The sequence below is a fragment of the Ahaetulla prasina genome, chromosome 2 (assembly GCF_028640845.1).
Source record: "Ahaetulla prasina isolate Xishuangbanna chromosome 2, ASM2864084v1, whole genome shotgun sequence".
Lineage (NCBI taxonomy): Eukaryota > Metazoa > Chordata > Lepidosauria > Squamata > Colubridae > Ahaetulla > Ahaetulla prasina.
The window spans coordinates 115,127,266-115,271,444 of NC_080540.1; the positions used below are offsets into that span (position 1 = coordinate 115,127,266).

General features: G+C 37.9%; 1 protein-coding gene across 5 annotated transcripts; it reads right to left on the reverse strand.

Annotated features, from left to right (window-relative positions):
• Positions 1-11,744: 11,744 nt before the first annotated feature.
• On the reverse strand, positions 11,745-74,778 carry GABRG2 (gamma-aminobutyric acid type A receptor subunit gamma2). Of its 5 annotated transcripts, none has more exons than XM_058171518.1 (9): positions 74,691-74,778; positions 68,309-68,376; positions 67,180-67,400; positions 65,031-65,113; positions 62,095-62,232; positions 19,899-20,048; positions 16,161-16,366; positions 13,637-13,660; positions 11,745-12,281 (listed from the first exon to the last, which is right to left on the reverse strand). In XM_058171518.1, exons 2-9 carry the CDS (start codon positions 68,348-68,350, stop codon positions 12,006-12,008), a joined length of 1,140 nt encoding a protein of 379 aa, XP_058027501.1. In that variant the 5' UTR covers positions 68,351-68,376; positions 74,691-74,778; the 3' UTR covers positions 11,745-12,005. The 5 variants fall into 5 exon arrangements, with proteins under 5 accessions (XP_058027501.1, XP_058027498.1, XP_058027500.1 ...); XM_058171515.1 differs by having other exon boundaries at positions 19,899-20,051; XM_058171517.1 differs by lacking the exon at positions 13,637-13,660 and adding an exon at positions 15,987-15,995 and having other exon boundaries at positions 19,899-20,051.
• Positions 74,779-144,179: the final 69,401 nt, after the last annotated feature.

Below are 144,179 nucleotides of genomic sequence, written 5' to 3' on the forward strand. Positions count from 1 at the left end.
CCCTTCAAGGGAGCCCCATGTAGAGAGCATTGCAGTAGTCCAGACGAGACGTCACAAGGGCGTGAGTGACTGTGCACAAGGCATCCCGGTCTAGAAAGGGGCGCAACTGGCGCACCAGGCGAACCTGGTGGAAAGCTCTCCTGGAGACGGCCGTCAAATGATCTTCAAAAGACAGCCGTGCATCCAGGAGAACGCCCAGATTGCGCACCCTCTCCATCGGGGCCAATGACTCGCTCCCGACAGTCAGCCGCGGACTCAGCTGACTGTACCGGGATGCCGGCATCCACAGCCACTCCGTCTTGGAGGGATTGGGCTTGGGCCTGGTTCTCCCCATCCAGACCCGTACGGCTTCCAAACACCGGGACAGCACTTCCATTGCTTCATTGGGGGGGCCCGTGTGAAAAGTACAGCTGGGTGTCATCAGCGTACAGCTGGTACCTCACACCAAAGCCACTGATGATCTCACCCAGCGGCTTCATGTAGATGTTGAACAGAAGGGGCGAGAGAATCGACCCCTGCGGCACCCCACAAGTGAGGCGCCGTGGGGTCGACCTCTGCCCCCCCGTCAACACCGTCTGCGACCGGTCGGAGAGATAGGAGGAGAACCACCGATAAACGGTGCCTCCCACTCCCAATCCCTCCAACCGGCGCAGCAGGATACCATGGTCGATGGTATCAAAAGCCGCTGAGAGGTCTAATAGGACCAGGGCAGAGGAATAACCCCTATCCCTGGCCCTCCAGAGATCATCCACCAACGCGACCAAAGCCGTCTCAGTGCTGTAACCGGGTCGGAAGCCGGACTGGAACGGGTCCAGATAGACAGTTTCCTCCAGGTGCAGGGGAAACTGATATGCCACCATACTCTCTACAACCTTCGCCGCGAAGCGAAGGTTGGAGACCGGACGATAGTTACCTAAAACAGCCGGGTCCAGGGAAGGCTTCTTGAGGAGGGGCCTCACCACTGCCTTTAGTTTGCTCAAAGTGTTTTTCCATTGTTTAAGAACTGGAAGAGAACATGATATGAATTCTTATAAGGATTATGAGTTTCAAAAATGCCTGTTCTAGTTATGTAGTAATAGATACTTACAAATATAGTCGTGCATATTTATGAAGAAAAATTCTATTCTCCTTTCACTGATTCATTTGTCCATCGATATGAACAAAAAAATAAAAAACAAAAAAAATATGGAAGCTTATCCTAAAAAATCTGTTGCTATAGGAAAAAAGTGCTGTAGTAGCAGAGTGGGCTAAATCTGGATGGTCACTAGGAGGGCAATGCAAATATTTTAAGAGTCAAAAAGCTGTATTTATCTTATTTTAGTAAAATAATTCAAGGTTATTTTAGACTCGTGTTCAGGATGAGTACTATACCTCTGTTTCATTGTGTTTTCTAATATAATGGAACACATGGATATAGTTGGAACAATCTCCTGTGATTTCATTTATATGTTCCAGTGAATGGATTTTTGGCTATATGTATAGTTTGACGGTGTATAGGACGCGGTGGCTCAGGGTCTAAGACAGCTGAGCTGTCGATCGAAAGGTTGGCAGCTCGGCGGTTCGAATCCCTAGTGCTGCTGTGTAACGGGGTGAGCTCCCGTTACTTGTCCCAGTTTCTGCCAATCTAGCAGTTTCGAAAGCACGTAAAAATGCAAGTAGAAAAAATAGGGACCACCTTTGGTGGGAAGGTAACAGTGTTCCCTGCGCCTTTGGTGTTGAGTCATGCCGGCCACATGACCACGGAGACGTCTTCGGACAGCGCTGGCTCTTCGGCTTTAAAATGGAGATGAGCACCACCCCCTAGAGTCGGCAATGACTAGCACGTATGTGCAAGAGGAACCTTTACCTTTATCTTATAGTTTGGCAGCTGTACAAGACCATGAAACAATGAATCTCAGTAGCTTTTTCAATGGATGAGGAACTTCAAATCTCTAATCTGCTATGCAGGTTCTCCTTTTTCCATATGGTTGAAGGGTCCATCAATGCCATTGCATATGGAAAGTTAAGGATGGTATTTTTACCTTATCAAAGAAATAGTATGTTTGTTTGTACTTCCAATAACTCATATCCCTGAAAAATATATAGTATAGTCTTTATCATGTGCACAGTCCACTTAACCAAATCTGGGTTTTAAAAAACAAACAACTGCATTCACATTAAACACTGAGCTTAGTGGGTTATAGATTTTGCTAGTTATTTGTTTGGGGAGGGGAAGGGGTATGTGGTTCCAGCTTATTTGGTTATTTTGGACTAGTTGTGAATCCAGAAAATGTATAAATTCAGTAAACATGTTGTATCAACCAAAACAAATCTCTAGAACAGTGGTCCCCCAACCTTCTGGCTCCGCTGACTGGCAGCAGTAGTGGTGGCTGACAGTGGGGAGGAGGGGGTGGTTTCATTCACAAAACCTAATTCTGCTCATACACAAATGGGTCACATGTTTTCCCACCACTTATGGGACCTGGTTTCCAATGGGCTGCAGACTGGTACCAGTCCTTGGACCAGGAGTTGTAGACCTCATTTCTAGAAGACAAACCCTGTAGAAACAACAATTTAGGGAAATTTTGCTTATGGTTGGGTTGAAAAGGTATTCCAATTCAAATTTTTTTCATAGTTCACAAGGACCAGAACTACTCACATAAGATTTCTCCATGTACAGCTTTCCCATAATGGAAAGTCCAGAGCACTTTTGAGTTTAAAGTCTATGTTCTGCACAAAAGGCCAACCGTATGGTGAAATCTCAAAGGCCATCAAATTAGCTTCCATCATTTCTACCTCTAGCCCTATTCCTATCACTACCATTCATTTTTTCTATATTATTTTATCTACAGTGTTAAGAAACAGCCTACATGTAGTAAGATCTGGAGAAAGTCACTCAGATCTTTGTTTCAATCAAAATTGAACTGTACTGGAGTTCCAGTCTTCTCTCAAAGCAGAAAAGCTCAGTAGTTATATTGTGCAATATATTTTAAATCATCCTAGAAGTCAGCATACAATCAACTAACAAAATAATTGATAGGACTCAGGATAATTTTTGTAATTCATCAGGAAAGCAGGTATAAAATTACAGGTCTAAACCCTTGATTTTCACTGAAAGCCTGTCAAGGTAAAAGATGGGGGCCAAGTTCCCTAGTAGAGAATTGATAACTTGAGCTATCGGATTTTTCTTTGGGCTGTATTTATTCCATCTGAAATTCTTCAAGAAAGGGATAGTAAATTCAGTTTTCTCCTTTATTAGTATCCTGCCATGGTATCCCTTCTGAACCTAGTCATTTTTGACAAATGAAAGTCTCTTGCTCCCTACTCCTGCTTTAAAATTTGCTGAGGGATATAAACAACGTTAGGTATTGTGCTTTGTACAATAAAATAAAGAAGAGGCAACATCTTGTGACCATTCTATGACTGCTATTGTATTAGGCCCCTTTCAATAAATGTGTGTGAATTTATTATTTTTATTTTATTTTATTATTTATTAAATTTGTTTGCTGCCCATCTTGCTGCAAGATGATTCTGGGAAGCTTATAACATCAAAATGAAATCACAAATACATGTACAAATGTACACAATAAAGTCATAATAAAAAATAGCAATTATAATTAAAAGACGGGGAGGAAAGGAGCAGAATATATGGCGGTGGGGAATGGGAGCTGCTATTAAATTGATCGACCACCTCCAGTGTGATATTACTTCATTGTAGCCCCCAAGCCAACTGTCAGGTCCAGGTTTCAGGCTCTTGCAGAAAGTCAGGAAGGTGGAAGCCAATTTCACCTCATAGGGCAAGATGTTCCAAAGAGCTGGGGCCACATCAGAGAAGGCTCTTCTCCTGGACACTGCCAGCTGGAATACCTTGACTGACAAGATCCTCAGCATATCTCCTCTGCCACCATAAGTTGGACAGCTGCTGCATAGGGGTAGTACAGTTCTTCGAGTAACCTGGACCCATGCCATGCTGGGCTCTATAGGTAATAACCAATAAAACCAACATCTTGAAGCAACCGGCAGCCAGTGTAGCTGTTGTTGGCTAAATCATAGATCTATATGGCCATTTCAAAATGAAATTGTCTATTCCTTATCATAGCCATTACTCTAGGGACTAAGAATCAGTGAAAGGAGAATAGCATTTTTCTTCATAAATATGCAAGATTTTATCCAAAGGCCATCAATACATTAGATACGTACTTTGCTTTCTGTTTGTGGAGATATAATAACATTCAATCATGTTAAACACACGCAACTCTTTCTTTATGAAGTTAATTGGCAGCAGTATATTTGTGTAACCTAGTTCCTAGTATTATGGCTGTGGTCCAGAGGTTACTGTTTACATAAATAAGAGAGCTGTCTTTCTAGGGAGGTTGAATAGGATGGTGTAATAAGAGACAGCAAAATAAATAATGTTGTTTAGTGTACATATTAATAATCTCAAGAAGACTATTGCAAGTGTGAAATACAACAGGGAAGTCATTTCAATAGCTTAGAAGCATTCCAAAGGCAGGGTCGCAATGTAATTGTATTATGCCTTTTATCTTTCTGTTTCAAATGTAATTAAGCAAACATATATAATTGGAGGAGGTGTTTTGCTCAGGGCTTTCTCTCCTGCTGTTTGCTGGCAAGAAGCCCAATGATTACTGTAAGCTGTCCAATAAAGTATACTTTGTTGCATCTATCTCCAAGTATTTTGGGTTCAGAATACACTAAGCAGTTTTCTTACACAATGTAATATGTATATTTTATTTTATTTTTTAAAAAATGCTTAGTTAAACATGAATACCGAATGATATAACAATAAATTTCAAAAGTCATGTCATGCGTCCCCAGTAAGGTGTAGGAGATGACCAGGTTGAGCCCAAGGGAGACTGTTATCAGTCTCAAGTCCCTTTGCACCCACAAGAGATCTAACTTCAGTCTACTTGGGTTCAGATGGTCGTTGTCTACCACTAATTTGCTTTGACCATTAGTAGTTCAGATTCTTGTAATAAGTGTTAGCATGCAATAAATCTGTATTCATTTAAACTGCTCTGGCTCCTGATTTCTTATGATTGACATATGGCTGGGAATTATGAATCTTATTAGGCACATTCTAAATTTCCAACCCCAAGGATCTTTTACATCTTGATTTCCTAGTGGCCCATTTCCCTGCCATTGAACCCTTTTTTATCTAATGGAGCATTTTGGAGGAGAGCTTCTGAAATGGCCAAAATTGCTTGGTGCTGTTGCTTCTACCTTGCACAACTTAGCATATTCTGCGTGACTCCAAGACAAGATTTACTAGTGTCTTCAGGAAGGTTGACTATGACTTACTCAACTTTTAACTGAAGTAGGGAATGGCTAAAGTAAAGGACATGTAGTGATATGCAATGCTATGTTTATATCTATGATATTAAGTAGACTCCCTTTTCAGTATTTTGTCTTTAGTGATTACAGGACCCTGAACGTAAAGCCATTGCACAATTTTAAAAAATGGTATGGAAAACATTGTAAGCTCACATACTAGCCCTTTCACATTCATCCACATTATTTTCTATTAAATCTTATCTGTGTTTTTCTACCATTCATTTCTTTTACAGACATCATCAGCTACTTTAAGATTGACAGCGATTCAGTGGTTAGAATGCAGTACTGCAGGCTACTTCTGCTGACTGCCAGTTGCCTGCAATTTGGCAGTTCAAATCTCATCAGGCTCATGGTTGACTCCATTCTTTAGAAGTTGGTAAAATGAGGACCCAGATTGTTGGGGGCAATATGCTGGGAACTGTAAACTGCTTAGAGAGGGCTGTAAAGCACTATGAAGCAGTATATAAGTCTAAGTGCTATTGCTACTGCTACTTTAAGCACTGTTTTTTTTTATTATGAACTGAAGGATGAGAAGTTAAATGTTTTCAATGGGAAAAAAAACCAAGAAAGTTCAGTTGCCTTTTTGCAAAAGCACCTTTGGGACAATCATGACCTGGATGATTGAGAATCTCCATAGATATTCTGAACTTCACTTAGGTGATGATTATTGTAGGGCATAGGCTTACATATAAATAAGTCTGCAGATAATAGAAGAAAAAATGCACTGTGTTTTAAGAATCTAAGCCTCAAAAAAGTAAAGTCAAATAGTGTGTTCTTTGATCAACTGATATTTTGAAGCAGGGGACTAAAACAACCTTTAAAAAGGTTTATTGATGGGATGAACTGTAATGTATTACTGTAAGTTTTGGCGGGAGTTTTAGGCGGGAAGTATCTCGCTTCTGATTGGATGCAGCCTCTGGCTGAAGTGTATATAAGGAGAGGTTTTTCTCCAGAGTTTTGCTGGGTCACACTATATTAAAGAGCTGTTGTCACTAACCTGGTCTCCTGCCTCGTCAATACCCAAACTTAACATTGGCGACGAAGGTGGGATATTGAGGCAGAGCACCAAAACAGAGCTGAACTCACTACGAGAATCAAACCCAGCAAGGTGATGGCGAATGCAGCGATGACCGGCTACACGCCACCCACTCCGTTTGACCCTGCCCAGGAGACATGGGGAATATATATGACCCGTTTCGAAAGTTTCCTGGAGGCAAACGAGCTACAGGGAGTCTCCGACAACCGCAAACGGGCTTACTTCATAAGCCACTGTGGGTCCGCAGTCATCGCCGTCGCAGAAGCCCTAGCGGAGCCAACACCGCTACACTCCGTATCGTGGCAGACCCTTCAGACCCTCCTGAAGAATCACTACGCACCAGCCCCGTCCAAATACGTTCGACGGTACGAGTTTGGGGAGCGCAGGCAACAAGAAGGCGAGTCTATCAGCGACTACATGGCAGCCCTGAGACAAGCCTCCAAGCATTGCGAGTACCGCGATCTGGACGAAGAGCTGCTGGAACAACTTATACGGGGGGTCAGAGACATCCGTTTGAGGAGACGGTTGCTAGCCAAGAGCAACCTGACATTGGCAAACGCTCTGGACGAAGCCAGAGCCCATGAGATGTCCAACCATGCAGCAGACACCTTACAAAAGCGACTCACGCCGATGGCGGGCGCAAAGCGAGCACAGTCCACCACGAAGAAACCTATCGTGAGTCAACCAGCGAGGAGGAGGAAGAAGACCACTACACCGAAAATTCGACAAGGGAAGACCCGGAGGAATGCGGAAGTTGCGGGGGGCGACATCAGCGCCAAAGATGTAAGTTCAGGGACGCCATTTGCCGGCGGTGTGAAAGGAAGGGCACCTGGCTCAAGTCTGCCGAGCACCCCAACCTTCCGCCGAAAATTCAAATCGGCCAATCAGAGCGGCTCTGAGTCAGAGATGCAAACCCCACATTCCGAAATTTCAAACCAGCCAATCAGGCGCGAGATCGGCGAGGCGACCGCGATTGGCCAGGAAAGAAAGAGCGCAAGTCAAACCGAATGACTGTTACCATAGACCACGCAGCTACCCGCATCAAGAAAAGATCTTCACAAACCCGACAATTGAAGGCGTACCGTGCCGACTGGAAGTAGACACAGGATCAGCAATCACAATCATGTCCTGGGACACTTTTGTGAAAGCCTTGCCGCACATCGCAGCGCAAGCTACAGAAACAACGGCCCGGGTGCAGGATTACCAGGGCAACCGCATCCCTGTTCGAGGACAACGACCGTCGAGGTCAAGTACGGGACATACGAAAAGACCCTGCCCATCACGTTAGTCGAGGGAACCTTGCCAAGCTTGCTGGGGCTAGACTGGTTCCGGGCGTTGGGAATGGGGTGACTGGCATCCACCGAGCGGATGCAACCTGCAAACGCCCTAATGGAGGAATTCGCAGACGATTCGAGGACCGTTTAGGCAAGTACAAGGGACCCCTATCTCCTTCAATTTAGACCCCCAAATAGCTCCCATTAGGTTAAAGGCAAGGAGGGTTCCTTTTGCACTCAAACCTAAAATCGACAAAGAGTTAGATAAATTAGTCAGCCAGGGGATACTAGTGCCAGTTGACCATGCCAAATGGGAGACGCCAATCGTCACCCCTATAAAACCAGACGGGTCCATAAGAATTTGCGCTGATTACAAGGCTACCTTGAACAAAGCATTGCAAAAGAGCGCCTACCCAGTTCCAGTAGTGCAACACTTATTGCACTCACTAGGGCACGGACAAGTTTTCGCCAAATTAGACTTGGCACAAGCGTACCAACAGCTACCCGTAGATGCTAGCACAGCTGAAGCCCAGACCATTGTAACGCACCGGGTGCCTTTAAGTGCACCCGGTTACAGTTTGGGGTGAGTGTGGCCCGGGCTATTCAAAATTTGATGGAGCGGCTCCTACAAGGGTTACCGGAGTCGTGCCCTATTTCGATGATGTGTTGGTATCAGGGAAGATTTAAGAGAACTGGGGAAGCGGTTAAGGAAAGTTTTGGCCATTTTTAGGTCGGCAGGATTAAAAGTCAAAGCAAGCAAGTGTCAGATAGGGGTCGAATCTGTTGAATTTTTGGGCTATAGAATAGACAAAAAAGGGATTCACCCCACTGAGAGCAAAGTTAAGGCGATAAAGAGAGCCCCAGCACCCAAAAACAAGACAGAACTCCAGGCTTTCCTGGGTCTGGTAAACTTTTACGCCGTGTTTTTAAAAGACAAGGCAACCGTTGCCGAACCGCTGCATAAATTGCTTGGAAAAAACACTGCTTGGTCGTGGGGGAAGTCAGAGAATAGGGCATTTGAGGCAGTAAAAAGTTTGCTATCAAGCGATAGCCTGTTAATACAATACAACAACAGACTGCCGTTAGTATTGGTTTGTGATGCGTCCCCCTATGGAGTAGGAGCTGTACTTAGCCACAGACTCCCAAACGGCACTGAAGCCCCTATAGCGTTCTATTCACGAACGATGTCCCCGGCTGAGAGGAATTACAGCCAGCTAGATAGGGAGGCTCTCGCAATAGTGTCAGGGGTGAAAAAATTTCACGAATACGTTTTTGGGAGAGACTTTGAAATTATCACTGACCACAGACCGCTATTGGGATTACTGGCTGGCGACCGCCCCACGCCAGTGGCACTATCACCCCGGCTGACCAGATGGACTATCTTTTTGGCCGCCTACTCTTACAAACTCCAGAAAGTGAACTGCGCAGGTCCGGGAGAGTCAGGAGACGCCCCACGTACCTGCGGGACTACGTAGAGAAGTAATATGCAAATATTGGCAAAGTGCCTTCTGGGAGGGAAGGAGTGTAATGTATTACTGTAAGTTTTGGCGGGAGTTTTAGGCGGGAAGTATCTCGCTTCTGATTGGATGCAGCCTCTGGCTGAAGTGTATATAAGGAGAGGTTTTTCTCCAGAGTTTTGCTGGGTCACACTATATTAAAGAGCTGTTGTCACTAACCTGGTCTCCTGCCTCGTCAATACCCAAACTTAACATGAACTATTGTAGGCATAATCATAAATGTTCGTTGCATATACTGACTCATTTTATGGAACGTGATCATGGAGAGATTCAACCTAGAAATAAGGAGAAATTTTCTGACAGTGAGAACAATCAACCAATGGAACAGAAGTTGCCTTCAGAAGTTGTGGGAGCTTCATCACTGAAAGCTTTCAAGAAGACACTGGACTGCCACTTGTCAGAAATGGTGTAGGGTCTCCTGCTTGGGCGGGGGTTGGACTAGATGGCCTACAAGGCCCCTTCCAACTCTGTTAATCTGTTAATTTTATTTCTAAATTTCTGAACAAACATACTCTATGTGCTTGTTATTAGTGAAGTCACACTCAAAGACAACAGTGATATTGAATGCAGCAATTTTATTGAAAAAAAAACCATGGGTATGTGCATTTCCTTCTTTCAAGTACATTAAATAAGGAACAATTGATCAGGAAACAGTTATTCCTTTCTATGCATGTTTATTTTTAAAACTATACAGACACTGGGAAACTTAGAACTCCTTAGGACTGTATTGGCTATCATTGATTTTTCAGTGATAATATACATATAGATTATTCCTCATTCCTGTCTGCAAACCTATTTGATATTTACCATTTGTGACCATAAACATGTCAGAAATATTTACATGTGCTAAAGATTGCATAACTGAGCACTGCATGAATATTTCAAATTCAGTTGCTAGCTTGATGAGTTTCAAGAATTATCTAGGTGGTTTTGGTTGTTGCTGGAGCACCCCCATACTATGATGGATTATTTTCTCATTTTGGTCTGTTTCATTTATTTTGGTTGTCTTCAGCTTGCGTGCCAACTGTGGAGACATTTATCATAACCAAGGGTCCCAAAGCAAGACAAAAAAAAGGAAGCACAAACATCATCACACTAATGCATGGTGAACTGCAGGTCTACAGTTTCAGTTCAAATGAAAATATACTAACAGCTGCCTGTAAAGCTGTAAAATTTGCTGTATCTTTAAAAAGCAAATGTAGCCAGAGCTACATATGTTCGGCCTGGTTCATTTCAGATGGTTCGTGCATCTCAGCAAAAGCATCCTAGCAATCAACAGTATTCAAAGTAGGTGAGGAGATGCTTCCTGAGAGCAAGGCTTCAAAAGACCATAGCCAATCTTGATATATACTGTATATCAAGATATATATATATATATATATATATATATGTGTAAAATTGGAAGTGTCTTGGCGGCGTTTGACGAAGTCTCATTCGTCATCTTCAGGCTTCAGCCTGCTTCTGGGAGCACGGCTGAAGCCTGAAGATGACGAATGAGACTTCGTCAACGCCGCCAAGACACTTCCAATTACACGGAGAAACCCGAACAACCAAAGACCTATATACAAACACCGTGAAAACCTCAGAAAACATATATATATATATATATATATATATATATATATATATATATATATATATATATATATATATATATATATATATATATATATATATATCAAGATATCATGTATATCAAGATATCATGTATATCATGTATATGCCATCCCAATTGCTGTTGATAATGAGAAACTAACACTGAGAGCAAAATTACAGAATTTTAAAATTGGTCATTCTGATTTAGTCTGTCTATGGACCAGTGTGTGTTCTGTTCAATTGTTTAAGATTTGTCTAACATCAAAAAAGTGCTGCCTGGTCAAATCTTCCATGCATGAGAGAAAAGGGATTTCTGCCAGACAAATAAAAAGAAGGCAATGGTTACTCCACAGTTTTCAGCATAGCAGGGGATCTAAAATAAAAGATAGTTGTATATATGGAAATCGTTGCTTCATTCATTTTGCCCACCCCCCCACCCCAAAAAATCTTCATGCGCTAGACCCAAGTGCTACAAGCTAGTGAAATATTTACAACATTTGTACATGTGCTCTAAGGAAGGACACCCGCAGTTCCTTTTTTTTTTAATTTGGGTGAGAAGAAAAGCTGCCTTCTCCCCATTGACTAGTTTCATTGATCTGAAGTGAAAGATGACTCTTCCAAAAAGAAAAGCCTACAGAGGACAAAAGATATCACACATTTATAGTTAGTGTTAATGCACAAGACAGCATTCACCTCAGATTGTACCTGCTGTCGTATATAACTGAAATGGTGACACCCAAACCTCAAGAGTTGGTGTGGATCCTCTCCTCTTGGTTCCTCTCAGATTCACGTGGCCTTCAAATATAATCCTGGCTCTTTGTTGGATCATAGCACTTAAAAATGAAGAATGATATCATCCAGGTCACAATAGTGTTACAGTAGCCTTCAACAAATGATCTGATGGTTGGTATTTACTGAGTTATGGCACTAAAGGATTCAGATCACTGCAAAGCATGTTATAAAATTGAAAAGTTCATGAAACTTTGATGCTCAACAGACCAGGGCTGAGCCATTCCCTCCTTAGGTCAAGGAATGCTATGCATGGATAATGATATATGTGCAGCGCATTCCCTGGGGCAGAAGAGAATGGGATGGCTCCTGCCTGCAGGATAGTCCATGTGTTTATTTTAAGTCCCCTCATATGCACCGAAGCAACTAGATCATGGCACTGAAGTGAAATCATACAGGAAACCAATCTTCTAATAAAATCCCAACAATAAGGCTCATGTCATCAACTTCCTTTCTGCTTGTTTAAAGATAAAGGTAAGATACCCAGTAAACCAGGTTAAACAAACAGAAGGCCGTGGGGAAGAATATGCGGGCATAGGAGTCCATTTTGGCAATGCGAATATGTATCCTTCCATGCCGCCAAGCTCCTGTTCGGCAATCCTCAAAGCAGCAGAAAAAACTTGCACAGTCCTTGCCATCAAGACACTCATAGCCATACTCTTCATCCCGCTCTTGGAGGTGTGTTGCATTGTTCATTTGAATCGTCGCTGACCTTGGACGGATATCAATTGTTGGTGCCTAAGATACAAAAGGGGCAAGAAGGAAAAAGGGCAATGATGAACGGTTGCCACTTTGCTATAAAAAGTTCAGCTAATTGGTGCGAAGCAACTAAGTAGCGCTACAGAACAGGCACACAACCAGCTTGCTAAAGATCTGGTTTGCTACTACGGTGATGAACTCATCATTTTGAATTGATGGAAAGTCACAATCCAACACTTATACCTTAAATCCAAATGTTACTGAACAGCAGCCACACAGCAGGACTTAATTCCAGACAGAAACGAAGCCATAGGAACACCGTGATTTGTTTCCCTTGTTAGCTATAAAATGACTGTTCAATAGAGGAAAGTGATCATATTTGTTTCCCCATCAATTTGAAAGTTGATGCTTTGTATTTATTTCTACATAGTGAAATAAGCTAAAATTGGTTATGGGGAAGTGGAATACTACAGATGAATTATTTGTACATAGGTTAGGTGATGCCTTTAATGATCTTTGGAATTCAGCATTTCTATAACATGCAGTTTTCAATTGACAACTGTTCACTAGCTGAAAGCTTCATCATGACAAAATATGGCAGCTGTATATGTTCAATCACTTCAATCATGTTTTACTGATAAAGATTTTTGAGGGGGAAAAACTGCTTGAAACCAGCAGCTAGCATATGAAAGATTTTTTTTAAAAAAAAATGTTATTAAAATAAAGGCTGGAGACAAAAACTCTTTCAGATGTATTAGGATCATTTCATTTACTCTGTTACTTGGATATTTGAAAAGTCATCTATTTCAGAATTCTATTTCATATTCAACAATGACATACAGCTACCCTGTATTTTCCACTCTGGATTTTGAGAGCTAGTGACAGTAGTAAATATAAGCATGTTATAGCCTTCAAAACTCTGCTGGCATATGTAAGAATAATTATAAGATCATCCAATGGCATCCAATAGTTTACATCTTTGAAAGATTTCTGGCTAGCAAACCTTCAGAAGATATCACCAAGGCTTAGAAATGAATGCTAAAAGAATTTATGGTGTATTCCTGTGTGGTTATCACACTGAATTGGATCCCATGGATAACTTAAGAAGAGTGAAAGAGTAATATAGATGTTTTGGATATTCTACGAGGATCTCTTCATGCATGCGGATCCAAATATTCAAATCCATTGAACTTAGCATAAGTTCAAAACAGCAGTGAATTAGTGTCTGGGCTGCTGAATCATCTTGATGTTCATTTCTAAATATTATCCATTCTACTTCACCATCAGGCCATTTCAAGTAGAATGCACAAATTATTTTATAAACCTCTAGTGAAGCTCTAATTGTTCAGTTCAGCAGTCACATGCAGTGGATTTCTATTCCAAAAATATTATACCTTGAATGAAAACATCCGAAGAAGCTTTGGTTTTGTAGACAGAAAAAAAAATAAAAATCAGAATTTTTAAATTAAAGAAAAGGAGAAGAGGGGAAAAGGAGACAAAAAGTAGTTTAAATTAAAGATTCTATTTGAAACTATAGCAAGTTAAAAGAAAACAAACAGAAAAAGGATTTAAAATAAGACTACTAAGCAAGAATGTATGTAAAAAAAGAATCAAAATTACACATTTTGGAATTCTAATTTAAGCTATTTCTAAAACTAAGAAAGCTAAGATTTGTCTGCAAGCATTTAGTAGTAGAAAACACAACTGATCAGATTTCTAAGCACTGTTCTTGCTTCCCCTTCTTGTTTTTCTTCTTCAATCCAATGTCTTTCTGCATGCCAGTTCACAACATGGTTTGAAGAAAGCAGAAAATCTTATTTATATAAAAACATTATCTTGTACTTTCAGCAATGACTTTGAAGCTGTTCTACTTTTTTAAAAAATTAAACAGACCCAAACAAAACCATGGAAGAGCAAGTCTCTTTCTACTATGAAACAGCGGTCTTTATTACCCTTCCTGTTGTTAAAATAATACTAGTAAATAATAACAATTTTCCTTCCATTGTTTGCAATGGAGAGAAATACATTAGATTAGGTCTAGCCTGGTTGGTTGGTTGGTTTCTTGACCAGGGATATTCTTGAGAACTGGAGGGTTTGGAGACTCAACTAGTCTAAAATCTTCTATTGTTAGTCCATCCACATTTACATCTCCTCTGTCAGAACTCTGCTGTCAGAAAAGTGATAGCATTGAAGCTATCATGGGATAAGGAGAGAGAATCTCACTTCAGTTATTTTCCTCTCATGTTTAGAGCTCTTTCTGACCTCATACAGAGTTTGAGTTCTTCTGTGATGATTTAGATGCCATTGGCTATAGACATCTTCATTACAAAAGTTTGTAAAACTGTATGGAAATTAAACTTGTTCTGCCTGGCATCTGAGAAATAGGTCCATCAATACATTTAATCCAATAGTGGCACATTGGACTCAATATTTACTGGTGATCTTGCTTAATTGTTTTAACATGGAACGAACCCTTGAAGCAGATAAGCACATATAAACTCACTAACAAATGTGTAATTTTTAACAAGAAGACGAATACATTTTATTAATAAAACACACAAATGATAACTGAAAAAATAGGGAGATAATATAGAACATTAAAACAAAAGGAAGGGTGATAAACAGGAAAAAATAGACAAGAAAAGACATACTGTTTTTTAAAATTAAAATTCAGAACACATAAACTCTACAGTCTTTCCCCCAACCTTAGCAAGCTAATTCTACACTTTCAAGATCTATATTGGGGAAGAAATGTTGAAGCCTCCAGATGTCTAGATTGACAAACTTTACAAAAATACATTTCTATGCTTAGGAATGCAGGTCTTGAAGAACAATGTCTAAAATAGGGTTGTCAAACTCAATTTCATTGAGGGTTGCATCAGGGTTGTGCTTGACCTCAGAGGGCTAGTGTGTGTGTTTGCCCAGGGATGGGTGTGGGCATGGCTGGATTGGGCATGGCCATTGGTGGGTGTTTGACATAGGCTCAAATGCATTTTTCCCTTCTCTTCTTTCTTTCCACAGTTCTTTACTATAACCATTTTCCTGTCTTTTCTATCAGATATTAATGGCCGACAGAGTGCTGCTGGAGGCTAGGGAGGCCGAAAATGGGCTGTGCAGGGGCCTCATGGGGCCTCCACGAGGCCCATTTTGGCCAGCAGAGTGCTGCAGGAGGCCATGGAGGCAGAAAATGGGTTATGGGGGGGGGGCTTCACGTGGGCCACATGGGCCATTTTGGCCAGCAGAGACACCTTTAGCCAGAGGGTCCTTTGATATTTCCAGGCCCCAGATTTCAGTACCCCATGGGCCGGATGCAGCCCACGGGCCTTGAGTTTGACACCCCGACCTAAAGGCAACAGGTTTCCACTGACATACATTAAAAGAAAAGATATGTGATGTTATAACGGGCAGCCCATGCAAAGTACCTCCCTTGGTGTTTTGTTTTTTTTAATCTGTTAATATAAATTGAAGATTCTGAGACAACCATAAAGCGAATAAATAAGAACGTCTTTCAGAGTGGTCCTAAGAAAAGATGCAGAGTGCAATTCTGACATGACCTATCTGCTTGTTCCATACAACTTGAGCAGCACTGAAGTTGGGGTCAGTAGAAAATGATTGCACACTTAAGCTTTTGACCTGTCTCACCAATATGCTATATAAAGGATTCCCCCATTTCCATTTCTTCTGGATCTCCTTCTATGTTCTATGTATGTTCTATATCGAATACTAAGAAGATCTGCCATTTACATTCCTACTCTTGCCTGGTCATAAAGCAAATTTTCTACACACGCTTTCTGTTTAATTAAAAAAAAGAAAAGAAAAGAAAGAAAGAAAGAAAGAAAGAAAGAAAGGGTTCGTTTCTGGAAAACGTGGTTAAAATCAGGGTTTGTAACATTGTTTATATTGCAATAAAATACATACAGGATTTTTCTTCTTTTTGTCTTTATCCTTGCTTGGCTTTCTGTTACTAACAAAATAATGAAGAGTCCCATACTCCACCAGTGCAGAAAAAACAAAAATGAAGCAAACTGATACAAAGAGATCCATTGCTGTCACATAAGAGACTTTGGGAAGAGATTTGCGAGCAATGGTACTGAGAGTGGTCATTGTCAGGACAGTTGTAATACCTAGTGAGAAAACAGAAACAGACAGAAAAGTACAGAAAATGTATTGTTGCATAAGTAGACAATTCCCATGCTTGTCAAAGCAGGACATGCAGCAGAGATGGAAACAGAAATCAATTCCTTTGATTTTTGATGCAAGCACACCTTTTCTCTCTCTGTCTCTGTCTCTCCCTTTCTTTTTGAAGGTTCAAGGTGGCTGGCCCAAGATCACCTGATAAGCTTTAAGGATGGCTTGACTGATGATGGACTAGAAGTTGGCATCAATAGAAAAATCAAATTCTAAGACTTTATCTACTATACAAAACTGACTCTCAATGCACATGTATATTTTATCCAGATAATAAATGCGGATATGCCAAAATCTACATACATACACAATGTAGAGGAATCTGCACATAAAAGGGACATATCTGTATGAGTGTGTAGAAAAAGCTGTATGAATTTTCATATTTATTTATTTATTTATTTATTTTATTAGATTTATAAATCGCCCTTCTCCTGAAGGACTCAGGGCGGTGTACAGCCAAAATAAAAAGAAACAATGTACAGTTAAAATAAAATTAAAAAACTTATTATACAGTGTGGCCGAAATTAAAATAGTTAAGAATCTAAAAACCCCAATTAAAACCAGAGAGAAGTTTAAAATTTAAATATGATTTAAAAAAAAACAATTGCCAAAAATAGAATGGCTTCAGGTTTGGAAGTTCAGAAAAATAAGAAAACTGATTAATTGTACTTAACAGATTTGCTTCGCTTTGGAATTCTTTGGATCCAACCTGCAGCATGTTTCAATTAAATAAATAAACAGATCTGCAACTAAATAAATGTTTATTGATAGGATTCTTCCTTCAACTTTTTGAGTATTGATCTCCCAAAGGATAACAAGAAAACAGTACAGTTGCTTGCTTGCTTGCTTTGTTAGGCTTATTCAGATCTGCAACTTATAGTGCTCAGATCCCTTGTAATCAGTTTCCCTTGTGAGCCTTATCCATGGTGTTAATGCCTAAGGATGTTTGCTATAATATGCCTATACCATGAACTGTGACAGGGAGAATGGAGCAAATCTGGACAAACCATTATTTGTTTTTGGGTACTTGCAGATGTCTTCAGTGTCTCCTCCTCTATGATTCCTACTGAATGTAATTAGTTTGTGGCCAATTTCTATAACAAAGCCCTAGTTCTAGCCGGCCAAATGAAATAACACAAAGCTAGAAAAACAAGGATTAGTCGGGGAGAGGGGAAGCAAATTCTATTCAGGCCAATCTTGTGAGCAGCTAATCCTGCACTATCTGGAAGGTAGCTTTTAACTAAAAGAGTTAATTGCTACTTTATGCTGTTTATTACCCAGCTGGCAAGAAATGAATAGCTTGGCTTCATCCTTGTCTTTTGCCAAAATTAATGGTCCTGAAATATCTAGATAGCATAAAGTAACTATGGGCATTTTAAAATGATGGAATTTATCTTCTGAACCATAAAGCTGTTGTCTGGGTAAAGTGTGAACTATAGAACTCCCTCAATGTGAACCTTTATCTAAAACGAGCATTTATAGGTTGTAATAGCTACTACTTTAAAGCATCCCATATCACCTTTGTTTTCACACACACACCCCAACACACACACAGCCCCAATCTTCAGGGTGGGAAAACACCTTCATCAATCTTCTTGAATTGCTGAGAACACAAGAAACAATATATTGTTTTTTCCCAAATGACCAACAGGAAAATGTATCATCATCATCATCATCATCATCATCATCATTATGTCTTTCAACCACATTCTTAATTCCTGCTGTGTTCATTTGTTTGTGAATTTCTAAAAAAAATAATAACAAAAATCTGAGCAGTTGCTATGATAAAGTTGAAAAAACTGTCAGGGTATATTACTCTGGCTAAATTTTAAAAAACAGTAAAATGGTACATGATGCGTTACTGGTTGAACTCTATAAACCCCAGGACCTGGAATAATACAAAGTTTTCATCATAGAAAAAATGGAGTCCATCGTCAAGTTTATTAAAATTTCAGAATCTTCTGAAGTATGTCATGAGTTACTAATCCCTTTGAGAAGTTTTCCTTCAGTATTTCAAATAGTTCAAAGGAGGGTGAGAAGATAATCCTTCTTGTATTGTCTATCATATTGTTTCACTCATGATCTTTACCCATGATCTGAAATTATTATTTTTAAAAAAAAAAAAATCTGCCAGGAAAATGTTCATTCTGCATTCAAGTAACTATAGTTAGAATCCTTGTTATGGCTGAATAGACTACCAGGTCTGCTTGGCTGAATGAAGAATCTCTTTTTGTTCTAACACATGAAGTTTACAAAGGGAATATTAGCTTTGTAACTATATATTTTTTTTACTAAAAATAAGAGGTATTCAGATAAGCCTTCTTAAAACATAGATAAAGAATACATCAATTCATACCAAGCTGACTTCCATCTCCTTAATGACTTATCAACCAGCTACCATGTACAGCAACCACGGGTTTGGAAACTGGGAGATCATGAGTTCTAGTCCCACCTTAAGTACAAAACTATATGGGTGACATTGGGCCTCCCTCTCTCAGTCTTAGGAAGCAGACAAGGGAAAACTATTTCCAAAAAACCCTTGCCAAGAACACTGCAAGGACTTGTACAGTTAGTTGCCAGGAGTCAAAAACTGACTCAAAGGCACACACAGAGACATACAAATGATAACAGATAGAAAAAAAGTATTTACTATAATTAAGACATTGCAGGGGTGAAATCTACTTACCTTCCTTACTGGTTCGGAAGTGCACGTACCGCGCACACATGCATAAAAAATACCAGGATTAAAACCAGGAAGTAATGATACCCGGGCGGGTGGGTGGAGCTTTGCTACCTCATCACTACCAGATCACTGAACTACTGGCCACGATCGCTACCGGATCGCGCGATCCAGTCCAATCCGGGAGCATTTTACCCCTGAGATATTGCTATTCTGTAAGTGTAGCCCAATTAGCTTCATATTCCACACAAGCCATACAAGAAACGGGAATGTTACATCGGATCCAGGCTCTGTCCAGCCCACAATACTGACTCTTTTCAGAGTTGGAAAACCTAATTTGGAAATCTTGTTAAATCATAAAAAAGTAAAAATAAAATAAAATGGGAGGAGGAGGAGAGATAAGGATATTAAACATCCTACACCGTGCCTTTGACCTAGAAATTCTACTGGCCCAGTCAAATAATGTCCTCCCGTGTCTTATAAGTGAAAGCATATGTTTTTAAAAAGCAAGGCCAGGAATAGGACAGAGAGAAACAGATCTACAAACTTTCTCATTTCTATTCTGCTGATCTGAAAGTAATAAAGTTTTGCACTTCTTGGAGCCAATTTGGAGAATTCCAATGAGAGCATTAAATTATGCTTCTCTAGATTTTAATAGGGCAAAAGCTTTAAAGCAGCATTCTAAATGTATGTCACATTGGATCTATGCATCTATGCAATTTGTATAAGCTAACACATTGTTATAGAGGTTTTATGGCTACTAAAGAGATAAAGAAGCAATGACCTACCCAAAGATGTTCTGGCTGGTACAGCATCCTTATTAATCCAGAAAGAAACCCAGGAGAGCACTACAATGAGCGTGCAGGGGATATATGTTTGAATGGTGAAATAGCCCATCCTTCTGCTTAAATCAAAATAGACCGCCATCACTACATAATCTCCTGTAAAATGTATAAAGAGATACAGATACACAAAATACATTATACAGTCAAATTACTGTCTGCTGATGCATTGCCCAATGGACCCAAGGCATGTGAATTTCTCAGTGCCAAATCTGGTTTTCCCATCTCCCTTCACCGGACCTTTGTTCCTTCCAGCTGGACTAGAAAGTTAATTGAAAACTGTGCAAGAGTACCTCCATGACTGAGCCACATACATTTAAGAGAACTGCTTCATTAATTGCAATGAGTCTAGATAATCAGTGTGCAATTAACCTCCTATCTACCACAAGCTAGCAAATGATAGCAGGGTGGAGTATATTGTATCCAGCCAGCTTAACTTACATTTCTCCATGGACAGCATATCCTTCAATGTCAGGTTAGTGACTAACCAATCGATTTCAATATACGAGCTCTTGTTTCATTTATTTATTTTAATTTGCTTCCAAAAGATTGTCACATTAAACTCACACTGGTTCTTATCTCTTTTCTTTCTTTGATTTTCTTTTCTCTTTGATTCATTTTTTTGTCATGAATGCTTCAGTTTCAGTAAAGAGCTTCAGTAAAAAAAAAATGATGATGTGTCCATGAAGGGGAAGGATTCTAATACATCCTGGGATTGAGACTGGAACTGTTCCTCTCTTTTCAGGCTTTTTCCATAAATACAATCCCATGCTAGATGACAATGGGCAAATACTGTTTTTATGTAATTTTGAAGATTGAGGCAATTGGTCGGACAGAATAGAATAGAATAGAATAGAATAGAATAGAATAGAATAGAATAGAATAGAATAGAATAGAATAGAATAGAATAGATTAGATTTTTTTTATTGGCCGAGTGTGATTGGACACATAAAGAATTTATCTTGGTGCATACGCTCTCAGTGTACATAAAAGAAAAGATACCTTCATCAAGGTACAACATTTACAACTCTTAATGATAGTCATAGGATACAAATTTAACACTTAATGATAGTCATAGGCTACAAATAAGCAATCAGGAAACAATATCAGTATAAATCGTAAGGATACAAGCAACAAAGTTACAGTCATAAGTGGAAGGAGATGGGTGATGGGAACGAGGAGTAGATTAATAGTAGTGCAGATTTAGTAAATAGTTTGACAGTGTTCAGGGAATTATTTATTTAGCAGGATGATGGCGTTGGGGAAAAAACTGTTCTTGTGTCTAGTTGTTCTGGTACAGTGCTCTAGAGCGTCGTTTTGAGGGTAGGAGTTGAAACAGTTTATGTCCAGGATGCGAGGTGTCTGTAAATATTTTCACGGCCCTCTTCTTGATTCGTGCAGTATACAGGTCCTCAATGGAAGGCAGGTTGGTAGCAATTATTTTATCTGCAGTTCTAATTATCCTCTGAAGTCTGTGTCTATCTTGTTGGGTTGCAGAACCAAACCAGACAGTTCTACAGAGGAATTATTGAGTCTGTCACTTGCACCTCTATAACTGTCTGGTTCGGTTCTGCAACCCAACAAGAAAAACACAGACTTCAGAGGATAATTAGAACTGCAGAAAAAATAATTGCTACCAACTTGCCTTCCATTGAGGACCTGTATACTGCACGAATCAAGAAGAGAGCCGTGAAAATATTTGCAGATCCCTCGCATCCTGGACATAAACTGTTTCAACTCCTACCCTCAAAACGACGCTATAGAGCACTGCACACCAGAACAACTAGACACAAGAACAGTTTTTTCCCGAAGGCCATCACTCTGTTAAACAAATAATTCCCTCAACACTGTCAGACTATTTACTGAATCTGCACTACTATTAATCGTTTCATAGTTCCCATCACCAATCTCTTTCCACTTATGACTGTATGACTATAACTTGTTGCTGGCAATCCTTATGATTTATATTGATATATTGATCATCAATTGTGTTGTAAATGTTGTACCTTGATGAACGTATCTTTTCTTTTATGTACACTGAGAGCATATGCACCAAGACAAATTCCTTGTATGTCCAATCACACTTGGCCAATAAAATTCTATTCTATTCTATTCTATTCTATTATAGAGGTGCAGATGACAGACTCAATAAAAATAAAAAAATATATGCATATATAACTACTAACCAAGTAAAGACCTGTTTTTTTAAGTAATATTTTTAATCTGACTGGGATGGTTTCCCAGAACTATGTGTACATGTACGGGTTAGAGGCAGAGCATTCAATTAAAAGGCACATATCAATTCAGGCAGCTCTAAAACTACCAGGCCAATTCTGCAAAGTACATCTTATCACTAGATGGCAGCAAAATGTTAAGCATTGTCTGCACAACTTTCTTGCCATCTTCTGGTAGCCTGAGATGACCCTAAATGTTGACCAGTTGTAGATGGCTTGGGCAAAATCTGTGTCTTAACAATGCAAAGTAGATGCCCTCCATAGTGACAAAGTAAGCTGCAAGGCTTTGGGAACAATTCAAAAGTTTGGGGCCCTGCAGAAACTGATGCTGTAGACCCAGGTTTGAAAACAAAAGGGCCAAACATGATATAAAGAATGCATGGAATTCTTTATCAGTTTTATTGCCAAAAATTAGGCACTGTGCTTCAATTCTTGGGAAAGCACTCTTTAATCTCTCTTTAAATTGTACCATAAGGTATAAAAGGAGAAAAAGATCAAAGTCAACAACAAACTAATCCATTAATTTTCCACTCATAGCTGAGACAAGGTCTCAGCTACAAAAATCCAGGTAGCAATAAAACAGCAGCAGAGAATTAGTTTAGTGAAATTGAGGAACCATTGCAGTTCAAAATACAGGTAGTCCTTGACTTACAACAGTTCATTTAGTGACCATTCAAAGTTACAATGGAATTGAGAAATGTGACTTATGACTGTTTTTCACACAACCATTGCAGCATCCCCATGGTCACATGATCCTGCAACAGATTCATATTTTAGGACAGTTGCAGTGTCCCAGGATCGTGTGATCTGCTTTTGTGACCTTCTGACAAGCAAAACCAATGAGGATTCCAGATTCACTTAACAATCATGTTACTAACTTAATACATGCAATGATTCACTTAACAACTCTGGCAAGAAAAGTCATGAAATGGGGCAAACACAATTAACAAATGTTTCACTTAGCAACATAAATTTGGAGCTCAGTTGTGGTTGTAACTCAAGGACTACATGTATTTGTTTAAACAGATATCTTCAAAGAAAATATCATAAGGTTTGGTACATATCCAACAAAACTCCTCCACCTCTTTTTTCCAAGAAGCTTACTACAGAGTTATTTTCCCTTCCTAGATCAACAATCCTGCCTGCTGATTACTAGGTTTATAGTGCAAGAATCTTATGGATTTTGGCATAGGTAGTTTTGGAAAGAAGTTGGAAGCCAATGCCTCTTCCCACCCTATACTTCACTGACATTGACCATTGGTAAGGGGAAAATTAATTAATAATATTTTACTGCAAAGTCATTTACGTACAAAATCAAACAAACCTATAATTAAAATTCACAATTCCTCTATGTGAAATTTGGTAGCATTATCCTCACAGTTGCAATAATTCTGATAAAAATGTCATTTAATTTTGTCCCAAGTCAACAAATGTCAGACTTTGTTCATGCTTCAAGAGCCTAAAACTGAAAAGAGCCTAAGCTTTGGAACCTATTCTTGCAAATGCTCTTGCAAATTTAACCCACTTGCAATGCACACAAAGATCAAATTTACATATTGCAATACTTGCCCTGAGATGAAGCAAATAAATTCTGACCTGATTTAAATAAAAGCACCAAATCATAACTAAAACCAAATTTTGTCATCAGTGCAGGCATCCAGAATATACTGATTTGTTATTCATTTACAATATGTGTTTCCTTTTAAGTATCTTTTTGATTTCTCACCCTCTGCTTTAGGGTTTATTTATCTATCTGAGAACTGCCTTTATGGAATGATTGAGAAATCTGTCTCATCTGAATTTTTAAATGAGTATTTTATTCCTTCCAAATTTATAGAAGATTCCATATTTACTAAAAAAAACCTCACAAAACTGAGCAATTAAGCAAAACTGACTGACAGATTCGCCTTTCCCGTGAATGCCCTAACCAACAAGTTTTATTGTAGCCACATAAAACCTTTTTACACAAGAGGAAAAGATTTATTCCCAGATCTGTTTGAAAGTACAGCTCTTTTAGGGGTGATGAAAAGAACCACACTTTCAAAGCATTCTGGGAATAAATAGTAATTCATCAGAAAAAACATGCTATCCAATAACGGGATCTTTGATGAAGCAGAAGATATCGGTGCATCAAATCAGATGGTGAGGGTCTATCAGGTTCTCTAACATTCCATGTGAGTAAATTTTGTTTATGCAAATTCACTGCAAAGAACAATGTCTGTGGTTCAGAACAATCGACTCTCCAAATTATGAAAAGAAAAACAATATCCACAAACATCGATTGTATCGACAATACTTCACAGAAAAACAACTTGAAATATTACTTCCACACTAACAATATAAGTTCCATTTAGATGCACTTAATTTTCTTACAACATGCGGGCTTGCAAAACCAAACCAGATTTATCAAAATGTAATACTTTTTTTTTTTTTTGCAATATATAGCTGCAATCCTATACAGATTGTTGTAGGCCTAGGCTTTCAAATGAAGAGGAACTTCATTCTGAAGAGATATGCTAGTAGGAGTGTGTGAATTAACCACAAACCTTACTCAACCACGATGTTCGATTCAAAGACATATTGATTGAAATTCAGGTTGATTGAACTGTGCAATTCAAACCACCATATCAATTTGATTCAAATATTTGGACAAATTAAATGTCTGTTTGCCCCTTTGGCAAAATTCTTAACACATATTTACATCAGATTGGAATCAATTGATTTGATTTGGTGGTCAAATTGATTTGGCAATTCAAGCCAAACATTCAATTCAAAGGAATTGTTTGATTGAATTGCCTTCAAACTGAAGCTTCCAAATCAAAGCTTCTCATGGTCCTAATGCTTAGAAGTATACAGTATTATGGCTGTTTTAAAATGTTAATCCTGTTTGTATTGCATCTCAAATCCTTCTCTTCCTTCTAGCAGAATTCCATTTACTTTTTAGCTTGCTTGCCTTTCAGTCCAAAAAATTCAGGAGAAAGTAAGAAATAACAAAACATCACAATATTGACCCAAGCATGAAAAGAGCAAGAATGTTGCAGTTGCAACAATAAAACAACCAGACTGTTCATTCAATGTTGTGGTGATCTTAGCAGTTTTACAACAGAATCCAATGTTTGGCAACACATCTGTAACTCGGTAAAACAGACAGCAAGCTGTTTCATTGTGTAGTGGTCTTCAGAATGAAAACAAACAAACACCATAGAAGGCTTCCAGTGAATACAAACTAACATTCACCACTCAAATCCTTTCTCAAGGCAACAACTGGGCCAGTGTGCTTTTGAAATTAAAAATTGTGCTTTTGCCTGGGACAGCTGCTGTGGCATTTGGTTAAAACCATAATGGAGGGCTTGAGTTAACCCAGCACAATAAAGCTATAGGGAGACCTTGTATTAGAATGTACAGCATGTTAAAACATTTAGCACAGTCCCCCTAATTTTGGCTATGCAGTTATACTTGCCTTTTGTTCAACCATAGAAGCAACGTAGAGGATAATTATATATTTACCTTGGCAAATGCAGACCAAATGAATGACAAAATATTTGTACTTAGCTTCAATTGATACATGCCATGGATGCTAAAAGTATATTTTGTGCATTGGCTTTCTGCTAGTACATATGACATAAAGGGCACTTTATTAATGGGTAATTGAAAAGCAAAGGCTGAAGTTTCTCAGTTCTTCCTCAAGGGCATGAAGGAAGACAGAAAGAAAAAAAATATATGAGCATAAGTGGTTCCAAGAGCCTCCAGACTGAGCTGTGAAGCCCAATGATCCTTCAAGGCTGAACTATATAGGATGCTTAAACATGCCCTTCGCTTTTATTGTACAGTGTAAGTACACTGTGGTCTAATCTACATTGGAGCCATTACGGAGAGGGATGCTTCTTTTTTCCCCCTCCATCTTTATTATTAATGGAGAAGTAAGTTATTGATGCTTGAGAATCCTGTGAACAGTCAAGAAAACAAACACAATGAACAAATCAATCCAGAGTTCTCACTTGAGGTACAAATGACCAGGCTCAGATTACTCCATTTTGGACAATTATTTGAAGATCTAGCTCTCTGGAAAAGGCTCTAATGCTGGGAAAGGTGGAAGGAAAGAGAAGAATGGGTTTACTAGTAGTATAGTGAATGGATACAGTGATTATGAATGCACATTGGGAGAACTGAACCAGTTCAGGAAGAATTGAAGGATCAGGTTAAGGACAGATCATTATAGAGAAACTCTATGTGATTGCTAAGAGTGGACAACAAACGTAATCTGCATTGTCTCTGATTATGTTGATAGATAGATAGATAGATAGATAGATAGATAGATAGATAGATAGATAGATAGATAGATAGGCAGACAGATAGACAGACAGACAGACAGCACTTAGAATTTAGATCATAGTGCTTTAAAGAATTCTCTCAGTGATTTACAAAGTCAGCATATTGCCCCCAACAATCTGGATCCTCATTTTACTGACCTTGGAAGGATAGAAGGCTGAGTCAACCTCTAGCCGGTCAGGATCAAACTCCTGGCAGTGGGCAGAGTCAGCCTGCAACATTGCATCCTAACCACTGTGCCATCATATATATTTTAAAAAGGAGAGATCCTTTATTCCTGCAAATTAAAATTTTACTTTTAATTCCTGCATGATTGTGGGGGTTTTCTTTTATACATTTAGCAGTTCTAGTCTGAAGTGAAGAATTGGGTAAGGACTATTAGGACACCAACCAATACTATTTTCATTCCTATGGGCTGCATTGGCCAGATAATTATGAAAAATGGATGAGAGCATGGTCCAAATATAGATAGAATTGAAATCTTCCATTTTTTTCAGGGGAGGGAAAAATACATGGCTATTTTAATGATTTTCTGCAGTTTTGTCATCCCTTTTCAGACTTATGGTAAACCTACTCTTCTAGAGTCCCAAAATGAAATTGAAGGTCCTATGTGCCTAGAAAAAAATGTGCCTAGGCATCTTTTATATCTTGGTCTTTCTATGAACATTCATAGAAGTCACTACAATATATTTTGACATTGATTTCTTGGCCCTCCAACCAATTCACTGGCCTCAGCTATCCTTAAAATTAAATAATATTAAGCTATGTCTCCATTTCCAAAACCATGCAACATACATGAATGAGTCAATTGGTGAACTAGCTCTTGTAGCTATAGAGATAAATCAAGTTTAGCAGAGTTAAAACAGCACAGTTAATATGTCAACATGCCTGCATATAAAACAATATTTTGTTCTTTAATGTATGGAACATGAACTTGCAATGCGAGATCAAAATAGACTAACTGAAATTGAATTAACAAGATATGGAGCAAAGCATAATTTTAAAGGTATTTTTCATCTTTTATAATATCTGTCTTTACAACCAGCCAATTTTCCTTATTGAAGGGAGATGAGTACCTTAACTGCTCCTTTTATTTTATGTGCCTAAAGATGAGCAAGTCTGAAATTGGAATTAAATCATCAAGACATCAAAAATTGGCATCAATATTCTTCATGTGCTAGGAGTTCCCTGTATTTATTTTAATGATGAGCAATGCCAGAACAGCAGTTGGACGGTGGAAAAAAATGGTTCAGTTTGATTCAATAAATTGTTCTTAAAGACTGATCAAATGTCTTACTTAAGCTTAAGTAAGTATGAGTCACTACAGAGATGTGAACCAGCTTATACCCACATGGCATGTAGGCATGCACGTATACACCAGCTGTCCTAAAAAGAATTCTATTGCTTTCTGGTGAAAAAATAAAAAATGAGAAAAGCAAGGGATGGGCACAGATTTGTTTAAATTCTCAGTTCATTCAACTGGATAAACATACTTGAATAGTGTGGGGGGGGGGAATCAGCAATCTTTTTGCTTGCTTATTGTATCAGCTTCTGTTAACAATCTGAACAAATACAGTATATTTTCAGATAAAATGATTCATTCAGAGATAAGACCTGCCTGAAGCTGTATGCTACTAGGAAGTTTGGGATGGAATAAAAGTTTGATGAAACACGGTAGCAGTTTGGTAAGAGAAGTAATGAGTTTCTTCTGGTGGATGGACAGCATGATAGACAGAAGAGACAGAAATAGATAATACCTGGTTGCCAAAGATATGAGATTATAAAAAGTTAGTATAAGAGAAAAAGAACCCCTCCAAAAGAACAAATTGGTGGAGATTAAGGGAAAGATAAATTGTTTATATTAGACATGTTGGAATCCCTAAGGATTTTGGAATTGGCGACTTTCAGATAAGAAAAATGTTGTCCCAAGGAGCAGAAGAGCATTTTAAAAATCTCAGAAGTATTTAAAAAAAGTTATAAAAAGTTCTGATGCTGAGTGCAAGATAGATAGGAGAGACATAGAGATGAGGAGAGGAAAGATAAGAAAAATACTGTCCCAAGGAGCAGAAAAGCAATTTTAAAAAATTCAGAAGTATTTAAAAAGTTGTAAAAAGCTCTAATGCTGCATGCAAGATAGATAGGAGATACATAGATGAGAGGAAGTCAGTCCGGGGAGCCATTGGAAGAAAAGGGTGAGGGTGAGGGTGAGGGTGAGGGTGAGGAGGAGGAGGAGGAGGAGGAGGAGGAAGAAGAAGAAGATGAAGAAGGAGAAGAAGAAGAAGAAGAAGAAGAAGAAGAAGAAGAAGAAGAAGAAGAAGAAGAAGAAGAAGAAGAAGAAGAAGAAGAAGAAGAAGAAGAAGAACAACAACAACAACAACAACAACAACACAACAACAACATAGTGGTGAAGGTATCTGGGTAGAACTAATAAACCAGGAGTTCTAGTCTTATTTTAGGCACAAATGTGAACTTGGGCCAGTCACCTTTTTTAGCCTTAAGAAGGAGGCAATTGTCAAGCATTTTTGAGAAAACCTTGCCAAGAAAACTATAGGAATTTGTCCCAGGAATGTTCGAGAATTGGACAGAATGAAAGAGAAAGAGATGGGGCGGGGGAGAAGAAAAACTATTTGTAAGTACCCAAAAGGGAATAGAAGCTGGCTGAGACATTTTTTTCTTACAAATCAGTCCAGCTGAGTTCTACTCCCTAACAGGGAAGAGAAACATGAAGATCCAGGTGAACTATAAAAATCTTGGTCCTCAATGTTCAGCCAATCAGTAAGAAAAAGGCTATCAGCTATCAGTAATTCATCAATTAAATTGGTGAGTGGGGTAGGGGGAAATCAAAGCTTGAAGACACCAATGGAAAAGCAAACTGGGGTCAGCAGAGGGAAAGATCCAACCAGGAGCAACTGGAGAAGGTGCATAAACCGCTAGATTTTGACCTGTATATTTTGAAAAAGGGAAGGATACAATCGGTATTTCACCTTTAAGAAGGTAAACTAGTAGGTTCTTAGTAAACACTCTCTGAAAGAAAACCATCCCAACAAATTAAACAACTTAGTAAAGCTAAATAGCTTACTAACATAGTTAAGTAGCTTAGGGTTAACACTTATCGTCTATATAACTGGTTGCTATTTTTTATAGCAAGTAGTAAAGCTGTTCTATTTGTTCATGATTAGTTTGATTTTTTAAAAAAAATACAAAGGATAGGAGGAAGAAAAAAAGGGGGGGGGGTGGCTGAAGTGGAAATCACTGCCAGGCTTTCTTTAAAGTTACTTTCAAAGGAACTGGGGAGAACTGACTTGAGAGATCTCAGGAGAATCAGCTTCTAGTACCCAGAAGAATTGGATTCAGATACTGGGTACATGTTTAAAGCCTTGCTTCTAGCATTACATTGAGTATCTCTGAAACTGCAGCCGACAACTGGAACATAGTAAATCCATCCATTGTGTAGAAAGCTGCCCAGAATTAGCATAATGTGGGATCATGAGTTACCTCTACCGGTCCAGTCTTTTTCCAAGCATTCTCATCTAAGCCACAATTAGGGTTTCATTACATAATGAAGTGAAACCATGATACATTTTTGATAAGGGTTTCAACAGAATTCATTTCAGAGTCTTTATGTATACTAGATTTTCAAATTTTGCTCTGAAGATACATCCTAATTGTATTCTGTGACATTGTGACTAAGTAAAAATTGCTGATTTGAAAACATATTCCATTCACCCTCCAAGCTTATGTTAAATCACCTTCTATTGTGGAGTCCTTGGTTTATTTATTTTTTATTTATTTATTTACATTTATATCCCGCTCTTCTCCGAAGACTCAGGGTGGCTTACAGTGTGTAAGGCAATAGTCTCATTCTATTTGTATATTTACAAAGTCAACTTATTGCCCCCCCAACAATCTGGGTCTTCATTTTTTTTTTTAATTTGAATTTATATCCCGCCCTTCTCCGAAGACTCAGGGCGGCTTACAGTGTGTAAGGCAATAGTCTCATTCTATTTGTATATTTACAAAGTCAACTTATTGCCCCCCCAACAATCTGGGTCCTCATTTTACCTACCTTATAAAGGGTGGAAGGCTGAGTCAACCTTGGGCCTGGTGGGATTCGAGCCTGCAGTAATTGCAGGCTGCTGTGTTTTAATAACAGGCTATCTTACAGCCTGAGCCACCACGGCCCTGGTGCTAGTTATATTCCTTTTTATTCAGTTATATGATTATAGAGCTGCAATTGCGCAGTGGTTAGAATGCAGTACTGCAGACTACTTTTGCTGCCTGCTGGCTGTCTGCTATTTGGCAGTTCAAATCTCACCAGGCTCAAGGTTGATTCAACTTTCCCTCCTTCCAAGGTGGGTAAAATGAGGACCCAGATTGTTGGGGCAATATGCTGACTCTGTAAACTGCTTAGAGACGGCTATAAAGCACTGTGGGGTGGTATATAAGTGTAAGTGCTATTGCCATTGCTATTGCTATAGAGGCATGAAATTATGTCAAAACACTGAGGGAGATAACCTTATATAAGAGATTGTGTACTGTGTGTTGTTGTGGAATTTTCATGGTAACTTTTTTCATTTGTAAAAACATGTCCAGTTTTAAGTACGTGAACAATCTGACTACTTAAGTGGGCTTGTACAGTTAAATATTACTGTATATTATCATATTATATATTGTTTATTGTTGGGCAATTAGTAGTATCACTATAGTATTGTTGTATCTGTACATTAGAACAATGTATTCTTTACACCATTTATTCCAAAGGCAAATGCAATTTATTTCTATAATATGCTGCATTTTTCTATGTCTACTCTCACGTTCAGGGACTCATATTTTACCCCATTGAAGAACTGCTTCATTGGAGAAGAGGGGAAGATTGTGTGTACATATGGCACTGAGCTATATTTTACCCATTTAGTTGTCAAGAGGCTTATAAAACAGCATGGTGTATCCAGAACTGCTATATCTGATCCAAACAATTTCCAACACAGAATTTACATAAGATATATATAAAAAAAATGAACTGGCCATAAAAATAGTAAGAACAAAAGGTGCAAACCTTCCCTGGAGATTACTAAAGACTTAACAAAATTTTGTTTTTGGTACTGGGAAGATTAATATGCCTATAAAAAAAAGACTATCAATATTCAGCTTTAAGCTTGAACATTGATCGAGCTGGCTCTGAAGATACCATTATTCACCAATGTGTAAATAATCTGCAAATGAAGATGCATATGCCTTCTTTTATTTTTTCTCCAAACAGCAGCCACTAGAGAGAAGAATAATTCCTTTTTGTTGTTTGAGTTGTTCAGACTGGTTAAAAAATTTGCTTTTCCAATTAACCTGCACAGTGCACTACTACTCCAATAATGTTTAAGAAAATTGCTTTAAGGTTGTGAGACATATTATATTTTAAAGGTTCACATATTGCTACTATTCCAGTTCACATATTGCTAATAAGAAAAAAGAACATCCAGCCAACTTGAAGACATTTAATTCAAACATCAGCTTTTCAATACTTTCCAAAAAAACCTATTAACCATTCTTTTCTTCACTACACCTTTCTCTCAAATACTGTCAAAAAATTTAGAAGGTACAAGTGCCAAAATCTAAACCCATTTGCCATGCAAACAGAATATAAAACTATATTATTAGATTTAACTCAAGGGAGGATATTAATTTTAACTAATTATAATAGCAAATACACAGCATAAGCCTCATAACTATGTTATACAATAATAAATAATAGCTGCCACAAGGTTTCCTTTGAACTAATAAGTTATTAGTAGATTTATTTATTTACTGTAGGATCATAGAATAAGAATTGACATGAAATCAGAATAAGGTACTTGAAAGCAACAAGAGCAAAAAGTCATTGATATGAAGATGGCTTTTGATTTTATTCTTGATACACTATGGAAATAAACTTTCAACTACAATTGAAAATGATCCTTCCATTGAATATAAGTGAATTGCCTATATTATACTCTTTTTTTAATCTGCAAGTCAGTCTTGACTCCTAGGGTTTCCTCTTTGCAAGATTTCAGAAGTGGTTTGCCATTGACTTCTTCCAAAGGCTGAACAAAAGTAACAGGCCCAAGGTCATCCAGACTGTCTTTGTGCCTAAGACAGGATTAGAACTCACACTCTTCCAATTTCTAGTCTGATGCTAGAAACTGGTACACGAACTGACTCTCATGCACACTGAACCAAAAAAATTTCTTATTCATTTTAACTACAACAACAAAAAAAGATTAACTGAGGTTAGCAGAAAAAACATGCTAGGAGTTGTTTGGAGAAGCAGTTAAAATGTAAGAATAGGGAGTGATAATATTTCCTTTCACTAAGCTGAGGTAACTGAATTGCTTCCCTTTCATTAAAATTTAAAAGAGACAAGTTTTGCTGCCATTCAAATAGTAGATTGGCTGTTCTACCACCTCTGGGAAACAGACATAATAACAAAGCGTAATTCCCAGGGAGCTTGTTAAGAGGAAATATGGCTTTCCCCTTTATACCCAGGGTGACCTTACTTTTCCCTTATTCCATCCCCAAAATCACAGAGAAACAGCCCAGTCAGAATTTGAAGAGATAATTATATGCTTTTCATTTATATTTGTATCTACAGATCTATATACATATTAAAAAGGGGGAAAGTGTCAAATCATATTCTAAAGTACATTTGTCACACCAGTGCTTGTTTCAAACAAGAGGACACTCTACTATACTATGCTATTCGCTTAATAATAGCTTCCTTGTCCTGGTGGGACTTTTGAGTTTCTAAGAAAATCTGAACTAGCACTTTGAAAGAAATACAATAAAAGAAATCAATTTCTTCTCTATATAACTAGTGTTGGCTGCTTCCTGAACTGGATGCTTTTGATGGATGGGTTAATTCATTTGATAGAGAGAAACAGAAAACATATGACAAATAAAAGGAATAGTTTTGACAATATGTTTGAACATATGATAGATAAAGATGAGGATCTCATCTATCAACATTAATTAATTTCCATAGGATGCACATTTTGTGTTGTTCATTTCTTTCCAAATTTATCACTATGGTTGGTTGCACTGCCAGCCAGATGTTTAAGCTGACTTTGGCATTTTTGTCCACCTGTCAAGTCCTTTCTGGGATAGGCAATCATTATTATTAATTATTATTATTCATTATTATGTCCTAGCCATTTTGACAACTGAGTTCTCAAAGAAGGCAATGTAATGTAGTGTAGTAATGTAAAGGAATTGGACTAGGAATGCACAGATTTGTTTAAAGTTGATTGATTGATTATCAATCAATTTCTATTCCTGTCCTTCTCAATCCAATTGACTCTCAGGCACCAAAGGTTTCTGAGTGAGTTTGGACTCATTACTTAATCTACCATCCACCTAATCACACAGGGTGGCTGTTGTGGATAAAAACTGATGGAGGCTGTTTTATATATGCCAGAAAGAGCAAGAAAAAATCCAGCAAATAAATGCATTTACTTTTGAAGCAACATCTTTTTTCCCCTGAACTATTCCATCTATTTCCTTCAAATTGTTGAAACTGTATGATTTGTTAAAATTGTACTATTTGTTAAAATTCTATCCTTTAAATCCACATATTTTTATAAATGTTGATATTAAGTCAGAGCATTCAGCATTTGTAAATCATCCAGAGTCATTTAGGTGAGATGGTTGATATAGAAATTTGATAAATAAAATAAACACTGTCCTATGAAATATTTTCACTGTGACTTTATTGAGAAAGAAGCAATAATCACAGTATCCCAGCTTGTCATTCCCAATGCTTCCCAACTTGTGACAACTTTTCTTTAGCAGGTAGGATATTGCTTCACTTTTGCTTTTCATGTCTGTATACTAATTGCTGGACATTTGTGAAAGGGAAGCCTGGAAAATCCTGCTCTAAGGACCTTTTGGACAAATTGTTTTCTTGAACCCCCTAGTAAAAGGCAATGTCCAATCCCTAAAGTTAATGCTGTTGACCACATATGTGAAGAAGGAACATGAATTCCAGATGCTGCCCTCCTCAGAACCACTTGCCAAATTGTGAATGCAATGATCCCAAGAATAAATGTCATCTCAGAGCCAGTCTAGGGCCTCTGGTGGCTCAGCAGACTAAGTCTGTCTGTTATTAACACAGCTGCTTGCAATTACTGCAAGTTCAAGTCCCACCAGGCCTAAGGTTGACTCAGCCTTCCATCCTTTATAAGGTAGGTAAAATGAGGACCCAGATTGTTGGGGGCAATAAAAGTTGACTTTGTATATAATATACAAATGGATGAAGACTATTGCTTAACACAGTGTAAGCCGCCCTGAGTCTTCGGAGAAGGGCGGGATATAAATTCAAATAAATAAATAAATAAAGTCTAGAAGTAGCCAAGCAGGTTAATACTCAGCATTTGCTCCATCAGTTCTAAGGACTGCTTATGGTAGGATAAAACATTAAGTGAGCATTCCTGTAAAACGCCTTCATTTAGGGCAAGGAAGGAAAGAGCAAGATACTTCTAGCTATTTTCAAAGTCAAGAGGCACCATTAGATTAAAAGAGTGGACATTCTAGGGAGAATCTCCATCGACATCCAGGGAGATGTCTATGGAGATTCTCTGTCATCCAGGTCATGGTCATCCCAAAGGTGCATTTTTAAGAGGCAACTGGACTTTCTGGTTTTTCTTTGAAGATGTTTCACTTCTGAGCCAAGAAGCTTTTTAGCTGACTGAATGGTGGGTAATGGAAGGATTTATATTCCTTGCAGATAGCTGATCATTTGCATTCTTTTAGAGAATTGTTGAGGCCACCTGGAGATTTATCTGGATCAAAAGAGTCACCTGAGTAGTGCAAATGGATGTGGAGCCTTCTTGAAACTGTTGAAACGACTGTGTTGTGGACTGGAGATGGATGATGTTATATTCCTCCCCATCTATTGAGAGAGGGCTGTTTAATTTTGACATAGATGGGCTCTTTGACCTCTCTTTCAAACCAGCAGTTCTCGCTCTCCAAAATGTCCAAAATCCTTCCATTACCCACTATCCAGTTAGAGCTGAAGAAGCTCCTTGGATGAGAAGCAAAATGTCTTCAAAGAAAAACTAGAAAGTTCAGTTGCCTCTTGAAAAAACACCTTTGGGTACCCCAGGAAGCTACTAAATAAGGATTAGGTAGATTTTAGCATATTTACTCTGTTAAGCAAAGGGCTAGAAGAATTCTGAGGTACAAGCAAGAAGAAAAACATTACACTAATCAGGTTCATATCACTAAATCCTTTCATATCTCAATTTTATCATTTTTATTTTTACTTGTCTTATGTAAATGTCTCAGTAAACTGCATCCCTAGTTTTGCCAGAACATTTTGTTTCAAATTCCCCTAGGGAAAGGACTCTAAGAACAGTAAGTAACAAGCAAAATTTGTCTTCATTCAAAAGACTGGAGGGTGAAGCAAAAAACAGTCCCGATTCACTGCAGCTTTCTTGGAAGCTGGCTATGATCTGACAGGCTACTGACAACCATTTCAGGCTGCATCAGGCAAGCATAGAATGCAAAGCAGGCTAGCTCAGGGAATTCTCAAAAAATGTTGGGTAGTGTCATGCCTCTCCCAGTGGCTAAACATCAGCTGTTAGGATTGGCGAGAAGTATTTTGGATTCGCCTTCATGTCCTATTTTGTTTACATGATGAGACACATCTTTTTGCTAATGGATCTGCCCTAGGAAGCAGTCTTAAGGATTGGATGACTAAGATCAGAAGCAAAAACCTGAAACCAGAACTTTCCACTACAACAGGGCTGTCAAACTCGCAGCCCGCAGGCCAGATGCATCATGCACTGGGCGCACCCATGCCCGGTTTAGCAAAGGGGGAAAAGTTCTGATATATCACGTGATGCCGCTATGACAACATGAGTTTGACACCCCTGCACATAACCTCTCGGGTTATGATGGCAATTGGGAGCATGATTGTCTTGCTAACTGTTGTGATCATAAAGTGCAATATCACTTGGAAGCTCCAGGACCATGTGGGTCATTAAGTTGGAAGAGCAACTTGCTACATTCCCCATGTGGGAAGCCAGTAGGGAAGACCACAAACAGTGATCACATGATGTGCTTTGCTGTGATGTCATAACCATGAACTGGGCATGTTGATCAGAAAGGCTGGCAGTTTGGCGGTTTCGAATCCCTAGTACAGGTCTCCTGCATGAGCAGGCGGTTGGACTAGATGACCTCCAAGGTCCCTTCCAACTCTGTTACTGTTACTGAATGGATGCAAGCTGAGGACTACCTGTAATAAGGCACAGGAGTCAACCATTTTTCCTGCTAAAAATTGAGAAGCTCTTAGTCTGCAATACTGCACAAAATCATACTGCACAAAATGGAGAAAAAGGAAAGTCGTTTGAACCTTCTTCCTGTATCTTAGCCTTTATAATTTTTGGATTTATTTAATAGCTATTGAAATAAAAACAACTTATTAACAGGTAAGTCCATGAATCTCTGCCTGTTAAGATTTCCAGGTCCCATATTGGTCAGAGAAGACCCCAACCAAGCAAAGCAAAATAACATGACTATCTATCTAACTTTGCTTTTAGAAGGCACATGTTGCTTTATGAAACAGCTTGAAAGGAGCTCTTCATTTATAGAATTATTGAAGAAAGCCTCCTTTGGAATTTGGCATCTGTATCAAATCATAATGATGTCTAAAGATCATTTGCGCGCAATGACATCACCATGCAAAACCTGATCTTATGCATTTCCTTTCCAGTGTTTGATTCAAGGGCATAAACTGAGCGAGTTGTGCGCTGGTGTTGCCATCCATCTTCCATTATTCGCCTTTCTCCCTGTAGATACCTATGCTTTTGAAGTTTTGCACAGAAAAAAAAATGAAAAAATGAATATAAATGAGACATTCAAAATCAGAAACTACCCTATGGAAAATTATGTCTTCCACTCAATTTAGCATTTAAAAGACTTCATATTCAGCTTTTTTAAAAAAAACCAATTTTTGACAGATGTTGGGGAGACTCTATGTACATACTAACATAATCACAACCCTTATTTTTTCATAGTTCCTTGAGGCATCCTTGTGTAACTAATTGTTCTGCCAAGTACCTTTGTGGCTCGCCTTAAAGCAGAAATAAGATGCTTTGTATTCTAAGATGGTGACGACAATCCCATTACAATTTTTAAAGAGCAAGCTAGGAAATGACCCAGAACAATTTGCAAGGGAACAACAAGTTGAAACTTCTGTAGCAGCTTAACAGGTCATCTGTAATTATGGAACAAGTGTAATCAGAGATCTTCAGAATCCTAGACAAATTGTTCCAATTAAAACTTATCATCCAAGTTTTAAACAGCCAGCCAACATGATAACACAGGTCAGACAGCAGACTCGTGATGGAGAATGATAATCCTTTCTGTCCATCTTTCCTAATGCTTTTTTAGCCTGCTATCACTGGTTGCATGTAGTCTTTGGGATCAAACATGCTGGTTCCATAATCAAATGTTCCTTAGAATAGGGATTTTTAAGATTATTCGAATAGGGATTTTTAAGATTATTCCAGCAGTGGAATGTTAGTTTAAAAAAATTCCAGAACTCATGAGACAAAATTCTTGTGGCTGTATTTGGTGCTTTAGTCCCTCCATAGTTTTCATAGAACCCACCAGGTTCTTTTTGAATCCATAGGCTCTATGGAACAGAACAAGAATTATGCCTTAAAGCGGAATTCTCTGAAGAAGTTCCAGATTGCAAACATTCCAAACTGCTCAATTTACATTTAACAATAGGAGATCTATCAAAGGCCACTTATACACTTGATTACAGTGACCCTCTCCCTTAGCACACTTCTGAAAGTCTTGATCATTTGTTTCCTCAACATTTGAAAGTGGAAACTTTTATGGTTTATTTATTTATTTATTTTATTTAATCAAATTTTTATACCGCCCTTCTCCCGAAGGACTCAGGGCGGTTTACAGCCAAATAAAAACAAAACAGACATAACAAATACAGAATAAAATACTATTAAAAACATATTCAATTTGGCCCAAGTTAAAATCTTTAAAAGAATAAAACCCACTAAAATTAAAACCAAATAAAAACTAAAAACCCTATGCCAGTCCTGCGCGGATGAATAAATATGTCTTCAGCTCGCGGCGAAAGGTTCGAAGGTCCGGAAGTTGGCGAAGTCCTGGGGGAAGTTCATTCCAGAGGGTGGGAGCCCCCACAGAGAAGGCCCTACCCCTGGGAGCCACCAGCCGACATTGTTTGGCGGATGGCACCCTGAGGAGTCCCTCTCTGTGGGAGCGCACGGGTCGGTGAGAGGCAACCGGTAGCAGTAGGCGGTCCCGTAAGTAACCCGGTCCTAAGCCATGGAGTGCTTTAAAGATAGTAACCAGCACCTTGAAGTGCACCCGGAAGACCACAGGTAGCCAGTGCAGCCTGCGCAGGAGTGGTGTCACATGGGAGCCACGAGTGGCTCCCTCTATCACCCGCGCAGCTGCATTCTGAACCAACTGGAGCCTCCGGGTGCTCTTCAAGGGGAGCCCTATGTAGAGAGCATTGCAGTAATCCAAGAGAGAGGTAACAAGAGCATGAGTGACTGTGCATAGGGCATCCCAGTCAAGGAAGGGGCGCAACTGGCGAATCAGGGAAACCTGATAAAAAGCTCTCCTGGATACGGTCGTCAGATGGTCTTCAAAAGACAACCGCCCATCCAGGAGAACACCCAAGTTGTGCATCCTTTCCATCGGGGCCAGTGACTCGCCCCCAACAGTCAGCCGCAACTGCAGCTGACTGTACCAGGGTGCCAGCATCCACAGCCACGCCGTCTTGGAGGGATTGAGCTTGAGCCTGTTTCTCCCCATCCAGACCCGTACAGCTTCCAGACACTGGGACAGTACCTCGATAGCTTCGTTGGGGTGGCCTGGGGTGGAGAAGTACAGCTGCGTATCATCAGCGTACAGTTGGTACTTCACCCCAAAACCACTGATGATCTCACCCAGCGGCTTCATATAGATGTTGAACAGGAGAGGTGAGAGAATCGACCCCTGCGGCACCCCACAAGTGAGGCGCCTTGGGGTCGATCTCTGCCCCCCTGCCAACTCCGTCTGCGACCGGTCAGAGAGATAGGAGGAGAACCACCGATAAACGGTGCCTCCCACTTCCAAACTCTCCAGCCGGTGCAGCAGGATATCATGGTCGATGGTATCAAAAGCCGCTGAGAGGTCTAATAGGACCAGGGCAGAGGAATAACCCCTATCCCTGGCCCTCCAGAGATCATCCACCAACGCGACCAAAGCTGTATCCGTACTGTATCTGGGCCGAAAGCCGGACTGGAACGGGTCTAGATAGACAATTTCATCCAGGTATTGGGGTAATTGACGTGCCACCACACTCTCTACAACCTTCGCCACAAAGCGAAGGTTGGAGATCGGACAATAATTATCTAAAACAGCTGGGTCCAGGGAAGGCTTCTTGAGGAGGGATCTCACCACCGCCTCTTTCAAGGCAGTAGGGAAGACCCCCTCCAACAACAAAGCATTATTAATACCCCGGAGCCAACCTTGTGTCACCTCCCGCGTGGCCAGTACCAGCCATGAGGGGCACAGGTCCAGTAAACATGTGGTGGCATTCAACCTCCCCAACAACCTGTCCATGTCCTCAGGAGCCACAGGGTCAAATTCATCCCAAACAATCTCAACAAGACGAGTCTCCGACCTCTCACCCGGATCTACCCAATTTTGATCCAACCCATCCCAAAGCTGAACGATTTTATCGCATAGATAACCACTAAACTCCTCAGCACGTCCCTGTAATGGGTCATCCTGCTCCTCTGTTGAAGGAGAGAGCGGGTCACCCGAAACAGGGCGGCCGGGCAGTTATCTGCCGACGCAATGAGGGAGGAAACGTAACAACGTTTCGCTTCCCTCAATGCCACTAGGTAGCATGTCCTTAAGGTTAGGTGTCGCATGTCCTTAAGGTTAGGCTATTCCAGAGGACTTCTGAGAATGTCTTAAATATGTAGTTATTTTAAAACTGAGTACTGACAAATAAATATAAAGCAAAGATGCTTCTCAATATAATACCACACTTTTCTTCAAAATGTATGCATGTGTAAGGTAGGGCAAATTATACAAGGCAGACTTACAGAACAGGAGTTCGGGAATTCTTCCTAACCCCAAAGTTTATAAGTCGAGGCTGTAGGAGGCATCTATATTTTCTGCTGGGTAAGGAAGGAACAGTTTGTATGGATAGATGTTTCTGCTCTTCCCCAGTGTTCTGACTGTGTGTTTGTATGCAGGCAGCATATTCTGCTCTGGCTCAAATAACTGGAAGGAAAGAGGGAAGTGAGCTTAAAATGAAACACTCAGCAACCTTCTGAGCAGCTCTGCTATAAATTGAAAGATTTATTTTCAGGATTCTTTCCTGCCATTTGATATGGCCCATTCACAAACTGTTGCATTTTTGGGCTAGCTTTTTTTCTTTACATCAAATTTATTCAATTTTTACAGAATTGTTGTGCTGATGGACAGAAATGGGCCCCCAACCACTTTACATAATTTCTTTCAACAGGACTTTTCTGTATTCACCTTTTCTTTACCTTCTGAGTGAAGTCCTGCTAGCTACATACCTTCTAGCTATGTATATAAACAGTTATTACTTGTGCATTCTTTAGGTATCTCTGATTTCCCCTCCTGTAACATTTAGGAAATAAGCAGGCCATTGACCACCTGTATTTTATCACCTCCAGGATAATCAGTTAAGATCTGAGAAGAGATGGAATGTATTGTGTGTTTGTCATGTAATTGTGATAGACTCACAAAAGCAACACTGAATTCAACCTATTCTTGGATTACTAAATTTACTTCCACACAGCATCATTTCCACTTATAAACTTTTACACTTTTCAGCCCTTACAAATAATTTTCAACCCAGTTTCCTTCCTCTACTCTGTCCCCAAAAAGGCAAAGACCACAATGAGTTGGTCCATAGACGTGGGTAGAAAAGTCATCAGTCAGTACCCAATCCTGAGCGACTGTTGCTACTGATTTTCTTATCAGTAAAGAAAGAAAAAGAAATGGCTAGCACTCCCTCTTTCCGTTTCCAGAACATATTGTATGTGGTTGTCTAGTTCCTTGCAAAAAAATTTTAAAAGAGCAAAGGAACCTGAAAAACCACCAAGTAATGATACCTCTGTTATATGCAAGAGCATTTTTTTGTCTGTGACGGTGAAGGACAAGCATACTAACAATGTTTTCTACAGATAACACTTTATAGGAACTCTAAGCTTAGTTGAACTTTGTATCTTCCCCTTATCCTGCATCGAAGCATTGTAATCAACAAATCCAAGGAACAAAATGAATTGCTGACATTTCCCCACAAAGAGCAAGTGCTAGAATCTGTAAACAGTCAATTTAGCCCAGATTAAACCTAGATGCTTTTTAAATGTGGAATTAAAAGGTTATGTGAGTTTGCTTAGTCATATGAAAAAAAAGAAAAGAAAGACAAGAAAAAATCCCCCTCTAAGCTGTGTAGGAAGCTTTGTGAAGTCATCCAGTCATCTTTTCACTTTAAGAACCGGTGACTTCCTCTGAAGTGAGAAAACTGGGAAGCAGGATGAGGCAGCATCGATGGGTAAGTAGACTACCAATAAGCTCCTCAAACCTGCAGCGCTGGGGATGAAATGTTCTCTTGTCTTTCAATTCCAAATGCAACCAGTTGAGCCAGAATTAAATAAATGTTGTCAATGGGTTGACAACGCAGAAGGCAGAACTGATTTGATACAAAAAAAACTCAAAAAACCATATGGAAATATAATCTGTTATATCACCTGCTTGTCTAAGAAAACACAGGTTGATCTTACTGTGCAGCAGCAGAATATCTTCCTTGGAACCCTGACAACTACATGACATCTTAAAATGATAAACAATCTGTAATCCTGCTTATTCAAAAGGGAGAAGGCAAAGGAGTGAGAATTGTAAGGATTTACCTCCCTAGCAATTATGTGGGATACACAAATCCATTCAATTAGTGATACTCATACAGTTAAAAATAGTCATAATTCTATAATTTTGTTCTCCAAATTGTTAAACTACTTCATACAGTTGGCTCCTCACTGGTCTAGTTAATACATCATGAACTAGACCAGCGTCTAGTTCTGAGCTACAATAAATCATAACTTGGTTTGTTTCTTTTTGGGTTAGCATATTTTATGAACTCAACAAACTGTGGCTTCTTCAGCATACTGTAGTTAAGCAACCAGTGAATCACCATCAAGTGCAAATCTACTTGAAGTGTTCACTTGCAGCATTGGTGCAATCTCTGCAACTGCTTTACTCAGTTGGAACCTCTCTCTGTCTACAGCTGAAAACATATATAGGTCTTTTCACAGCTTCCTAACTGTAAAATATTGAACACTGATTACCGTATATACTCGAATATAAGCCGATCCGAGTATAAGCCGAGGTCCCCAATTTTACCCCAAAAACTGGGGTAAACTGGGGACTCGAGTATAAGCCGAGGGTGGGAAATGAGGCACCTACCGGTTGGGGAAACCCTCCCTCCCTCAGCTGAGAAGGCTGGCGGCTCCCCCGCCCCGCCCTCTCACTGCACCGGCAGGGCTTCCGTCCGGTAAAATGTGAAAAAAAGAAAAAAAAACTCGAGTATAAGCCGTATATACTCGAGTATAAGCCGAGGGGCTTTAAAAAAAAAAAAAACTCGAGTATAAGCCGTATAGACCCGAGTATAAGCCGAGGGGAAGTTTTTCAGCACAAAAAACGTGCTGAAAAACTCGGCTTATACTCGAGTATATACGGTACCTAATAAAAGAACTGAACTTTGGAGAAAGGTTGCTGGCTCCTCTGTGACAAAAATCTTGATTGTTTTTTTTTAATTTTTTTTGCTGTGTTCTTGGAGACCCTAAGGGATTATAGCAAGGAGTTTCTTTGGGAGTCAACATTTTAAGCTGCATTCTTAACTAGTGTAAATGGTTGATTTGGGTTTGATAATGCATTTGCTAATCAATTCTAATCATAACCTTCAATGAGATACCCTTTAACGCTTTTTACTTTTTCTAAGATTTGAGTCATTGGTTAAATCTTGCAAAGCTCACCTATTTCCAAAATGAGAGGAATTACAAGCAACAAATGATGGTTTGTATTCTTCAGCTGCATTTTTTTTTAATTTGCCGAGATAAGAGTGGCACTGAAAGAGTTTACCATCTGAGTATTTTATTTCAGGGAGGGGACTCCCTTCTGCAGCTTGGTTTTGTTATTACTGAATATAAAACTACAGAAACATGCAGTTTATTGTGCAGAAGTTCAGTCAACCATAATATCTAGTTTTTCAGAGCACTGGGACATTTTGGATAAACATGACTGATTTGAAGCAGTTAATATTAAGGGAGTTCTACCTAGAGATGTTCAGCTATTCAATTCTCCAACATTCTGTAACAACTTGGATAATATTTAAAACTAATTGCAGATTTGAAGTAGGCAGACTTTGCATATACTTGAATAAAATTAATGTTGCGGATGAGAAACCCCTCAAAAAGTATGACACCATCATACACTTAAACTGGGGAAAAATTCTCTATGTGTGTGTGTGTCTGTCTGTCTGTATCTATCTATCTATCTATCTATCTATCTATCTATCTATCTATCTATCTATCTATCTATCTATCTATCTATCTATCCATCCATCCATCCATCCATCCATTTCTTTTGCTATGAATGGTCATAATGTGTCAAAATTGGAAGCATCAAATATAAATACTTTGAATTGGAAAAAGGGAACCATGTTTCTCTAGGATACTTTTTAAAGTTTTAAATACTTTTTCTAAAATCAATAAATGCTCTTTTTCTAATCAATAGCTTTTGAATTATTTCCTTTCTCTCTCTCTCTCTCTCTCTCTCTCTCTCTCTTTCTCTCTCTCCCTCCCTCCCTCCCTCCCCCCTCTCTCCAGTTGTCATTTGATTTTAACTATTTGCTTTGCCTTAAATAATGTCAAGTATGAACAATCGGAGTCACATGCATAGAGTTCAAGCTAATTATTATGTTCTGTTATAATATAGGAATCTCCCCAGTCTAGTAGCTCTTCTCTGGGAACAATTAGATAAAATTCCAAGGAATTCGGGGAGGTCAGTTCTGACCCTTTTACGGTTACGCAGTGACTCTAGATTTGGCCCACACTTCATCTCTCCTCCCTGCCAAGCTTGAATACTGCCCAACAAATATTTAAATCCTTTTCATCACATTTTACATAGTAGTATTAAGTTGTGAAATCATAAAAATGTGTTTTATCATGTCTGGGAAGAAGCAATATATCTCTCCAATAATTTAATTAAAGCACAATTTAATTAATTCCACAATTTAATTAATTAATTAAATAAATAAATTGTGGAAAACCAATCCACAATCCAGAAATAAATTCACAATTACTCATTGTAAGGAATATCTATCATATAGCAAGCAAAGAATGAAAATTAAACTCTTAAACAAAGCAATCTGTTCTACAGAACATCATAATGCATCATTCTATAATGAAAGTTAACACTAATGTTGCAATGTATACCTAGATTCTTGAAATAGGTTTGACTGCTCCATGATCCTGTCTGTGCTCAAAAGCTAAGCAAGATTGGATCAAGTTAGCACTGAATAAGAGAGCATCAGAGAAGCTAGGATATTCTGGGAAATTGGAGAGAAAAAAACTCATAAAGAGACTTCCATGCTGCAAGTGTCTTGAAATGATATATGATATACGGTACAAGCAGTTTCGGCAATAGAAAGATATCATTATAGTGAACAGTGCTGGATACATTATTTTAGCTCTGCTTCCTCTTTCCTTTTGCCTTATTTTGTGCCTTATGTTTCTTCTTCCTGCTAATTCACACTCCTATTCTGATCTCCGCACACTACAATCCACCCCGAAAAGAATGCTGTTATGGTATGTGGTATATTGATATACCATATTAACAATTAATAGTATTATAACTGCTGCACCATTGCTTTGAAAACTGCATGGCTGTGCTGATGTAGTCTTCAAGACTGAAGTTCAGCTCAAGGTTATCTTTATCTTTCATTATTTGTTTGTGGGTTTTTTTGTTTTTTGTTTTGTAGGAAAAGAGAGCAAAAAGAACATTTATGCTTTAGTAGTTTAGAGTCACTGGCAATTTCAATCTTTCAGGTGCTTAAGATTGTTTGACAATAGATTTTTACAGCATGCTGTTTCATGCATTCATGTATATTATCGCAGCTGGTAACAATATTTAAAAGTATTATAGTTATTTTAGCTACCTTTTCTTCAAATGTTACCTACTCAAACCAAAACAACGACAACAAAAAGAACCTTGATTTAACTAGTGTGTGATCTGGGCTGCTGGGTAACTTGAGCATCCAATTATACTGCTTCCTCTTCGCCCAGCTCTCAATTAAAATTTCTTGAAACAGCTGGGATGGGAGAACAGGCCCTTGCAAATTAGCTAAATAGGTTACCAAAATGCAACATAACAACCTTAAGTTGAGAAGGCAGCACCTTCAGTTACTGTGCATCGCATAAGGAATTCACTGAGCAATAACCACCTTGAAGGCATCGCTGTTTATTATGGAAGATGTAGATATGCCAGAAGCTAATGTCTTTTTATTTTATGAATATTTTTTCCCTTGTTTTTTCTTTTTTTTTAATGTTTGAGCAGTACCTCTTCATCAGAATGGCCTAGAAACATCCCTTCTGCTTTATTATTGTAAGTTAAAAAAAAGTGACATTTAGCAATAACCCACCTTCTCTATAGCAGAGGAGGCAGGAAGAACAAAGTTCCACTTGAAACTGAATGTTTATTAGGACTCTTTCTCTGTACCTGAACAAATGGAAACCCTATCCAAGCTATCACCAAATCCATGTGTATTTAGACAAGATTTTAGCAGAAAGGTGCTGCTTCTTTCTGAATCTTAATTTAACAGCTTTCAAATATTTCACTATCAGTTTCTAGTGTTTAAGTCCAGTAACTAAGGTAACAACATGCTTCTGAAAGAAGAAAACTGAAAGGTGGAGATTACCAAACAAAACTATTATACAATCACTTTTCCAGAATGATATTTGGATGCAATACGTATAGTCATACAGTCTGTCTCTTGCTAGGTGCCTGGATCAAGTACCACTCTCCAGGAAACCAAATTCAGTAAATGATGCTCTGAAATAATTATATTATAGTTTGTTAATTATGGTATGGCAGGGATTCTAAATTTGAACATACTTCACTTTCTTATTTGTTTAGCATTCATATTTATCAATCATATTCATATAGCTCACAAAAAAAGTGACCTTGCATGACATACAATAGCATATGGAAATACATGCATCCAGTTACTTTAGGAAATTTTATGTCAGCATAGAAGGTCTGTGCCTTTTTTGCTGGGGAGATTGAATATTTTCAACATTCAATGTTGTTTGTGAATGTTTATGACTTTCTCCAATTGCAAGCTGCAATAATGAAATCAGAGCACACTTTGTAAGTGAAACGGCAGCAGTTTAATGAAAACCAATAATTAGATTTAATGGCAATTTCAGTGTAAAAAGTGCATAGATTCTGAGACAATGCAATTTTCAAAAAAGTGTCATTAATTAATTATATCTGATTCTTAGTTCAGCCAGAACTAAGAATGCTGAGATGTTTTTAATTTCCATCAATATAAATTATTCTTAATATATGGTTTATTGTAAATTTTCCTTTAAAAATAAGGACTAAACAGCTTAGACAGAAATGCATTTAGTTTTACATCTGTTAGGTTATAGATATTACATTTTCATTTGCTAATTTATTTTATTAGCTTTCCCACCAAGAATGAAGTCTTTATCTATGATACAGACTTAGAATATTTTACCATGAAGGGAAGGCTATTTTTTTAAAATGCTATTGAGATAGGTTTGCAGTGAAATCGATAGAAATACTTAACGTAACTAAAAGCAGTGTCTCAAGCCAGGTACATTGTTGCATTCAACTTTCCTGGAAACCATTTTGAAATTTGGTTATTCATATTTTCTGAGCAATTACCCATAGGACACTTTACCACGCTTTGTATCCACCTCCTGAAGAAAGACAAAATTTGAACTGTAGGAGAATTATTCCTTTTGTTAAGCTGTATTTGCAGCAGCTCAATTTTGTCCATCTCTTGAGTCTTTCCCAAGGTCCTGAATTGTTGTTGTTTGTGAGAGTTTTTTTATTGTGTTAAAGGTATTATCACAAGATGTAAGCTTTCCAAGTAAAAGCTGCCTTTTGTAATTGACAGGTGGTAATTTTGTCAATGCTGAAAGTATTCAAATATTGCTCTTTTTGCAGTTGTACCCCAAACACTTATTACCATTGGTAGTACCTTTGCATTCCTTTGCCTCAGTTGTTTTACTTCTATTTGCAGGTCTTTGCATTTGGGGATTTTCTCTAGTTCTTTCTGTTCTGCTATCTCCAGGTATTGCAACATCCATAATTGCAATTTGTCTTTCTCTTATCAACAAGTGTAAATGTGAGTAATAAAAAATGTGGCTTGTCTGATTGAATTCTAAAGTCCCAGAGAACTTTAGCGTCTTCATTTTTTATTACTTTGTCTATATTGGATTCCACCAGTACTTGCTTGCAAACAAACGACGTTTCTTACAGTATTCCAGTATTACAGTATTGTAATACAGTATTACAGTATCGTTCAACATCTATATGAAGCCGCTGGGTGAGGTCATCAGTGGTTTCGGGGTGAGTTATCATCTGTACGCTGACGACACGCAGCTGTACTTTTCCACCCCGGACCACCCCAACGAAGCTGTCGAAGTGCTATCCCAGTGTCTGGAAGCCGGATGGGGAGAAACGGACTCAAGCTCAATCCCTCCAAGACGGAGTGGCTGTGGATGCCGGCACCCCAGTACAGTCAGCTGCAGCCGCGGCTGACTGTGGGGGGCGAGTTATTGGCCCCAATGGAAGGGGTGCACAACTTGGGTGTCCTCTTGGATGGGCGGCTGTTGTTTGACGATCATTTGGCGGCCGTCTCCAAGAGGGCCTTCCACCAAGTACGTTTGGTGCGCCAGTTGCGCCCCTTCCTTGACCGGGATGCCTTATGCACGGTCACTCATGCTCTTGTCACTTCCCATTTGGATTATTGCAATGCTCTCTACATGGGGCTGCCCTTGAAGTGCACCCGGAGGCTGCAGCTAGTCCAGAATGCAGCTGCGCGGGTAGTAACGGGAGCCACTCGTTGCTCCCATGTAACACCTCTCCTGCGCAGTTTGCACTGGCTCCCTGTGGTCTTCCGGGTGCGCTTCAAGATTTTGGTTACCACCTTTAAAGCGCTCCATGGCTTAGGACCCGGGTACTTACACCTGCTGTTACCTTTTGCCTCCCACCGACCCGTACGCTCACACAGAGAGGGCCTTCTCAGGGTGCCGTCCGCCAAGCAATGTCGGTTGGCGGCCTCCAGGGGAAGGGCCTTCTCTGTGGGAGCTCCTACGCTTTGGAATGAACTTCCCCCTGGTTTACGTCAAGTGCCTGATCTTCGGACTTTTTGCCGTGAGCTGAAAACGCACCTATTTATTCAAGCGGGACTGGATTAAAATTTTATTGGGGTTATTTATATTTTTAGTTTTTAAATTGTTTTAAATTTTTCGGCCACATCATAATATGTTCCTTTTAAATTTCTTTTAATTTGTATACAGTGTATTTTTACTTGGCTGTACACCGCCCTGAGTCCTTCGGGAGAAGGGCGGTATAAAAATCGAAATAAATAAATAAATAAATAAATTCCAAGGCACCATTGTTGTACTTTCTCATGCTGTTTTTTGTAGTTAATCTATGTATTGAATATGTGTTCTTACAGCAGCTAAATAGGCGTTCCATCGTTTTTTCATCTTTGCAGAGATGGCATTTATTGTCTTCTCAATTCTGGCTTTATGTGCATTTAATTCATAAGGCTTGAATTATGAATTTCATAAATCATAATTTAAAATTAATAGCTAGAATTAGCTCCTCTGTCTCTTTTTTCAACTTTCCTTCCCTTAGCCATTGCCAGTTCTTCTTACCTGTTTTGTCTAGTATTTTTTAAATACTGTCCATATAATACCATGTTTCTTTTCTACTCTTCATTTGGTTTTTCTTGTAGGTCAGTTTGGTCTCTCCAGTACTCAGTAAGCTTTCCTGGTATACTAGCTTCAGTGCATCTTCATGGTCCATCATATATTTTTCCAATACCCCTTTTTCCTTCTTCAACTGTCTGGTGTACTTGCAACATTCCACATACACTATTTTACTTGATAAACAAACTCTTATCAATATGTCTGTGTGGATGAATGGCATGAATCATTGTCATTACTTTTCTAGTCTTCCCAGACAGGACTTTTAGTTATGTTTTAGTCCAGTCCACTATTCCAGCTACATATCTAATTACTGGAATTATCCAAGTGTTATTAACATCAATGGTCTTTCCTCCATGTGTATTCGGCTTTAAGATCTTCTTCACTCTCATGATGTATTTGCTTCTAAACATCTTGACTTTAGTATCCTTGATGTTTTCAGCTTGAAGAATGCCCAGCTATTAATAGAGAACATCTTCATCCAGGTCTTGATGATTATTGTTATTGATCAGTGCACAGTCAGCCAGAGGTTCAGATTGGGTTTGGCATTTTTGTCTACCTATTGAGTCCTTATCAAGGACCTGGAATATGCAGATCTGGATGTTTGACGGTGTTATCGATATCGTCAAAGGATGGAAGCTGTTCCAAGTAAAGCTGTCTTCTGCAATTGATTGATGGCAAATTTGTCAATGCCTTTAGTGTTCAAGTGGTGCTCCCGTTGTTTGGGATTGCACCCAAGGCACCTATTACTATTGGTACTATCCTTGCTTGCCTTTGCCATAGTTGTTCTATTTCTATTTGTAGGACTTTGTACTTTGTTCTTTCCAGTTCTCTCCAGTTCTTTCTCTTTTGCTGTCTCCAGGCACTGCCACATCCACTATCCAGACATTTTTGTCTTTCTTATCGACAACATTATATTGTTGTTGTCGTTATATTTTTCTGCAATTAAGTCAAAACACCATGATCTTATATTGATTTGGCTTCCATTTTCATATACAGATCTTAGCAAGTTTAATATACTGATTTTTAATTTTTTGCTAAATGAGAAATGAAGCATAACTGGTCCTTCATGACATACAGTGTGTTCAGATTTTGTGCTTATTGATAATGTATACTATAGCTGTTCTGGGCACACTGGGAACACAAAATGGAATTATACATAAGATTAAATGAATTATAAATCAGTCATAATTCAAACAGAACAAACCAGGGTTTTTGGGGGGAGTGTATGTAAAATGAGTCCTCTTTAGTTGGAAACCTCTTTCTGTCAACAGTGAACATTTCAAACCATTTTTAATCGGATGCAACTAGAAAAAGCCAGACAATGTGAATGAATTAATTCTTTTACCCCTTTAGTATCTAAGTAAATTATTTCTAACACCTAGGCTGCACTTTAAAAAAAAAATCTCTTCACACTGCTTCGTCAATGAAGTTAAATTTGAAACATTGTTTATCAACTTACCTGGACCAGTGTTTATGTAATTTACAAAATTATTTCTTTGCATAATAGCATTTAAGCATCTAACTCAGAACTAATGAAGTCTCTTCTGATGAACCCTTTAGCTATGTCCCCAGGGAAAATCTGGAAATGCAAACAGCTGTGTTCATCTGTATGTAAGTTTGTTCACTGTGAAGAATTAGATATGGTGCTGAATTAGAGCTGCCAGGTCTTTCTTTTTGAAAAGTTTCATTCCTCTAATAACTGTACAGCACATAGATGCTACATGACCTTTTCAATGTTGAGCAGAGTGGATAGAGTAGAGCATAGCAGAATACTAAGCCAGACTTTTTTTAAAACAATGGTTGGTTTAACAAGTCATAATGCTTCAAATCAGGCATGATGACAAGCCAAAAATTATAATCATCTATAATCTGCTTAATTTTATTCATATATAGCTGGTGAAATAGAGGCACCTGCCACACAACATCCCAGACTCAACCATTGTTGAAAAGAAAGACACAATGTCTGGCTAATGGACACTGCAGTACAGGATATTGCACTGAAATACCTGTATTTGCCCCAAGCAAGAACCCATGACTACAAGATAGACAAAGTAATAGAAAATGAAGTAGCTAAAGTACACTGGAACTTTAGAATTGAAATACATAAATGCATACTCCATAACATCCAGATTAATCATTGTCGATAAGAAAGATAAAAAAGATTCTTAATAGTGGATGTTGCAGTAACTGAAAAGAGCACAACGGAAGAGAAAGGACTAGGGAAAAAAATCACAAAATACAAAGACTTACAAACAGAAGTATAATGATTGTGGCAAAGGAAAGCAAAGATAGTACCAATAGCAATATGCACCTTGGGTGCAGTCCCAAAATGTGTGCAGCAGCACTTGAAGAGCATCAGCACTGGCAAAATCAGTGCAAAAGGTAACTTGACTTGGAAAATATCCTCCGATAGTACCTTTCACAAACAACAATATCTGCCTATCCTGGGTCCTATGGGAAGATCTGAAAGGTTGGAAATAATGCCAAATCCAATCTAAACATCTCACTGTCTAAATGACTTTGAGTGGTTTACAGTTAAATTTAGTCGAAACAGTAGAAAAAAATGATCAAGTTAAAACATTGTGAGATTTCTGAATATAAAGTGATGAAGTCTTTGCTCATAACACACCATTTTAGCTGTGGTTGAAAAGAAGAAACTGTGAATAACTGTTATGGCAATACCAGGGGGATAACTGAGTAGAAGAAAAAAATTGGAAAAGATCACAAAGTAATAAGATCTGAAAATCGAATTTGAAATATTCCAACATAAAATAACCAAGACTGTTGGCACACTATGTATCTTAGTAAAAAAAAAATGGACGTAGTTAGAAAATTTGTGCTTGAAAACATTTTTGTCTGACAATTAAAAAAGGATCTGCACATATACATTACAATGCCCTAGGTTTTTGGAAAAGCCTCAATGCATATGAAGACAAACATCGACTAAAGAACTGGCAGCTATGATCTCACACTGTTTTTGTTATTAGGGTGGCATGAGGGCTCAATGGTTAAGATCCTGGGCTTGTTGGCTAGAAAGTTGGCAGCCTAGGTTCGAGACCTGAGGGCCATGTGACGGAGTAAGCTCCTGTCATCACCCCAGTTCCTGCTAACCTAGCAGTTCAAAAACATGCAAAGGCGAATATATAAATAGGTACCACTTCAGTGGGAAGGAAACAGCACTCTTGATGTCATGCTGACCACATAACCATGAAAATGTCTTCAGACAGCGCTGGCTCTATGGCGTTGAAATGGAGATGAGCACCATCCCCTATAGTCAGAACTGACTAGTGGAGTAAAATCTGCAGGGACTCCTTTACCGTTTGTTGTTGTTATTACTATTGTTATCATATACATATCTAATTTCCACCACACGTTTTTCCTAACAGCATAAAGTATATCCAGTTACACGTTAGAATTCAATCTTACTGCAATGCAATGTTGCAGTAAAGTAGATTCTTTTATCAGTTCCAGCAAGGTGCACAGTTCTTTCTTGCCCAATTTCTAATTTCCATGTTATTTCCTTATGTGTCCTTACAGAAAATACCAGCTTTTTGCCATGGAAAGTCCTATACTATTTCTTCCCTTAGAAGCAAAATGTATTGTGTTTTGTAACCACTCCGAATATTCAGCTATCCAATGTATGTTTCATGTATAAATGTCATCCTCAGTCTAAAATATGTAGCTGTTGAAGTGCTGCTATTAGCATTATCAAATGACTGTAGCTGCATTATGTTGTAGATTTTAATTGCTAGTACTATTTGTTTATAGATGATTTACTGCGGATGTTTACTCCTCTAGATATTTTATTTTTATGTTACATTGTATTCTGCTTTTTTATAATTATTGTTCTTTGTATATCAGTTGTCCCCAACCTTCTTGGCACCAAGGATCAGTTTTGTGGAAGACAAGTTTTTCATGCACTTGGGGGGGGGAGTATGCAACCTTGATCTCGTGCATGCGCCATTTCGCTTGCCCACTGCTCACTTCCACCTGTGCAGCCCAGTTCCTAACAGACCATGGATGGTACCTGTCAATGGCCTGGTGGTTGGGGACTCCTATTGTAGATGTTTCCTTGCACGCTACTATAAGTCTGCTCAGATTTGGTAAATTACAAGCACAAGCAAAAATATTTAATTTTAAATTAAAGTTGATCAATGATCAAGTCTAGGAATAGATTTTAAGCAGCACTCTGCTTTAAGCAGAGTCAGATCACTTTCTCCTTATGGGATGGTGGAATGCCCCTGGTCTCAAGGATGCATTCAGTACCACATACACCCACCACATGTCATCCACCAGGTAGCCCATAGCCCGTCAGGATGTGGATCCCACACCAACGGGCTGAACCAAGAGATTCAGGAGGTAAGCAAATAAACCTGATCTGTACTAGAAATAAACTCTGGCACATGGAGAAATTATATATAGAATAAAGCTTTTGCAGTTAGCCTTTCTGAGACAGTGGCAAATGACCTCTGATAAAGATATAGATAAGAATTTAATCCATGAATCAGCAAGTGTTGACATTTAGAGAGGATTAGAGCTATTATTGAAAATTGCAGCATTTCAGAGAGAGTACCATGAAAGTCAATTCCACTAAACTGGAATAATTTTGAACGCTCTGACAAAATGAAGTCTGATGGCAGTTCTAAATATGTTAATAAAATACTTGTACCCTTTGGGTTCTGCTTGATTATAGGAGGAAGTTTCCAATTTCTGGTTGCTTCTTTACCTACTTTATATGGAGAGTTGTGAATTTATCCTACGCTAAAATGGAAGTAGAAATCTTCACAGAAAGATTAAAGGCCACACTGCTCCTGAAATCTGCAATATTTCCCTAGTTGACAAAAATGAATATGACTATATTATCTTGGAAAACATACTTAATTATTGCTGATAACAATCTTAGGTAATGTGAGCTGCTAGTTGTGTAAAAGCACAATACATATATTTATCATTTTAAGTAAGTAGACCGGGACTGTGTGCATTTGTGCATTCATAACAAATACAATCTTTCAATTACATCAACAATGTGAGACCATTACTGTGGATTGCAAAATTAGATTAGTGGTCCCTCTGGGAGGCCACACTAGTCTAATGTGAACTGATAGTTGTGTGGGAGGGAAACAAAAGAATTAAAATTTAAACTATTTCTTCTAAAAGTTCTGATTTTTTTGATGAGAAAAAATAGCAAGTCTCTGAGATAAACTCTGAGAATAGAATCTCTTATTGTGATCCCCCCCCCCAAATAAACTCTTAAACTGAGCCAGAAATAAGACACTTTATGCAAGGAATTCTTTTATATCTTTCACTAATAGTACAACTGAAACCTTTGTCTTCCATTTTCTGATGCCAGAGCACCCCCAGATAGTTGAACCTGGGTAATAAAGTCCACATTTTTTATTTTCAGCTTTGTTTTTGTTGTTGTTGTCTTAGAAAGGTGTTAAATAAAGGGATGTAAGCATCTATGAAACAATAAAACAAATCACTGGGGGGGAAAGGAGGGGAAATTTCTCTGCAGCTCTAAAACTAAAATAATATATTTTTAAAATGTAGGTCTGGACCAAATATTGCTTGCACATTATAATTACTAACTTGAGAAACCAAGTTAAGGCTTTTGTTTGTCACTTTTTTCATATTCATATTAAACTGTGGGATATAATTAAGCATTGTCTGAATTTACTAATCCTTCCTCTATAAAGAAGGTTGTGAAGGTAACCTGCCTTCATTGAGGGCAGAAGGTCTTCAAATTAGATTTAGCTATTTTTTTTTATCAAACACATGCTTTCTATAATTGCTTCCCTAAATACAATCATTTCACCCTCTTCCAGCTTAGGCTAATTAAAGCTCTGTTTATTCTGGAATTAAATATTTCAGAAGTACTAATTAAAGTCTTACCACTTGGTTGCAACCATCCCTTCTTTATCCAGAATATGACCATGGATAATTTACTGATTGGCAAGACTGCCTTTAAAGGATTATTCTGATCATGAATTGGCACAATTTCCACATACTCTCCTCCCTCCAAAAATACTGCAAGTATCACAATTCTGGGATTCAGAGCACATGTTCAAGCCTGTTGCTTCCAAGAGGTAGGTTGAACAACTCCTCCTCCTCCTCCTCCTCCTCCTCCTCCTCCTCCTCCTCCTCCTCCTCCTCCTCCTCTACCACCACCACCACTACCTCCTCCTTATTCCTATTCCTATTCCCACTCCTACCATCACTACTGGCATAGAATTTTTTTAAAAAAATGCTTTCCAAGTTCAAACATTGTTCTGATACCATAATAGGTTTCAAGATCAAATGTCTAAAAACATGAATTCTACTTCTCCCGATTCTATTTTGAAAATGTGCTCTCCAAGCTAAGGAATCTATGGCACATAAAAGATTATAATTTGATGAATACATTGAGTCACCAACTGGATTTTTTTTACAACCTTAACTGATGTTTTTTCCCCAAATAAAGTATTGGGCTAACCTTCTGAACCACTAACCTTTTGTCTATTACATGTGCATACTAAAGATCATACAGTGCAAGGTAAAATGGAAAGATGTAACTATAAGACTTCTTATCTACCCTACAGAGAAAATCAATCATCATTTAGTAAGTGATTGCTCTTTTTATTGCTGCAATCCAAGCACAAGCAAAATGGAGTACTGCCACTCCAAAAGTGTATTAGAAAAGGAGTCGTGGCATTGAATCACAAGAAGGGCCCTTGAATACCTTTTATCATGCAATGGGATAAAAATATCATTTTGTGATGACAGACTCCAATAAATCGTGTTCATGTGTTCTCTTTCTCATATTTCCCAAGAAATAACTATATTCAGAATGCAGATGATTTAGCATAGATTAAAACTTCTGAATTCAAGCTTAGAGTTTATACTTTTGCCAGCTGTTTTCCATATTTTCTATGACAGAGTCATTCAAGCAAGTGTAAGTAATCTGTGGCCTCAATACCATTCTTGTGTCTCCCAATGCCTTTCCAGGCCAAACGCTGATGGTAATTTTGAAGTGAGAAGTCCATGAAAGCTGTAGTCTAAATCTAGAGACTTCCGCTGGCAACGCAGGCTTCGTGGACGTTCCTTTGGGATTGTCTGCCCTGGGTTTCGTCAAAACGTCCCTGACAGCGTAAATGAGCTGTCAAACGGTTTGGAATTCTCTCCCCCAGGAGAAGGGGGAGGAAAGAGTGGTCAGGTTTGGGTAGAGCTCCCCGGGAGCCCCTGGAATTTAACCAGGGGATCGAAGGGTGAGAGCTCCCCTTTAGCCTGACGAAGCTCCATGCCCAGGGTGCTTCTGTTTATACAGAACGAGAAGCCGCGACCATCTCTGTGCCAAGATTTATTTTTAAAGAGAACTCAACACAGACAGAACAAAGTAGGAGGACTAGCAAGAATTTGCAAGTAATAAATCTTAACTTCAGCTCTTAAATAGCTTTCCTTTGAACTAACTTTCAACTTGAGTGGATTTAAAATGGCGTTTGCAATATACAAAGGAAAGTGAAACTATAAAAGGACAAAGGAAGAGAAGAACATAACAAGCTACTTTTTAAATGGAATGAATAAGAACTGTTAATGATTTTTTTTCTTTTTACCTTTTTCTTTATCACAATGTTTAAGAAGAAAAGTTTATTCAATTTTTTTTCTCTTTTTGGTAAATTTTACAGTTTAAGAATGGCTCTTAAGTAAACAGAACTAACTACTAAAATCTTGGAAACTTCTTCACTTCAAATATGGATATATTTTTTTATAGGAACTTTTGGAGGCTTATCTTTTCTTAATAAGTTTTTAAACAAGAGATTTTTACACCAATATATTAAAGATTGGAAATTCTTTATTGTTAGATGTTAAGCTGATTGGTGAGCAGATTGTGGAAAATGTGTAAGATAGAAGACAAGGGGAAGGAGAATGCTTAAGATGTGATTTTGATGGTATTTTTTTTAAATATATATATATATATATATATATATATATATATATATATATATATATATATATATATATATATATATATATATATATATATTTGTTTTCTGAGGTTTTCACGGATGTTTGTATATAGGTCTTTGGTTGTTCGGGTTTTCTCCCGTGTAAAATTGGAAGTGTCTTGGCGACGTTTCGACGAAGTCTCATTCGTCATCTTCAGGCTTCAGCTTCGTGCTTCTGGGAGCAATGTGTGATCGCAGCTGTTTCTTCCTTTTAACTGCTAGTGGGGGTTTGAACTGATTGGGTGGGAGCTTGGCTGTGCTCTGATTGGATGGTTTTTCTGTGCTCTGATTGGCTGGGGGTGTGTCCTGTGTTGGTGGGGGCTTGGTTGCGCACATCCACCCAGAAAGCAGACCCAAACCCACACTGATCATGAAGCACGACCAAGGACCAGAAGCCAGACCGCAGCTGCAACATTAGCCATTTCAAACCCCTCCAATCCATTCATGCAGCAGACTGACACCCACTATGAAGATGTAGCACGACCACAAAGCCAAACAACAGCTATGCAGCTCACCAGCTCAAATCCCCCTGCAGCACAGACTAGACTGAGCACAACCAAGCCCCCACCAACACAGGACACACCCCCAATCAGAGCACAGAAAAACCATCCAATCAGAGCACAGCCAAGCTCCCACCCAATCAGTTCAAACCCCCACTAGCAGTTAAAAGGAAGAAACAGCTGCGATCACACATTGCTCCCAGAAGCACGAAGCTGAAGCCTGAAGATGACGAATGAGACTTCGTCGAAACGTCGCCAAGACACTTCCAATTTTACACGGGAGAAAACCCGAACAACCAAAGACCTATATATATATATATATGGTTTAATTTTTACAACTGGCTTATTTTGGGTATAAGGTGTTACTATTTGATATATGTGAGGTATAAAGGAATGGGAAGATGGAATATTGTTTAACTTTTGGAGGACAGATAAAAAAATTTATGGATGTAATGTTGGTATTTGGTTAAATAGAATTTAATTGTTATAATTGATATATTTTGGATATAAGTTATAATTTTAATAATGTTATCTGACAGATGTAAGGTAAATTGAAGAAATATTAATATTAGCAATGTTATTTGATTTATGTAAGTGATATTAAAGATATGAGAAGATAGAATATTGTTTATTTTTGGAGATTGGATAAAAATTTAAGAATTTAAGCTGGAAATATGAATTATATTTGGGAGACTGTTTAAGGAAGAAAGGTATATTATAAAAGAATTTCTGATGAATACTGGAAGATGGAATATCGTCTTGGTCTTGATCGATGAAGATTGGATATTAAAAACTATAAGATTCTGAAGACTTCAGGAGTGGAATGGATTGATATATATTTGGTGTTAATTGATGAAGATTGGATATTAAAACTATGTATTTTATTGATGAACTGGAAATACTAATTTAATTGGAAGATTCTGAAGATTTTAGGAGTGGAATAGACTGATATATAATGGACTGGAAGAAGAATGTACTTTTTGTTTCTGGAAGGGAGTTAAGGTCTTAGAGAGAGTGACTATGGATTATGACTTATGTTGTATTTTAATTTATGATTGTTAATCTTATACCCTGTACTTTGTTCTGGGAAGTCTCGGGGGGTGGGAGGGGGGAGGGAGGGGAAGGGGGGGGGAGATGAAGGAACAATGTAAAGGAATGATTGAAGATATGTAATTAAGAAATAGAAATAATTTGAAATGAAATCGGGGCTGCTCAGCTGCCATTTCAGAAGGGAATGGAAAGGGAGATGAGAGAGTGAAGGAAGAAAGTAGGTAGGAAAGAGAGAGGTAGAAAAGGGGGAAAGGAGAGGAAGAAGAAAGGGGAAAGAGAGAGGGTTAGAAAGGGTGGAAGAGAAGAGTAGGGAAGGAGGAGAGGATGTAGAAAAGCGAAGGAGAGGAAGGATGAAGAAAGTAGAAGAAAGTAGAGAAGGGGGGAGGAAAGGTTTGTTAAGGAAGGAAGTGGTAGCTGGGCAGGTCCGAATAAGTAACAAATGAAAGTTAATGACTAATGTTGAATAAGAGACTGTATATTGAATAGGTTGTTGGAAAATGGAAATAAAACTTTTTTACTAAAAAAAAAAGAAAGCTGTAGTCTAAATCTTTAAGTAGGTTTTGAACAGCTTGATACAATGGTCATTTATGGGCAATTCCATTCTATACCATAAATGGATGTATCTGCATTTGTGAAGCAGCAGAGGTAGAAGACTTGGCTCACACACTATTTGATTGTTGTTTGTATAAGAGGGTAAGAGACAAGTACCTTAGTTCATATGAGTGACCCATTGGGAACCCTTATTAAAAAAACATAACTTATGTGAGGCCAGAATTTGGAAATAACATTTAATACAGCATAGCACTTGAGTAAAATGGTTCAACTGAGATCAGCATATGTGGGACTGATAGGGGTAAATTGTAGGGGTGATACCGAAATATAATTTTATCTTATTTCACTTATCCATATATAAAAGTATTATATTTTATTCCAATTTCATTTTAAATTGTTTTTATAGGATTTTATTAATAATTTGTGTTTGTAGTTCTGTATTTTGATATGGCCTATGGGCTAATCAATAAACTAAAGAAAAACAAAAATGGAAATTGTAATGCCTTATTCATTTTGCATGATTTTCCTTACTCCCTGTAAATCTCATCAAAAATTAAATTATGTCCTCAGCCTTTGGGTTGCCCATCATTTATTTCTTTATCAACCATAGTCTACAAGGCAAGGTAAACATCCTCTATGTAATGTGTTTATTTTGGAATGTTATCTCTATTTTTAAGGGCCAAAATTGGGGGCAATGAGGAAGGTACAAAAACACCATCCTCACTCTAACAATTTTATATACGATGCCAACCATCATTCTTTCTTTCATCTTTGATAATTCAAGCTAGAAATGATCTTTCATAAATGTTTGGATGAATAAGATTAGAAGCAGGCTCCCCATTACAGAGCATTTTCTGAATATGTTAATCCAAATGAACAGAATATCTCTTCAATCTAAAAACACAAAGACTAAGATGGATATTGCCAGTGTTTGGGCTGGGAGATAACCCTATAGATTAAAGCGTCATAGAATTGGAAGAGGTCACTAAAGAACTCCAAATATTTGTTCAGTCCAGGAATTCAAATTAAAGCATCAGTGTCTGCCTAACTTTAGCTTTAACATATCTAATTTGGGGAAAAAATGCACCCACTGCTTTTTATAAAAGTTCCACTAGCAAACACCTTTCACTTAATGTTAATTTACATCTTGTAACTTAAAATCATCGGTCCATTTCTTGAACAATAGGTCTTTCTTTTTGAGATAACCATTCTACTGTTTGGAAAGCCCTATCATATTCCCCAGCAATCATTTTTCATGGATCTATCCAGTTTCCTTAGTCTAATCCTAAAACTAAGTTTTCTTAGTTCATTCTTGCTACCCATCTCTTCACTGGTCAGTTTATTTAAGTCTTTCTTAAAATGTGGTGCACAGATCTGGACACTGTAGCTGATATGGAATCTGGCCAAGCAAAATAAAGTGGAAGTTCTATTTCCCAGGATTCAGAAATCACAGTAAAACTGTATTTGCTTCCCCCCCCCCAGTGATATTATACTGCTTGCAACCAACCACTATTCCAAAATCTGCATCACAAATACATGTCATTATCTAATCAAGGCAGCCCTTTCTCTCTCTCCCCCCCAATCCTACATTTGTTCCTTTAAATTTTGCTCCCTAAATGAAAACACTTTGCATTAGTATATATTAAATTTTACATGTTTATTTTCAGCTAATTTCTCTAATTTATAAAGCTAGTTTTTCTTTCTGTGTTCTGTTTAAGCCACCCCACCCAGTTTCGTATCAACTGCAAATATGATAAGCATTCCCTCTACTATTCATCTGGATTAATTGTGACAATAGGGCAGCATGGTGATTCAGTGGTTAAGATGCTTTAACCTGTTAAGACATTAAAAGTTAACCACTGTTAAGTGGTTAAGACGTTTTAGCCTGGCTAGCTAGCTCAGTGGCTAAGATGCTGAGCTTATTGATCAGAAAGGTTGGCAGTTCGGCGGTTCGAATCCCTGTATAGGGATCCTAGTATAGGTCTCCTGTGTGAGATGGGTGTTGGACTAGATGACTTCCAAGGTCACTCCCAACCCTGTTACTGTTACATTGCGCTTGTTGACTGGAAAACTGGCAGCCCACATTTGAGAACCAAGCTCCACATGACAAGATGAGCTCCTGTCTCGCCCTAACTTTTGCCAATTAGCAGTTCGAAAGCATGCAAATGCAAGTAGATAATTAGGGATCTACTAATTACTAAATTAGTGGGAAGGTAAAAGTGCTCTATGATGTCATGCTGGCCACATGACTTTGGAAATGCCTTTCGACAGCACTAGATCAATGGCCTTGAAATGGAGATGATCACCACCCCCTATGATCATCAACAACTAGCAGAGTAAAATTTGCAGGGACTCCTTTATTATTCATGAAATTGGTGAAAATATGATGAAAGTATAGTTACTTAACTTACCTGATGTTGTTGGAACCACTTCAGTTGTATTTCTAAGTCCAATAAATGAGAACTGATAGAGCCTCCAGGATCTAGTATCTCCCACTTCCACTGAACTGCGTTTCCACATATAGATTATTTCTTCCTTGGGGTAGCCATCTTCAAACCAAGGGAAATCAGGATTACATCAACATATTTTTATGTGTTAGTGCTTCCTTATTTACATGCTAGGGTGGGGGGGTGGCGGTTGTGATTAGAGAAAGTCTAGAGCCGAGGGAATCCACTGTGCCTCAGATAGCTGGTTGTGAATCCCTCCTTGTGAAGTGGGGCCATAGGAATCAGATGGGTCTGTTGATCGCGTACCTGGCTCCTTGCTGCGTGACTACAGCCCTGCCTGAGCTGCTGGAGGTGCTTGCCGGGGTGGCAGTTGAGACTCCCAGACTTTTGGTCATGGGGGACTTCAACTTGCCATCGGCCAGCTTGTCATCAACGGTAACTCAGGAGTTCCTGGCTTCCATGACGGCCATGGACCTGATTCAAGTAACTGATGGCCCCACACACACGGGGGGAGGCACACTAGATCTGACTTTTATCTCTGGACAGTGGATTAATGATCTGGTATTAGGAGATTTAATGACGGAATCGGTGTCATGGTCAGATCATTTTCTCCTTTGCCTGGACTTTCAGACCGCCGCTCACCACCGCAGGGAGACGGAGCCAATGCGTTGGTTCCGTCCCAGGCACCTGATGGACCCTGAGAGGTTCCGGACGGAGCTTGGGCCGTTCCCTGAGGATCTTGCCCACGGCACGACTGAAGAACTCGTTGCGGCCTGGGAGCGGGCCGCGACGGGGGCTTTGGACCGTGTCGTGCCTTTGCGGCCTCTGACCCAGCGCAGATCTCACTTGGCTCCTTGGTTCTCTGAGGAGCTGAGGGAGATGAAACGCCGGAGAAGATGCCTAGAGAGTACCTGGAGGTCTAGCCGTTCCAAGGCTGATCGGACACTAGTGAGATCTTTTACTAAGACCTACCTATTGGCAATGAGGGAGGCGAAACGTTCCTACGTTTCCACCCTCATTGCATCGGCAGATAACCGCCCGGCCGCCCTGTTCCGGGTGACTCGCTCCCTCCTTCATCAGGAGGGGCGGGATGACCCCCTACAGGGACGTGCTGAGGAGTTTAACGGTTATCTATACGATAAAATCGTTCAGCTTCGGGATAGTCTAGACCAAAATTGCGATGATCCAAGTGGGATGGTAGAGGCACGTCTTGTTGAGGTTATTTGGGATGAGTTTGAGACTGTGGCTCTCGAGGACGTGGACAGGTTACTGGGGAGGCTACATGCGACCACATGTTTACTGGACCCGTGTCCTTCCTGGCTAGTGCTGGCTACTCAGGAAGTGACATGAGGCTGGCTCCGGGGAATTATAAATGCTTCATTGATGGAAGGGGTTTTCCCCGCTGCTTTGAAAGAGGCAGTGGTGAGACCCCTCCTCAAGAAGCCTTCCCTGGACCCAGCTATTTTGGGAAATTATCGTCCTGTCTCCAACCTTCGCTTTGTGGCAAAGGTTGTAGAGAGTGTGGTTGCATGGCAGCTTCCCCGGTACCTGGATGAAGCTGTTTATCTAGACCCGTTCCAGTCCGGCTTCCGGGCCGGTTTTAAAATTTCGGCCACATTATAATAATTCTTTTTAACTTCTTTTTAATGTTTATATATTGAATTTTTACTTGGCTGTACACCGCCCTGAGTCCTCCGGGAGAAGGGCGGTATAAAAATCGAAATAAATAAATAAATAAATAAATAAATAGTACTTTCCTATTTATGTGTGGATCTCAATGATACTATAGATGCACTTGTATGACTTTCAGCCATTTTGCAACACAATGCTTACTGAATTCATCTAAAACCTAAAGCAACAAGAACTTCAGAAAGAGATTTTACAGTTACAAACCATCATGGAAAAAGCATGACTATGTCAAATGTCTGACAGGTTCCACTATATTGTAGATATTCTTTTTCTTAAGAGGAAACTTCACTGGCTACTCATCCCCTTCTTAAAAGGGATGGAGTTTATCAGGAACATGTATGCTAATGTCCACGGCAACCTGTAAAGATGAATTGCTTTGCTAGATATCCGAGAGAAGCACTATTAAATTAAATAATAACTAAAAACATAAAATGTGCACTTTTGTATGCTTTGTTCTGCAGAAAGAGACATTATATGCTCTGGACCCTCCACTGGATTTGGCAGTGAGGATTTCTAGATGCCATTCCCCAGTTAGCTCTGAAGTTTAATGAGTCAGTCTCACTATCCCTGTTCAATTCACTTCCCTGGCATACATGACAATAAAAAAGGAGGAACCCAATGCTTGCCTAACACATTTTACTCTTGTACAAAAGGCATATGAAACCTTCAGCATTAATCATGGTTGAAAAAAGCAGATGAGTTTAGAGAATGAAGGGCAAAGACTACATAACTCTTTGTCATCTGAGACAATCTCTTCATTCCATTCAGTTCATTTAATGGTAAGGTCAACTCTATTTAACCCTGGGCGTCATAACCTCACCTATTCCTGGGGAATTAGAAGAACGTTGGGACACAGATGTGATGAATTTATAAACATGTGAGATCTGAATTGGTAGCTTATTTTTTGGCAGCAATATTTCTCCTTAGTTGAACAGTATTTGGTAGCCTCATATTTATTTAACTATATAGCTATTGTTTGGAAATAGTCCAGTGACTTATAGACAAATGCCCTACATTTCTCATAAAAATCCAGAGCAATATGTTCATCTGAACAGTAATTTTAGTATTGATTGTTGCTGCACATTGACACAAAAACATACTATGTATTACATTGTCAGCTTTATCTGATTATTCTGATATTAAGCTTTTTTAAAAACTATTATTATTTTCCTCTTTCTTTCATAAAAATAATCCCATTGTTGACTACTTACAGCTTGAAAATGCCAGGGGACAGGAGTGTTCATCCATTGGGAAATTGTGTAACTGTAATTGACACTCTGCATCTATTGTCAGTCTGAAAATAAACAAAGGCAGATGTTATTTCTATTTGTATTGTCCTCAGCCTACCAATTGTTACTGTAACTATGTTTCAACTCCTACCCTCAAAACGACGCTATAGAGCAGTGCACACCAGAACAACTAGACACAAGAACAGTTTTTTCCCGAAGGCCATCACTCTGCTAAACAAATAATTCCCTCAACACTGTCAGACTATTTACTGAATCTGCACTACTATTAATCGTTTCATAGTTCCCATTGCCAATCTCTTTCCACTTATGACTGTATGACTATAACTTGTTGCTGGCAATCCTTATGATTTATATTGATATATTGATCATCAATTGTGTTGTAAATGTTGTACCTTGATGAACGTATCTTTTCTTTTATGTACACTGAGAGCATATGCACCAAGACAAATTCCTTGTGTATCCAATCACACTTGGCCAATAAAAATTCTATTCTATTCTATTCTATTCTATGTGTTCATGCACAATACTTTATCTCTGCTAAAACCCTAAGAAGTATTCCTTGAGTGCATAAAATTTGCTTACAGCCCTTGTTCTTCATAGACTATTCCTTCACCTTGGAGCAGAAATTTGTCCCAACTCTATTTTTATATTAGTTTGGGAACGGGTAAGAAGAAGCTTGAAAATCCATATGCATTTTTGCATATGCATATTAATACAACTTGTCTTAGTATATGCAATTTTTAATAAAAGAGAATGTATGTAACCCAGGGTCAAACCCAGGGTCAATCCTTAGTGCCCTCTGAGCTTGGTTGTTTGCTTACAGAGATTTCATTACCTAAACAGGTAGCATCATCAGTGCCATATACTTTTTAAAAATTTGTTACGCGATACATATATATATAATATATACTGTGTATACATTTTATATGATTTTTGCTAGTAATTGTCCATAGTCTTATACTCTAACCATTTCATTACACAATTTCAGTACAAAGAATTAAACCATGAATGACATTAAATTGTCCCTTATCATTAATTCCTTCCAATGTTCCTTTTAATATACTTTAATTACTATATGATGCACCTATCATCCATTCTTGTACTTGCTTTGTTATTATATAATGGATGCAGGCTTCTATATCTTTACTCGAGGGTAAAGGCTATTTAACTTCTTCACAGTCACAATTAGCGTTTTACCATGAAATGTTGACCAGCAGGAACATGTCCTCCCTTTCTGAGCATTTTAGGTATACAAATCATGGTTGTCTTCTCACCTCCATGTACTTTTGAAACTTAATGTTTAAATTAACTATCTTTCAGAGCTACCATGGCAAGTGTGGTTCTTATAGTGGGCTTCCAAGGAAATATCATGGAGCCAATGAGAATTAACTTATTTCTAGACTTCAGAATCAGCTGTGAATAGTCTACTGCACAGCATTGTAAAAGATATGTTATGCTGTACTCCTGTATTTACTTCTTGTAGATCTTTTAGGGCTGTGAATCTGTACTACTCTGCAAAACCTCAGACAGCTTGATTTTTTAAAATAAAGTTATTATTATTGAGATTGCTTTTTTGTTCACAGTGCTGCAAGCAGCCCTCAAATAGCTGCAGATCATGTCCTCTTAGTTTCCTGTCAAGCAATGGGAGAAAGGAGATGGGCGCATACCAATACTACAGAGAAACCCCATTTAAAATGCACATTTTATCCTACTGATAGTTGTTTGCATATTAAGATAAGAGAATTGGGGGGAAGCTAGAGAAGAGGAGATGCTTTCAGGTGTTGTCCACTCGTATCTTTTCATTACATGGCAGTGCATTGACTGACATCATTCTCATTTCATTCTCCTTAAAATGCTCCTTAAAATGCTCCTTAAAATGCTGCGGGACCAAATACCTTATTTCATGCTCTGATTCTTAGGTTCCTAACTATTCTATCATTTTAGTTCTGCTCTAGCAACAAAAATGCTCACTTAATTTTGGCTGAAATATTCAAGACCTTGGATAGTCAGTATGTATGATTCTTTATCATATCAGTATACTTCTTTATTCACATGGACACATCCAATAATTGCTGAGCACTGGAAATAATGGAATTAACTGTGAAAATACCTGAGAGTGTAGAGAACCCTGCCATCATTCCAGATCCTGAGCATTCGATTGGGTGTTGTTATCCAGTGTGCATCTGCTTTTTTTGAGTTTCGAAAGAATGTATCAGGAATCCAGATCTTCCCCACCATGTTGCTATTCAACCTCAGAACTTTTATGGTGCTGTTGAATCTTAGTCGTCTATCATACCAGGTTTGGGCAAAAAATATATCAATTGTATATTCCTGTAGTAATAACAGAATGTGTTAAGGGAGGACTGCAAGATCTCAGTACAAAGTCTTTATGAAATTACTTCTCAAAACTTTGATGGCTCTTCTGCTGAGGAAAAACCAGCCACTTCAGCAGAGATCCAGGCCATGCAAGAATAGTTATGCAGGTGGAACAGGAAAAATCTATCTCTAAATTGTGTCAGAATAAAAGAGTTGGAAGGGACCTTGGAGGTCTTCTGATCCAACCTTTTGTTCAAGCATAAATTCCTATCCCATTCTAGACAAATGGCTGTCCAATCTCTCAGTGATGCAGCATCTACAACTTCTGGAGACAAGATATTCCACTGATACATTGTTCGTTCTCCTTAGTTTTAAGGAAATGTTTCCTTAGTTTTAGGTTGAATCTCTCCTTAATAAGTTTCTGTCTGTTACTTCTTGTCCTGCATTCAAGTGCTTTGTCTTTTTGTCTTTTTGACAGCCCCTTAAATATTGGAAGACTGCTATCAAGTCAACTCTAGTCTTTTTCTTTGTTAGATATTCTCAATTCCTGCAACTGTTCTTCATATTTTTTAGCCTCCAATCCCCTAATCATCTTTGATGTTCTGTCTGTTCAGCTAGTGAGCATACTCTTATCTAACTTTATAGAGCCAGTCAAATTTCATCTTGCTTTTAGCCAAGTTGATCTCAGAACAGAATCAATTAAAGGACATTTCATTTCCACCAATAGAGGTACCCACATTTCCCACTCAGGGTATTGAGAAACAAGCAAGAAAGATAATTTCTACTCATTCTTTTTCTATAAATGTGTCTAAGGCAGTGGCATGTTAACATATATTATTTATATTTAGTAATGATCTGAATTCACTAATGACAAACAATCTTCAATAAACTCTGACAACAATCTATGAAGAGCTATTACATACCATATTGATAGCATTTACTGGGCCAATGCTATTGACATACATATCAGTGTGAATTACTGTTGGTTGCACTGTAACAGAAACAATAAGAGTAAAACTGTAAATTAAACACAATTCCCACAATAATTAATTATGTTAGCCATTTAAATTAGCAAAGTAATGAAGCAGCCAACACTCCAATGAATGGTTTAAAAAAGCTGTATTACTTCAATAAAGAAAATATAAACAATAATGCCAATAAGAAAGGACTTTGCCTTTCAAACAGGACTGATATTTCTCATCATCCTGAAATCACAACATTGGGAATCTGTTCTAAATGATTAAATTTAACTAAAATTAGATAAAAACCCTTGAGAAATGAGGTTTTGGAATATAAGATTGACAGAAGAAAAAAAATCCATGTAAGCAATAATATTTCTTGATAATAAAAGGTTGGCAATTTGATCATAAAAGTCGATAATTTATAAAAAAAATAACGTTTACTTTACTTGTATTTATAATTAGTATATTTATATTGTTGTCAGTTGTTTAAGAAAAGCAATCAGAAATAAATTATCAATTTTTATTACAAAATTATCATATTTATACATTTAAAAAATGTCAATAATTAGAATTATATTCATATTTATATTATAATTATAATTATTGACATTTTTAAACGTATAAATATGATAATTTTGTAATAAAAATTGATAATTTACTTCTGATTGCTTTTCTTAAACAACTGACAACATAAGAGAAAACAACCTGAATATCCTTCTTGAACAAACATGGTAAAAATAAAACCACTTGGAGGCATTTTTCTCTTATTTAACTTTTAATACTGTCAATATGATACATGGTTAGATACATTTAAGGATTTACTAGTTAAGAGGCTTCACTGCAATTCTAAATTCACCCGTTGGACTTCTGTTCACAACTCAGATTTAACAAGCTTTGTGACCAGTGTCATACTGAACTAAATAGCAAATGTATATATAAAATGTTGAGACTAATTTAATCCATAAATCTCAATTATGCACTTGGAGTTCAGTTAATAAGGAATCAATGGAAGTTAATTCCTCCTTAGATGTTCTAAATTCTACTATTTTTAAAACAGTTACAACTAAGAAAAAAAATTTATTTCCCCCTTCTCTGTCTAAACAAGTTTTCTAGACAGAATACCCAAAGTAGCTATCTGCTTGTGTTTGCACAACACAAGCAAAGTCTTATTCCTATAAAATATGGCTGGCCTTTCCTTCCTCTCTGCCTGAAAAAGTCAGCTTGTCTAGATAGAGGAGAAAATAATCTGATTTTTTTCACTTAGTTGTGCAGTAACGTGATATTAACAACTATGGTCTCATGAACCATATTGCTATATGACAACCCTGAATAAGAGCCACTAGTTCCACTACAGTAAATAACATTAAAAGAATGAAGCCTTTAAAATATATATAGCAATAATGAAGGAAATAGAGCATGCAGATTTGCTTACTAGACAAATATACCATAGTAGTTACAAATCATTCTTCCTACAAATATTAACATCCAGGTTACTTAAAAGAATACTAAATGAAATATTACTGTGCCCAAAAAACATAATTTCAAGTTTTTTAAAAGGAAAGAAGAGAAAATACAAAGCTGAAGTATGCGAAATATTATCTTTTTCCATCAGCAAATACAATATTAATATTGTAATACTATGTAAATTACTTTCTGCACTAAAGAAGTGGGAAGGATTTACATCCATCCCCATTATTGCATACTTAATTGTAATTAGAATTAATAATTATAAATAATCATAGTGTACTATTAATTAGACTAAAATTTAATATGTCTGGGGATGGATTTTCATTCCATCTGTATTATTGCATAATTAGTTAGAATTAATAGTTATAAATAATAATCCTAGTGTACCATTATTCAGACTAAAATCAAGTGTTTCTAGATTTATATTTGATTGGGAATGCCTAGAGTTCAACATAAGACTGGTGGCTATATGTTTTAATTAAATCAATCAATCAATCAATCAATATTAAAAAATAATATTTTGTTTCAATAATCTCTTTTAATCAATCACATTATTCATTAACTTTCACAAAAGGATTTCAGTTTTGATTCACATGTATATCTCTCTCAAAGAAAATGTGAAACTGGAGTATACCGTTCTCTGCTGCTCTCATTAACACAGCATGACTGTCCCATTGATATCAAGCAGGAGAAACAGCCACTTCATCACTTTACCATCACTTCCAGTGGTGGGTTGCTATCGGTTCGCCCGGTTTGGGTGAACCAGTAGCAGTATGTCGTGTCCCACTCCTCCGCTGACGGCCGGGTCAGGGAAATCCAAATCAGGCTTGCCTCTGCAGCTCTGCCCAAAGTCCTAGCAAAGTCCTCAGAGCAGGCAGGAGACCAGAAAGTGACTTCAGCAAGATAAGTTCGACTTTGCCTGACTCAGAGACTGCCAGAAAGCAGATCCTTTATATAGGCCATGGGGTGTGGCTCCATGACTCAGCACTCATTAAGGCCTGCCCCTCCCTTCCTTCTGTTGCCTCCGCCTATCCAGTCTTCTGATGCGAGGGTCACTCCAATCAGCAGCTGTTGTAAATAAACTTTCCTCAGGCTCACATGCTGTGGAGGAGGGGGAGGGGTCTAGCTGCTCCGTTTGCCTGGGCATGGAGCCAGGGCTGGGGCCGGGGGGTGCTCCCTCCTCTGCAGCCTGCTTGGGCATGGAGCCAGGGCTGGGACCGGGAGGTGCCCCCTCCTCTTCAGTTTGTCTGGGCATGGAGCCAGGACTAGGGCCGGGAGGCATACATTCCTCCGTGTTCGGGAGCAGATAAGAAGGCCCCGGCTGCTGTGAGAGCGGGCAAGACACAACACAGTAGCAGTGGCGGGAGGCTCCGCCCACCCACCCAGACATCATCAAATACGATCTGCGCATGCACAGAAGTGGTGCACACATGAGTGAAGCAAGTGCGCATGAGCGAACCGGTAGCAAAGGTAAGTGAAACCCACCCCTGACACTTTCCTACTGTAACGCTGCATGGAATGTTTCTACTAAACATGAACGAACATGTCTCAACTTTCAATTCTGGACAAACTGTCAATCTATTTTCCTCCCTCGAGTGATTGTTTTTAAATCTGGGATGGATTTTCTCTAAAAATGTGAAGAGAGGATTTTTCTCCTCTAGTCACAGCAATCACCACTTCTTGCTACCGTATTAAGAGAACTCAGTCACAAATAAAATGTCTTCTTTGATCAACCCCTCATTGTCTTCAATGCATCATGCCATATTGTAATTCTGGTTTTTTAGTCTTCTTTAGTCATTATAGTGGTTCTTTAGTCTTCTTTAGTCATTATTCCCTCCCACTTCCTGAATCCATGTTTCTCATAATCCCATCATTATAATGAATTCATTTAATGGAATAACTTTAAATTAAATATATAAATCCTGCTTTACCTGAACAGAAACCCTGAGTTTGAGAGCTGATTTTTCTAGTAGTTACCCAAGCAGTTTCATTTTCAGCTTCTTTGTTAAAAAAAAAAATCCTTGCTCTCCAAGCTTCCAGTAACAAGGGCTTTAAAAGGCAACTTTCCTCTTAGTGACACCCAATAAAGGAAATTAAAAACTTCTCTTCTTGTGACTTTTTTCAAGTTTCTGTTATATTATTAGGAAACTGTGCAGAAACTCAGGAACCATATAATACAGATGCAATAATAACATTAAGCAACACTAAGGTTTTCATTTCAATCAGAATGAACCCCAATGTCCACAACGAACACTTGCTCTGAATTGAGTCTTCTCTCATAGAGTACATAAGCCTCCTTATAGGCACCATCCATTCCAAAAGCACAATACATGTTCAAATAGCCAGCTCTAGTCTCCCCTCTCTCTTGGCAAAATAAAACACTGCAATTGTCTGCAGAGAGTCCCAGGGTAGGAGCTTTCTCATTCTTCTCCTAGCTCCTTCCTTCTGAGCTAGAACTCAAAACCACTTCTTTCAGCTTCTTCTCCTTTTGGCCATCCAAATCAGTTTATCCTATCCAAATCATTGGATTGACTATGTGCCATCAAACTAGCACTGATCTGAGACTAATCTGATCCTTTGGGTCTTCCACTGGTGCACTCATTGGTGTTGTAATTGCCTGTCCACCTTGTTGTTGGCTGTCCTCTTTTTCTTCCTATCTTTCTTAGCATTGTGGATGTCTCCAGAGAGCAAGGACATCACATAATGTCTCTGAAGTAGGATAATTTCAGGCTGGTCATTTGATACGTTCAATAATCTGTTTGTTTTCTTGACTATCCTTGATGCTCACAGGAGTCTTCTCCAACATCAGAGTTGAAACTGTTAACACTCTCCCTAAACTGCTTCTTCCAAATCCAACTTTCACTTCACAAGAAGTGACTGTCACAAAACAGTCACAAGAAAAACAATTTCCTGTATGATTGTGATATTTGTATGCATAGACACATCCTGGCATCTTAATGTCTTTTCCATGATTTTCTACTCTATGGGGTGTCAATCTATAGCATATATCTTGGTTGATGGTTGACTTTCTTTTTGATCATAAAAGGCAGAAGTTATCTACTAATTCATTTTCTTCATTGTCAAATCTAAGATTGTACCTTTTGTCACAAATTTGGTCTTTATAGCTAACTTTAGTCCCATTTTTTCACTGTGCTCTTTGATTTTTATCATTAACAAAGCCATTCATTTATTTATACATAGATAGATAAATACAAATTTTTATAGCCTCTCATTTTACAGCAATGATTCTGGATGATTCACAATAAAATATAACAAATACACACAAATAGTTGAAACCTCTGGCTTTTCTTTCTCTACTGCTAACTCACTTGAAACAATTTCAACACCCCTACCACTGCTCCAAATGCCTCTTGTTACCTTCAGAGAGTAGACCCCCAGAAAGGCATCGTGCTGCAAAAAGAAGGGCTTTTTTTAAAAAAAAACATGTAAGTAGATTTTCTACAAACAAAGGCTCTTCCATCCTATTAGAATGAAGAAATGCCAGCTTTACTGCAGCCACTGGGTTATAGTTAGTTCAAGTCACATTTGCCAGGGAGCAGCAATAATGCAAGGGTCAAAGAGCAGAATTAGATGTAAGAGACTCTCTACATTATTGCAGCTTATACAGTGAAAGACTCTGAGATACTGATAGTGTTAATTCATAAATAAGTAAATTCATCTGCCAGTCATACTGGTTTTGAATATGAAATGGGAGAAAGTGAAACCTTGTTCATTGCTTCAGGCAACCAAAGTTCCTAGCTCACCTCATTCTCATATGTTTTGCATTGACTAATGGTTGTTACATTAGGATGGTTAATAATCATTCCCTAGGTTTTTTTCCGTGTTACTTATATCTTTTTGGAATAGATTATTATAACAATTCCTGTTTATCATCTGAGAGGCACCTTACTCTGTTCTTGGTGACTTCCCTGAAAGATATGGTTGAGCAATTTGTTATGATCACGCTATTTTGCTAACACAGGTTTCCCAAGGCTGTCAGGACAAATACACAATGCTAGTTCACTGTTTCCTTGACAACTTTAGAATGGATTTGTTTATTTGTTTTGTTTTTTTATTAAATAAAACTGACTTCATTTTAAAGCTGTGGTGGCGGAATGTTTAGAATGCAGTAGTGCAGGTCAGCTCTGCCCATTGCCAGGAGTTCGATCCTGACCGGCTCAAAGTTGATTCAGTCTTCCATCCATCCAAGGCCAATAAAATGTGGATCCCGATTGTTGGCAGCAATATGTTGGCTCTCAGAGAGTGCTGTAAAGTACTATGGAGTAATACATAAGTCTAGGTACTATTGCTAGTGCTAGTGCTAAAGTTGACTTCATATTTCCACACTGCTGTAAAATCAACACAATCTCTTTTTTGCCATGATTCCTTATTCTCTTCTATCCCAGACATTATATTATGATTATAGTCTAATACCATTGAAAGCATGTTGTTAAATTCAGTTAAATGTTTCCCTGCATAGAGCATCTTTTGCAAAGGTATAGCCTGACCAGTGAAGTCCAGGTTATATGGTTTGAGACATGAACAATATCAGCCTTATTTGATACAGTTCAACGGAGATACAAACTGTTCAGAGTGATATAATATCTTTCACAGCCTTACACCTTGCTGCTGATCCCCAATTCCCACTTTACTGTTTAGACACAAGACCCTTAGATAAATGAGTGAACATGTTGTACAATAAGATGCTATTATATTTCAAAATCACTGAGCTATAACATTTTAAAGATACAAATTTAGTAAAGAAAACATTGATTTTTAACAATAGATACCGATTGCCAAACATTACATAGATAACATTTTTCCCTTTTCCATCCAATTACCATTAAAATAAATAAATAAAACACAACACTCTCACCTCCTATATCTGGCCTCAGTTTGTTGTCATATCCCTCCAGCAGGCCATTTAAAATGAGGGTAACATCACTCTCATGGACTTTGGGAGTCAACACCCAGGTTTTGTTGGTAGTATAATCTTCATAATCATCATCACTTTTTTGGCTAGTACTGTTTAGAAAAAAAAAAAAAAGGAAAAGAGCACTGGAGTCATGTACCTGGAGAAGGTCAAAATTATGTTCCTTGACAACTCCAGAAGAATCCATTATAACTATAATCTTCCCCTTTTTAAGTGATAGCAGTTTTGAACATATCTCTCTGTGTGTATTAATATATATGTGAGACTATGAAGAAAAATACATATAACCCAAGCCATGCTTTGTATGATCTGTCTATAAGGTTAATATATAACATTGATTCATATATTCTACTTTGTTAACAAAACAAAATGGTACTTCCGCTTAGCTTGTTAGGCTACTCTATATTAAATCTTTTTTAAAAAATTCTTTATTAAATTACATGCACAAAATAGTTTAGAGCCCACATTTATCTTTAAAAGCTTTAAAATTTTAAGAGAATATTAGTTCAGGATATTTATAGAAAATGAAATATATGATTTGTGTAAAAGTAGAGGAATGACTAACCCATGCATATATATTCTACAATATTCCACTGTCTGTGAGAGTCATTTGATCACTTTGCTGCCAAATATATTAAATATTAAAACAAATAGTGAATATAATAATTGGAATAATAGAAATTAGTAGATTTTTGACATAAGCAACATACAACTGGTATCATTGAGATATTATAGTGTGTAAGTAAACTCAGAGTAGATGTTTAAGAAGGTAACCAAAATCAAAAGTTTTTAAAACTTGAAAAAATGCATTTTAATCCTCCCTTATTTTTATACAACACAACCTACTTCTGAGTTAAGATAACACACAAGATACAAAATGTATAGTTCAGCTGCATATTTAGCAAAGTGGAAAGCAGAGTAAATAAGAAATTACTCATAAGGAATTACAACAGATAGTTCTAGAGTTTTTCTAGTCTTATTTGAACATCTTTGAAAAATGTTTAGGCATATTATTTCAAAATATATCACTATAATGTAATGGTTTTATAACTTCAATGAAGGAGTCCTTTTTCATTTTAAAACAAAGGTTATCCATTGTATATTTTATCCCAAAACAAAATAACATTCTTTAAAATCTCAGCAGATAAACTGGAAAAATACAATAGAGGTAAAAGAATAGACACAGTTTTAAAATTCTGTATTAATATAACTGGAAACAAAGATAAAATAGGGCAATGTGCTGTTATGAATGTGCCTACACTACAATCCAATGTATTTTCTATAGACATGCTTTGGGAAGTGCCACAGGTCCGGTCAATGGAAAACTCTCTTAACTTGCTATGGAAACAAAGTTTTTGGATAAACAATGGCTCTTTTTAACATAGTTACAAAATTCTTCTTTGGGATCTGTTCTGTCAAAGTTATTAGTCTGATTCAAAAGGGTCTGAGGGTCTTCAGAAGTAGAACAAAAGACCAGTGTCTGGCTTCATGTTACCCTTATGATTTAACAAGGAAATCATTACGGGCATAATGTGGGACTTGTAAGCCAACAAAAGTGACAATGTTGAATTATCTCAAAAACACTCATCTAAATTGAATGAGAAATCACCCGGAAAACCCCAAATCTATAAAGTAGACAGGGAAATCAAGAGACATCCCGGCAGAAGCAGTAAGAAACCACTTTTAAATGTTGCCCAATAAAGCTACGTGACAGATGTGTCCATGAAATTGCCTGGAATCAACCTTGATTGGAAAAAAAAATCTTTACCTTTGGGATTTGCTCTGCAACTTCAGCATAGGGGGAGGAAACTCCAGCATAGGGGGAGGAATATCTAATCCTGTGCTTTCATCTCATCATCCCATACACTGATTACATGTGCAAACGGCAATAGTGCCCACTTAGTACAAAGTAGAATCTTTTTACTAATGCCAATTGTGTCACTAGTAGGAGTGCAAATGTGAAAGATGAACCTTTTCCTACCCATGGGTCCCATTTGTGGAGTCCCTGAATATCCAGGCACTGGCTGCTACATCTACCACAGAGAATGTGGCCTAAGCATTATGGAAAGCAAGAGGCAGAAATGTTCAGGTTGCCTCGATAGACCAGAATGCGCTAGACCTGTAGAGAAAGATTTCTCAGCTTCAGAAGCTTTAAGATATATGGACTCCAAGTCCCAGAATCCCCTGGATGGAGAATTTCACATGTCTTAAAATGACTTTGATCCACAAGTCTGGTTTGTTTTATCTACAATCCTCCTTCATGTGTGAGGAACAGTAAGTATGGTTTACCTGTCTAAACACAACGCAAAGTGGAGGTGAACGCTCACATGTACTAACAAGCATGGATACGTAGTAATTTGAAATAAACAAGGAATGCTGAAATAGGATTATATGCAAGTTCATCACTGTCTCCCCAAACTGAGAAAACACACAGAATGAATGAATGGGTTTGTATAATCTATAAACACCAAATATAGAAAGTCAGTGTGACAACATGGTTCTGGAATAAAAGCAGGAAGCCCTGACTCTCAATCATGGAAGTTAATTAGGTAACTTTAATCTTTGTCTGGATGCGGTGGCTTAGTGGGTAAGAGACACTGAGCTTGTCGATCGAAAGGTCAGCAGTTCAGTGGTTCAAATCCCTAGTGCCGCATAACGGGGTGAGCTCCCGTTACTTGTCCCAGCTTCTGCCAACCTAGCAGTTTGAAAGCACATAAAAAAGGCAAGTAGAAAAATAGGGTCCACCTTTGGTGGGAAGGTAACAGGCTTCCATGCACCTTTGGCATTGAGTCATGCTGGCCGCATGACCACAGAGATGTCTTCGGACAGCGCTGGCTCTTCGGCTTTGAAACAGAGATGAGCACCGCCCGCTATGACTAGCACATATGTGTGAGGGGAACCTTTACCTTTACCTTTTTAATCATTGTCTATCAGCTCAACTTACTTCTTAAAATTGTTGTTGGGATAAAACTGGAAGAGGAATGTTATAAGTGCTGTATCTTGAGCAGTTAAAGGAAACACTCATTATCAATCTAATGAATAAATAAAATAAGCATTTCTGTAAGAAGTTAACAGTTGCTAAAAACTCTTGTAAAGCCCCAAATGAGGCAGCACACGATATATTTATTACTTGAACAAATCCTGAATTTTTTGACTTGAATTACTTGAATTTATTACTTGAATTACTTGAAAAAATCCTGAATTTTGCTTCTGAAGCTATGGCATTTATACAGGATGGGAAGGCTTTCTCTTGGTGTCTAGGAGTTGTGTATAATTCTTTCAAAGCTGAAGAATACAATGATCAGTGCAATAACACAAAATTTCCAGCGGGGTTTACAGTTCCTTGAATTATGAATGTTATGATGATCATCCCAAGACAGGAGGAGTACAAAAAGAAAAGATTCAAGCAAAGAGAAAACCTCACTAAAAGACTGCCTTCTTTTTTCAGAAGGTATGCCATTTTGTGCAAATGTTAGCATATGGCTTATAGTAAATCATATAAGCATGTTTTATCTAAAATTGCACCATCAACACTGAAGGCTTCTATTCTCAGTTCAAATAGCAGAATGTGCCTGGGTGGCTGTAGAAACAGCTTTCTACCCCTTTTTATCATATGGTTCAAATGACACAATGAAAATAATTCACACAGTGCATTAACAGCCTTCTGCAGGAAAAGGCATATACAAATAAAGCCAAAACCATGACAAGGACTTACTTAGTAGTTTCCCATAATCAAAAAAATTCTATGGAACTAAAATGCTATCAAACATACCCTGATCTCAGCATTTCCCCCACATTCAAATTAAAATGGACAGTGGTTTGATTCTATTTTGTTTGCAAGATAAGGAGTATTTTTTTAGCAACCTGTATAAATGTGGATCACAAATGTGAAGTTTTTGTGCAAGAAATAGGCAAATTTTAAGGGAGATCCATGCAGGGGCTGCAAAGTTAGAATAAATAGCACATCATAAAAAATCTAAAGGACAGAAATGGATGATAGATGTGGAACAAACCACACAGGGCAGTATTTAGAGACCATGGTTTTTTCCCCCAAGCAATGATCCAGTGTTGTCTCTTTCCAAGTCTCAAAAAATCCACTGAAATCCCTTTACTTCCTGGATTACTGGCAAAAAACATTGTCCATGATCCAAAGCAGTGGTAGGTTGTTACTAGTTCGGTCCAGATCTTGCGAACTGGTAGTAACAGTGGTGGGAGGCTCCACCCACCCACCCAGACGTCATCATGGACACTCTGCGAATGCACAAAAGCATCGCGTGTGAGTGAAGAGAGCACATGTACACACACACTCCTGTTGCGAACCTGTAGCAAAGGTAAGTGGAATCCACCCCTGATCCAAAGCACTGATTGGAGAACAATGAGAGTTATTCTCTGCCTTAAGTCCCCAAAACGACTATAAGAGAAAAATGTAACAACTTTTATGACACAGTGTTCTCATCTTTGAGTTTTTCCAAATGCCAAATCATGAACATGACTACCTGATAATAACTCAGATCATTGGTTCAGCTAGTTGGATAGTGTTGACATTGATTGACAACAATTTTTATGATCTTTAGCAGAAGCTTTCCAAGCCCTATATCAGAAACTGAAGGCAGTCTCTCTATGCTTCTGTGTTCAAACTGAGTTGTTTGCCCTTATTGAGATGTTAGCTATTCCTGTTCCTATTGTGGAGCTATTCCTCCACAAAGATCACCCTGCCATTTTAGTTTGTGAAACTTACGCCTTATTCTTTATAATACTAAAAGTAGATTCCAACAGAATGCCCTACGACCCAGAGAGTCTTCCTTTTGCCCGGTAGATTACAGCCCATGCCCCATTAGGTCAACATTTCAGAAATATTTCTTACCTAAACAGAGAAACAGAATGACCAAAGACCACTGCAAAAAAGCAGTGGGAGTGACAACAGCTTCATTTTTCTGCCAGCTTCTCTATTGAATTTCCTTGTGGGAAACTAGCAGGGAGTACCAGAAATCTTCCTTCCTTCCTTCCTTCCTTCCTTCCTTCCTTCCTTCCTTCCTTCCTTCCTTCCTTCCTTCCTTCCTTCCCTGGGTGGGGTTGGGGGAACACGTAGGGTGAAACAGATGTGGTGTAGGCCAAGAACCCTAGAAGGGTAACTACCTCCCTGTTTCTCCCTTCCTGCCTCCATTCCCAACAGGCAGGCAGGTGGCCCCTGCTGGGTGAGAGAGGGAGCAAGGGATTTTGAAAGTGGCTGGGAAATATTCATAGAACATTCAAAATGAAGTTCATGTAACAGCAGCAGCAGCCCGGCAGAGCTGAAACAGGAGCAAAGCTACAACTTTCTCAATTTTCAGTCCCTTGGGATCAGAGGTGGGTTTCAGCAGGTTCTGACCAGTTCTGGAGAACCGGTAGTGGAAATTTTGAGTAGTTCGGAGAACCGGTAAATACCACCTCTGACTGGCCCTGCCCCCATCTATTCTCTGCCTCCCGAGTCCCAGCTGATCTGGGAAATGGGGATTTTGCAGTAACCTTCCCCTGCCACACCACCAAGCCACGCCCACCAAGCCATGCCACGCCCACCAAGCCACGTCCACAGAACCAGTAGTAAAAAAATTTGAATCCCACCACTGCTTGGGAATCATAGGTCACAGATTTTGGACAGATTCTAAGTTCACTCATTTGAGGTATCTTGGTTCAAAAAATGCAGCCCTGTAATGCACCATTTTAGCCAGTTTAAAGAACAAGAATTTTAATAATATAGACAGCCATCACAACAACAAGCTCCCTTCCTTAACTGGAAGCATTTTTCAGGAACATGCTAAACAGATTTCCAAATGAACAATAACAGAGCCCATCCGGTCTTTATCAACTGCATCTTTAACTAAATCCCTTTATCAACTACCTCTTGTGGACCTGCATTAGTAAGAGGTCTTTTTCACAAACATAGGAATCATAACATGACTCAGTCAATATTGTTTCCCTTCTTTTCTTTGTCATTTTGTATTCTTTCCCTTCCATTTTCTTTTTTTATTTAAACTAAGCAAATATGAATATCACCAGTTATTATCTATTAGGTAGATAGGAAACTGTAATTCTGGTCCTTTTTTAAAAAAGCTTCTTACATGGATGCAATCTATGGTCTTGAGTAGAGGTGGGGGAAAAAAACCTGATAGACTTGTAAAATCCATACAAATGAACATGATATCAGCTATAATGCTTGGAGACATTCCAGTATTTCGATTTAGACATGCTTAGAATCAGACATAGTATTGTGCTTGAAATTCAAAAATCTGGCAAAAAGGAGGATGAGGGGCAGATTGAAGGGAATTTCATGCTTTTCTCATTTGTTCCTCTCCACCAAAATAATGCGGATTATCCATGTGCAAAGTGGATTTGATGTGCTTTGCTGAAACGTTTCACACTGCAAAGATGATGCAGTGATTCTTATCGAGGTAAAAAGGTAAATGCAGTGTACCTCTGTGAAGGCGTTTGCATTTTCTCATTGCTCCTCTGAGCCTCCAGCACTTAATCTAGATGAGGCTCCTGCTCTTCAGAGAAAAAGGCCTGTATAGTTTTGTGCAATTTTTCAGTTGCACCTTCATGAAGGAAAAATAATTCACATAGATCTGCACAGCCTGATTGAAATGAGCTACTGGAATGTTAGACGTTAACTCAGAAATCAAGGTTGACATAGCTCATGGAAGAGGGAGAACAAGTTTCTTTTCATTAATCTAGCAAATATTTGTCGTTTTCTGTCAACTACTTAAACTGGAGGTTCTCAGTTGTGAATCAGGTTTTCCTAGGCTGATCGTGAATAAGTTTAAAGTGAGGAATTTGCATTACATTACATTATATTACATTAAAAAATCCTCTTCTTTTTTAAAAATTTCTTTTCTTTTTCTTTCTTTCTTTCTGTACCTTAGCTTTCTTTTTCTTTTTTCCTTTCTTTCCTGCTTTTACTCTATGTTAGTTTGTGTTAGGTTTTATATTCTTCTAAAACGTTTAATACAAATTTATTTTAAGTGTATAAGTCAGTCTTATGCAGGCAAGATGGAAGCATTTGCTCCTGTGGTTCCCTATTAGACTTGCGTGGTAAATTCAGACAAGAAAACACAATCAGAAGTACTACCCCTAACTTTATGTAAGATTACATTAATTGGAACTTGCAAGTCTGAAAATATATCCCTATGCCCCCCTCACTTTATATTCCAAGAACCTAAGAAGAATCCCTTCTGAGATGTTTGCTACAGCCTCATTCCTTCTGTGGACCAAAGTTATTACTTGTCTGACTGTTGTTAGTCTGGGCCTCTTTCTCCAGTCTCCCAAGGTCAATTTGCTATACTATTACAAACACACACACACACACACACTTTGCCTGTTCATGTCCACAATGGGCAGCTGCAATACTTTTGACAATCCCTGTGGATATATAGATTAAAATTGAATAATTAAAATCAATTAAGACTTACATTTATTTCTTGCCCAGCTGTAATCTCATCAAAACTATTAGTTTTATTCTGAGAAGTGGGGGTGTCACGTAAGTTCATTAAACATTTGATAGATCATTCTTCTGATAATGCCAGTCTTTCAACCTAAGAATATTTTATGACAGAATATTGCCACAAAATAAGGTTAATGGCATCTGCAGAGATTTTATGGCTTTAAAGGACATAAAGATATCATTGAAGTCTGAGAAACAGATTGTTTCTCAAATATAGTACATACCTAGCTTGTCCTCTCATGGCTAATGGAAAGAATTGGGGAATGGTGAAGGAGGAAAATCTTTGTTTTCTCTTAAATTGCCATAAATATCATGGAAAGTTAACTGGGCAGGATGAGTATAGTACACATTATAATAAGCGAACATTTTTCAAGCAATCCTTTTAATATTATGTTATTCTGTGTATCAGGAAATTTCTCCATGGAAATTTCTCCATGGAATGGAATGGAATGGAATGGAATGGAATAGAATAGAATAGAATAGAATAGAATAGAATAGAATAGAATAGAATAGGACAGTTGGAAAGCACCTTGGAGATCTTCTAGTCCAACCCCCTGCTTAGGCAGGAAACCCTACACCACTTCAAACAGATGGTTATTCAACATCTTCTCAAAAACTTCTAGTATTTGAGCATCCACAGCTCCTGGAGGCAAGTTGTTCCACTGATTAATTGTTCTAATCGCCAGGAAATTTCTCCTTAGTTCTAAATTGCTTATCTCCTTGATTAGTTTCTACCGATTGCTTCTTTTGCTACCCTCAGGTGCTTTGGAGAATAGCTTGATTCCCTCTTCTTTGTGGCAGCTCCTGAGATATTGGAACACTGCTGTCATGTCTCTCCTAGTCCTTCTTTTCATTAAGCTAGAAATACCCAGTTCCTGCAACTGTTCTTCATATGTTTTATCCTCGAGTCCCCTAATCATCTTTGTTGGTCTTCTCTGCACTCTTTCTAGAGTCTCCACAACTTTTTTTATATTGTGGAAACCAAAACTGAATGCAGTATTCCAAGTGTGGCCTTACCAAGGCATTATAAAGTGGTATTAACTCTTCACGTGATTCTATCCCTCTGTTTATGCAGCCTAGAACTGCTGGTTCATATTTAAATGGTTGTCCACTAGGACTCCAAGATCCCTCTCACAGTTACTACTATTAAGCGAGGTACCACATATACTGTACCTATGCATTTTGTTTTTCTTGCCTAAATGTAGAACTTTACTTTTTTCACCACTGAATTTCATTTTGTTAGATAGCGCCCAATAGTACCCTTGGATCTAGGTTGATTCTGTCCTTGACTAGTTTCCATCCATTGTTTCTTTTCCTGCCTTCTGGTGCTTTGGAAAATAAGTTGACTCCATCTTCTTTGTGACAGCCCCTCAAATATTGGAACACTGCTATCATGTCACCCCTAGTCCTTCTTTTCAATAGACTGACAAACCCAATTCCTGTAATCGTGATATGTTTTAGCCTCCAGATCCCTAATCATCTTTATTGCTCTTCTCTACATTCTTCCCAGAGCCTCAACATCTTTTTTAGATTGTGGTGACCAAAACTGGATACAACATTCCAAATCTGATTTTACTGAGGCTTATAAAGTAGTACTAACATTTAATGTGCTCTTGATTCTATCTCTCTGTTAATGCAACCTAGGACTGCATTGGCTTTTTTGGTGGCTGAAGCATACTGCTGGCTCAGATTTAAGTGGTTGTCTACTAGGACTCCTAGATCCCTCTCTCTCCTATTGAGCCAGGTTCTACCTATTCTGTATATGTACATTTGTTTTTTTTTTCTTGCCTAAGTGTAAAACCTTAGCTTTCCTCACCACTGAATTTCATTTTGCTAGATAGGGCCCAGTGTTCAAGTTAAGTCTTGCATCAAATCAGCAACGCAAGTGGAGCTTGTGCCTAAAATTCCCAAATGATACCTAGAGAGCATTGGGAAATAATAAATACGTGCAGCATAATCAACTGAGTAGAGTCTACTTAAGCCAATGCTTTCATTATAGCAACCATCCCTTCATTTTTAAAATTAGGAGAGGGAGGAATCATCTGGGCAGGTACATAACTGCAGATATTCACTTTATTATTGTACTTTTAAATATATAAGCCTGTTCTTGGATAATCTAGTGCTTAGTAAATGTATTTAGTATCAGAATAACAGAAACAAAGTCAGTTGTAACTATGCCGTTTTTATGATCTAAGCAACTTTAAAATGCAAAACTACATACGGTCAAATACTGCTACTTTTTTTTAAAAAAATGGGACTTATCATACATTTTGCTCTAATATATTGAGAAGTTAGAAACAATTATGAAGCATGGAATATTAGAGTAGAGATACATCTGAGTTGTGTGCTTAAAATAAAGGAAAAAGACATTGCCATTTACAAGAGATTCCTACTAAGTAAACATGGTCTGGGGCTTTAATTACTTAGCTATAAATCTGGCTCTAGATGGATTTCTGATTCATTCTAAATCAATCTCTGTCAAAGCTTTTGGCTGGGGAATATCTATCTTCAGCTTAACTTTACATCTGCAGAACTCAAAATTTAAAACAGGTTAGCAATTAGTCTTTTGGCCTGTCACTGTTCATCTCCAGACCTATTGCCAGCCACACAACTAGAGATACGTTTCTACATCAGGGAGGGCTGTTTATGAGCGAAGTTCCCCATTGCTCTATCCCTCATATGACAGACCTGAGAACAAATATGAATACAACTGTCCCTCTTTCTCAATTAATTGTCAAAACATCTGAAATTTGAATCCATAAGCAGGCCTGAAAGTATTTATTGTTTTATGTAAAGCTGCACTAGTAAATTTGGTTAGATGAGTAACCAGTAATGGTTTTCATTGTTGCATTGTGGTTAACATACATAGTTCTGCACATGCCCTGGAGTACAGGTGATCCTTGACTTACAACCATTTGTTTAGCAACCTGAGAAAAAATGATTTACAACCAGTCCTTGTACTTTTGAATAGTGCAGCATTGTCATGGCCAAAATTCAGGTGTTGGGTAACTGGCATTTATTTATGAAAATTGTGGCATCCTGGGGTCATGTGATTGCCATTTGTGATCTTCCCAGCTGGCTTCCAACAAGCAAAGTCAATAGGGGAAGCTGGATTCACTTTACAACAGCATTGATTCATTTATCATTGGTGGCAAAAAAAAGTTGTAAAATTGGGCATGATTCACTTAACAACTGTCTTGTTCAACAATAGAAATTCTGGTCTCAATTGTGGGCATAAATCAAGGACTACTTATACAGTCAATTGTTAGATATCATTCTAATCTCTCCAACTGTATGGAAAGTAAACATGTGGAACAGTAAGGGACAATGTTTGATGTTACTAGGGGAAGGGATGGCAAGAACACAGGGTGAGGCTGTAAAATGTTGAGTATTTTCCCTTTTTTCCCCTTGCATTTTGGGGCAAATTGCAAGTTGAGATTTTTTTTTTTAATTCCTTAAATTTCTTTTAGGTCTTACGACTACAATTTGCCATCTGAAATTAGCAAGAAAGCACACCAACAGTTTCTGACAACTGCATATTTAAGAGGGAGCTGTTTAGGGCCACAGGTGCCCATATCAGATACAGAAAATGTATTTTCCTTTTTACATTTACTATTAAATTATCTTTGCTTGCAGCATGCAACGGCTTTGTTTTTAATGTAAATGAAAAGCCCTGAAATAAATTTCAACTATTGAAGAAAGATTGTCAATAATTATTGGAATTTCAGGAAAATAGGAAAGTGAGGGAGAAGGTCTAACCACTATCTTTTGCACTGCAGTCCAGAAACAAATATCTTTTTGATTGCTTGCATTACTGGGGGTATCCTGTTTAGCCCCTTCAAACAAGAATCAACTACCCAAAAAGAGTTTTTGCAACAGAGGAAAATGTTAACAAGTCTTCCATGAAATTAGCAACTAGATGTAGCATATGCAACATTATTCAAAAAGTGTCTTTCCTTTCCTTTCCACAGTTTTATGATCATGATGCTAGGTATTTCCATTTATATATGTATTATTATATAAGGTTTTAAAAGTAATATTTCAGCTATTTGGGTAATTAATATTTTAAAATTAGCTAATATATTACATCACAATATGATGTTTTAGTGATTTCCTCAAAAATCCTGCCATGTTCACAATTACTACTTAGTGGTTGTGATATGCAGTCTGGCAAGACAACTGCTGTTGAAACAATAGTCTGTATCTCTCACGAATGACACCCAATTCTAAGAAAACGTATATCCACTATGTTTTCAAAATGCTGAAGCATAATTGACTTTTTTATTGTAGGGGCTTTGTGAATGACAAATAATGTTCTTGGTGTTGCTTTTGTGTTCAGTTATATAAGAAATCCATGGAACTCTCCATGTCCAAAGTTAGATTTCCAAGATACCTTTACCTAAATATTATGGGTTTTGCATTCACTCTGATTTTTCTTTTAAGGGGCACTCATTCTTGAATATATGAAAAGTGTAATTGAAATAATTCAATCATTAAAATGTACTTGTTCATTGTGGATATATGGTACAATAAAAGTCCGTAAATGCTGTTAATAGTCACTCATGCTCTGGTTACCTCTCGCCTGGACTACTGCAATGGGGCTCCCCTTGAGGAGCACCTGGAGATTTCAGCTAGTCCAGAATGCAGCTGCGCGGGTGATAGAGGGAGCTGGTCGGAGCTCCCATATAACACAATCCTGCGCAGACTGCATTGGCTGCCTGTGGTCTTCTGGGTGCACTTCAAGGTGCTGGTTACCACCTTTAAAGCGCTCCATGGCTTAGGACCAGGTTACTTACGGGACCGCCTACTGCCACCGTTTGCCTCCCACCGCCCCATGCGCTCTCACAGAGAGGGACTCCTTAGGGTGCTGTCAGCCAAGCAATGTAGGCTGGTGGCCCCCAGGGGAAGGGCCTTCTCTGTGGGGGCTCCTACCCTATGGAACGAGCTTCCCCCTGGACTTTGTCAACTTCCGGACCTTAGAACCTGTCGCAGCGAGCTTAAGACCTATTTATTTATCCGTGCGGGACTGGCATAGAACTTTTAGTTGTTTTTAGGGTTTTAAATTTTTAATTAGCTTTTTGGGAATTTAAATGTATTTTTAAATTTGGGCTAATTTAAATAAGTTTTTTAACTAGTGTTTTACTTTACTGTGTGTATTTCATTCTTATTTTTATTCTGCCTGTTCACCGCCCTGAGTCCTTCGGGAGAAGGGCGGTATACAAATTAAAATATTATTATTATTATTATTATTATTATTATTATTATTATTATTATTATTATTATTATTATTATTATTATTATTATTATTATTATTATTATTATTATTATTATTTAACATGACGAAAGAAAAATAAAATAAGAGGTAGAAACACTGTTGCTTGGAGCATGTGACTGTGAATACATTCTTTTAAAAACAATATCCATTTAAAAATATTTATATTTTTTCATGCTCTCTATAAAAAAAATATCCAGAGAATATTTTCTTTTCTTTCTTTTGATAATTTAAAATTAAATATTGGAAAAAGCATGTGAAATTTCTTTGATATTGTTTATAATTTGTGTGTCCTTTTTGCATATGTTCAATCTAAATATATACTAACCTTTTTCCTCAAATAAAATACAGAATGATGCTTTGATTTTAATATGACAATATTCTGACAAAATATGACAAAATTTAGAATATTTAATATACATTGCATGGATAATATTTCTCTGGATAATTTATCCTTATTGAAAAAGCATCAGAGACATAAATATTGCTTTCCTTATCTTGATTCATAGAGATTACTTGGAATCCAGTATCATGCTAGTAGATTTCTACAAGCACAATGCAAACTTTTGAAAATCTATCTGAAAAGTCCATTTTTTCATTACTATTTCCCCTTAAGATTTTCAAAAGTTTTTTCAAAGCAACTGAAGCCAAGAACTATAGACTTTTCAGCGGAATATAAACTTTTTAGTAATAGATGCTTACGTATCACAGCTCTTCTAACACTGCATATATGAAATACAAAAGGAACAGAAATATGTTATTCTCCATTCATAACCCTCCATTTTACTGATAAACAAGGTCATTTGGAACAGTTTACATTTCTCAGGAACAATATGACATTCCCATTAATTCACCTACTGTACCTGTCATTTTTATATTTAACAAGACTTGATAAATTGTTATTATGGTAAAAGTCTAAGCAATTGGAAATGCTTGTTACTACATATTCGCAGCCTGCTAAAAAATAATCAACCTCTGCTGGAGGTACTTGATTCAGCTTAGCAAAAGAACAATATGCCTATTAATGCTGTCAGTTTGTGGTATGCATGTACACACATAAAAAGTGATGGAGAAAGAACTGACTTAATTTTTTCTCAGTGAAATCAGTAATTTTGGGGTTTTATTATCTTCTCTCTCATTCATTTGAAAAGGGAATTATAACAGAGGGAAGACAGATATAGATAAAATTAGAAGGGTATTAATTCTCGAAGGGCATGTGTTGTCTTTTTATGTTTTCTGTGAAGGATTGTTAGAAGACAGTCCTCTATTGAAGATCTGTTCAGTTTAATAGAATAGAATAGAATAGAATAGAATAGAATAGAATAGAATAGAATAGAATAGAATAGAATAGAATAGAATAGAATAGAATTTTTTATTGGCCAAGTGTGATTGGACACACAAGGAATTTGTCTTGGTGCATATGCTCTCAATGTACATAAAATAAAAGATACGTTCATCAAGGTACAACATTTACAACACAATTGATGGTCAATATATCAATATAAATCATAAGGATTGCCAGCAACAAGTTATAGTCATACAGACATAAGTGGAAAGAGATTGGTGATTGGAACTATGAGACGATTAATAGTAGTGCAGATTCAGTAAATAGTTTGACAGTGTTGATGGAATTATTTGTTTAGCAGAATGATGGCCTTCGGGAAAAAACTGTTCTTGTGTCTAGTTGTTCTGGTGTGCAGTGCTCTATAGCGTCGTTTTGAGGGTAGGAGTTGAAACAGTTTATGTCCAGGATGCGAGGGGTCTGTAAATATTTTCACGGCCCTCTTCTTGATTCGTGCAGTATACAGGTCCTCAATGGAAGGCAGGTTGGTAGCAATTATTTTTTCTGCAGTTCTAATTATCCTCTGAAGTCTGTGTTTTTCTTGTTGGGTTGCAGAACCGAACCAGACAGTTATAGAGGTGCAAATGACAGACTCAATAATTCCTCTGTAGAACTGAATCAGCAGCTCCTTGGGCAGTTTGAGCTTACTGAGTTGGCGCAAAAAGAACATTCTTTGTTGTCCTTTTTTGATGATGTTTTTGATGTTAGCTGTCCATTTTAGATCTTGCGATATGATAGAACCCAGAAATTTGAAGGTTTCTACTGTTGATACTGTGTTGTCTAGTATTGTGAGAGGTGGAAGTATGGAAGGGTTTCTCCTAAAGTCTACCACCATTTCTACGGTTTTGAGTGTGTTCAGTTCCAGATTGTTTTGGTTGCACCACAAGGCTAGTCGTTCGACCTCTCGTCTATATGCGGATTCGTCATTATCTCGAATGAGACCAATCACTGTTGTGTCATCTGCGAACATCAGTAGCTTAACAGATGGATCATTGGAGATGCAGTCATTGGTATACAAAGAGAAGAGAAGTGGGGAAAGCACACAGCCTTGGGGGGCCCCTGTGCTAATTGTACAGGTATTTGATGTGACCTTGCTTAGCTTCACCTGCTGCTTCCTGTTTGTTAGGAAGTGTGTGCAGAAAACAAATAAACCAACCAAAAGCCAGAAGTCTTGAAATTCGCATTTAGATTTTAAACTTAAATGAAAATCTATATCCACTGTTTTGGGGAGGGAGAAACATTTCTTCTTTTCTGCTAATGTTTAAGTGACCATACAATACTTTTCAGCTCCACTTGTAGAGAAGTCAACAAATGCTGAGAATGCTAAATATGCTTAGATTTTTCTCCTGTAATGAGGAATAGCAATAAGCAGAGCATCTGATAATATCTTCATTTGTCTAAACATGCTTATAAACCTCTTCTATAGGGATTTGCTATGTATGCTAAAAGTGTGTTTACATGTGCATCATTAGCTGTCTTCATTTCGATTTTGCACATATTTATTCCACTAAGAAACAGAGCTATAATCTATTGTTTAATATTCTTTTTCCATGTATAATATTCTTTTTCCAAGGACCTAGAGAAGATAATTATATGAAACTATCTCATGTATCTGTACAAGTTTCTGTGGCATCAACTCTATGACTATGAAGATTGCACATCCATACAAATTTACTCCAATGGGCATCTATCTGCTTCACTCACAAAATACCCCAGATTTATTGTTGCCTTATCCAGGGTAAAGACTTTTAGAAGGTAGAAGATTCCAAGCTTGGAAAAGTGTGTGTGTGTGTATGTGTTTGTGTGGATGGATGGATGATTGATAGATAGATGTATGATTAATAGGTAGACAGACAGACAGATGACAGTCAGTCCCTAGGTAGAAGTCTGGGAAAAAAAACCTACATAAAACCACACAGACCTATTGTCAATGTCAACTACAGTGATTTAAATGGGCTTATGTTTATGTAAAAACAGCTTCCTCTCTTCCTACCCCTCCCCTTTAGTGATGGAGAGAGAGAAAGAGAGAGAGATTGAAATAATGGCTGGATTTCAGCTAATAGTTTCAAGCATAAACTAGCCAATTCCCCTTTAATCAAAGTATCTTGCAAAACCATATTACATGCATCCCACAATCTACAACCATGACAATAACCAAGCATCCTAGATGTGCAAACATAGCTACTATGAATATGGTTTGAAAAAACACCCAAAAATAATGCATCTTGATTGTCTTGGCAACTTGTTCCTAATATGTTTCAATGTAATATTGGACGATGTGCATTTGAGTATGCATTCAGATGTGTTTTTTACTAGGTATATGAGTGTTTATGTTTCTCTTCTGGACTTTGTTTCTCTTTGGGTGTATTCCAGACCATGGTTAGAACTGGGTGATTAAAGCTCTATAAGAAATTCACAGAGAGGATATCAATCTTTCATTTGTTCCCACTCAAGTCATCAGTCTCCAGGGAGCTCCAATTCTATGATATGTTATCATTCAAAGTGTGATCCTTTTTCAAGTAGGATCACATAATGCAGCAGATTTTTTTTGGTTGGGGGGACATTAAAAATGGTATTGAGGCCATGACTATTTTGTGAAATGGCACACAAATTGAACAGTTGTGAACAGTAGTGAGTGAGGGATTTTTTTTCACTACGTTTTGAACTATCCTGCATTTTTTTTTGTCCCAAAGCATTAGAGGATAAACGTTTTAGGAGGCTTTAGTTTGAACTCAAGACCTTCCTTTCTATTAGCTAAGCACTCCACCCACCAGAAAAGAGTCAGCAGTCAAGAACATGGTTGCTTATAGACTTCATTATATAAATATAATAAATGAAGTGGTCATTAATATTTTTTGAGTTTGGATCACTACGCATTTGAATGATTTATGGTTTCAGGATTCAAGTATGAACTTTTAAACTTAACTGTTCTCACATTCCATGTTCTAGAATATCCAGCAAATAAATTATTTTGTTTAGAATTAAGCCTTGTTTAACTGTTTTTATTAAATATGTCCAGTGATCCAGGAAATGTGAGGGAATCACTTCTGCTGCTCAAATCCATAACATCAGCATATTTGTGGACTGTGCTTCAGCCAATGAATATTTTCAATAAAAAAAAGGTGAAAAACATCTGCATGCGGATGACTCTGCTACATCTCTCATTGCAAAGAAACAATATTGTATATACAGCTGTACAAATGCAAAATGTATTTCCAATCATCATCCAAATGAATGAAAACATCTTCAGATGTTTCTGAAAGTAAATTTATGTGTAAGATGAGTATTGCAGAAGCTAAAGATGAGACAGTTTAATTCATATATAATAAGGCCATTTGAAGATTGTGCAACACTGAATTAAACTTCAATAAGAGTTGAGGTTTGGGATAGTAATTAAGGCATCAGGCTAGAAACTGGAAGACCCTGAATTCTACTCCCCCTACCAGCTGACTGACCTTAGACTAGTCACTATTTCTCAACCATAGGAAGGCATCAATGGCAAACCATTTCTGAAATCTTGTTTAAAATACTTCAGGACTTTTCCTGATTGGAGTCAACACTAGGAGTCAACGTTGACTCAAATGCATCCAAAAATAAAGAATTATTCCTTTCTAGGTCTTATTGCATTCCTAAATCCTTTGAGTATTCTTTGATTATAGATGGCTCCTCAGTGTGGCATTTTGGTTTCTTTTGTAATACTGGCTTGGATTTGAGTATACTGTTTGTAATCTGTTATCCTATGGTTTATACTTCCTGGTTCATCTAAACTAGCATTCTAACATATACATTTAAATGTCTAAGCATATATACAGTCAGATGCTACCATGAAAATGCATGTTATGTTCAAAGTGCATTTGTGCATTTGTATTTCACTAAATTTGGAATCTTTCCTATTGGATCAATGTATGCTATGATAGTGTGAGGATATGTGAAAGGCCCCTGTTGGTTTTAGTACTGGTATTAATACTCAAACAGGGATTCCTTCCCCTGAGGAAAGTGTAATTGACTCCCACACTGGTGAGTTTTGAATATCTTGCCAAAAACTTGCTTTTATCACATTTTGATTTGCTACACAATGTTATCTTACTTTTTAAAAAAAGGGGTGGCCTTGAGTTGAGAGTTATTATTCACTCTCCTTGTAATAAAATAGAAGTGTCACAATCTTAGCAGTGTCAAAAGACCTTTTGCTGGTACAGGGCCTTCTGCAGAATTCTGTGGAAATTCTTAACCCATAAGCAGAAAGCCAAAATAAAAATGTTGTTTTACTTTAATTCTAATGTGTCCCATTGTGACATGCAAGCTACAGCAATGATACATAATCAAATTTATATCCAGAAATCCAATGATGCAGCTTGACAATGGGTTCTGAGTGGCTAGCATCAGAGATTAATACATCATTTTCCACTACTGTACAGTTCTTATTTATCATAAGCTACAAAGACTTGTGCTGGTGCTGAACACAAAACTCTTTGTGATAGTTCCCTGCCCATGTTTGCCTAACACAATTCTTTCTTGATGTCTATGGAGATTCTCAGTCATCCAGGTCATGGTTGTCTCAAAGATGTGTTGTTTTTTTTAAAGACAACCGGACTTTACTTTTTTCTTGAGGATGTTTCATTTATCATCCAAGAAGGTTCTTCAATTTTGACTGAAGCTTCTTGAATGAGAAGTGAAATGTCTTCAAGGGTTGCTTTTTGACAAAGCACCTTTGGGACAATTCTGTCTTGAGATCTGGGTGTTTTCAAATAATTCATGGATAGAAACATGTCCTGTACATTTCATGATGACTACAAACCTACCCATCTGTAAAGCCCTTCTTAGATTAGAAAGTCTGAAGTATCAGATTCCTTGCTTTGGACAAAAAAAAAAGGCTTAATTTTTTGGGGTGGTTGCCCAGTGAAAAGGAAAGATACTGAATCTTAAGGACTCTTAAGTCCTTTGGTATGTAAGAAGACTTTTGAGAAGATCTACAGCACTGAAAGTCTGTTAAGCTAGAAGAAGAAATGACTTAGCTAATGTTTGCTACCTTTAAGGGCCTTTTTTTACTCCTTTGGTGAATTGCTCATGACCCAACTTCAATTCAGGAGAAAACTATTCCAGCATAATTACAAATTTACAGGTTGGTTTACCTTAAATTCAAGGTGGCTAACAATGTTTGCTCTTTTTTCCTTTGGTATTTATATATAAAGTTTAGAGAGCTACCCACTCAATTGTCTCCGGGCAGCTTGCAATTAAAAACAGCTATACAATTTTACTCCAGTAAGCTACTAAGACCAGATAAAAATAAGCAAATTTTAAAAAAAGTTCTAGACATCCAAAGAGCAACTCATCACCTCATTGCTTAGAGAAATATATTTATGAACTTATGTATGAATTTATTTTTCAAATTTCCAGCAGCATCCCTGGCAATTCCAGAATGTCACCGTGAAGGCATGCATGCTCCCATAGGTTTTTGGGTAAAAAATATTTTGCCACCATGACATAACCTTTGGTGGTATCCTGAAGAAATTAACACTGATTTTAAAAAAATAATGGGAAAATATGTTACTCATCTATCGGTTTTGTACTTCTATTAAAAGTTCATGTTCAAAGTCTGGGATAGTTGCCATACAATTTTATCCCTCACAGTCCAGATGATATTGGTGGCCTAGAAGATCATTGGTCATTCTGTTTCTACAGCATTCCTTCTCAACAGAGTAACTTAGGTAGCTTTTATATTAAAATACATTAAAAAGAAATAGAGACTGGGCAACTTTTTTCCCCCCCAATCTTATCAGTGCTGTTTGTATTGAACAAGAAATTGGAGAAGAGGACCTCCAATCTTTCTCCCAACATTACAATTTGAAGATTTCCCAGAAATTAGTCTGTTGAGACCTACAACTCTGCAAAATGGTTCACTGAATATTGCCTCCTCAGCTTTCAAAATGTGATGTCAATAAAGTGATATGAATTTCAACAGAAGCTTTCCATGCAAAGTGTGTACAAAGTATTTACTACATTTTCAATCATAATTTTAAAAAAGATGTTAGAAAAAGTTGCCTAGAATATCAAAGATATTAAAGGTTTCGATAAATGTCTCCCTTTGATGATGATTGCAGTTTGGGGCCTACAACTTTATCAGACAACTGTTTTTTGAAAATTTATCAGATTAATAGAATAGGTTTGAAATGGCTACAAGAACATTTATTACATTTAATTTTCATGTATTAATTTGTCTTTTAAGTTGGAACTTTTAAATGCACAATTCAGAAGACAAATCTTTCCAACATAGAATGGGGGAAATTGTAGTACCAGTAAAAATTTTCAAAATAAAAACAACCAGAACCTTCCAACCCAAAAACTACCCTATATTTTTAAGGCCTAATGCTGGGAAAGATTGAGGGCAAAAGAAGAAAGGGACGACAGAGAACGAGGTGGCTGGATGGAGTCACTGAAGCAGTAGGCGTGAGCTTAAATGGACTCTGGGGGATGGTAGAGGACAGGAAGGCCTGGAGGAACATTGTCCATGGGGTCGCGATGGGTTGGACATGACTTCACAACTAACAACAAACCAAAATATGACAGTAGGAAAACCAATCAATGCTTAAAATAAGCCATTTGAGGTAAACTTTTCCTTTTTCCACATTGCATTTATTTCTAAAGTAAAACTTCCATGATAGGTTTGCCATTATTAAACATGATAGGGAAATGGGAGAAATAAAAGCAAGGACTGAGGGGGAAAAATAAGTTGGGTCCAAACGGGAAGTAGTAGGCCTGAGGCAAATAATGTGTTTCCTCTTTTTAAATTCTAACTCTTGCCCAGCATGCCACGATTGGCCATTTCTCAAAGAATCACATTAGCTCTTCCTCAATATGGTAGGTGAAAGAGAAATGAAGCTAGCAAGCATTAAAGCATCTGCTTTACTGTTGCCAAATATTTATAACAAAAGGGAGGAGGAAATACAGAGCTTGCAGCACTATGGACAAGGCTCTTGGGATAAGAGCAGCTCAGTATTTGGCAGGCCATTGCTACTTCTGACACCAGCCTGCTAATCAGAGACTCCACAATGTTTTAAGTGCAAGGCACCGAGTTCTACAGCACAGCCTTTAAGCAGAGTAGCAAGCACCGTGTCCCATTCATCGCCTGACATCTTCTCCGACTACAACCTTTGGGCTTGTTTCTTCTGACATTAAGGACACACACCTCTTCACCCCACACACATATATGCGTGTACACGCGCGCACACACATATACGCCATCTATAACTGACGAGGAAGCCAAACATCCTTCCAGTCTCCGCGTCAACATTCCCCTCAGTGAAGAGGCTGGGAGGCTAATGCAGCGCATGCCATCACTACGGCTGAGGGCTCTAGCGGCAAGGAGCGGCTTCCCTGTTCTCGGAGAGATGGTTGGCTCTGCTAGGTGCCCTTGGCCCAGAAGAAGAAACCACGCTGCTGCAGCACGGATTTAAAAATAAAAAAAATACCCGACCACGCAGTCCCGCTATGGCCGCCTCAAGCAACCCCACGCCGCTTTCCCTCCCTCCCTTCCTAGCCAGCTTTAGTAGATTTTCTTGCACGGGTAAAATGCTGTGAGTGGAGAGAGAGGGGTGGGGGGTAACCTTCCCTGGAACAGAGCCCCGCTCCCCTTCCTCTCCTTCGATTCCCCCGCCTCTGCAGCATTATAAACAGCAAGGCAAATATAGCCATTCGGATTATGGGGAGGAATGGCACGTACGGCTCACCCCAAAGCAGATAAATACATAACGGAGGCAGGCGCTCTCCAGCATTTTCCTACCAGCCTTATGCATTTCTCATCGGGCACCGTCTCCCCCCCCCTCCCCACACCATCCCCACTTCATTCTGGCAAACCCACCACCCCCCTTTCCAGCTTTTCCCCAGCCCTCCGTAGCAAAACAGAAAACGCGGCTTACCCCTGGAAGAGGGAAAGGAGTAGTAGTGTCCGCAGCATCATTTTGAGAGGAGACACTGTTGTATCCAGGAACGAGAAGCTGCCTGGGCTCGGCGGGTTTGGAGGACTCATCTCTCTCTCCCTCTCTCTCTCTCTTCACCCCCCCACCACCATCACACACACACACACACACACACACACACGCTCTCCCGCCCCCTTTCCTCGGTCGTAGACAAATCCGTCTCTTCTTTATTTAGTGATTTGTAGTGTGGAAGGTGGTGGAGAGAGAGAAAGCCCCCCCCTCCCCGTCTCTCCCTCCCTCCCTTTACCAGGTCCCGCTGATGGGATGAGCCATTGCGCGCGCTCGCTCTCTTCCCTTCAGCCGAATTAATTTTCGGGGCGGGGGGTTCAAAAATCAAATCGCTTCCTTATCCTTCTTTTATGTATAGGTTCCAAAAAAAAAAAAAAAAAGACGGCACCTTCCGAGTTGGCAAGAATTGTAGGACTAGAAGCCAGCGAGCGTGTGCATGTGAGGGAAGGATGCTCACGTACACACACACACACACACACACACACACAGAGTTGGAGTGGGGAGGGGGAGAGACCACGGATCCTCTGCGATTTATTCCCCCCAGAAGGGATCGGCCTGGCGAAAGAGATCGGAAAGGGGGGGGGGCTTTGCCCGGATTAAGCCGTGAGGTCAGAAGGGGAGACGCGGCACCCGAGGTTGCTGCCACTGCCGCAGCACTGCTTAACACATGCGTGGTACCAGCTGTGCAATTGCTCCCCCTTCCCTTTTCAGCACACGCGTGCGGGGCCGTCTTGCAGCACTGAGTGGTTTTCCACCCTGGCCAGGTGTCAATCTTCCTTCTCTTTAGATCTTTTTTTCCTAAAGTGAAGTAAAAGTGCAGTCTCTTTGCAGTTCACTTCTGCTCTTGACGATCTATATACAGTTTGCTTGGCAACAGCTTCACAGTCTTTCTCCTGAGTTCCCAATGCAATTTATAGCTCTGAGATTTCCTAGTGGTCTCCTGTTCAAGGACTTAGCAGGTCCCCAGGCTGCTGAGTTTTTGCAATGACACAAAGTTATTCATCTAACTGCCTCTACCTGAGCCAAGGAAGAGGACCTGTACCCTGAATCTTTCACACCCTTCAAACAAGTGTATTGAGAGGCATAGAAGGGGTGGGGAGTGAAGAGGAATAAATCTGCTCTGGTGTGGCCAGAGAGATGCATGATGATGGACATTATTTTCTAAAAAAATGGATCTGTGGTTTCAAGGAATAGGTGTGGCTGTTTAAAAGGAGAGTGGCAGTATAAGATACACACTGGACTGAGGTCAAAAAGATAATTTTCAGGGGCATCCAAATGGGAGAGGGGGAGGATTGCACATGGTTTCTGTTTCTGTTCCATTTTGAAATAAAAAAGATTGGTTTATTAGCCCTTCACAAGGGAGGGAGAGAGGGAGGGAGGGAGGGAGGGTGGGTGATAGTCCATCAGACATATGTCCAGACAAAATTTTGCCTTGCAGAAGGTTCCTCCAATATGTAAGACATGGGCAGTATCCGGGTGCCGGTAATCTATGAGTAGACAGGGAGAGAAACAAGCCAGTGAGCAGAGCTGAAGAAGCTTCTTGGATGAAAAGTAAAACGTCTTTGAGAAAAAACCAGACAGTCCAGTTGCCTCTTGAAAATAAGCACCTTTGGTACAAGCCAGTGAGCAGCACATGAATGGCAGATTTATCCAGGCAATCTCCAAGAACTGAAGATGATTGAATTGAAGAAAAAGAAAGAAAGAAAGAAAGAAAGAGAAAGAAAGAAAGAAAGAAAGAAAGAAAGAAAGAAAGAAAGAAAGAAAGAAAGAAAGAAAATTTAGCAACTCTGTCAATGGGGTATAATGTTGGGAACATTTAGGCAGAGAAGCAAAATAGATCAATTTTCATTGATCATTTGACAGGCATCATTTTAATGCCTGTCAAATGATAGGGTTTAGCTTTTCTTTCACTTCATGACTTTTAGTACAGTGATGAAAAGCCCGATCCAAAGTTCATGAAAAAAGTCAGGAAGAGCACTTACTACACAACACAGCTGAACACCTTTAAGGGAAGTCTCCTTTGAGGCTTTGATGACTTCATGTTCATGTCGTTGTAATTTGCTCACCATAATATGAGAGTGATTTACTGTTGCCTTCTTTCATAATATTTTTCAACTTCCCAATCTGCCTACAGGTCATTTTCTACTTACACATACAAAACTGCTGGTGAGATAGGACAAAACTAGAAATGTGATTTTGGCCAGTTTTCTTCGCCCTAACTGCCAGCAACTTTTGTTTTACTTGAGTTAAATTTTTGTAGTATAAAATTAGACTTTGAACTTTGAAATGAAATGGCAATATTCTTAACTACTATATTAATTCAAAAAGCTGCAACTCAAATTTTTAATCAGCAAGTCTTTTATTTGAAGTAGCTGCTGTTATAATTAGCTTGCAATCACCAGTGTAATCCCTGGTACACCCTTTAATGCCTACTAAATTCCCAGTCCAATCCAACATTAAAAATCCTTTATTATAAAAAGCAAATTAATTAGGGTGTGGACATACCACAAAGCAAAGCATCAGCCACCAGGATATTTATTGTAGGATTGCCTTTTTACCCTGAAAACTAGAGTGAGAAGGGAAATTACTTGAGGTTTGTTTGCTTTTGGTATATTAAATCTTGTAGGCCTGAAGTGAAAATACCTAAACAACCATTACATGGCAGAAAAAGTTTGGATATGCTATTTAGACACTTGGATTTTAGCCACCCAGTTCTAGGAACTCTAGATTTGTGATTGACCAGCAGCTACATGTGAATGGACAACTCTCCCAAGGCCACCAGATCTTTCCAAATGGATTCCCCCAAAATGTCTACTCAAAGCTAACAAATTACAGTATAGAGGAGAATTCTAGGAAATGAAGTCCACACTTCTTAAAAGTCCTGAGGTGGGTAAATGCTGTGCTAAAGGTTCTTTTGCACATCTACAAGATGGTGCCCGTAAATATTTCAGCTTCAGAATCTTATAGACCTCATATTTTTTTTTTAAAAAATGGTGAATTCAGATAAGAAAGTAATGCTATTCCTGTACTATCATCAATGAAGAAAGCCAAACAGCACCTTAAATACTGAATTTGTCACATAATATCATTTTGGGCAGCTTTTAGCCACTTCCCCATCTTAACTGAACAGAGATCTAAGCAGACATCAGTACTAAATAGTTTTCTCTGCTGGAAAACTGAATTATCTGCCAACTTGGCCAAAACATAATCACGTTGTAGCAAAACTATGTTGTGACTCCGCAAGGGATATCTCTCAGCACATCTGTTGAAAGGAAGCATGGTCACAGAATCTCTATCACATGGGATTATTAATTGGGAATAAACGTGTTGCAGAACTGAGTGCTGCTGCTCTCACACCTTGCCTTTGTGTGTAGATGCTTGCACTGCCAACAGTTATTCCAACCTGTTAGGGAGTTTGACAATGTGCTCCATTACTGTGAAGTCATGCTTTCAACACCACTGTCATTTGGCAGTCAGCGAGTGCTATCTTCAGTCATGTGAATGGAGAGAAAGATTGGCATCTGGAAGATTTATATTTGAGGACTATTTCTATATTGCAACCTTTTAGTGTTTGCTGGAAGCCCTGATTTCTTATACTTAAACCACATTAGGATGAAAAGAAGTTCCACCCAGCACTTAGTATGATTAACAAATGATGCCTTCAGCCAGGGTCAGTAAAATAGTAAAACTATTTTACAATAGTTTCTTAAAAGTAACTTGTATTCATGTTCAGCATTTGTTAATTCAGAATTTCTGGGTTGTGCTGTTTTGTTTAAAAAATGGGGAAATATTGGAAGTAATACTATTAAAAAATATTAAAATATTAACTCTTTCTCCACTCTGGAGTTAAAAACCAATCCATGCTGTAATTGCTAAAATTGCTAAAAAAAATTGCTGCAATCTATTTTTACAGCAGCTGGTGCATATCTGCACAAACTTGCACTCTAAAAATCAGCTCTCGAAACATACCAAGGAAATACAGTAAATACTGAAATGAGATTATTTAGCAATAAGATTACAGGAGTCATCTGTAAAGTACATGTGAACATAAAAGTTGACAGTTACTCAGAATAGAGGAAATGTCACTTTGGGCTCATCAAGCAAAAGCAATCAAAAATAATAATAATCTAGTGAGGAAGGTGCAGTTTTGCTTGGTAAATGCAACCTCCAATAAACTATAGTATTCTAATATATATATTAGACTGTATTTATCTGTTTTTAAATGCCTGTAAACCGCCCTGAGTCCTTTGGGAGATAGGGCGGTATATAAATATGAATAATAAATAAATAAATAAATAAATAAATAAATAAATTCCCTACTTTCACAAAACACCAGCTCTCTTCAAAGAGAGGGGCTTCCTTTGGGTTCCTTTGCTCCTCCTTTCACTCAACACATTTCTGTCAAAGAAAATACCTTTAATAACTTTTCACGATGCCAGCTCTTCGTAGACTAGATCTGTAGATCTAATTTTGACTTCTTAGAGATTTGATAAAAAGTTAGCCTTGTACAGTTTGGATCTGAATGGAAAAAGGAACTTTTGTAAACATATCTCCTGTCTAAGACTCCCTTAATCTTTGCAGCAATATCTCAGGATTAGGTGCTGCTTTCTATAAATTTTGAATGACCCAGGGAAAAGATTAAAAAAGGAGAAAGGAAAGGAGAAGAAGCAAACTGTTACAGACCCTTTTATTGCAAGGATGAATTAATATTATTTGAGGGAGAAAACAAACCACATGGAGCTATTGCTCCAGAAGAGTTGACCAAATGATTCATTCTCTGCATTGACAGGATGAAATGATTGCTGTTAGGTAACAGGTATGGAAAAGTGGACCCCAATGAAAATCATCTTAGTAAGAAATACTTGGACTTCCTATTTCTTTCTTTGTTGCAACCAGATCAAAAGCTTTCTGATGGAAGATTGAGAAAGGGGTGTAATACAAGTTTCAATTGAAGCTATTATTTCAACCATGTCAATCAAGTGCATCATATTTGAAGGAAGAAAGGAGTAGTTTCTTACACAGTTGACCTGTATGCCCTTTTACATCTGTTTACCAGGACAAAACCTGAAGTTCTTCTTTACCCCCTAGGAAATACAGGGGATATACTGTATGTGAGAGGAATTTAATGTAATTACTCAGCTAAAGAATCTGTAGGACACTTCAAAAGTGCCTTTTCAAAAGACAACTGGGCTTTGTTTTTCCCTTCAGAGGATGTTTCACTTCTTGGATGAGAAGTGAAATTTATTATTTATTTATTTATTTATTTTATTTAATTGAATTTTTATACCGCTCTATCTCCCGAAGGACTCAGGGTGGTTTACAGCCTGATAAAAATACAAATATAATACAAAATAAAAACTAATTAAAAAACTTATTTAAATAGGCCAAAATTTAAAATTACAATTAAAATGATAAAACCCCATTAAAATTAAAATTAAAATTAAAATTCTAGTCCAGACCTGCACAAATAAATAGATGTGTTTTAAGCTCGTGGCAGAAGGTTCGAAGGTCAGGAAGTTGACGAAGTCCTGGGGGAAGTTCATTCCAGAGGGTGGGAGCCCCCACAGAGAAGGCCCTTCCCCTGGGCGGCGCCAGTCGGCACTGCCTGACAGACGGCACCCTAAGCAGACCCTCCCTGTGAGAGCGTACGGGTCGGTGGGAGGCAATCGGTGGCAGCAGACAGTCCCGTAAGTAACCTGGCCCTAAGCCATGGAGCGCTTTGAAGATAGTTACCAAAACCTTGAAGCGCACCCGGAAGGCCACAGGCAGCCAGTGCAGTCTGCGCAGGAGTGGTGTCACATGGGAGCCACGAGGGGCTCCCTCTATCACCCGCGCAGCCGCATTCTGGACTAACTGGAGCCTCCGGGTGCTCCTCAAGGGAAGTCCCATGTAGAGAGCATTGCAGTAATCCAGGCGAGATGTCAGGAGAACATGAGTGACCGTGCATAAGGCATCCCGGTCCAGGAAGGGGCGCAACTGACGAACCAGGCGAACCTGGTAAAAGGCTCTCCTGGAGACGGCCGTCAAATAGTCTTCAAAAGACAGCCGTCCATCCAGGAGAACGCCCAAGTTGCGCACCCTTTCCATTGGGGCCAATAACTCGCCCCAAACAGTCAGCCGCAATTGCAGCTGACTGTACTGGGGTGCCGGCATCCACAGCCACTCTGTCTTGAAGGGATTGAGCTTGAGCCTGTTTCTCCCCATCCAGACCCGTACGGCCTCCAGGCACCGGGACAGCACTTCGACAGCTTCGTTGGGGTGGCCCGGTGTGGAAAAGTACAGCTCTGCCCTCCCGTCAACACCGTCTGTGACCAATCAGAGAAATAGGGGGAGAACCACCAAAAAACAGTGCCTCCCACTCCCAATCCCTCCAACTGGTGCAGCAGGATACCATGGTCGATGGTATCAAAAGCCGCTGAGAGATCTAATAGGACCAAGGCAGAGGAATAACCCCTATCCCTGGCCCTCCAGAGATCATCAACCAACGCGACCAAAGCCATCTCCGTGCTGTATCCGGGCCGAAAGCTGGACTGGAATGGGTCTAGATAAACAGTTTCATCCAGGTACTGGGGTAATTGATGTGCCACCACACTCTCTACAACCTTCGCCACAAAGCGAAGGTTGGAGACCGGACGATAATTACCTAAAACAGCTGGGTCCAGGGAAGGCTTCTTGAGGAGAGGTCTCACCACCGCCTCTTTCAAGGCGGCAGGAAAAACACCCTCCAACAAAGAAGCATTCGTAATCCCCTGGAGCCAGCTCGTGTCACCTCCTGTGTGGCCAGCACCAACCAGGAGGGGCACGGGTCCAGTAAACATGTGGTGGCATTCAACCTCCCCAATAACCTGTCCATGTCCTCGGGAGCCACAGGGTCAAACTCATCCCAACAGTCTCAACAAGACAGCTCTCCGACCTCTCGTCTGGATCCACCCAATTTTGATCCAAGCCCTCCCGAACTGAACGATTTTATCGTATAGATAACCACTAAACTCCTCGGCACATCCCTGCAATGGGTCATCCTGCTCCCCCTGTTGAAGGAGAGAGCGAGTCACCCGAAACAGGGCGGCCGGGCGGTTAACTGCCGATGCAATGAGGGAGCCTTCGTTAAGGGAAAAAAGCACAGTCCAGTTGCCTTTTGAAAAAGCTCTTTTGAGACAACCATGACTTGGATGATGAGAAACTCCATAGATACCTTTATATTTATATTCTGACCATTTTCCTTTCACTTTTTTTTCCTATGAATACAGGGAAAACAAAGATGTTTGCCTTCCCATTTAAGGAAGCAGAGCAATGTGTAAATATTATTAAATGCTAGCACATAAACACAATCCAAAAAAGTTTTCCACTTCAATATTTTTGGATAAACAACCTAAACAACAGAAGGAAAATGGTAGCATTCTAAGGTTTATCTCAACTATTTCATTCTAAGGGAGATTGTATCACAAGGCTTTGCTTTGTGAAGGCGTATGGTCAAACTGTTGCCTTATTGTCTTGAGAAATGAAGACTCTTCTGAAAAGGTACACTTTCAGCTCCTGTGTAGGTTATCGAAGGATTATTCTATTCCTATTCTAATTTTCATTTTTACAGAACAAATTTACTCGGAAAACATTTTATCAGAAAGCCATGAATTTTTTTTAAAAAAATCTACGTTATTTTTTTTTCATTCAAACTTTAATAGTTTCTAATTTTCATTAATGGATCCTTAGATTCCTACCACCTCCTCCCTTTACTGATAGCTACAATCATCAGGCAACCAATTACTAACCTCCCTTTAATTTTTACTTTTCAAAAACTTTTGGTGATGATTAAAGTGCTGTAATTGGGAAGGGCCCTCAGCCATATGTTTTTTCAACTGATTGCTGTAAAATATATATTGGGTTCTTGCCTTGTATTTGATTAGAGACATATGTCAAAGCTTTTCTAAATAGAATCCAGTCCTTTAATTTTAAAGAAGGAAGTATTACATCTTCAGAGTCTAGGAAGGATCCTGTTATTTATTCCAATCATAAACATTCTTTTTAAAATATATATATATATATATAAAACTGGATATTAAGACTTTAATAGCTATTTTTCTTGCAAACTAGTCTTTGCAACTATTGTGAACTCAGCTGAGGGTGGATTAATGTAAGGTCTGATAATGTGGCATTTTTAATCAACGTAATTGATTAATTCAATGTAATCAATGTAACTCAAATTAGATAAAATCTAGCAGTGTTGTTTCTTTAGATTCTGAAAATGGTTTCGATGTTGTTTATTGGATGTCTCTGAAATGAACTCTGACATTATGTATTCTAATTTTTTTGTTCTGCATTAATATGTTTCATTTAATTTTTTTCATTACTATGTGATTACTAATCACATCTATTTTTGTTTGTCACTGTTGATTTGTGGTAATGAATGCTCTGCTTCTCTTTTTCATCTGGTTTAGAATTTCTTGCTTCCACTGTTACAAATTTTAGAAACATTAAAAGGAATATAATAGAGAAGGCAATATGTCAGATTCTGTTACATGTTAATAATGTACTTTATTACACAGGTTAAGATTTAAATTCATATTTGTAATTCCATTTCATTAACTTGTGGGCTTGTTTGCCATCATATATATGTACTCAATAAATTTGAGTTGATCAGATAAGTTGCTCTGGAATCTCTGTAATGATTTTGACATATTTTGTGATTCTAAGCTCTAATTCTTTTGTTTGCTTTAGTATGAAGATTCCCAGGAAATTTTCTCATCATGGGGATTTAAAAATTATCAGTATTCTTTCTGCACCAACTCAGGAAGCTCAAACTGCCCAAGGAGCTGCTGATTCAGTTCTACAGAGGAATTATTGAGTCTGTCATCTGCACCTCTGTAACTGTCTAGTTTGGTTCTGCAACCCAATAAGACAGACACAGGCTTCAGAGGATAATTAGAACTGCAGAAAAAACAATTGCTACCAACCTGCCTTCCATTGAGAACCTGTATACTGCATGAATCAAAAAGAGTGCTGTGAAAATATCTACAGACCCCACACATCCTGGACATAAATTGTTCAACGTCTACCCTCAAAATGACGCTATAGAGCACTGCACATCAGGACAACTAGACACAAGAACAGTTTCTTCCTGAACGCCATCACTCTGCTAAACAAATACTGTAATTCCCTCAACACTGTCAAACTATTTACTAAATCTGCACTAGTATTAATCTTCTGATCGTTCCCATCACTCATATCCTTCCACTTATGACTGTATGACTGTAACTGTTGCTTGTATCCTTGCGATTTATATTGATATTGATTGTTTCCTGATTGCTTATTTGTTCCCTATGACTATCATTAAGTGTTGAACCTTATGATTCTTGACAAATGTATCTTTTATTTTAGGTACACTGAGAGCGTATGCACCAAGACAAATTCCTTGTGTGTCATGACACTTGGCCAATAAAGAATTCTAATCTAATCTAATCTTATGTAAATAAAACAATGGCCTAGTATAATTTTAAATATTTGGGATAAGACAAATGAGATTCATAAAAAATAAAATTGATTTATATTTTAATGAAATGAAATATTTTAATAAAATAAAAATTATGTTCATTTCATCAAACTTTTTCATTTTCAACACTATTTCAAGCTAATTGGAAACCATGTGGCATAGCAATTAAGTGTTGGATTATGGAGCACAGAGACTCAGTTCCTAGTCTAGCCTCAGTTATGGAATCTCACCGGGTAACTTTCAGCCCAAATTGCTTTACAGGATGGTTATTGTAAGAAAAAATGAAGAGGAGGTACATGTATATCACCTTGAATCCCTGTACGTACACACACACACACGCACACACACACATACACACACACATACACACACACACACACACATATATATATATAGGTCTTTGGTTATTCGGGTTTTCTCCCGCGTAAAATTGGAAGTGTTTTGACGAAGTCTAAAAACACCAGTCTGAAGATGACGAATGAGACTTTGTCGAAACGTCACCAAGACACTTCCAATTTTACGTGGGAGAAAACCTGAATAACCAAAGACCTACATACAAACACCCGCGAAAACCTCAGAAAATATAGATAAGTGTAATATAAATATATATATTTGTTTTCTGAGGTATATATATATGGGTCTTTGGTTATTCGGGTTTTCTCCTGTGTAAAATTGGAAGTGTCTTGGTGACATTTTGACGAAGTCTCATTCGCCATCTTCAGGCTTCAGCTTCATGCTTCTGGGAGCAATGTGTGATTGCAGCTGTTTCTTCCTTCCAAACAAAATTGAGTTAGAAAATCAAGGAGTATATGAAATCCCATGCACCGCCTGCCCCACCACATACATCAGAAAAACCAACAGAAGAATAAGTGCACGCATTGAAGAACACAAGAACTCAGTCAAAAAAGAGGAACCAACTTCTTCCCTGGTCCAACACCTTAAAGCCACAGGACATGATATTGACTTTAAAAAGACCAGAACTATTGCCAAAACTGAACACTTTAGCAACAGAATAATCAGAGAAGCCATTGAGATAGAAAAACGCCCACACAGCATGAACAAACGAGATGATACCTCCCACCTCCCAGCCATTTGGAAACCCGCCCTTATTGACAAATGAGTCCCTAACACGAGGAATGACACCAGACCCACACTCACGAGGTCCACACAGGATGTCACCACCACACATCCACCCAGAAAGCAGACCCAAACCCACACTGATCATGAAGCACGACCAAGGACCAGAAGCCAGACTGCAGCTGCAACATTAGCCATTTCAAACCCCTCCAATCCATACATACAGCAGACAGACACCCACTATGAAGATGTAGCACGACCACAAACATGAAGCCAAACAACAGCAATGCAGCTCACCAGCTCAAATCCCCCTGCAACTCAGACTAATCTGAGCACAACCAAGCCCCCACCAACACAGGACACACCCCCATCCAATCAGAGCACAAAAAAACCCCCATCCAATCAGAGCACAGCCAAGCTCCCACCCAATCAGTTCAAACCCCCACTAGCAGTTAAAAAGGAAGAAACAGCTGCAATCACACATTGCTCCCAGAAGCACGAAGCTGAAGCCTGAAGATGACGAATGAGACTTCGTCGAAACGTCGCCAAGACACTTCCAATTTTACGTGGGAGAAAACCCGAATAACCAAAGACCTACATACAAACACCCGCGAAAACCTCAGAATATATATATTCTCATATATATATGAGGTTTTCGTGGGTGTTTGTATAAATAAATATAAATATATATATAAATATAAATAATATAAATATAAATATAAATATAAATATAAATATAAATATAAATATAAATATAAATATAAATATAAATATAAATATAAATATAAATATAAATATAAATATAAATATAAATATAAATATAAATAAAATAAAGTGGCTGGATGAAGTCACTGAAGCAGTAGGCATGAGTTTAAATGGACTCCAGAGGATGGCAGAGGACACGAAGGCTTGGAGGAATGTTGTCCATGGGGTCCTGATGGGTCAGACACGACTTTGTAACTAAAAACAAATCATAAATAAATTGATGAAAGATTAAATATCTTTTCCTGGAGGAGGATATTCCTCATGATTTTCACTGTACATAGTGAAAAAAAATGGATTTAATTTTTCACTTTTTCATTATTTTTATTATTATTATTAATTTATATCCTGCCTTTATTATTTTTACAGATAACACAAGATGGCAAATATATTGAACATACCATCCTCTTCCTATGATAGATGGATGGATGGATGGACAGTCAGACAGACAGAGGTTTAAATAAAGAACTTCAGAATTCAGTTCCAAATTGAACTCAGTTTGTAACTTATTACTGTTAGAAATCTATTATTCAGTCCCACTGAAAGCTGGACAAGCACTTGGATTTATTATTTTTTTATTATTTTTGGATTTATATTATTGTATTATGACTGCAAAAAAGCCTGGGTAGTTCATGTGGCAATACATGTAGACAGCAGAATAGAAAAGAAAAGAAAACCTGAAGAAAATCACAGAATACAAAGGTTTGCAAATAGAAATACATCTACTATGCCAAAAGAAAGCAAAGATATATTAATAGTAATAAGTGCCTTGAATGCAATCCCAAAATATCTTTAGCACCACTTGAACACCTTCAGAATTGCCAAAATCGTCAGTTGCAAAAGGCAGCTTTACTTGGAACAGCTTACATTCTGTGATGATAGCTTTCATATTATTAAAAAACTACATCTGACTAGCCCAGATTCTTGGGAATGACTCCATAGCTGGTAAAAAAATATATGCAAAATTCAGTTTAAACATCTGGTTGACCGTGCAATGAGCCATAATAGATCCAATGAGTCATCAGAAGCAAAGATGAATCTTACAGATCTATTTATGTTGTGCTAATAGCACTAGCACTTAGACTTACATACGGCTTCACAGTGCTTTACAGCCCTCTTTAAGCGGTTTACAGAGTCAGCATATTGCCCCCAACAATCTGGGTCCTCATTTTACCCACCTCCGAAGGATGAAAGGCTGAGTCAACCTTGAGCCTGGTGAGATTCGATCTGCCAAACTGCTGGCAGGCGGTGATCAGCAGAAGTAGCCTGCAGTACTGCAGTAATGGCTCTAATGCCAAACATTTATTTAAGTTTAACATCCAATTCACATTGATACCAATAATCATCATACATTTCTTTCCTTTACAATGATGAAGGCCAATTTCCTATTACCTGGATTCATTTGAATGCTAAACAGGTGTCATTGCACATTCTCCTTCACATCAATTACATTAGATCCTCAGAATGTCTCAGTTCACTTATCCAGAAAATCCTGGGCAATTTTTTAAACACTTGTATTTTTTATCAGTTTGCGGGTGGGGAAGGTGTGAAAGTGTCTTAGCATCAATTGTTACTCACGGTTTCTGTTTTAAAGTCTAAATTTGATTAATGAAAACTATATGAACAATCTTTTCTGCTTCATTGTATTTAGTCCTTCGGGAGAAGGGCGGTATACAAATTTAAATAATAAATAAATAATAAATAAATAAATAAATAAAATGTTTAAATTTCAAAATAATTCAATTAGCCTATTTACAGGCTACAAGTAGCCTGTAACAAGTATTTAAATGCACCTTATTAAAAGCCAAACCTACACTTCTAAGATATTAAAATAAATTGGTAGCTAAGTTGAATTTTTACAGCATGTGAAGGATAATGTTTAAAAATTTGGAATCAGAAAACCAAAAATATAATGCCAATTACTGCAAAAATCATTTTTCTAAGGTTTTACAAAATAAATCTTATCTCTTATGTAACCATAGGAGTCTGGTACCAAAATGATGCAATGTGCACTGTGGCCACTCTGCACTATGTTCTTTCATAATCGTAGCAAATAGAAACTAGAATCATAAGGCTGGAAGGGAAGTTTACTAGTCCAAGGCCCTACTCAAAGCAGGAGATCTTATATCATCCCAATCAAATGATTGTCCAGTCAGTTATATTCTGTCACATGCAAATAGTTTTGCCATTGTGTCTTGCGCTACTTGTGCCCACCACAGCTCCCATGTAATCACTCACGTATGCAATGGAATCTTTTATATAGCAGTGTTTTCCAGCAAAACATCCAGTACTTATTGTGATGGTAATGACATTGAGTAATTGCCAATTTATCAGTTGAATTGAGTTGACTTGAGCTGAATTGAGTTGAGTTGAATTGAATTTGGTTTTTTTTTCATCCTAGGAAGCTGGAGAAGTTACAAATTTCTTCCTGTAATATCAGTATATGCACTGTAATAGTGCATATACTGTAGTATATAGTAACAATAGTAACAATAACTATCACATTAGTATTGCTCAGTGCTGTTAATATTATTCGCTCTGATTACTTCTATTGCTTTTGGGTTTGTTTGTTGTTGTTGTTTTGTAAGGTGATGGGGGTAGAAAGCACAATAAAAAAAGTCTGTCTCAGGGTTGGTTCCAAATATTTTTACTACCGGTTCTGTGGGCGTGGCTTATTTGGTGGGCGTGGCTTGATGGTCATGTGACTGAGTGGGCATGGCCAACTTGAAGTCACTCAGGGCAAGGTGGGGCAGCACCTTGCTGTGAATGACATCAAGTTGGCCATGACCAATGCTGCAGAGACAGGGCGATTTCTCCGGGGGACAGCGAGAGCTTTGCCGCCTCCTCTTTTCCTCAGAGGAGCTGCCTCCAAGTCCTTGCGAAGGGACACACACACACAACACAACACAACAGACTCACACACAATGTAAAAGCAGCTGCACTTCACCCAAAATGGCCCCTGCAACAAGCAGGAACTTCACACAGTCACAAAAAGCTCAAAAACCAACTTTCACACTTAACACACACACAACACAACACAACTGACTCTCTCTCACACACAAAATGCCACATACAGTTTTGTGAGATTCTGTGTGTTTGTGTAGTTAGAGTGAAACACTACAGAAACACAGCAAAACTGCACAAATATTTTATTATTTTATTTTATTCATATTTTTAGAACAGGGGTCTCCAACCTTAGTAACTTTAAGATTTGTGGATTTCAACTCCCAGAGTTCCTCAGCCAGCAAAGCAGTTGCTGACTGAGGAGATGGATTCCAGGCAGGCAGATTCAATTGCTAGCTGATGCAACTGATGTAAAGCATGGCTTTGCCAGCCAGAAAGAAGCTGTAATGAGGTAACTGAGGAGGGGGGATTGGGTGGGCCAGAGGAAAAAAATATTTTAAGGGGGGCGTGGCCATGACCGTGGTGGGGTAAGAACCTTTCCTTCACTTCACAGGGCTTATTAATGAAGATTTATGAGGATTTATCTGTTTGGAATGCACCGTTACGGATGAAAGTTAATAAATCGTGAAGTGAAAGTGTTAACAGCCCAGCAGACTGAATTTAAAACCGGTAGGTCATCTGAAACTGTTTGAATTATGGAGTTTTTATAGCGTGGGGGTGACCAGCCGGCCGGCAGACACGATTAAGTCTGGAATAAAGTGCTGTCTTTCGCTTTTGCTATTATAAATATCGTGTTCTGTGCTTTACTGCTGAGGTCAAGGTGTGAATATTAAAGACTGAATTTGTCAAGGAGAAGAATTTAATTGAAGATTAAATTGATTTTTTGTGTGGGAAACTTGACCGGAGCGGCAAGATTTTACTGGGCGTTGTCTTCTGATGGATAATTTTTTTTGAGAGGAAAGTAACAGCTTGTTTATGTGCTTTTATGATCACAGACAATAAAGGAGAGGATTTTTCTCCGAAGTTTAAGTTGGAATGAAGCAGTAAATTTTTCTTTCTTTTTCCTTTGCTGACATGGAGAAAAAATGGCGCTGATTACTGTTTAAAAGCTGTGAAGTTATCTGTGCTCTCTGTGGAGTGACTATGAGTCACAAGCTGTTGAGAGATAAACTTTCGAGTGCAAAATAAGCCGCTTCGGCTCCAATTAAAAAATTGCTGTCCCTTGATCTTCATTAAGACCCTCTGCAAAAGTGGTTTGAAATACTAGTTTGAAATTTTTTTAAAAATGACTCAACAACTTACAGAAATGCAGCAAGTTGCTGCAGCTTTAAACAAAATTGGGAAAAAAATAGCAGGATTATCGGAGCGTATGGATAATATGACATTGGAAATGACATTGGAAATGAAAAAAATGAAACAAGAAATGAATGAAAATTTTGCAAAGCAAACAGTGGAAATGACAATTATTAAAGATGAACTTGAGCAGATTAATGTACATAAGGCAAAAGTGGATCGGCAAATTGGTGAAATATTTTACAAAAATGAGCAGCAAGACAAGAGAATTTGTCTCCTGGAAGAAGAGATGAGGAAATATAATTTGGTTATCTGAGAGATTCTAGAAGAAAAGGTAGATAATTTGAAACAGCGGGTTTTAAAATGGATTAATGATCTTGACACGCAAATTACGTTTACAATAGCAGATCTGGCAAGTGTTTTTAGAATTGGCTATAGAAGGCAAAATGGCTCCAACAGGAATGTGCTTGTCAGGTTTGCAAATCTTGGTGATAAGCTGGAAGTTATGGCCAAGGTGAGAGAGATGGGAGATGCTTTGAAGTTTGAAGGGAAGACTATTCAAGTCTTCCCGAATATATCAAGAGAAGAAAGGGCATGGAGATTTTTTTTAAAACCAATTACAAAGGTTTTGAGAGATAATGGAATTAGATATAACTGGAGGCCACCACAACAATTGAATTTTTTTTATAAAGGAAGGATGCGTACAATTACCCCAGACATAGATGCAATATTATATTTACGGAGGCTTGGACTGATCAAGGAGGAGGATTTAATGGAGATAAAATACCAAATGCTTAAGATGGGTGGAATACATGTGGAAACATCAACCCCAGAAGAAGAAAAAGGGGCTATTGGGGGACAAGACCCTAAAGGGTTAAAGAGGAAAGAAATATCACCTGTGTTGGTTGAACAGAAGAAAAGTCGTGAGGATACAGCAGGAGAAGAAGCAGATAAGAGTCTTGGAAAATACGAAGCCGAATGCGGGAGAGAGCCATCACTTTCTTTTTTCTTGAGTGACGAATTTAAATAGACAGCCCGAAAGAAGTGACCCGGACATTGGCACGTCCCCTCTCCCCCATTCTCTTTATAGAGGCGAAACCGACGAGGATGTGGGGGAAGAAGATTGTTTGTTTTTTATTGTTTGTTTGTTTTTGTCTTTTTTGTTTTTTATTGTTTTTTTTATGCTAAATGTTGGTTATATGGGAGTTTAATGTTGGGTTTGGGCACAGAAAGGAAGAGGCGAGGATAGGATTGAAAATTTATAGTTTAAATGGGAGTCATAAAAATAATGTCATGGAATGTGAAGGGTACAGGGAATCAGATTAAAAGAAGAAGATTGGAATTTAAGATTAAAAGAGATTTACCAGATATTTTATTTTTACAAGAAACCCATCAGAAATCTGAAGATTCAAATAGAATGTATATAAAAGGTATGCAAATATATGAAAAAGCATTTGGAACTTCAAAAGCCAGAGGAGTTGCAACACTGATATCAGATAGGGTGTATTTTGAAAAACATCAGGTAATTTTGGATGAGGATGGAAGATATGTAATAACTGTTGGAAATCTTAATGAGGAAAAAGTGACACTTGTTAATTTATATTTACCGAATGAGAAACAAAGAGAATTTCTTGAAAAAATAACAAAAATTTTGGAGAATGAAAGTGTAGGGAAAGTAATTGTGGCTGGGGATTTTAATTTAATCAGAGATAAAATAGATAGTACTAACCCCACCGCTGTGGAGGAGCAAATAAAATGGGGATTTTAAATATGTGGATGCTGAAACGGCGTGGTGGATGTGTCGAGAGAGGTCAAAGGAATTGAAAGAGTATATACTTTTTTCTCTAAGATATATAATACATATTCTAGAATTGATTATATTTTTCTTTCTAAAGATTTGCTGAATAACGTGGATAAGGTAGATGTGGGAATTTTTAAAGATTCTGATCATGCAGAAGTTATGGTGGATTTAGATTTTAATTTTGAGAAAAAAAGAAGTTATTGGAGATATGAGGAGAAACTGTATAAAAATGAAAAGGATAAAAAATGGATACTTAAAAAATTGGAGGAAAGTTGGAGACTAAATGATAATGGGGAGGTTAAATTTGAAATTGTTTGGGATGCGATGAAAGCTGTGTTTAGAGGGGAGAGTATTAAATTATCAAGTAGGAAATATAAAAATTATAAAATTAAAATGGAAAGGGATAAAAATCAGATTAAAGAATTGGAAAATCAATTTTTGCTTACTAAAGAGAAAAAAATCCTTGAGGAGCTTAATATGTTAAGAAATAAAATGATAGAAGAGGATACAGAGTTGGTAAAAAGAAATTTGAGATATTTAAATAGGAATTTTTTTGAATTTAGTAACAGAAACTCTAAGTTATTGGCAAAGATGGCGAAAAATAAAAGAGAGAAGAGAGAAATTGGAGCTTTGATAGATGATAAAGGTATAAGATGTTACAAAAAATTAGAGAAATGTGAAGTGGTTAGAAATTTTTTTCAGAATTTATATTCAAAGAAACCAGTTAATCGGGGAAAATTGCAAAGTTATTTAGAAAAATATGTGGTGAAAATTGATCAAACACATAAAGAATTGATGGAAGAAGATATAACACAAGATGAGATTAATGGAGTTATACAAAAAATAAAGTTAGGGAAAGCTCCAGGTGAGGATGGATTACCTGCTGAGTTTTATAAAGAATTTAAAGAATTAATAATACCAAGATTGCAAAAATTATTTAATGGAATATTACATGGTGGAGAAGTACCTTCGTCATGGAATAGAACGGTGATTTATTTCACCGTTTATTTATTCATCGCTTTATTGCGAAGGTTGTAGAGAGTGTGGTGGCGTGGCAGTTTCCTCAGTACCTGGAGGAAGCTGTCTATCTAGACCCGTTCCAGTCCGGTTTCCGGCCCGGGCACAGCACGGAAACAGCTTTGGTCGCGTTGGTGGATGACCTCTGGAGGGCCAGGGACAGGGGTTGCTCCTCTGCCTTGGTCCTGTTAGATCTCTCATCGGCTTTTGATACCATCGACCATGGTATCTTGCTGCGCCGGTTGGAGGGGTTGGGAGTGGGAGGCACCGTTTATCGGTGGTTCTCCTCCTACCTCTCTGACCGGTCGCAGACTGTGTTAACAGGAGGGCAGAGATCGACCGCGAGGCACCTCACTTGTGGGGTGCCGCAGGGGTCGATTCTCTTGCCTCTCCTGTTTAACATCTATATGAAGCCGTTGGGCGAGGTCATCAGTGGCTTTGGGGTAGAAAGCACAATAAAAAAAGTCTGTCTCAGGGTTGGTTCCAAATATTTTTACTACCGGTTCTGTGGGCGTGGCTTATTTGGTGGGCGTGGCTTGATGGTCATGTGACTGAGTGGGCATGGCCAACTTGGAGTCACTCAGGGCAAGGTGGGGCAGCACCCTGCTGTGAATGACATCAAGTTGGCCATGACCAATGCTGCAGAGACAGGGCGATTTCTCCTGGGGGACAGCCAGAGCTTTGCCGCCTCCTCTTTTCCTCAGAGGAGCTGCCTCCAAGTCCTTGTGAAGGGACACACACACACACAAAACACAACACAACAGACTCACACACAATGTAAAAGCAGCTGCACTTCAACCAAAATGGCCCCTGCAACAAGCAGGAACCTCACACAGCCACAAAAAGCTCAAAAAACAACTTCCACACTTTACACACACACAACATAATACAACTGACTTTCTCTCTCTCACACACAAAATTCCACATACAGCTTTGTGAGATTTTGTGTGTTTGTGTAGTTAGAGTGAAACACTACAGAAACACCAAATCTCAGAAAGCTGCACAAATATTTTATTATTTTATTTTATTTATATTTTTAGAACAGGGTCTCCAACCTTAGTAACTTTAAGATTTGTGGATTTCAACTCCAGAGTTCCTCAGCCAGCAAAGCAGTTGCTGACTGAGGAGATGGATTCCAGGCAGGCAGATTCAATTGCTAGCTGATGCAACTGATGTAAAGCATGGCTTTGCCAGCCCGAAAGAAGCTGTAATGAGGTAACTGAGGAGGGGGGATTGGGTGGGCCAGAGGAAAAAAATATTTTAAGGGGGGCGTGGCCATGACCGTGGTGGGGTAAGAACCTTTCCTTCACTTCACAGGGCTTATTAATGAAGATTTATGAGGATTTATGTGTTTGGAATGCACCGTTACGGATGAAAGTTAATAAATCGTGAAGTGAAAGTGTTAACAGCCCAGCAGACTGAATTTAAAACCGGTAGGTCATCTGAAACTGTTTGAATTATGGAGTTTTTACAGCGTGGGGGTGACCAGCTGGCCGGCAGACACGATTAAGTCTGGAATAAAGTGCTGTCTTTCGCTTTTGCTATTATAAATATCGTGTTCTGTGCTTTACTGCTGAAATCAAGGTGTGAATATTAAAGACTGAATTTGTCAAGGAGAAGAATTTAATTGAAGATTAAATTGATTTTTTGTGTGGGAAACTTGACCGGAGCAGCAGGATTTTACTGGGCGTTGTCTTCTGATGGATAATTTTTTTTGAGAGGAAAGTAACAGCTTGTTTATGTGCTTTTATGATCACAGACAATAAAGGAGAGGATTTTTCTCCGAAGTTTAAGTTGGAATGAAGCAGTAAATTTTTCTTTCTTTTTCCTTTGCTGACGTGGAGAAAAAATGGCGCTGATTACTGTTTAAAAGCTGTGAAGTTATCTGTGCTCTCTGTGGAGTGACTATGAGTCACAAGCTGTTGAGAGATAAACTTTCGAGTGCAAAATAAGCCGCTTCGGCTCCAATTAAAAAATTGCTGTCCCTTGATCTTCATTAAGACCCTCTGCAAAAGTGGTTTGAAATACTAGTTTGAATTTTTTTTTAAAATGACTCAACAACTTACAGAAATGCAGCAAGTTGCTGCAGCTTTAAACAAAATTGGGGGGGAAATAGCAGGATTATCAGAGCGTATGGATAATATGACATTGGAAATGACATTGGAAATGAAAAAAATGAAACAAGAAATGAATGAAAATTTTGCAAAGCAAACAGTGGAAATGACAATTATTAAAAATGAATTTGAGCAGATTCATGTACATGAGGCAAAAGTGGATCGGCAAATTGGTGAAATATTTTACAAAAATGAGCAGCAAGACAAGAGAATTTGTCTCCTGGAAGAAGAGATGAGGAAATATAATTTGGTTATCCGAGGGATTCCAGAAGAAAAGGTAGATAATTTGAAACAGCGGGTTTTAAAATGGATTAATGATCTCGACACGCAAATTACGTTTACAATAGCAGATCTGGCAAGTGTTTTTAGAATTGGATATAGAAGGCAAAATGGCTCCAACAGGAATGTGCTTGTCAGGTTTGCAAATCTTGGTGATAAGCTGGAAGTTATGGCCAAGGTGAGAGAGATGGGAGATGCTTTGAAGTTTGAAGGGAAGACTATTCAAGTCTTCCCGGATATATCAAGAGAAGAAAGGGCATGGAAAAATTTTTTTAAAACCAATTACAAAGGTTTTGAGAGATAATGGAATTAAATATAATTGGAGGCCACCACAACAATTGAAATTTTTTTATAAAGGAAGGATGCGTACAATTACCCTGGACATAGATGCAATACTATATTTACAGGAGTTTGGACTGATCAAGGAGGAGGATTTAATGGAGATAAAAGATCAAATGCTTAAGATGGGTGGAATACACGTGGAAACATCAACTCCAGAAGAAGAAAAAGGGGCTATTGGGGGGCAAGACCCTAAAGGGTTAAAGAGGAAAATATAGAAACTATTAGAGATTGGTTAAAAGTTTTGGCAACAATTGGAAATTGGCGATTAAAAATAATATAAAACGTAATGAAGTGATTAAAGATGAACTTGAGCAGATTCATGTACATGAGGCAAAAGTGGATCGGCAAATTGGTGAAATATTTTAAAGCTTTTGATTCCGTACAATAGAAGCTATTAAAGTAATTGTGGAGGCTTTAGGCTTTGGTAACAAGTTTATACATGTTATTTCAAAATTGTATCAAAAAAGTAGTGCAAGAGTGAAGGTGAATGGAATATTAACTGAAGAGATAAAATTAGAAGCAGGTACGAGACAAGGATGTCCCTTGTCCCCAACATTATTTTTATTGGCTATGGAAATCCTGACAAGAATGATAGAAAAAGATGAAGAATTAGAAGGATATAAGGGATATAGAAATTATTAGAGATTGGTTAAAAGTTTTAGAAAATGAAAGGAGGAATAAAGAAATTATTGAAAAATTAGGGTTAAACTGGTTTGAAAAATACAGATAGAAAATGGACAAAAAATTAAGGAAATAGAATTAACAAAATATGAAAAGAATTGATTAGAATTATGAGAACTTTATCTATAAGGATTAAAGAGCATAATTATAAAGTTGTTTGAAATGGTATTTGACTCCAGTAAGATTGTCACAAATGGATAAAAAATTAGTAAAAAATGTTGGAGATGTGAGATGGAATTGGGGACTTATGAACATATGTGGTATAAATGTGATAAGGTTAAAAAGTTTTGGCAACAATTGGAGAAAATGATATTTGAAATGATGGGGAAAGTAATAACATTGAGAGTGGAAACTATATTATTGTTGGTAATTAAGGAAATAGAATTAACAAAATATGAAAAAGAATTGATTAGAATTATGATTATAATAGGTAGAATTATAATAGCTAGATATTGGAAACTAGATGTGATTTTTAGAATAGAAGAGTGTAATTCTGAAATGTGGAAATTAGCTTTAAATGATAAAATGACATGTGATATTAAAATTAGAAGTGGTGTGTATAAAGAAGATATTTTCTGGAAGACTTGGAAACCATTTGTGGACTATGCGCTTGAACATTGGATGCTTGGTACCTGTACCTCGAGCGTGGATTTTGGCAATCATGAGGATATATCCAAGACCCAAATCTTCCTTTTTTTTATGTATAGCACAAGGGTGGAAAATGTAATTAAGTTATTGGTTAAAGGGATTAAGTAAAATGTGGAATAAATTTGTTAAAATTTTAATTCCGGATATAATCTTTTTGGGGAAGACAATTGGAAATTGGCCGATTAAAAATAATATAAAACGTAATGAAGTGATTAAAGAGGAAAATATAGAAATTATTAGAGATTGGTTAAAAGTTTTAGAGAATGAAAGGAGGAATAAAGAAATTATTGAAAAATTAGGGTTAAACTGGTTTGAAAAAATACAGATAGAAAAATGGACAAAAAAATTAAGGGAAAACTATTCGATAAATAGATGTGAAACTGAATTTGAATATTTAGTATCTCGGATTATGAAAGATGAAATTGGGCTAAAGGGACTCGTTAGTAGGGTTTATAAGATTATAAACTCTGATGAAAAATTACAAAGAGTGATGAGGACAAATTGGGAAAAAGATCTTAATATTGAAATACCAGAGTCAGATTGGAATGTGAATTGGAATAGTAGAATTATGAGAACTTTATCTATAAGGATTAAAGAGCATAATTATAAAGTTGTTTGGAAATGGTATTTGACTCCAGTAAGATTGTCACAAATGGATAAAAAAATTAGTAAAAAATGTTGGAGATGTGAGATGGAATTGGGGACTTATGAACATATGTGGTACAAATGTGATAAGGTTAAAAAGTTTTGGCAACAATTGGAGAAAATGATATTTGAAATGATGGGGAAAGTAATAACATTGAGAGTGGAAACTATATTATTGTTGGTAATTAAGGAAATAGAATTAACAAAATATGAAAAAGAATTGATTAGAATTATGATTATAATAGGTAGAATTATAATAGCTAGATATTGGAAACTAGATGTGATTTTTAGAATAGAAGAGTGGAATTCTGAAATGTGGAAATTAGCTTTAAATGATAAAATGACATGTGATATTAAAATTAGAAGTGGTGTGTATAAAGAAGATATTTTCTGGAAGACTTGGAAACCATTTGTGGACTATGCGCTTGGAACATTGGATGCTTCGGTACCTGTACCTCGAGAACGTGGATTTTGGCAATCATGAGGATATATCCGAAGACCCAAATCTTCCTTTTTTTTTTATGTATAGCACAAGGGTGGAAAATGTAATATTTTTTTTTTGTTTGTAACGTTAAAAATTTATAAAAATAAATATCATAATAATAATAAAAAAAAAATATTTTAAAAGGCTCCTCTGAGGATCCCAGCTGAAGTTGCCTAATTGCAGCCCAGAAGCTCTTAATTCAGCTGGGATTGCCAGAGGAGCCTTTTAAAACCTTTTGTTTTAACAACTTCTTCGGCTGAAGAGGTTGTTAAAAAAAACAACTTTTAAAAGGTTCTGATAATCCCTGCTCAGCCGCACGATCATCAGAGGGTTGTTTTTTCTTTTTTTACTTTTAAAAGCCTTTTTTGGGCTGAAGAAAAGATGCTTTTAAAAGCAAAGAAAAAAAAAACTTTGATGATTGGGGAACTGGTTTGGGGGCGTGGCCAGCCAGCCATTACTACCGGTTTTCCAAACGCCAGAAGATTTTTACTACCGGCTCTACAGAACCGGAGCGAACCGGGAGCAACCCACCACTGGTCTGTCTATGCTAGAAGACTATATATGTTAAAATGTTAGGCATTAATCCTTTATGTTTTCACTTGAGAAATCACAATCTCTGATACTTGCCTATTTTCATTTCCTATTGTTGTAGTTGTTAGTGTTGTTAGTACTATCACCACTATAATCTCATTACAATTTCATTTTATTTCTCCAATCGGTTAATCTTATGCTGGAAAGTAATAATTTATTTAAAACTTTTACATTGCTTGGAGGTTAAGGACCAGCTTCTCCAGCATTCCAGGTTATCAGTTTGCTGCTGTTGTCTTCCAGATACGTGGGCCCTCTGGGATCAGTACTCACTTCAGTTAAATGTCTGCTTTACCAATTCAGGGAGCCTTCGTAAATTGACATGATAAAGGGGACTAATTGGAGGAAAAGATTATTTGAAGTGCAAAAGTGTCTCAGGTATTTTAGCCTAGCAGGATATTCAAATTGACAATTGGTTTAAAATATCAGAAAGAAAAATGCTGTACATCATACAAAAACAAAAAACAAAAAAACACTGCCAGAACTCTAGTCACTAATAGAAGTTGAAAGCATCCCCCATATGTGCAATTCTTGTCTTTCTGGAGGAATTTGTTCAGTGAGGATTGGGCAGACAGCTGAGGACATGGGAGAAAAGAAAATGTATAAAAAGGTAATGAGAGGTCCTTTAGATGGTATAGTTTCCTCACTCTGTTTCCTGATTCTCATTCTTCCTGATTGCTTCATATTGTATGGTAATCATGATTTAATTAATAATGGCCTTATTCCAGAAACTACATTTCACAATCAGAATAGAGCTGGAAGGGACCTTTGAAATCTTCTAGTCCAGCCCCTGCTCAAGCAGGACATCCTATACCATTTCAGACAAGTGACTGTCCAGTCTCTTCTTAAAAACCTCCAGTGATGAAGCACCTACATCTTCGGATGGCAAGCTCTTCCACTGTTTAATTGTCCTCACAATTAGGAAGTTTCTCCTTAGCTCCAGGTTGCTCCTTTCCTTGATTAGTTTCCATCCATTGTTTCTTATCCTGCCCCATGGTGCTTTGGAAAATGAATTGACCCTCTCCTCTGTGACAGCCTCTCAAATACTGGTATACTGCTATCATGTCCTTCCTAGGCTTTATTTCTCTGGACTAGTCAAACCAAATCATGCAACCGTTCTTCATATGTTTTAGTCTCCAGGCCTTTAATCATCTTAGTTGCTTTTCTTTGTACTTTTTCAAAGTCTCAACATCTTTTTTGTACTGTGGTGACCAAAACTGGATGCAGTATTCCAGATGTGGTCTTACTAAAGCTTTATAAAGTGGTACTAGTCCTTCATGTGATTTTGATTCTATGCCTCTGTTTATACAACCAAGAATTGTATTAGCTTTTTTGGCTGTTGCTGCACACTGCTGACTCATGTTTAAGTGATCGTTCACTCCACAAAACCAGATCTGCCTGGTTTTGTGAAATAGTTAATCCACAAAATACAATTTACAATTGTTGGATTCATAACAAGAGTCAAATAATGTGCATCGGGAAGTTGATCAAAATTGGCCATATAGTCAGCCAGCATTTCAGATCCTTAGAGCTTTATTCTTTGTTGACTCAGTGGGATATTTCATCATAACTTCCTTTCATGTCAGCATGTCTTAAAATACCACTCTCTGAGCACCAAAAATATTTATTATATGAGCTTCCTTTCTCACATAAGGGACTGGGCAATTTACAAAAAATAACAAATAACTCAGTATGCATAAACCCTCCAATGCTCAAGAATATAACAATAACCCCACTGACCAAAAACAAAACAAAATTCCACCATCAGTAATAACAGAGGTCATTTATCTACTTGACTAAAATACCTGCAGTTTTAGCCTGATCTTCAATGCCTTGCCAAAGGCTAAGAGGTTGGAGCCATCCAAATCTCTAGAATAGGTCCTGCCACAGAAATGGCATGATTTTGAGTCCCACAAATGTTGTTTGGAAAGGGGACCTGGAACCTGGACCTCTCTTTAAAACTAGTAGGATTGGCAGTAGGTTGTAAGAGGTCAGCTGATCCTATTGAATGGTTCCATTTTTGCAAGCTATCACAAATGCTGAATAGCTTTGAGGTCATAAATAGGGGTTTTCTTTCTTTTAAAAGCCATCAGATTATTGAGGTCTGTGAACCATGCATATGTTCAAATATTGCCTGAAAAGTACAATTTTACTGGCAACCAAAGATTTAAATTATCGTTCCAACCCCTTATAGAACCTTCCACAAAGAACCAAGGTGGCACAGTGGTTAGAATGCAGTACTGCATGCTAATTCACTGCAGGAGTTCGATTCTGAGTGGCTCAAGATTGATTGACTCAGCCTTCTATCCTTCCAAGGTCAGTAAAATGAGGACCCAGAATTTTGGGGGCAATATCCTGACTTTGTAAACCACTTAGAGAGGGCTGTAAAGCACTGTGAAGAAGTAGTATATAAGTCTAAATGCTGTTGCTATTGCTATTAAAATACAGTAGAGAGAAAAGGACTATGCTCTGGACTATTCATTATGAATACCATAATGTATAATAAGCAAAAGATTCTTTTTCTCTTATAGTCTTTATAATTTATGACCTAGTTTAAGCTTCTTTCTTTGGATGTTCCAGACACCATTTAAAAAGTGATAACTGCTTCTATATTTATTATCTAAAGCTGTTAAAACAAATCTTATGACCAACCTGTGGATGAACATTCTTAAAATGCCTTGTTTTGCGGTTTAAAATCAAAGCAGTTCAATTTCTGGATGACTTCATTCTACAATAAATATATAAATAATAGTATGCTAATCAGATATTATTTAGTCATAAGTAAATAGTTAAATAAGAAATCATTCATTATAAAATTGACATATGCCACATATATAGCCATAACAAGGACCCACACCTGGTTGCAACAATCTGGATGACCATGAGATGGAAGTAAAAATATACTGTACTACTGTAAATCTTTGCTGCCACCTTGCAGACATCTGGATTTTTGCAGCTCAAATCTGGTAGACCTAACTTCAGCACAATGGTAAAAATGGAAACACCAATATTTTATTTATTGTATATATGAAACTTCTTAACTGTCAATCTCCTTCACAGAGGAGCTCTATAACATTGGGTTGACATATTTACTATTTATATTTCATTATAATCTGAATAATGGATATTATTTAAGAAATAGCATACTTTCTCTGAAACAGAGAACGTTTCATTCTTGACTGAATGGGACATGAGAGATACACATTGGATCCAGGGATCTCAACGTATTATCCTTATGTCCAGAGAAATGTTATAGTTTGTGAGAACCCACACATCATTGTTTTTAGATCTAAGTTCTTCCTTGTGTTTATGTGCTCAATAAACCTAGTCATGTAATTTTTTTGTCTACTAAAAAAAAAAGCTGTATCCAGGAGAATTACTTTGTGCTCTGCTTCTTTGCATAGTTTGCTTCTAAACAGATTTTTAGGATGTTTTACTGTATTTCTCTTATTCTTGCCTATTTTCATAGGCATCTATTATAAACAGTGATGGCAAAACATGAGAAACCATGCATTGCAATGTGACATTGCAAGGCCTGGTCTTTTGTATTTGTATACTGATATCAGATACCTGCAAAGTGATCAAACTGGTCAGTCCTAGAGGAGATCAATCCTGACTGCTCTTTAGAAGGCCAGATCCTGAAGATGAAACTGAAATACTTTGGCCATCTAATGAGAAGGAAGGACTCACTGGAGAAGAGCCTAATGCTGGGAAAGATTGAGGGCAAAAGAAGAAGGGGACGACAGAGAATGAGGTGACTGGATGGAGTCACTGAAGCAGTAGGCGTGAGCTTAAATGAATTCCAGAGGATGGTAGAGGACAGGAAGGCCTGGAGGAATGTTGTCCATGGGGTCACGATGGGTCAGACCATTAGTTTTGGTAAGTTGGATATCAGTGAACTCTTAGTCTACTTGAAAGATTTTCTCTCCATTCAAATGTTGCTGTTGTTAGAAGAAAGATACCATCTCTGTAAATCTTATCCAGATATATTTTATCAAATGCTCTTCTTCCATCTTCAGACAATATCCTACTGTCTTCTGGGAAGCCAGGAAATGCTTTGTGCATTTTTAATAGCCAAGGTTGATCATAAGACTGATTTCAGCTGCTGCAAATATTATACTAATTTTAGTTAGGCTCTCAATGTCAAATTAAAATTAAATTGGAAACATGACGTATTATCTGTAAACAATGCCTCTGTCATCTATGGAGGGCAATTCCTCCCACAGGCTCCTATTCAAGCCTCATGCATTTTTTAAAAAGGACACAGAAATTATTCTAAGGTTCCACCTCCTCTAAAGCATGTGTCAGAGTAAATTATTTGAAAATACAAAGTTAGTTTGCATGCAAGTGTATATCTGTCAGTTCTTTGAGATTGGCAAGGTCAAGAAACAGAAGCAGCTGTGATTTCATGAATAGCTTTACTGTGGTAGGGTAGAAAATTATGTTCGCCTGATTTGGCCCTGCATCAGACTTTTGAGACTTTTCTAGAAACTCCAAATTCTTGCGATCTGAATGTACCTGATTCTTCAAAAAAAATGTGTCCTTTGTACAAATTCTGTTCAGATCAAAGAATTTGGAGCATGCATCAAAGGGACCAACCCTGACTCATTGCCAGATCAGATAGGTACAAATGTTCCATCTTACCCAATATAAAGCATTTGTGAAATCCCAGATGTTTGTTTCTCGATCATGCTAACTTTGAGGAATCAATATCAATCTTGAAAGCCTGACTTAGTTCCCCTCTATCACATTTTATACAATGCAAACTCAAGAACAGGTTGAGTTTCTACCTCATGGTTTCCTCTTTCTCAGAACTGAGTAAACTTTTCCCCTTCCTTAAATGTCATTGCTCCCTTCCATCTTCCCAAGGCAAGGTTTATATTCCTTCACATATCCATATGTACTCCATGTTTATACACTCCATGTTTATACATATATGCATATGTGCTCCATGTACTCTGTGTATGCCTTTTAATCAGTGTTGATTCTTGGCAACTTCCTGGACTAGTCCCTGCATTTTTATTGGCAAATTTCATAAGTGCCATTACCTTCTCCCTAAGGCTGAGAAACAGTGGCTGGCCCAAAGTCACCCACTGGCTTTATTTCTCAAATGACTAGATTTTACAGTCTCCCAGTTTCCAGTCTGGTGCCTTACCCACTATGCCACATTGGCATAAACTGTATGAGCCAAAATGTGAGCATATACTGTATGTGAATGCATCTATGTATGTGTGTATATGTACATATAGACACTTTAAAACAACCTGAATAAACATTCCTATTTCCTCTTACCTTGCTTAGATTGTATTCAAGCAAGAACAGAGGAGATATGACTCTTTATTCAGCAGGTGAAATTTCAAGTGAAATCTGACTCTTATTCATGTTAAGTGCATTTTGACATACCATAGAGATGCTTCTTTATAAGAACTCTCTGTTTTGTAAACTTGTTCACTATGTAGAGGTCACATTAAGTTACTGCATTTGGTGAATATCACATTAGGCTGAATCATCAATCAACATGATAATGAAAATCTAATAATTGTTAGACATTTCCATGTAGCTGTTTGAAGGATGCTCTGAAATTATGTGAAAAGGGGTCGGTATATTTCCACTATATTGTCAGTTCAAAGGAGTAAATCAGTTTAAGGGAATGAAAAGCACATGGCTTGCTTCTATTTGTTAAGCAGCTGGTAATGCAATAATAGGAAAGAGATTGTGAAAATGAATCCACAATAGATTTAAAACCATGTAATTAAGCAATAACATCATTTCAAAAACAAAATGTAGGAAATCACCCTTACAGTCTGCAAAAGAACTGAACAATATGAAGTGAAATAATCCTGAACAGAGTATCACTGATGATCAAAACACATTCTTGTACACACACACACACACACACACACACACACACACACACACACACTCTTCAGATCTGGTCTATTTATTGTTGATGCAGCTTATCAAATAAACATTGCAACCAAGGATTTTTGAAAGTACCAACATTCATGTAGTTAGGTATTATGATTAGTATAACCTGTCTGACTTTTCAGAATATTTTAAACTAAACATTTTTTTCTTTAAACTATATTAATTTGGATATGTGCATGTCTGTTTTTGTGTCACATAATTAAAAAGTAGGGCTATGGGTTTTTTTAAAAAAAAGCAGGAAAGAGAATGAGGAAAAATTTGTATAAATGATTGAGTAAGAAGTAGAGGTAAAGGTAAAGGTAAAGGTTCCCCTCGCATATACGTGCTAGTCGTTGCCGACTCTAGGGGGCAGTGCTCATCTCCGTTTCAAAGCCGAAGAGCCAGTGCTGTCCGAAGACATCTCCATGGTCAGGTGGCCAGCATGACTCAATGCCAAAGGCACACAGAACGCTGTTACCTTCCCACCAAAGGTGGTCCCTATTTTTTCTACTTGCATTTTTATGTGCTTTCGAAACTGTTAGGTTGGCAGAAGCTGAGACTAGTAATGGGAGCTCACCCCGTTACACGGCAGCACTAGGGATTCGAACTGCCAAACTGCCGACTGCCGACCTTTCGATCGACAAGCTCAGCTGTCTTAGCCCCTGAGCCACCGCGTTCTACTAAGAAATAGAGGTACAAAGATCTCAATTTATTTATTTTATTTATTTATTTATTAAACTTATATACCGCACCATCTCCCATAGGACTCAAGGCGGTTCACAGGCATATTAAAACAATATAAAACAATATAATAAATAAACATTTAAAACCCAGGTTAAAACTAAATATTATCAAAGCCTGATCACTAAAACAATAAGAACCAATAAAACCCCCATTAAAATTTGGTTAAAACATTTTGTTCTTAGGCTAGTCCCGCACGCTGAAATAATAGAGTCTTCAGTTCACGTCTGAAGGTCCGGAGGTCAGGGAGTTGTCGTAATCCAGGAGGAAGCTCATTCCACAGGGCTGGTGCCACCACAGAGAAGGCCCTCCCCCTGGGGGTCGCCAACCTGCATTGTTTGGTCGACGGCACCCTGAGGAGGGCCACTCTGTGGGAGCGCACAGGTCACTGGGAGGCAATCGGTGGCAGAAGGCGGTCTCGAAGGTATCCCGGTCCTAAGCCATGGAGCGCTTTAAAGATGGTAACCAATAAACAATAAATGCATTGTTTATTGTTGTGTTTGTGTTTAACTAAATCATTGTTCTAGAGCTTATTTTCTAATTTGAGCAATCATCAAATATGATGGCATTGCAATTCTCATCATTCTCAATCATATGTAAATGTATATTAAGAATTTTGATTATAATAGTAAATTTTAATATAAAGTAAGCTTAAGGAAACAGCAGAGAAAAAAGGAGTAAAAAGTGCAAGAAAAAGAAAAACAAACAAAGAAAAGACAGAATAGAATCAATACACAAAAAAGAAACATATAAAGAAGTGACTTCCAAACTTCATCTCAGATATCAAGAAATTTGAATCAAGAAAGGAAAGGAAAGGAAAGGAAAGGAAGGAAGGAAGGAAGGAAGGAAGGAAGGAAGGAAGGAAGGAAGGAAGGAAGGAAGGAAAGAGGGAGGGAGGGAGGGAGGGAGGGAGGGACAGAAAAAGGAGTGGAAGGAAGGACTACAAACCTGGCACTAGACACAGTTTCAGAAGATAATCCAGGGCTGTAAGGGACCTGGAGATAATCTAGTCCAACCCTGCTCCAGCATGACATTGTTTGTGAGTTTCTGTCTTTTGATCTCCCAGTCACATGGTTACATAGCCACGCCCACCCAGTCACATGACCCACCACCACCAAGCCATGCCCATAGAACCAGTAGGAAAGAAATTTAGATTTCACGACTGAATTTGATGACTCTTTATTCCATATAAGGTTACAATTATTAGCCTAAACTGGGGGTTGGGCTTGAAGACCTCCAAGGTCCCTTCAACTCTATTATTCTATTCTATTCTATCTCTTCATCCTACATCCTATTTCTTGTCTATAAACAAATCCATAAAACATCATCTTTTTAGTGCCTGGTCTCAAAATCCATAAAAGGTTGTCAGTAGTAACAACATACATAATTCCAACTTTTATCAAATAAACCAATTTTTCTTCCTTTTATCTATAAATCTTAATCTTTAATTCATGTGATTTCAATTCTTTTCACTTCTTCTTTATCCCATTGTGTAGAGTTCTATTCAAGACCTCAACAAGCCTCTTTTTAAAGTCTAATAGGGTAAAAATTGTCCAGGCCACTCTCTTAGTTTGCCATTTGTACTTTCTTTTTAAATTTTAGAGCTTTAACCACTTTCTTTTGTAGATCCTTTTTTAAATTGTTCTCCTGGCTTGTCAGTTGTTTTTTTGTCACAACAATATACACAAACATTGTCATAAATAAAAACAAGGTATCATGAAAGAAATATATGTATATATAAAACATGCAACAACTATGCTAATTTGATATAATGAAGGGAACAATAGGACAGGAACGGTAGGCACTTTGTGCTCTTATGCACGCCCCTTATAGTTTATGCACGCCCCTTATAGTTGACAATCTACTTTTAATACCATCTCAATCTTGTCACACAAAATTTATTCTATGACTGTCATGTCTTTTGGGACATAATCTATAGTCTTCAATAAGAATGTTATTGAATCAGACATCATTTCTGACATTGCTAATATTATGGCTATTTTCTGACTCCATAATTCAAAAATCACAATGTCATATCATTTTGCATCATTTTGTGGGCTTACATATTTTTCTTCTAACTAAAATCTTTAATCCTCTTTAGTGCCCAGTTTTCAAAAATCACAAAATTAGTGATCTTTCTTATGTCTTACAAAAACCAAAAGAGAATCTATTTCCCATGAGAAGCCCTTTCTTCTTTATAACATAATTAATTTCAAAATCTTATTGCAAAAGTTTCAAAATTCCAAATTTTTCTGGACCTTTGGTTCATTTATAACTTTCTTTGGTCAAAATCTTCCTCAGCTTTTTGCTCTTTATTTCAGCTTCTTCACATTTTTAAGCTGATGAATAAAATTTTATTTTTCAGGATTGACAACAAACTCACCAGGCGTTTTCAAATTAGTCATTCCAACAGTTTTTAATTGCTTAGAAATAGTCAATGAACGATTTCCAAAAGTGATGAGCAAGTAAGGTTTGCAAACTTAGTGTCTTTTAAAAGGTGCCAAGCATGGTTGCAAGCAAGATGGTCATTTCCATCATCTTGTAGCACTCACCCATGGAATACCACTGTCCTTTTCATGAGGAGCATGTGTCCAGAACACATGTGGATGATCTCCCATCCTATCCTTGCCCTGAAAGTTTTTGAAAAGCCGTTCTACTCACTTGCACTTCTTCTTCACTGCACTCATTGCTCCCCCTTTTTCAGCGAAGTCTTCAGTCCACCATTCCTCCCCAGAAGCCTCCAAAATAACGTTTTAAATGTAACCCGTGTGTACTTTTATTACCAGATCTGGATATGATGTAATATTGTGATTAATACGCAAGACTTAGTAACTGAAAAGTGATTTCAGGGAACCTGACATTTAAGAAAACATGTAAAAAAATAACAGAATAACAGAGTCGGAAGAGACCTTGGAGGTCGAGTCCTAGATAACATTGATCAGGATGGCCAAACAGACTTTCCATTAGAAGGTGAATTAACTGAATACATAGAATTTATACTTTATAAAAATATGTTCTAGAGTTTCAAGTTCACCTGTGGCACAAGCGTATTGCCTAAGCACTGCAGGGATTCCATTAGATCCACCATACATAATTGCAGGTAAAATTTAAAAAATAAGTTGCAGAGAAGACTGCAATGAACATTAATGGAAACATAAAATGTTGCTGTCAGAATTTCCAGCCATATATCCCTAACTCCATAGTCCAGAAGAACTAGAAATCATCAAATCGGTAAAGTCTACACTATTTTGTTAAAATATTTCCCTTTCTCTCTCTCTATTTGTCTCTGTTTAATTTTAGTGCAAATGTTAGGACATAAAAAAGGCATGACTAAAAAACAATTTAAGAATCAGTTGTGATTTCTCTGAGAATTGGTAGCATCTGTATGCTTTTGTGTTTTTTATACAGCGACCCAATTCCCACAATGCTTTTTAAATGGAGTCTATGAACCTGAGATAACTTCTTTTTTCCTTAAAATAATATCACCAGCAATAAAACCCCAATACAAAGTTTCACATAAAACATTGTCCAATTATTGCACTCACTTCCTTCCTTCCTTCCTTCCTTCCTTCCTTCCTTCCTTCCTTCCTTCCTTCCTTCCTTCCTTCTCTCTCTTTCTTTCTTTCTTTCTTTTTCTTTCTTTCTTTCTTTCTTTCTTTCTTTCTTTCTTTCTTTCTTTCTTTCCCCTCTTAAGCCCTTCATTCTCCTCATGCTTATATATATTATCTAATATGTACTTGACAAAATAAATAAATTGAATAAAATAAAAATAAAATAAATAAGAATCTCTTCTTCTTTGTGCAGCTCTAGCAATGTTCTATGAAAAGGACTCTGAATGTTAAAAAATGATAAAACCCAACAGCCATACTTTTCAACTTTAATATTCATCAAATAATAATATTAATTGAACTGATTAAATTCAAGACAGGCTTTTATACTTTCTAATTGTTGGATATTTTTTTTTCAAATGTGGATATACTCGCCTTCCTGAAAACACTGGATGGTTGACAAGACACTCACAAGGAGCTTCTACAATGTATCTGGAAGGGACATATTCTGGCATTAAACTTCATTTGATGCTGCTAAAACCTTGGGCACTGGCATTAAGCAGTACCTGAATTCTATAGATTTGGACAAATTTGTCTAGTTTCCAACCTTTGCCTTTTAGGGAAGTTGTTAACAAGGTGGTTAGACTACAGTTCCAAAAACCCCTGGAAGAAGTAGATTATTTGGATACATAACATAACATAACAACAGAGTTGGAAGGGACCTTGGAGGCCTTCTAGTCCAACCCCCTGCCCAGGCAGGAAACCCTACACCATCTCAGTCAGATGGTTATTCAACATTTTCTTAAAAATTTCCAATGTTGGAGCATTCACAACTTCTGCAGGCAAGTCGTTCCACTTATTAATTGTTCTAACTGTCAGGAAATTTCTCCTTAGTTCTAAGTTGCTTCTTTCTTTGATCAGTTTCCACCCATTGCTTCTTGTTCTACCCTCAGGTGCTTTGGAGAACAGCCCGACTCCCTCTTCTTTGTGGCAACCCCTGAGATATTGGAACACAGCTATCATGTCTCCCCTAGTCCTTCTTTTTATTAAACTAGACATACCCAGTTCCTGCAACCGTTCTTCATATGTTTTAGCCTCCAGTCCCCTAATCATCTTTGTTGCTCTTCTCTGCACTCTTTCTAGAGTCTCAACATCTTTTTTACATCGTGGCGACCAAAACTGGATGCAATATTCCAAGTGTGGCCTTACCAAGGCATTATAAAGTGGTACTAACACTTCACGTGATCTTGATTCTATCCCTCTGTTTATGCAGCCCAGAACTGTGTTGGCTTTTTTAACAGCTGCTGCACTGCTGGCTCATATCTAAATGGTTATCCACTAGGACTCCAAGATCCCTCTCACAGGTACTACTATTGAGCAAGGTACCACATATCCGTACCGTGCATTTTGTTTTTGGCCTAAATGTAGAACCTTACTTTTTTCACTGTTGAATTTCATTTTGTTAGATAGCGCCCAATGTTCAAGTCTGTCAAGATCTTTCTGTAACTTGAGCCTATCTTCTGGAGTGTTGGCTATTCCTGCCAGCTTGGTGTCATCTGCAAATTTGATGAGTTCCCCATCTATCCCCTCGTCCAAGTCATTGATGAAGATGTTGAAGAGTACTGGGCCTAAAACAGAGCCTTGGAGTACTCCACTGCATACTTCCCTCCATGTGGATGTAGTTCCGTTGAGGACTACACGTTGAGTGCGGTTGGTCAGCCAGTTACGAATCCATCTTGTGATAGTGCTACCTAACCCACATTTTTCTACTTTATCTAGTAGTAGGTTATGGTCTACTTTATCAAATGCTTTACTGAAGTCCAAGTAAATTATATCGACAGCATTCCTCTGGTCTACTAATTTTGTCATTTTGTCAAAGAATAAGATTAGTCTGGCATGATCTGTTTTTGAAAAACCCATGTTGGCTTTTGGTTATTACTTTGTTTGCTTCTAGGTGTTCGGTGATTCGTTGCTTGATTATCTTTTTCAGAATCCTCCCCAGTATTGAGGTCAGGCTGATAGGTCTGTAGTTTCCTGGATCTGTTTTTTTTTTCCTTTTTTGAAGATGGGAACTACATCAGCTCTTTTCCAGTCCTCTGGCAGCTCCCCTGTGCTCCAGGATCTTTGAAAGATATAGTTCAGTGGTTCTGAGATCACGTCTGCCAGTTCCTTCAGAACCTTGGGGTGTAATCCATCCGGTCCTGGTGATTTGAACTCGTCTAGGGTAGACAGGTGTTCACTTACCATTTTCTTCCCTATTTTAACTTGTGTTTCTAATCTGTTTTTTGTAGTGCTGTTTTTGATAGGTTGGATTGTTTTTTCCTTTTGTGTAAAGACAGATGCAAAATATGAGTTAAGTAGATCTGCTTTCTCCCTGTTGCTTGTCATCTTTTTGCCACTTTCTCCCAGCAATGGCCCAATTGTTTCCTTGACTTTTTTCTTGTTTTTAACATGTTTGAAGAAGCTTTTTTTGTTATTTTTTACTTTTGTCGCTAGCCTTTGTTCATTGTGAGCCTTAGCTTTCCTCACTTCATCTTTACAGGCTCGGGCTATTTGCTGATATTCTGCCTTAGTTATTTGCCCCTCTTTCCACTTTTTATATTTGTCCTTTTTGTCTTTCAATTTGTCAGATAGTTCTTTATGCATCCATGCTGGTTTCTTTTGAGATCTATTATTTTTCTTCTTCATTGGTATTGTGTTAGACTGCGCTTTTATAATCTCACTTTTCAAAATTTCCCAAGCTTCTTGAGTCGTTTTCCCCCTGAGGATTCTCATCCATTGAATCCTTCTCAAGCTCTCTCTAAGTTTATTGAAATTAGCTCTCTTAAAGTCCAAGACTCTAGTTTGACTTTGTTCTACTACTTGTATTTGCTTAATGTCGAATTCCAATATTGCATGGTCACTTGCCCCCAAGGTTCCTGTAGCTTCAACACCTTCTATCATTTCATCTCTGTTAGTGAGAATTAAGTCCAGTATGGCTGATCCCCTTGTTGCCTTCTCTATTTTTTGGGAAACAAAGTTGTCTGCTAGGTTTGTTAGGAACCTGTTGGATCTTCCACTTGGTGCAGAGTTTGGAAGATACCTTCCAGTCAGGATTCAGACCTGATCATACAGTAGTAATGAGATGGCATTAATGGTTGATGACTTTTGACAGGCTTGGGATATGATAATGCATCCATCCTGGCCCTTTGTGATCTCTCAGAAGTCCTTAATACCATTCATCATGGTATCCTACTGGGTTAGTTTAGGGGATGGGAATGGGAGGCAAAGTGCTTTGACTGCTTCCTTTCTCCAGGACCAGTTCCAGTAAGTGTTGGTCAGAGGGGAATATTACTTGGAACACTGACAAGGGAGAGAGCCTAAGGCCTCTGCTCTATGGTATGTCTCAAGGCTTTACTTCTCTTTTCTCTTATTTAACACCTACATGAAGCTACCAGGTGAGGTCATCAGGTTTTTTTTTTTATTATTATTTGATTTTGTCACAACAGTATATATAATCATCAACATAAACAATAATTCATCATGAGAAAAAAATTATATATAAGTAAAAGTATGCAATAACTATGTTAATTTGATATAATGAAGGGAACAATAGGACAGGAACGGTAGGCATTTTTGTGCTCTTATGCACGCCCCTTATAGTCCTCTTAGGAATGGGGTGAGGTCAATAGTAGATAGTTTTTGGTTGAAGATTTTGGGGTTTTGAGTAGAGACTATAGAGTCAGGTAATGAGTTCCAAGCGTTAACAACTCTGTTACAGAAGTCGTATTTTCTGCAATCAAGTTTGAAGTGGTTGACATTAAGTTTGAATCTATTGTTTGCTCTTGTATTATTGCGATTGAAGCTGAAGTAGTCTTTTACAGGAAGGATATTACAATAGATGATTCTGTGTGTTAAACACAGATCATGTCGGACTCGGTGGAGTTCTAAGTTTTCTAATCCCAGGATTTCAAGCCTGGTGGCATAAGGTATTTTGTTTAGTTTAGTTTAGTTTAGTTTTAGTTTTATTAGATTTTTATACCGCCCTTCTCCCGAAGGACTCAGGGTGGTGTACAGCCAGGATAAAACTTAATATATATACAATTAAAACCGAAATTTAAAACAAAGCAAATTACAAACAAAGGCCGATATTAAAATTTAAAAGATTTAAAAACCCAAAAACCATAAAAACCCAATTTAAAATAGTAAAACTATTATGCCAGTCCTGCTTGAATATATAAATATGTTTTTAGTTCACGGCAAAAGGTCCGGAGATCAGGCACTTGGCGTAAGCCAGGGAGAAGTTCATTCCAGAGCGTCGAAGCTCCAACAGAGAAGGCCCTGCTCCTGGGGGCCGCCAGCCGACACTGTTTGGCGGACGGCACCCTGAGAAGGCCTTCTCTGTGGGAGCGTACGGGTCGGTGGGAGGCATAAGGTAACAGCAGGCGGTCTCGTAAGTACCCGGGTCCTAAGCCATGGAGCGCTTTAAAGGTGGTAACCAGAATCTTGAAGCGCACCCAAAAGACCACAGGAAGCCAGTGCAGACCGCGCAGTAGCGATGTTACTTGGCTCCCATTACGACTCGCGCAGCCGCATTCTGGACTAACTGCAGCCTCCGGGTGCACCTCAAGGGCAGCCCCATGTAGAGAGCATTGCAATAATCCAACCAAGACGTGACCAGAGCGTGAGTGACCGTGCATAAGGCATCCGGTCAAGGAAGGGACGCAACTGGCGGACCAGGCGAACCTGGTAAAAGGCCCTCCTGGAGACGGCCACTAGGTGTTCGTCAAAGGACAGCCGCCCATCCAGGAGGATACCCAAGTTGCATACCACCTCCTTCGGGGCCAATAACTCGCCCCCAACAGTCAGCTGTGGGTACAGCTGACTGTACCGGGATGCCGGCATCCACAGCCACTCTGTCTTGGAGGGATTGAGTTTGAGACTGTTTCTCCCCATCCAGACCCATACGGCTTCCAGGCACCAGGACAGTACTTCAATGGCTTCGTTGTTGTATTCGGAGGAGCGAAGAACTCTTCTACTAAAATATTTCTGGACGCGTTCGATAGTATTAATGTCAGAGATGTGGTATGGGTTCCAGACGGATGAGCTGTATTCAAGAATAGGTCTGGCAAATGTTTTGTATGCTCTGGTTAGTAGTGTAGAGTTTTTGGAAAAGAAGCTACGTAAAATTAGGTTTACAACTCTTAGAGCTTTTTTTGCTATGTAGTTGCAGTGGGCTTTGGCATTTAGGTCATTTGATATGAAAACTCCAAGGTCTTTGACAGGGTGGGGGTCGTCAGTAAGGAAATGACCATCAAGCTTGTACTTAGTGTTTGGGTTCTTTTTTCCAATATGTAAGACTGAGCATTTGCTGGTTGAGATTTGGAGTTGCCAAGTTTTAGACCAATCGGATACAAAGTCAAGGTCTTTTTAAAGGGTAGTAGTATTGTTGGTGGTATTAAATAGTTTGACATCATCAGCAAAGAGAACACAATAACTTGAGATAAGGTCACAGAGATCATTTATGTATTGTATGAAGAGCGTTAGTCCAAGAACACTACCTTGGGGAACGCCACTTTTGACAGGAACAGGATTTGATAGAGTTGTCACAGTTATTCTGACAATACTCAGTAATAATTTCTTTATTGACCAAGTGTGACTGGACACACAGGGAATTTGTCTTGGTGCATACACTCTCAGTATACACAAAAGAAAAGACACACTTGTCAAGAATCACAAGGCACAACACTCAATGATAGTCACAGGAACAAATAAGCAATCAAATATAAAGCTCTAGATACATGGAACCAGACTATTTGCATATTCCTATCCTACCCTATCTTACCCTACCCTATTATATCATTCCATTTATATAACAGTCTATCTCACATATGTGACTCTGGGTGGCTTACAGAGTTAAAAACACAAAAAACAACTTAAGAAACAACCAATGTAGTACAAAAGTCGATTAAAACATAAAAACAAGGGGGTGGGAACATATGCTATCTCCCATAGTCTCTTTGTGCTCCATCAGATCTAGAAGAGAGAGCGCGCCAGGTTCTTTCTATTAAAAAATAATATTTTATTGAATCCTAGAATTATGTCTTCTTTGTGGTAACAATTGCCCTGTGAAACAGCATCTCTCTGGAAATTAGGATTGCCCTGACCCTGTCACCTTTTGTAAAAGCATTGAAAATCTGGCTGTTCTCCCAGTTATTTGTGCTATGTGGTTAAACAAGTTATGTTGGTTAACGTGCCCATCCCTTTAGATCTAGCAATATGGCTGATTCACTGGCTGAAGGAGAGAGGTCCTCCCTAAAGGGAGGAGAGACATTCCAGTTTCAAATTGGTTCAATGAGGTCAAACCCTTGGGTCTATATCTGCCATTTCCCAAGAGAAGGCAGAAAGACTGACAAGATTCTGGTAATATAGGTGATCAACAATGAAGTATCTACTTGGGCCTATTCATGAGTGGTACTGGTTGCTTGTGCCCAACAGACAGACAGGTCTTGCTTTGGGTCCCATCTGATAGGGATTTACACTTTATAGGTCTATGTCATGAGGCAAGTCTTCTCTGCTTTGGTACCCATTTTATGGAACATTTTTCCTCCTTCCCATGAAATGAGTTTAGTTCCATTCTTTTCAATGTTCTGTAAGTTCCTTAAGATCTGACTTGGTCATCAGGCCTGGACATCCCAGGGGACTGGGGATATGTATTTAATCTATTCTTTCCTGTATTTTTTTAATAATAACTGTTTTTAATAGCTGTTTTTATATATTAGTTTTATTTCAATGCTTGTATGCTGCCCAGAGTCGTGAAATGGACAGCCATATAAATTTACTAAATAAATAATGTGGCTTTGAATTATTTATGAATTGGTTATAGCTTCAGGCATTTATTTTCTGTTAAACTATAGTTGTACTAGTTTTAACCCCTGTATGCTGCCAGTCACTTCTGAGGAAAAAAGGAGACCTCTAATTCATTTAAATAAGTAAATATATAAGCAAGTACTGTAAATACCTGTTGACCCTCTTATCCGTTTAAATCATGTATTAATGGAACATAAATATACTTTGTCTATGTATGAGTCCCTGTAATGTAATGCAGTAAAATCAAATAATTTTCTAAAAGTCTTCTTACTAAAGAATATTTTAATACATAGTTTGAAGTGCGGGAAATGTGTTCTCCATATGGCATCAAATAATCAAACATCGCCTATCTCCAAATATGGAAAGAGTTCAAGTGGTTTGCTAATTTGTTGCTTATGAAAGACTTTGCTTTTTAGAGTATGAATGGACTAAAAAATGAAGAGGAAAAAAGGAACTAAACTTGCAATAAGGGAGCTTCTTAAATCAACATAATTGGAAGCACTTGTATAGATAAAAATGGTTTGATTTTCCTTTTTTTCTAATCAGACCAGAATAAAAGGATAATAACATTAAGGAGAAATTTTATGAAATGGTTCATAAAATACATTAGAAAAACAAATGGCAAGAAACTGAAATCAGCCAAACTCTCTCCTTCTCTGTAAGGGTTTTCTATGATGAAAAATAAGGAAAAGGCTGTTGATAAGACTGTTTCCTTGATCTGAGATAGAGCTCTAGCTTAGAACTGTCAGTTCTGGTGGCAGCTATGCACCCTGCCCGTTTCAATTTTTTGTTTATGATCATACTAATTAAAAGACTTGAAGCTTCCTCTATAGAAGTCTTGTACTCTACCTCTGTGCTCTTACTGTGAGAAATTTAACTGAAAAGTACCAATAAAAGAGATTATTCGTAGCTCTGGGTTGAAATGAGGGTTATTAGTGTTCTCTGGGCTTGGTTGTTTTCTTGAAGATGTTTCATTACACAAACATTGCTAATAAGTAGTGGGGTTTGCCCTTAATTTATATTCTAGTGGCTTGCCCAATTAGTATTAGTAGGAGTATTCTTGGAGAGTCTTTGGTTGGGCTGTTTGTTGTTAGTTTATTTTGCAGTTCCTCAATTGGGGTTCTGTTAAACTTCTTGATTATTGATGTTAATCTTGGTGTAATCTATGTTCATCTGGTGGAGATGAAATTGTTGGTCTTTTTGATCCCTTTTTGGCTTGTTGATTGTCTCTTTTGCACAATACAGTATGTAGATGTTGTTTATGGTAATTTCAGCGATATTTTCAATGTATGGCTGTGTTATTGTTTTTATGGGTTGTGTTAATGAAATATTGTCCTAGAAGTTTATTTCTTTTCAATTTTTTTTGTTGTCCCTTCTCATAAAATTCTTCAACAATTTAACAAGCCTCTTTGGTTAAATCCAGTATAGGAAGATTATTTCTTGGTTTGTTATTTGTATATCCTGTTTAAGTATTAAGACATTAATCTGATTTTTTTTGTTTTGGTATGAATTTTTTTTTGTGGGGCGGGGGGTGGGGGAGAGAGCTAAAGATGTTCAGAGTAACATTTTTTCCATGTCATTTTTGTAGCTTGTCATTTTTAAATCTACTTTCAAATCAGTCTCAATCATGTCAGGTGATATTTGTTCCTCTTCCATAACATCTTTTAATCTATGTATAGAATCAGACAATCTTAAAATTAACTTCTGGGTCCTTTGTTCTGGGTCCATATTTTACTTCATTCTTACATCAATGTGTTGAGTTTCTCCTTTAATTATAATCTTTAGTTCCTTCTAATTCTCTCTAGTGTCAATTTTTAAAGTCATATATCCTTTTTTGTAAAAAAAACCCAAAACAGGAGCATTTTGCCCCATGGGAAGGATTCTTTATAATTAATTCCAAAATCGTATTTCATGTTTATTTAGATCCTTAAACTATTTGCAACTTTCCTGTAAGTCTCCTGAAACTGTCTCACCAAGTCAAAAGGAAGAAATATCTAATCCTATAATCCAGGAGCCCTCAGGAAATAACCTCCAGCAGCAATTAAGATAGTTAATAAAATCTATCTCCTTAGCTCTTTCACTCCTTTTTCATTTTCCTTCCCCCCCCTCCACATTCCATTGAAGTTCCACACAAATTCTCCTATTTGCTATCCTGGTAATCTGATCATAATTTAATAGATGCATTCTATAGCAGTTATAAAAAATAGTGTTCACCTGGGCTTATTGCAAAGTTCCTTTCTTAGAGCTGATGAACATTTCCTGTTTGTTTAATTGACTTCAACTTGTCCAATAAATTGAAGTGTTAACCATCTCTGTGTCTGCTAATAGAATTCTCTTTAATACAAGCAGTATCCTTTGAAATATATGACAATATCTACCACTGTGGCAGACAGAATAATCTACTTTGCAAAATAAGAAAAACCTGGCCATACTCCTCAGTTTTTCAATAGTGGTTGCTTATCAGAAATTATTACAACTTATGTCCTCAAGGCAAAAAGAGAAACAGAGAAGTAGAAAATGGGAAGGAATGATGAACAATTTGAATATGATTAGACAAAGACAAAACAAATCAGGATTTGAGGGTGGGGGTGGAATTGTGTAACTTTTTTGTGTGATGTGAAGGGGGGGGGGAAAGCATTATTAGGAAAATACCTTTCCACAAAAAATATTTAAAATATTCAGTCTGAATTGCTATCCCAGTTACTCTTTTGTCTACAAAAATAAACGTATTATGGATTCACAGAGTCTTTCATCATAAGAAACATACCGCAGTAGAACTATTCCTTAGAGCTTTCTACAGTCCAATGAAATGGAAAATATAACAATTCACAGCTATTTCAAATGTTCCTTGTAGTTACATAACTTCTGAAACAAATCCACAATTGTTTTCTTATTATATTGTTCTATCATAGTTTCCATTTCATCTATCTATCACTTGGTTACGTTTTGCCATGAGGCAATTGTTTTAGGGATTAATGACAAACCATTAGGGATCCTATACTGAACATGATGCTCCAGAATGTTACATAACCAAGTAGCTGGATCTTTGGTGCTTTCACTTAGGACAAATGAAGTTAGAAAGATTTCTGGGTTGATCACGTGGATGTTTCTGGTTAATTAACAATCACTTAATAAGTGTGATGGTACTACTGATGTTAAATTAAGCTTTACTAAGTAAATGTTTACTCAGTAAGTAAATGTCCATTTACAGCAATCTCCAAATAAAAGTCCATGCTTTTCCATTGGCCTTTTGGCTCTAGCTGTGGAAACAAGACACAGGTATTTCTCAGCATTATTACAGGCTGACTGGCAAAACTAATGGCTAAACCATTATGTATTCATTTTAAAAAAAAATAGGTCAAAGACCAGAGGTCTCGGTTGTAATTTTATCAGATAATCAATACAAATGAGAATTCTCTGCTCAGATGATTTGTAAGAACTCTTTGTTTGTCCCAAAAGTGCTTTTTCAAGGGGCAACTGGACTTTCTTGTTTTTCTTTGAAGATGTTTCGCTTCTCATCCAAGAAGCTTCTTCAACTCTGTGCTTGGCATACTTGAAGGAATAGATTTTACTAATCTTATTAGTATGGGAACTGGAACAGTATTTTCAAAGGACTGGAATGATGGCATTCCAGTTAGAAACAGATATAGAAAGACTTGATGAATAGTGTATGTATGTATGTATGTGTACATGTAACTAGATTGACCTATTTAAAATAATTTTTCAGAATATATTCACTAGCTGTTGTTAATTTGATAGTAGGAAAATAATTTCTGATTTGTCTTGTAATTGTAATAAGCATTAAAGAAGTGTAAATGACCCTTTGTAGACTTCTTACTGAAAAATGGTTAAAAATGAACTACTCATTTTGGGATTTATCGATTAAAATTGTTTTTTTAGGGTAAGTAGGGAACTATGATATTTAGAGGAGAATAGAGATGATGATTGCTATGTTTTTAACTGTTGCAAGTGGGATATGGAGTTGCTTCTTTAATACCTTTCTGTTTCTTGATATTTTTGTTATTTTTCACTTTTGTTTTCCTCTTTTATAATCTTTTCTTATTCTTCTTGTGTTTCTGTCATTTAAAAAAAACCTTTGTAAAATATTTTAATAAAAATATTCATAAAAAAGACAAAAATAAAGGCTAAAGATATTTTACAAGAAAGAATATCTTGTTCATAGTATCAATATGATAAATATTTATATTTTCTTAGTTACATTTATGACCCATAGAGATACTAGTCGGGGTGAAATGCTCCTGGTTTGGACCGTCTCGCCCGATCTGGTAGCAATGGCGGCTGGTGGTTCGGAGAAGCGGTAGCAAAAATCCCTGCCCCTGCCCCCTGCCCCTGCTGAGCTGTGCCATCATCAGAGGGTTTTTTTTTTTACTTTTAAAAGCATCTTTTCTTCAGCCGAAAAAATCCTTTTAAAAGTAAACAAAAGCCTTCAATGATCACGCGGCTCAGCTGGGATGATCAGAACTCTTTAAAAGTTTTTTTAAAAACAACCTCTTCGGCTGAGTTGCTTGATCACCAGAACCTTTAAAAAACATGTTTTCTACAAGCTCTTCGGCTGAAGAAGTTGTTAAAACAATCATTTTAAGAGGTTCTGGGCTGCGATCAGGCAACTTCAGCTGGGATCGTCAGAGGAACCTTTTAAAATCTTTTTTTCCTCTGGCGATACCAGCTGAGTTTCCTCATCATCACAGGCTTTTAAAATCATTTTTTAACAACCTCTTACAACAGCCCCCGTCCATGCCCACCCAATTGCCCCGTCCCCACTTACCTGATTACTGCTGCTTTCGGTCTCGCTAAACCTTGCAATGAGTTGCATCAGCTAACAAGTGAATCTGCCTGCCTGCAATCCATTTCCTCAGTGAGCAACTCAATCTGCCTGCCTCCAATTGGGTAAGTAAATGTGTTTTTTTTAAAAAAAATAGTTAATTGGGGGTTTTTTAAGGAGTTTTTTTTTTAAGACAGCATTTTAAAGTTAAGGAAGTTTTAAATTTAGCTGCTTTTATCTAAAACAGGGATCTCCAACCTTAGTAACTTTAGGGCTTGTGGACTTCAACTCCCAGAGAGTTGAAGTTCACAAATCTTAAAGTTACTAAGGTTGGAGACCCCTGATCTAAAAAAATATAAATAAAATAAAATAAAATATAAAATATTTGTGCAGCTTTCTGAGATTTGGTGTGTTTCTGTAGTGTTTCACTCTAACTACACAAAAACACAAAATATCACAAAGCTGTATGTGACATTTGGGGTGTGTGTGTGTGTGTGTGTGAATCAGTTGTGTTGTATGTGTGTAAAGTGTGAAAGTTTGTTTTTGAGCTTTTTGTGGCTGTGTGAGTTTCCTGCTGTTGCAGGGGACATTTTGGGTGAAGTGCAGCTGCTTTTACATTGTGTGTGAGTCAGTTGTGTTGTGTTGTGTGTGTGTAAAGTGTGAAAGTTGGTTTTTGGTACCTCTTATTGTTTGGTATACTTTGCTTATTATTTATTGTTATTGGCCACGCCCACCCAGTCATCTGACCACCAAGCCACGCCCACCAATTAAGCCATTATTTTTTTAGATTTCACCCCTGGTACTAGTGAGTTGTAATCCCACCTTAGGCACAAAGGCAGATGGGTGACCTTGGGCTAATCCTACTTTCTCAACTCTGGGAAAGAGGCAGTGGCAAATCACTTCCAAAACCTTGCCAAGAAAATTATAGGGACTTTTTCAAGCAGTTGCCAGAAATCAACACTGACTCAAAGGCACATGTGACACACACATAGACACACAAATCTAAAACAAAACTAATTAGAATAGCAATAAGCAAGTGGAAGTGGATGTTACTACTCTGTATTTTGTTTTAAAGTGAAACAGCAAATCTCACAGCAGGATGTGGGACCATTTTGTGATATTTCATTTGTCTGCATTGTTTTAATTTCTAAAACCAATAGATTTTTTCAGGGCAGCTCAGTAACCTTCCTCCTTTATCATTTCCTTAAGCTTCAGAAAGTAAAAGTTCCCCTGTTGGCAGTTTATATTTTAGGTTTATATTTCTTCTCTTGGAAACAACCTCTTTAAGGTGATATGAATTGATTGTGTCATGATGTTCATTCTTTGGAATCAAGATGACAGAGCCTATACAAGAATGGAGTGTCCTGCAGAGGTCAACACCTTGTTTACTGCTTTCTTCTCTCCCGTATCAA

Coding starts and splice junctions, on each gene's coding strand:
- GABRG2 (XM_058171515.1), bottom strand. CDS start 68,350: ATGTATGTCAATAGCATTGGCCCAGTAAATGCTATCAATATG. Junction 65,114..67,179: donor AGGGTTCTCTACACTCTCAG/GTATTTTCACAG, acceptor GTTTATTTTCAG/ACTGACAATAGATGCAGAGT. Junction 12,282..13,636: donor TTCGGATGTTTTCATTCAAG/GTATAATATTTT, acceptor TTTGTATCTTAG/GCACCAACAATTGATATCCG.